This window comes from Stegastes partitus, unplaced genomic scaffold (assembly GCF_000690725.1).
Source record: "Stegastes partitus isolate 25-593 unplaced genomic scaffold, Stegastes_partitus-1.0.2 Scaffold67, whole genome shotgun sequence".
NCBI lineage: Eukaryota > Metazoa > Chordata > Actinopteri > Pomacentridae > Stegastes > Stegastes partitus.
Genome location: NW_007577798.1, coordinates 765,862 through 868,748, shown reverse-complemented (window position 1 = coordinate 868,748; position 102,887 = coordinate 765,862). Strand labels below are relative to the sequence as shown.

The window sequence follows — 102,887 nt, the reverse complement described above, 5'->3', positions numbered from 1 at the left end:
GGTCACCAGTCTATCACAGGGCTACACTTAGAGACAGACAACCAAGCACACTCACATTCACACCTACGGACAATTTAGAATCACCAATTAACCTCAACGTGTTTTTGAACTGTGTGGGAGGAAGCCGGAGAACCCGGAGAGAACCCACGCTGCACGGGGAGAACATGCAAACTTCACACAGAAAAATTCCGGTGCCCCCACCGGGACGTGAACCGGCGACCTTCTAGCTGCGAGGCAACAGTGCTCCACCCTGCAGCCCCTATTCAATTCAATTCAGTTCAATTCTAAGTAAGACAAAACAGAACAAAAATTCCCACCTTACTTGTTTATTCTCCATTTTAAGACGTGTAGCAAGAAAACGAATGAAATAACTTCTTTTTAAGAACCGCTGTGAGTCATGGAGTCAATTTCTTGACATTCACTCTCATCTTTTGCAACCACAGCCTCTCTTAACAGAAGGTTTTGCTTTCATCACTTTAACTCCCATATTTGAGGACGGGTCCACGAGTTCTCAACAGGATTTACGTGGGCCGGGTCATTATTCGATTATGTTCAAGGCTTTTGCTGGTTTGTCAAGCGGTGGAGAAATTCATTACATGTGATGGAGCATCGTCCTGCAGAAAGATCATTTCAGTTTTAAATGCTGCGGACTTGCTACTGCTTCAATTAAGTATCTTTATAAAAGTGGCAGCTCCTCCACCCTGCTGGCATCTGACTTAAAGTGTTGCCCATTAGTGACCCCGTCATTAGTCCATGAAACTGCTTCATAATCAGTTTGGCCCCAAAACCACTGAAGAATCTGTCTTTGGGCATTTCTTGGTTCAATCTTGATGGTATTTCAGGTGCAGTAGTTTGTTTCTTCTCATTTCTCTGTCCAGTGGTCACACCTTGATACTTTGATAGTTTCAAGCGTGTTGCATTCAGCTGAAAGGAATTTTACAACTTCTAAATTTTCAGTGTGTGTTAAATGTCTTTTTGGCCTGTTTTACTAGATTTAATGAAGCTTCCAATAATTATTCACACCTCGTTATGAAGCATTTATCACTTTAGGTCACACCGTCCCTCATGACACATATGACCTGAGAAAGGTTAAATCATACAAGCACTTAAGGTTGCATGGTTTGGAGTTGGAAAATACTCAAATGTGTACTCGATTGCCTAATAATTGTGTTTGAATGTTAAGATCCAAACTTATCCCAACACATCCGACACCACCTGATATTTTTTGTCATCTTGTCTTGAACAATATGTGGTGTCTCCATCCATCCATCCATCCATCCATTATCTATACACGGCTTCATCCTTTGTTGGGTTGCTGAGGGGGGCTGGAGTCTATCCCAGCTGACTTTGGGTGAAGGCAGGGTTCATCCTGGACAGGTCACCAGGCAGCACCAGACCCTGTGACATGACTGTTTTGGGGTTTTTATGTTGTTGAGATAATTTTATATTTTCAACAGTATATTGATTTTCACCAAAAACCCTAAAGGTTAACGTGAGATTTCTGTTTTATTATTATGTTGTGCCTCATCAGACACCTTGCAGAGTCGAGGCAGAAGGTGCTTTCTACTCAGTCACCAATTATCCAGCCATAGTCACTCATATATAACTCTGGTTCAAATGACAGAGACTCAGATGAATCCTTTGTTCAACAGGACTTATTTTTCTGAGCTTCACTTGACGTCTTTTTCATAGTTCATCTTATGTCTCATCCTGTATTTAAATGATGATGAACTTCAGAAACACTCTTCAGATCAAGTGATCTGAAACATAAGACAGAACTTTTGACCCTGAACATTATGAAAGCAGGATTTATTCATGACTGGCTCAACTGGACTGCATAGACAAACTGAATGTTCCTAATAAAACGATAAGTCATCATTGGGGTTGTTTGTTCAGTGTAGCCCTGTGATAGACTGGTGACCTGTCCAGGGTGTCCCCTGCCTTCACCCTAAGTCAGCTGGGATAGACTCCGGCCCCCCATGACCCTAGTGAGGATTAAGCGGTGTATAGATAATGGATGTATGATATGAAGAGTTACTTTACCAAACCACCATCTGGATGTTCAAGTCAGAGTCTAAAACATGAACAGACGCACTAACAGCAGTCAAACTCTGTCTTCAGAGGCAGAAAATTATGTAATTTTCTAAATAGAGCCATGAGAAAACCACATCTGCAATCCTGCAATTCTTCCAGATTTAAGCTTACGATATCAATTACCTTTAAAAACAAAATACAGTTATAATGAAATGTGTTTTGTTGAGCCTATAATTACGATGTATGCTAATGCAATCTGTAATTCTCTTTTTTTTTAAAAAACCTGCCAGTGTGCTCTTCCAACTAAAACCATGAAATGATATAATCGTTTTTCATGGTCGTAACGTTACGTTCACTATTTTAGTCTCTCATATGTAGTGACAGTGTCCCAGTTTTTGAAGTAGTGCAGTGAGTAATCATGATTATTATTTACTAAAATAACATAATGATGAAACCTTCTTTGTACATGACTGCAAAGAGTTGCACACAATCACTGTTAACATTGTGTACGTCCACTCGTAAAGCTGAAAGTATTTTTTTTCATGTGTTAATGTGCATCTAAGTGATACTTGTGCCTGTATTTAGTTGTGTTTGAGTCTTTTTATATTGTGTAAAATGTCATAAAGTGCTGTAAGTGCCACAGGATCATTGTTTGACATGATGACTGAGCTGATGACTCATTTGCGAGGCCTGACTTCTGTTTGGAGCTTCTTATGTAACACTCGGTTGAATAATACTTTTTAAATAGAGACACTCTTACTTTCCACAAGGCCACTGTTGGGAAATTATGTCTGAGTGTGACGGATCTTGGAATGTTACCCTGCAAACAGGAAAACACAGAAACAATAGGAATGGAGGATGTAAAATACACGACAACACAATACATAAGCATGTTAAATGTAGGCTTTCTGCAAAAAAAATGTCTTCCTCTAACGTTTTGGATGAATGGTTAATACATTTGTTGTAATAAAACAGAAAATACAGGCTGTAATGCAAAAACTATCAGGTGTGAAACTATCAAATGCTGTTCAGGATTTGCAATATTAAACGAAGGGTTAAGAAAAAAGAGAACTGTCTGCGATAACTTTGTTTTTATGGTATTTCCTTTCCAGCTAATTAGTTTGATGTGTTTTACTACATTGCGCAGTCTGTATCATGTGATCTATTCAGATGACCTGCAGGGATGTTTACGGATGTCCACACTGAATAAAGCCTCTGTCATGAGCTGCAAAGTGTCGGTTCAGTTGCCCTTAAACTGACTGTAATATGTGTTTTTTTAATCTAAAAACATTTTTGAGCTTTCCTCCTGGAGCAAAGCAATAAATTAATGAATAAATAAATAATCCGTCTTCTATTTACAGAGAGGATACAGCAAAAACAAAGTCTTGTGACTGTCTCAGCCCCAAGTACAATAAGACAGCACTTTAGATTCTGGAGCAGCATTAGAGGAAGTCATTATCAATTATCAAACCACATTCTAATATATTGTTATCTATAGCTGTTTTACAGCATTTTTGTGCCAACAACAGATAATGGTTGGTATTCTAAACTCCCAGATCACATGGATGATCCAGTTATCTTGTGGTTTTTGCACATACAAGGCGTTTAATATCATTGAAAATATAGAGATCATTTGATTTATTTAAGTGTTTTGTGGACATTTAACAACAAATAATGTTTTCTGAACCCTAAAACCTGCCATTAGATTTGAAATGCACATTTCCTATGCTAAAAAAATGACAGAACTAATCACAGTTAAACTGTATAAACAGAAAGAATCATCTGATGTCTAACTTTCTGGAAGTCCTTGAACAAATCATGTGTGATGTGCAAATATAAGCCTAATTTTTTTCATTTAATTGAAATCATTTCATTCTACATTAGTCATTTACAAATTTGCCACAAACAAAGCATTTATATGAACCGAATTCTGAAACAAACAAACAAACAAACAAACAAAACATTCTATTCTGTGCTCCTCGGTGCAACTGTCATGAGTAACTCAGCTGCAACCAACAGTCAGGTGAACTGTGAGCTGTTTATAGAAGACACAAGACCAGTATGGAAACAAACTGAACATATAAGTCTCTATAAAGTCACCATTTTTGTCCAGCATTAACATCTGTGGACATCTGGAAAAATGTAATACACCTTGATTCAGGTTTTTCTAACTTTTGCAAAAACAAATAATCACAGAAATTCCTTTTTTCTCCTCTTTTTTTTCTGATTTATGGCACTATAACTACATCATACTGCACAAACTACATTCTCCATCTTCCTGTACTTCTAGCTGTGGTTGTGCTGTTTCCATAGAGGTGCAGGACTTTATAATTGCAGTGACAAACAGGAAAAATGTGACAAAAAAAAAACTGAAGCTGCTTGGAGTCCAGAGGGTTAAAGTCAAAATGATTTCAGGGATATTCCCAGCCCTCCATGAGCATCCACAAAGATTTAAACATGGACAGAAACCAAACAGCGGAATTAAATTAGCAGCGCTGGTAGCGGCGGCGGTTTCTGTTTTTCTGTTTGTTTTTTTTCAAATGATTCACATTTCTCTGTGGGCCATTGTTTAGAAAGCAATGTGAGCTGCATGTTCCCCATTTTTGTTCGCATTCATTCTAACCATTAAGGATTTTTATTTTTTTCATATCTTTTGTTACTTTGATAATTCTAAATAGGTTGGAAATGTTTTTTAGTTGTGGTTAAAAATTCATGCATAATTCAGTGTTTCTCGTGTTATTATTTGATTTCATTGTGGATTTCATGCCTTCTGTTAGCGCTCTATTTATTTGTGTAGTTTTTATTTTTCACTTTTATTCTTTCAATTACTATTGCTGGCAACATTATTAATAGCAGCAGTAATAGAAGTAATAGCAGCACTAGTTGTTTTACTGCTACTCTCATTGTTTAAGCCAAAACAGTATATCACCCTTGTGCATAAATGGCAATAGAGACGCACTAAACAACATTAACCAAGTATTTAAATTGAATTTAAAGGACATGCCCAGTGTCTCATTTGAATAATTCATTGATGGTGTATCTCCACCTGCTTCTGCCTCTGTGCCAACGTCTGAATTTGTGTGACGGAGGGGCTGAATGGTGATGTGTGACACACTCCTGATGAAAAATAACAGCGGCCCTCAGATCTGAACAACAGCTGATGAAGAATCGCTGACTTTTATTGGTGCCGAATAAAAGGATGTGATGAAAGAGTCAAAGGCTGAGGCAGAGAAAGAGGGATTCAGAGGGAGGGGCGGAGGAGTGCAAAACAAGGCCCCATCCATCACATGAGTTGAGAAGACACATTCCAGTGCCCTTAGCAAGAGGATACATTCACTCAAAGTCACAATAGAGGGGGAATCTGGGAGAAGCTGGGAGGGGCACCCATCAATACACAACCTCACCCTTGGGCTCTGTGTGCGCACAAACTCAATGCCTCTTCCAGTTCAATTCAGCGTCCTCTATAGGCATGACAAATGTACATTTTGCCTCCGATGAATGTGTTCATACTCAAAACAACAAAACAGATGAAACAACAAAATCACGGCATGTTAACAGTTGAAATTTTTCTCTCCCTCACTCTCTCTCCCTCTCTCTCTGTGTCTCTCTCATTAATCGGAGTTGGAGAAATTTGAGCCGGGGTTGTCGGATATCTCTGTCTGGCCGAGTTAGTGGGGATTTTAGGGTGGAGGGAGCAGGTGATGGCTTTCTGGAGTGCTCTCATTTACACTCCTCCCTTTCTCTCGCTGAGCAGCGTGAAGAGGTGGGAGAGATGAGGGGCCGCCTCCTCTCACTCCTGTGAGCTGCACCTGCCAGGGGTGAGAGGATCAATTGTGAACTCTGACCTTGTACCTTCCACAATGCCCAATTACTACCCATACCATGTAATATATACATCGTACATTAAGAGTGGACTGAAACAGATATTTGCTGGCACTGAAGCTGTGTGGATGTGCAGCTGCAGGATTAATGATCACGAGTGGAAAACAGCTAAGAAACGATAATAAGCTCATCAAACTCTACCCTCCATTGATCCACTAAGAACAGTTCAACCATCAGCAAACAGCCTTTAGGTTCATAAGGCTGTTTCATAAAATAATGTTAAGGTGACATTTGTATAGCAGATGTAAGGTTGAGAAAGCTTGAACGCATCATTGTTAAATGGCACCATAAATGTTTCTGGACAAGTTTTGATTGTCAAACATGTTCATCGTTGTTATGATGAGCTACATCTGTGGTTGCTCAACTCGAGGTTGGTTGACTTTTTACATCCACTATAAATAATTTTGAAACTGTTCTGTTAAACTCCTAAAAACTCCTCTCAGTGCATCAAAGTTACCTGGTTAGAAGAAAACTATCTCTTTTCTGCTTTAAAAATTAGTTTTGTTGTTACTAATCTTCTAGAATGTGCAGATCTATAAAGTCTCCACCCATCCTGCTGCTATTAGCCACATCTCAAGCACACCAGCTCACCTACACCTCTGCCCAAACACTGTAGCACTATTCTATACTGCACAAGGACATGTTGTAAAGTTGGGGTAATGAAGAGAATATGAAGGACAAAAATTATACAACAAGCTCCACCTCGAAAGTTGACAGGATTTGTTCTTTATGTTTGTTACGGATCAAATCCCAGAAGTCTGAATCTGTCATCAGTACACAGCAGTTTCAAGTGGAAATACTCTACCATGGCCTTTACTGCATATAAAAACACCACATGCACATGTTAAAGTATAAAACTTGCTTTTCATTAAAGTGAAGTGAGCACACAGAAAATATTGTGATGTTTTTCTTAGATCAACAAAAAGCTTAATCTTCCATCCGTGAGGTGAATTCACTGTTGAAACTTTCAACACACAAAGGTCAGCAGCACACTGGGGTCATAATTATGAGTAAATTAGAGAGGAACAGGGCAGAAACAACACTTTGCAGACTGTTGGAAAAAGGATCAACAAGCACTGGTACAGATGAAGAGTGATGCACTGGAAAGCCTTCATAATCTCAAAGACAGTTGGGATTGAATATTTACAGGTGTATCCACAGAGACAAAGCAGCTTTTGGGACAAACGTTATTATCTATTTAAATTCAACCTACATGGATGTGATGGTAGAAGGTTTGCAAAGCCAGAGGAAGAGCTCCAACCAGACTTTGCGAAGGGTTTGGTAAAGCATGGAGGTGGAAACATTATTGTCTGGGGCGGTTTTTCTCACAACAGTGTAGGTGGACTTGTATTTACTGATCATCCAAAGCACATCAACCACCTGTTGAAACAATATTTTCTGCTAAAATGGCATTAACCAGATTAATTCATTCATCATCACCCCAGGGAGTTCATCAGTAAATTGCTATCTGTCGTAACAGCTTTCATCCAAACCATATACGAATACATGAACAAAATACATCTTCTGGCACTGAGCTCATCTAGTCCTGCAGCTGCACAAACCGTTTCCACAAGTGTTCCTGTGTTGTGCTCATTCAAAAAGGAGGCCTCTGTGTTTTTTATGTCATCTCATTTTGCAGGCAGCTCATTTTTTCAGTGAACTGGGTACAAATGGGTATTATTCAGAGTGATGAGATCCATTTGGGGGTTTTTGTCAGGACTTAGAGTAGTGTGAAAGTTGGTGTCAGTGGACCCCTGGCCTAGCCCAGCTGAAAGCCAGTGTGTTAGTTTCTATGGTAATGGAGAAATAGTAACTACCTCCCAGCAGCGTCCCGCCGCGTGTCGCCTCCTCAATAGAGCGCATCTGCAGAAAACTGAGGGAGCCTGAGATGGGCAGTGACCCGTCATCACACCGACTCTCACATATATGGTCATATATAGACGCTGAATTAGCCTAAACCTCTTTTTCACACTGCTTACGTCATAACTCTTGAGAGAAAGTTGAGACTGAGCCATATATTCCCCGTTTGCTCAAAAGCAGAGTGTGAGACAGAGTAAAAAGCCGCTGCAGAGGTCATTAGGATGAGGAGGGGGAAGAAGTAAAATGCAACAAAGTGGGGGAAAAGAAAAATCAAACAAAAGCTGACTCCAAATCACAATGCCCGCAATTGAAATTTGAGAAGAAAAGGGGATATTGAGTTATGAAAATCATACAGGGGGTCGGCTCTTACTCATGCAAATGTCCCCAAATTTCTCATTCATTGCCCTGAAAGTGTTGCTCTCACCAAGGAAACAGGCGCAGCCTGATCCTTTAAAGTGCAGCTACAGTTTAATACTTGGTATTGTTCCTTAAGATTGAACACAAGAACGTTAAAAATTATTCTTTTAGTGGTTTTCTCATCCAAATGTAAATTCTGCTTTGTCCACTGTGTTGAAAAAGTGGCCCAACCGAGTTTGTTTTAAGAATTTAGACTTTTAAAACACCAGAGTTTGTGTTGGCAGTGAAACCTTTGTACCCTAAAAAAATGAAAACAATTCCGAAACAATGGTGACTCCTGAGAGGAGGCTAATGTGACATGAATGGAGGGGAAATGGGCCAAACCACAGGAGGTCATTAAAGAGAAAACCATAAACTTTCAGGAATCAGAGTCGTCTTACTCTGTGCTTCCTTTCAGGCTTCAAACTGTTTCTCCTGAAGCTCATCCTCATCCTGTTCTTTGGAGGAGCACACTGAGATGGGCTAATCATGAACTGCTGAGCTGAAAATGAGTAAGTAATGGCTACATGAGTAGTTTCAGGGGGGTGTTTATTTCCCTCCCTCCCGCTCTAACTCTCTGACCTCCCTCCTCCCTAAAGCTTACCCCCCTCGGTGATTTCCCATGGGCCTCCAATTGATTCAATTAAGCGAACACACAAATACCATATGCTTAAAGATGTTTTTTCTCAACCGACCACAAGACAACTGGGCAGCTGCATCGAGAAAACCGACATGGGTGCACGCAGCTTTGCAAAAGTAAAAGATCAAAATGAAAAACATTAGAGTTTCAGCCATTTTCCCCTCAGTTCTTTGTCCCCTTATCATTTTGCTTTTTGAATTAGCTGCTGAAGATCAGAGCCTTACGATAATCAAAACTCAGAGAGAAAAGGTGAATGAGGGGAGGGAGAGAGGGGAGGATCAGAGGAGTGAAATGGTGAAAAGGAGGGAGGAGCAGCGAGTCACCATCAGAAGTTGTTCTTGCGCCGTAACTCAGCTTTGTTTTCTCCACAATAAAAGTCTCCTGCGTGTTGGCCGACGGAGCCACGCTCAGCAGAGAGAAATGAGGCAAACACAACATCGCAAAAGACGCTTTGCATTCTTTCGCTTTTGTACTTATGTTCCTGAAAGAGCAACAGACTCAAAACGGGGGAACAAAGGGGGCAGTGTGGATGAAGGCACTATCGTTGACATCCCCAGCACTTTGAACAACTTGTCAGCGCAGACACTGAAGCAACTGCATTCTGTCACATTTGTGTACAAACCCCTTGAAAGGGCTTGCTGACCTGCCCATATCCCTTTATTGGGGTTCAAATGGCAAGAGGCATTCATTGTGTCTGGGAGAGTTCATTAAATTCATTGGTTTGACCTGTTATTTCTAGGCCAAAAGTCTGCTGATTTGGAAAAATGTGAGTCAGCCATACGTAATAGCCTACTGACCTCCACAGGGCAACAAACGCTTTTGAAGAGCGTTTCAAGGCCTTCATATGAATAGGGTCAAAGGGGAAGTTTGAGACATATCTATGGCAGAACCAATGGATTTACATCAAAAGGGAATTTGAAATCATCCAAAGATATTTAGACCTCTAATGGTTCTTTTTCCCCCGATGTTGTTTCTGAGCACAACACAGTTTCTAATTATTTTTCACTCATGAGGAAAGTGTGGGGATTGATGAAGCTCTGACATCAGTCGGGGAATAGTTCACGAATGTTTTGTGCTTTAGTGCGAAGGACGGGGTCGGTAGAAGTCAAGAAAGTTCAGGGAAAATATACTTGACCATTTTAGTTCCCATAACATCATCACATTTAGATGTAAATGGGCTCATTAGAGAGGCCCGACTGTCAAGTTTGCATCTTTTTCTCATTTGTTCTTGTCAAAAACAAACCAGGGGCCACGGCATGTATTTTTCTGTCTTAGAATGGACTCAAATTGGGGGAATTCTGTTTTAATTTTAAATCGTATCAGTGTGATAACAGAAGGTGAATATCGAAAGCTATAAAAGTGAATGCTAACATTATCAGATTAGTGATTTTTTTCACCCCAAACATATTGAAATTTGCAACCACTAATAGGAAAAGTGGGTAAATCAGACGGTAAATAGGTAGTATAGGAACTTGAAGGTAAAGAGATGAGAGTTTTTTGTTTGTTTGTAGAAATTTTCCCCCCAAAAATGCACAACACATATATTTTTAGAAATGTTTTTTTAAAGGTCCTTTGAAAATGTTTACTTATATTTTATGTTTCGCTGCATTCAGATACATTCTAAACACATACTCTCCAAAGTTACTGTTGTTGAAAAAGGTCAGTATCTTAGCAAACAGGTTGGTTTTTGCACTTTAATTTATTTCATGTTTGGTTGTTTGTAGCCTCCATGTATTTTTATGGTGCAGACAGAGTTCAGTGCATTTTGTTTTTTCCTTTGGCCGCCAGAGATGGTGCCCTTCTGGGGAAAACAAAAATCATCTCAGCCCACTTCAGCTGCACTTTATTCTTCAACACTTTGTAACATAAGCTTTACCAAGTGTCCTAGAAGTGCTCTGTGTAATTGTGATTTATAAGAAATCCTCAAGTGTTTTTTTTAAGGATAAACAAGTAGCACCAAACAAGCCTGGCAGGTTACGTGTCCATTATATTAAAAGGCAGTCTCCACTCTTAGACGTTCCATTTTTAACTAAACCATCCTCCATCCCCCAGCACAGCTCCTTTATCCAGGTATCTGATATTTTTGCTCCACGATTCGTATAGTTATTCATTAACAGCAGCCGGCCGTCGACAGCCTCGCTGAGACTGCCGGTGCTCAGACTGTCTGTGCTGCCAGCTGTGTGGAGACGGACATAGCTGTGAGGACGCACCTAGCAACAGCACTTGACCTGGACTCAACCGCATCAGAGAGGCTTCCACACGGCAGACTGAGGCAGAAATTCGGCAACCAGATTTAGCATCAGGGGGACACAGTATAACGCTGATCAAAAAGGAGAAACCATCTAAAGGAAGCAAACTTTTCAACATGTCAACCCCATCAGCCACGACCGTTTTTACTGGTTTGGTCATCTCTGCTATTTAGGGAGTGTAAATGTATAATGTGAAAGTTTCTACATTTATTAAGCTGCTTCTGGTCTTGATTTCATAGATTTTACATCTTTATATACATCTTAAACAAATAAGCTATAAAATAATAAGTTAAAACAGCAGATATATGAACTGATTGATAGATTTATTATAGCAATGAACATCTTTTAGTCAATTTTACCATCAATGATTGCACATTTTTACGCTCACATAATGTTTCTTCTGCACTGTGGGACTTTTAGGGAACCTCTCTGAATGACCCCCATGATGGAGTCTGCAAGAAGATTTTGAGGATCCACCTCAGTGAATTACAGCAGCTCAGCCTTGTGCCGGTATGACGTAAGATGCATCATTTGTCTGTCGCTCACCACAGAGATGTTTCAGGGTGCAGATCTGAGTTTTCACCGGAAGGGTTATGAAGTTGAAGTGTGTGGGCTGAGTGTGTATCAAGTGTAACTTAACATTCCCAGTTAATTTAATCCTGCAAATCAACACAGACCGAAGCCTGTATGGAAATATATGAAGAGTTCATTTGCAAAAACAGATCACTCCATTTTTTGTAGATTTTCAGAAAACTTGTTTTGTTGTTGTTTGCTTGAGATAATGTCAATCAAACTGAAGTTGAGTGGATTTGACTCTTGAAATGGCATGACAAAAATAGAGATAACTTAAGTTTGATTAATATTGTCTCAGGTAGATGGATTTATCTGTTTTTGCAAATGAACTCTTCATATGAACACAGACAACAGAGAGCCACTCAACCTGATTGGTTTATCCTGCCATGTATTAAGATATTCACGGTGATATCTGAATAATTAAGATAACAACAGTCACTGATCTTTAGAGAGCAAATTGCTGGTAAACTCCACTTTGTAATATTAACTGCTTATTAACTGCTTACTGGCCACACTTCAAATAAATCAAGGAGAACATTCCTTATGAAGGGGGGACAGAGAAATATTCTAAATGTGGAAGTTTTGTCATACTACATTTTTAACACTCTTTTGGCTTCCATATCTTTTCTTTGAATTTGAATTTGGCTGACTTGTGGATGAACGAGATGAGACTCATTTGTGTTCTATAGAATTTAAAAAGAAGAAGAAGAAAGTTCATCATATTATGAAACACTGTGTGACCTCCATCAGCCATAACAAGTTCATTCATCCACCACAGATAAAAGAACCTCCAAGACCTGAATTTTCACCATATTCATTAGCTGATATCACCTTTGTGGTTTGTTCTTCTCATTATAAAATCATCCTTGCTACTGGAGTGGACTAAAATAAACAAATGGAATATCAAGAAATATCACAATCTCATTTAAATATAACACCTAAAATCCACTCTGAAGCTACTGTTGCATGTATTATTATCTAGCACATTGTTTTCAGCTGTAAACTTTAATCCAAAGGTTCTGCACTAAAATGTGTTTACTGTGAAAAACATATAACAGGTGCCATTCTGCTCAGAGCGTCTTGACTTAATCCCTACGATTCAACAACTGGCTCACAACAAATCCTTTTTTGGTTGTCAAAAAAGTTGTGGCCCCACGTTTTACAGACCAGTGATGTGCCAGAGACGCCAGCGAGAACTCTTTCAACCCCAGGTTTGTTTGCGTAAGTTTGCCCCTTAACCCTCCCTCCCATTTTTTTCTTTTGGCTTGTGCAAAAACAAGGCAGAAAATAACCCCAGTTGACTTGGTTTCAAATGCTGTTGAATGAAATGAAATGTCAAAAAAATTGTGGATCTAGCTTCTAGCAGCACGGCATCATAAAACACTTTTGAATCAAATTTTTCAAAATTTTACAGCTGTGTCTTGTTTGCATTCCAGTTGTGGCAGTGAATGTAAAAAAGGTTCATGCAGGTAGAGATGTGAGGTTTTGTGTTTTCAAGCAATCGTGAATAAAGATTTAACCAGAGCTGAACAAAGCAGACATGTTTTGGATGATAAAAACATTTCAAACACAAAACATACAACAATATTTAAAACAAACCTGGATATCTGGAAACTTGAGCGTTAAAAAAAATTGTCCATTTACTATCGAATTAGTGGATGTTTCTTGTAACTTTCATTAAAGTAAAAACGCTGTTTGATCCATTTAATTGTGAGGCCAGGCTGAGTTAAGCTGCACTTGTGGATAATTATCATCTTCAAATGGTCACTTAAATATCTCTTCAGATCAAAATAATCACAGAAAGGCCTCCACTTTGTAGATATCATCAGTCAGATTGATTGAAAAAAGAAACAAAAACACAAGACTCCTTGTGTTTGCGGCGGTAATATTTAGCAGATAAGCCCTTTAAGTCACTCGGGGTCAGATTCACCTGTGGAGCCTTATATCTGTCACATTATAGCACCTCAAGTGACAGCGTCTCTTTGTCCGTCTCCCTCTCTCTTAAGGATTCATTAGTCTCTATAGACTCCTGCAGCCTCAACATATTGCACCATTCAGCTGGTACTTACGTGTCATCTGTTATCTATTGGACTGGTGTTTCTGGTGAGCATATGAATGATAATCAGGCCTTTGTGCGTCCATAGAGGTGCAGCGGGATCTGCGGTCTGTGATGTTGCCTCAGGGGGAGATTAGGAGGGGCAGCCGGCCCTCTGTGTCACGTCGACAGTCACAGCGCCCATCCACGGCTGGGCCAAACCCCACTGGGACCTTAAATCCTGTTACACTGTCAGCTAAAACCATCATTTGTATTAGAGATGTGTGGGTGTTTAAGTGTGTGTACATATTAAGTGAGGGGGGATAGTGTCTTAAACTATGAATTATTCATACCAGAAAGAAAAGGAGATATTGACTACATCTCCATAAACAGACTGCTCTCTTTATGTCATCAGGCACGAGATCTTTGGGTATAATTGCATAAAAGCCCCTGAAAATGTGCTTCTCCAACGGCACAGCAGGCACTGGTCAGTGTTATCATCAGGGATGAATTTGAGTGATGGCAATTGTTCCAACTTAATATCTTATAAATAATTTACTATTTCAGGGGCATTGCTTTCCCCCTCCTATCGAACATTAATGTTAAGAAGCTTTACCAACCCACAGCTGTATGCTAGTTACTGAACACATGAAGCTATGCTGAATTAGTCAGCCTCATTGGTTTGTGCCAAAAAAAAAAAAAGCTCAGATATGGATGTGATGATGCATGTTCTTACCATAAGTGGCTCCATATGTATAATTTTTTTTTTTTTTTAGGCTGGAACTAGTGCAGAAAAAATGAGTGGTTATAATGTGAGTGGGCTATTTTCCTCGATTATTTATCTCAGTAACAAGTGATTATAGAGAATGAGATTCTTTGCACTTCTGGCCCGCGCCTCCAGAGGGAGGTCAAAACTATTTGTCAGTCTCCAGTTGGGATTGCAAATTAGGATGAGCCTCCCTGCGTGACGACCCATGAAACCTCTATTCCTATCCACGGGATGACTGCTGTACATAATTTGAAAATTAGGGCCTTTGATAACATCTTTATGTCGAGCAATGCATCAAGCTGCCAACGCGTAAAGGCGCACAGCCGCTGGAGGAAGAAGAAAAAAAACCAAACCCCAACAGAGCATAATATAATTAATCTTAAATCAGCAGCGTTTGATTTGATTTTATTGTGAAAAAAGACACATTTTGCACCTATTTTAACTTCAGCTCTGGAGCGTAATCGTGTCAGAATAATGGCGTTTGTGATGAAAACATGTTATTACCTAATTAAGAATCAGGATTTTTTTTTTTAAAGCGACTGATTTGTATTTACATGTTTCAGGAGATTGTTGCAAGATTGACAGACTAGTTAATGGCTAATTTCTGGCAGGATATAAAAGGACAGAGTGATACAGAAAGAAAGAAAAAAAATGAAAATGGCTCTCTCGGATATAACAGGTTTTTATCCTAATGACTAGATCTCGTTAAAGGGTTTAACTGCTCCTAATTTGTACCTACTTTAATGGCGCAACCTAATTACAGGTCTAGTTTTTGTGTGTGTGTGTGTGTGTGTGTGTGTGTGGAAGATTAGTGGTGTGAAGCTGAGCACATTAAGCCTCTTCTATGAGGAGGGAACAGATAGCATCACACCGTCATGTGGGCATGTTTTGGAGCTGGACGTGACAATTTGTGGGCAACAGAATAAAGCAAGGGGAGCAAAAACCTCATGCAGGCAGGAGTGGAAAAACTTTGTGTGGTGTTTGTGTCATATTTAGTTTAATTCGTGTTGCTGCTTTAAAAAAAGAAGAAGAAGCTGGGAATAAGAGAAGGCACATTCCACTATTTACTCACATATTACGGCTCCGGGCCCCTTTGAAGGTCTTGTTCAGAAAGCCTTAAAGTGAAAGAAAATGTTTTCCTATTACTTAATTCAATCAGAGCGCAAGGCGGGGGCTTGACGCGCAGCGCACTGGGCTCCTCTATGACAGAGTCGCCTTTGTTGCGTCTATCCGCCGCTGTCACACACTTTAATTCGACTCTCTTTCTCTCTCATTGAAAACCCTCCACAATGACATTCAATAAGGGCCGCAGAGTGAAAACCTGGTTATTTTTACATATTCTTTCCCCCGACTCGGCAGGGGCCCGAGCAAAGGAATTAATCACTGCTCTTTAACAGCACTGCCTTCAGGCGATGACTTGTCCCTTTTTTTGTGCCCAGAAATGACACATTAACCCTAAAATGGATATGCATAAACTTTACATTCAGCTGTTGCGTTTTTTTTGTTGTTGTTGCGCCCAACACTGTCAGTAAAGTAGCCACACAAGTACACGCACAAATAATTAATTCAATAAATAATAATACAGGAATGATTGGTGGTAATTCTGAGAAATGTTGCTGTGGATTTTACTCCATTTATCTTCTCGTGATCTCACCGAATAGATCCGTGGTGAACTTTAAAACAATTGATTGTAAATTGTTCTGTAATTTACCTGCAGTTATTTATACGGAATAAATGTGGACCAGCAGCATCTCTGCGTCTTGCTTTGGACACAATTCTAACTTATAGGCTGGCTTAATGTCTAAGACAAAACTTGAATACACACTAGCTTTTTTCCAAATGTGACAGAAACGTTTTCTCTCGCAAATTTAAGCTCTTCTCTATGATAAAATGAGAGTGATGATAAAAGGGAGAATGGGCAGTGCCGCCTCTTGCGGCGTGGGTGGGGCTGACAAGAATAGACTACATTATGCAGTTCATTTAGTTAACAAGTGAAATAATGGGGAAGCGTGCAGTGGGAATGCCGAGAGAAAGGCACAAAACCCTATTGAGAGCTCTTGGCCGCTTACAGCGTAACCGTCACATGGCCGAACCGAGTCCACGGCGACTATTTAAAGAGCGGCTGTGCGCCTTCAGCACCACTTCGCTGTCCACCGTCCTGAGGAGAGCACACGCACTGAATACAGCCGCACAACGCACCGGCTTCAACTTCAACCGCGCCGAGCAACAAGTTCGCAAACATGCCGAGGTCTTTTCTCGTGGATTCCTTGATTTTAAGGGAGGCCAACGACAAAGGGAACGAGAACAACCCACCTTTATTCCCCTACGCCGTGCACTCGCCGCACCACCCGCACGGGCTGCCGGGCTCCTGCCACTCGAGGAAAGCCGGGCTGCTGTGCTTCTGTCCGCTGTGCATGACCGCGTCTCAGCTCCATCCGTCTCCACCGGCACTGCCGCTCCTCAAAGCGTCTTTTCCTCCCTTCAGCTCACAGTACTGCCACTCAGCTCTGTCCAGGCAACACTCATCGACCAACAGCGTCAACCTCAGCCACGCACCGGGGATTTACCAGGCTGCGTACTCGGTGCCAGACCCGCGGCAGTTCCACTGCATCTCCATCGGTGAGTAGACGCTTATCTTACGTTTCACCGAGCGGAGCTGAGCCACATTTTTGCATGTGTTTCTGTGTTACCTCCGTGGCTGACAAGTCTCTCTTATTTTCACAGAAAACAGCAACGGCAAACTTCAGAGCAGCAAGCGCATGCGCACCGCCTTCACCAGCACGCAACTTTTGGAGCTGGAGCGAGAGTTCACCTCCAACATGTACCTCTCCAGACTGAGGCGCATCGAGATCGCCACGTACCTGAACTTGTCTGAGAAACAGGTGAAAATCTGGTTCCAGAACCGCAGAGTGAAGCACAAAAAGGAGGGCAAGAGCAGCGGCCAAAGGACTGGATCACATAACTGCAAATGCTCGTCCCTGTCGACGGCGAGATGCTCGGAGGAAGAGGACGATGACATTCCCATATCTCCCTCTTCATCCGAAAAGGAGGACGTGGATCTGTCCGTCTCTCCCTGAACTGCCCTCTTGCCTCCCCCCTCTGAAAGATTTCGAAAACAGCCAAAAAATTGACTGTGCCACTTGCGTTCAGTCGTCTGTACATAAACAGAGAATATTTAATCAGGGAACTGCCCTGAATTATTGTATAGCTGTATACATGTTGTACGTTTTGTATGTAGTTTTTTTCTGAAAACAGTCCATTGTTGTTGCCAATCCGATGAGTATGGTAGGCATATTTGTAAAGACAAACCCCAAAAAACAATAGCAACATTGTTTATTAGTATTTTGGGGAGGACAGTATTTTGTACTATACTTGGTGAATACTGGTTAGATTCATTCTACGTGGATGGAACTGTGACTTCAAATATGGAAAGCTGGAGAGAAATCCCCCCCAATGTCCCATCGCTGAGACCACTCTGAAATTATATCTTCAGTGTAATTGAAAAATATTTATTTATTTAAAAATGTTGATACTTAAATAAAAATATTTCTGAGCGGTAGACTACGGTGTCGTGTTGGTTACATATTTGGGGGGTTTTGCGCACCAGTGAGTGCGCACCGTGGCGCACATGAAATCAGGATAATGTTATTAGCTTGTGCACAAGAATTTAAAAAATAAAATAAAGAATGTTATGGGAAGGTAATTAGATAATTTAAAATACTGTGTGAAAGTGTTTAGACAAAATGGTACCATAAATAACAATCACCAATATTCAGACTCTCGCTGGCCCTTATGTGGAATTACGCGGAGCTGCAGTGTCTTATTCGGACTCAATTTCTGTGCAAATAAAAACAACAGGTATATAATATTATCTTACATGAAGCTAATGCGTTCAGGGTATAAGAAGAATTTTTAAATGGTCAGCAGGGTTCGTTTTATTTTTCATTTTTTTCTGCAGAAAGCGTTTAACAAATTGAGTGTTACATTTTCTTCTGGGAATCACAGATTATCCTTCATCTTCCAGGCAAACAAAAATGTTTTTGTGTACCTAATCTGCACATTAGTTCATTATGAGCTGAACGAGTAAATCAAAAGCCTGATAATCTTTAAGGCTAAGAAGTGATAAAGACATTATTGTGGGGTCCTCTTATGCGCTTTCCCTGGGGGACACTCAAGCCAGATATCACTGTCTGGCCCTTTGGAGCTCTTTTCAAGTTTCATCCCAGCTGAAATGATCTGTCTCGTGTGACTGAGTTAATCATCACTGTGGGTGCATAATGGTGCATCAGGAGTGTGCATATCTTAAGATATTGATCTAACATGAAAATAAATGAGGAAAAGACACAGTCTGGTGTCCATGACCCAGATTGTTCTTATTGTTAACGCAGCAGCGTGGTCAAGTTTATTGCCGGTTTTATGAGCTCCAGGTGTGTTTAAATCCTCACACAAACCTCCTCAAACTCAGGCAATATTATCCTTTAAATGGCAAATAACAAAATTATTAATTAGCATATATTTTATTTAGTGGAAATTGTTGAAACCACAAAAAATAAATAATGTGCCAAATGTAATAATAATACGTGCTACCCTTAAATATAAATTGAGCCTTTTGGGTGAAAGCTAAAATGTTGTTCGGGTTGAAAATAAGCCTAACAAAGAGTGTAATGTATTTATTTTTTAATGTAGTTAAAACATATTTTATCTAATAAAATAAATTGCTCTCCGAAAAGACCAAACGAGGAGTTGCCAATTTTGATCGCCTGTTTTACGCACCGCTACACCTGCTCTCTGTCTGAAGCTTTGCCTGTCAAAATTACATTTAGTAGACTGAACAGGCTTTAAATTATATTTGCCTCCATATAAACGTATCTCCAGACTTTTTTAAAGAGAGTAAAAACTGTTCTTAAATTGCGTACTGCACATTATCTGCAGCAGTATGCCTGGTTTGGATGTGGAGTTTCGCTTGTAAACTTTCATTTAATTGTTCACTTAACCATTTTAACAAAACTCTAATATTTGCATTTGTTAAGATATGGGATTAGACTATTTTGTTAATTGCACCATAGAGCCCCATTTTGCTCACAACGTCCTCTGCAAAGCGCCCTTTATCCATTCAATAGCCCGGGGGTATGCGCCCTGGGGGAGCTTATACGCTCGGTGCTCCAAATGCTCAATTTATTTATTCTTAATTTTGTGCCGATCAATTCATTGAAGCAAAAAGGACTACGGTGTCTTTTTAAAAAGAAGAAAAGGGAATTGTGGACGTAACCTTGACGGAGCTGAGGAGAGGGCTCCCCTGACGCTGGAGAGCCGCTTGAGTCAACAGGCGCCCATCTAGCAGACTCGCCCTTGTCTTTATTCTGGCTAATTTTTTATTTACGGCTTTTCTTTGACATGTCTCTTATCTATCAGATTAAAAGAACAGCTTGTAACAAATCAGTCTGCACGATTTACAACAGCATTAAAAGGGGACAAAGGGAGCAGGCAGTCAGTACCTGAGAGTCTGGTAGACGGCGCGGCGCTGCAGCTGATTCGATGGTTTGAAAATACGCACGAAACAAAATACTTGAATCCTGAAAAAGAGCCTTTGTACGTTTCTTTAGAAATCAAGCAATTCTGCATGACAAAGGACAATTAATAAGCCGTCTTTTCACGACCAGCAGCTGGTTTCCCCGTCAAGGAAAGTTGGAAAAAATTCAGACTGAATGCGCGCAAAAGCCCTTTGCGCGCAGACAGCAACCCAAGGTGACCCATTTGGCACAGTTAAAATAACCAAGCCGAGGTAAAAGCGAGGGAACTGTCAAAAACATTTAAGCTGAAATATCTTGAAATTGCAAATCCCTTTATGTGGAGGGACGCTGCCGATGTGGGTTAGTCGTACAAAGGAGGTGGTTAAGTTGGAGAGGCTTTGGAAACGGACACGTGGCTTCTCAATGAGAGCTCTTTTGGACCCGCGTGGCTTGCTGTGGCACTGCACATTCAACTACTTTAAACTTATCCAAGCTTAATAAAAGTGTGGAGTAAACCTTAACAAGTCGACCTGCTAACTTTAACACAACACTTTATAAACTTTTAAACACTTTAATGCATTTTTAAACGTGCTTGTTTAGCCACTTTAAAGGACAAATGCGAGCTGCTCCAGACTTCCTCCGTCGCCTGTAGTGAGTTTTTGTTGCAAGTGTTTTTTTTAGAAAGAATACTTTTTAAACAAGGATTTAATGCTTAAAAACACTTTTATGTGAAGATTTAATCACTCCAGTGCGTGTGTGGAGTTTTTATTTTGCGTTTTGGCCAGTGGATCTGCCACAAGAAACACATTTATTGAGATAAAGATCCGAGCATGTTTGTGTGGCGTAAAAATGGAAAAAGTTTAAATTTTGCAATATGATCGAGATTGAAGATGCATTTTCTAACAATCTGTGTTGTGTTACAGGTGTATTCTTCTGTATTTTAGTGCTGCTTCATCTTTACAGCTGCATCCCTGGACTGGAAACAGGTTCATTTGATCCAGACTGTCTTTTTTTTGTTGTTAAAAAAGAAAAAGAAAAAGAAACGGAACAGCAGCGTGTCTCATTACGGAGCTGTTGTTGGCGACAAAGTGTGTTCAGTTCGGCTGAAGTGCTGAAGGAAGGAAACCGCCCGTCGCTTGCCTTGAACTCGGGCTGTTTTCTGCTGCAACATTTGAACCCGTTCAGCTGTATATAATCTGTTTAACAGCTAATCAGTAATGTAAGATGAAGGGACTGGCACGCAGCTTCACTTTTTTTTTCCTTTCCTCGGTTTCCCCCCTCTTTCTCTCTCTCTCTCTCTGTCTAATTGAATATTCAACGCGCGCACCGTGCTCTGCTTGCCTTTTTCAGTGTGCTCAGAATACGCCTTTTTAATTCTCGGCCTATACACAAGCAGCGGATGTCAAAGGTCGAGAAATAATGAACTGCGCAGACATGGAAGAGACCTCAGCGAGCGCCACCGCTGCAAAGTGAAAACCTCTGAATGTGCCCGGAATGTTAGATTTGGATGGAAAATACAGTTGTGTGGCGGCGTTTTCTGCAGCCAGTTCATATGTTAAAGGAAATACTAGAATCAGAGAGAGAAAAGCTGGGAACAAGAGGCCCACCTGCGCAAAGAGATGGCCGCTGGAAGCAACGGGAAAAAGGCGCTTATGTGTAATGTCCAGGTAAAAAGAAATTACGTAACATGTGGTTTAGTGGGCTTTTGATCACTTTAAACAAACACTTTTGTGTCATGGCTCGTGTGTAATGTGCCCTAATGCACTCTGTGATTGTGCACCCTCTTTGCTGTTGCAGGAAATAACAGAAATGTGGTTTCTACAGGTGGATTACTCTGTGTCGTGACAGTGCACGGAGTTCAGTGTGGTTTTATAATGCAGGAACACGCAGTATAAAGTGAGAAATATTTTTTGCAAAAGAGGCCAGGAAGTGTATGTTTTTTTTTTGTTTTTGGGGGATTTTTTTTTGCTTCACAGAAGGACGCACAAGTAACGCGTAACCAAACAAACGCGCGTAAACATATTGGAAGCTGGTTCACTGATCGATGCTGTTGTTGTCTGCAGGTAAAGACAGAAGTGTCTTCTCGACCACGGTGCATGTGCATTAGTTGGAGGACTTCACGTACCTGAATCGCAGAGTTTGGGTGTTTTCAGCAGGTCTGAGTGTTTGTTCCGCAGCTGCTGCTCGGAGCCGCAGTGTGGAGCAGGAGCGTCATCTGGTGGCAAAGACCAGAGATGGACGACTAACGGTGAGATGTGCAGCCACATTTCTGGGGGGGAAAAAACATATGAAGTGTATCTTACTGTAAAGTTTTAAAACATCCCCCACAAGAGCGAACAACTGGACCACATCAAACTAGCTCCAGAATCAGAACCAGACCTCCAAAGGGGCCACATTTACCTTATGGCCACCTGAATAGTCCTCCAGTCTCTGGTGTCATGGCCCTTCTTCTGTGGGCTGCTTTGTGAATGAAAGGAAAGAAAGTTTTGAGACAATTTGACACATTCTCATCCAATAAGATGCTGTTAATCCAAACATATAGTATCAGTATTACCAGGATTAATAAGACAGTTAATAACAAGTGGACCAGCAAACCAGACCGTCACATAGACACTATTTGGGGACCATCTTGAAGCATCTTTGTGCCTTCTGTGACAATGACTTCAGGTTTTAGCTAAAATAGGGAGAGAAAAGTAAAAACCTGCCTAAGCAAGGATTTGAATTTAGGAAGAAAAGACATGTAAATAGAGCTCTGCTGAACAAATTTGACAGTAATGTGCAAACACAGCGGTAAACAAGGTTCTATAGCTGGTGAAGAACATCAGTCCTATTTTGTCACTTTGAGTACTATAACCTTTCATTCTGACAACCAGGCAGTTAGTTATTTGTGTCATTTTACCAGTTTCATTGTGCAAATCATGCAGATTTAGTTCCTCTCAAGAAACTGCTACATACAGTCATCCTCAGATGTATTCATACCCTTCTATTAAAGAAAATGCAAAATTCACAATAATCACTCAAATAATTAGAAAATGAAAAAAGTAATAATACATTTTTAAAAAACTGCTAAATTATAATTTAGTGAAAAAAGACATTTCTTTTGAATTGTGGTTGAAAAGATTTTTTTTTAAACTGTCCTGGACAAATTAGAGCACTTTGCTGATGAGCAGTGGGTCAAAATCAAAAAAACCTGTCAACAGGTGCAGAAGTCTGATTGAGAGTTACAGAAAACACTTGATTGCAGTGATTATTTTAAAGGGTTATTCAACAAAATATTAGTTTAATGTACCCATCATGCTTGTTTTATTAATATATACATTCTTCCTTTTTTAATGGGAGGGCATGAATACATTTGTGGACGACTGTATGTGTTTGTCACAGTGGAAATCTCAAGTAACCATCCATCCATTATCTATACACTGCTTAGTCCTCACTAGGGTCGCGGGGGGCTGGAGCCTATCCCAGTTGACTCAGGGTGAAGGCAGGGGACACCTGGACAGGTCACCAGTCTATCACAGGGCTACACTTAGAGACAGACAACCAAGCACACTCACATTCACACCTACGGACAATTTAGAATCACCAATTAACCTCAACATGTTTTTGGACTGTGTGGGAGGAAGCTGGAGAACCCAGAGAGAACCCACACTGCACGGGGAGAACATGCAAACTCCACACAGAAAGATCCCAGTGCCCCCACCAGGACGCTAACCAGCGACCTTCAGTGCTACCAACTGTGCCACCATGCAGCCCCCAAGAAACCATTAACAAGATAAAAGTTAAAAACCAGCAAGTGGGTGAGATTCATGTGATTTTTAGAACTTATTTATTCCCATAACTTTTTGTTGTAACAAAACTCATCAAGCGTCTTATGTACATTACTTCAGGTGCCACCATCCGATAATTCAAGCCAAACTCTCACCTCAGAATTCTCAGTTCAGGTGTTTTTCCTATGAATACACACGGTTCAGTCAGTCAGTTTCAGTATCAACAAACATACAGGAGTTACAAAACAAATAAAAACACTTCAATCTCTGTTAACATCCAAACTTTCTTTTTTTTTTTTTTTTGCAAATAACACTGTAGTCATTCAGCCAGTCCATCCAAACAGTATAAAATCACTGTGACTTCAATAACATCCAAGTTATCTTAAATACAATGTAGCATCCAAACTGTTGCGTTTATGGTGTTCACCCCCCAAAAAATGGCATCCAAGGAAACTACATCAGATCCAAATGAGAAGAAAAGTGAGGAAAAATCTGGAGATTTCAAGGCACCATCAACGTCCAAACGCATTGAATACAGTCGACACGCACAAAGTCCAACCTTCAGTTCACTGTCTGATGAGCAGCTCCAGAATTCCACTTCTGATATCATCAAATGCTGTTTTTCCAAGATTGTCCAAAAAAAGAAAAAGAAAACAACAGCACCAACAAAACCTGCAATAAAGTCCAAAGCAATTACAGAAAATCAAGATATGTATGAATTAAAGTCCTTCTGTGGCTAAATACTATTAATTGAGCTTCTGATGTATTTAAATCAGAAATAGAAATTGTTCTTTTAAATATTAGTTGTTGTTTTTTTTAAAAAAAAGTCACATTGACGTCAGCTTATCACAGAGCCGGTCGCTACATACAGTATATAGTGTAAGTATCAAGTTTACTTTATAGCACGTGTACGTTAATAAAGGAATAAATAAACTCAGATTCATGGTTGTTTGACAGTTCAGTTGTCAGTTCTTCAGTTTAACACTTTCATTTTTGCTAACCTTTACTGTACATTTCAGATATTCAGAGTCCTTGAGGATGAATTCAGCTCAGACATGAAAATATGAACAATTCCTACTCTGACACTATGACTGGTTTGTTTGTCTACAATGACTATAATTGGATTTTTCTAGAAGTAGATGTGAGCTGCAGCAGAATCCATCTAAATACTGTAGAGCCTCCTGATTTGACACAAGCATTTTCACGTAGCCTGATGAACTCTTTTTTTTGGTTTAAGGAAACCTGGAATAGTTCATTAGTTCACAGGCTCTAGTAAACGATATAAAACAAATGTTCCTGAATTTGACAAACAATACATAAAAGGTTTAGTCTTAAATCTTACATTTCTACCTAAACTACAGGTTCCTGTTCTCCTGAATTTTCTCCTGGACAACTGAGTAACATCCACCCACAGAGGAAAACACGTGAGATGTGATTAAAACTGCTGATGGGAACGATGATCGACTCAATAACTGTACTTCTCTAAAATTGTAACTCTTTTCCCCCCATTTTACGTCCTTACTGTTCTCCTCCACCACATTTCAGATGGAAGAACTGCACTCTTTGCTTCACTACATCTAAACCAGTTATATTTTAAGTCCCAAATATGGATGCCACTTTCTACAATAAAACTTCTTTGCTCTTCATTCTTTCCTCATTTATCATCTCTGACCCCTCAGATGTAGCCAACATGTCTCCCACTGGACTAAACTAGTTTACTTCCACTTTGTTGCATCAATATGAACAACCTAATATTGTCATATTCCATAAAACACAGCTCACAGGGATAGTTTATAGCAAAATAAATAATTGTAATATATTTTGCTGATAATACTTTTAATTTTAGCAGGATTTTAAGGGATGGTTCATTTTAAATAGAACACATTTGGGGTTTTTTTAAACAGTGTAACTTCTACACGAGTAAAGCTGGGACGTCTTCCACCACTGGATGAAACCTCTTGTTAAAGATAATTACTGGACCCGAAGTGAACTGAGTTACGACTGTTTTTTTTCTGTTTCCAAGGTGAAAAACGAACTTTCAGGCTCCATCTCTCTCTAAATACTTAGTATAAAGTCTGGCAGTGTTTCCTCCACAACAAATGCTTCCCAGCTCCAAATTTGTTAGTTAACAGATGTGAGCTTCACAGTTTTTGGCAGACGCTGTATTCTAAATCTTGTGAGAAGATCTGGCAGTGATATACTGCGACTGTGTAGCACCACACACTATCTGTGTGAGAAGGTAGAAATCGTTCATTCTTATCCACAACTTTAAAACCACTGACAGGTGAAGTAAATCACCTCATTTACGATGCAGTGTTCTGCTGGGAACCCTGGCGGTCATGTGGGTGTTACTCTGCCATGTACCACGAACAAGGCCGCCAAACTCCCCACATCCCAATCCCATTCAGAACAAGCTTGACTCACAACGTTGTAACTTAACCCTAAAATGAAACTAAACGTCATTCGCAAGTCACGATTAAAAACATTTCCTACATGGATCCCAGTAGAGTCGAAACAAGAAGTCGACTGACAGCAAACTAACGGTATTTTCTGATAATTTATAGACCAAACGTTCAATCGACTAAATGAGAAAAAAACAAGCAGACTTATGAATAACGAAACTATTCTTAGTTGCAGCCCAGACCTCAGTCTCTCACACGTCATGGCTTCCTCTTCCTCTTTCTCAGAAACCTCCTGTTTTAATCAGCCTTTTTATCTGAACCAATACTTCATCTTTGTAGGAATGTGTGAATCACTGCAAACAAAAATCCACTGATTTACAACAGGTCATCACATCGTCTTCCTCTCAGTTTCCACCGATTCCTTATGCATCTATTTACATACACCCGGTCTGAGTGCACCTCCGGTCACTCTATCTGTCTGTGGCTCCTGCTGTCAAATATCATGGAGCGTCTCTGCGGCTGGTAGAAGCAGCTGGTTGAGGTTTCCAGTCTCTGCCCGCTTTTTGGAATAGTCATTTTATTTTGAAGGCTGATCCCCTCCGGCGTCCTGAAATTCTCCGCCATTTCTTTAGAAAAGACATTCACTGCTGACGTGTCGTTCAGGCTCTTGAGGAGTTTCCCGTCGTCCCCCGACGGTGGATAGTCCATGATGGGAAAAGGAGGGCTGAGCAGGATCAGACTCTGAGGCCTCTGTCTGTTCCTGAAGGAGGGTCTTTGGAGGAGATTCCCTCTGCTGGGTCTGGGACAATCAACAAACACCTCCAGACTGGGTGCGTGTCTCCTGGTTATGACGGGCAGCTCTGGGGTGGATGTGGTCTTCCCTGACTCAGCAGGTTTTTCAACATTTGGGTGTTTTTGGTGTTTGGGGCCTGGCTCTTTATTCTCCAGCTCCTCCTTCAGATCTGACATCATCGGAGGAGGCGCAGAGTTACTTTTCTCTGCAATCATTTTAGGATATTCCTTTTCTTGCTCCTTCACTGCGTCGAAGTCATTCTCATGTCTGGAGTGAGGGATCTGGCTGTACTGCACCTTGGGAGGGATGACGGGCACAGCTTTGGCCTGGCACGTTTTAATCATGAAGGCCGTCCTCACGGACGACACGCTGACGGGGGCAGAATTTCGGCGAAGGGGCGCCTGCCGGTCGTTCAGAAACAGCTCCAGCTCCGAGGGCAGCCCGTTGTTTACGGGTCCAGACGAGGCTTGTCTCTGACAAGGAGAAAACTCGGACGAATTACGGTTTTGCTGATTGGAAATGTCTCTGATGTATCGGTGCCCCATGTCTAAGTTCAGAGAGAAGGGCCTGTGCTTAGAGAAGCAGTTTTCCTCCCTTCTCTCCGAAACAGCTGCCTCACAAGACATTTGTCGGCTAAACCTCTGAGATGAGACTGTGTTCTTCTGTTTGGTTGTGCTGCATTTCCCTGTCTGAGGTTGTGTCGGGTTGTTGCTGTTCACACTCATCCGTGTGGGTACTGACGGCAAATACGTCCATTTAGCGTCTGGTTTGCTGCTGGTGGGAAAGTTTCCTGAGAAGCGATCAGTGCTCTTAGAGAGGGATTGTTTGTTGTTATCAGCTGGAGGAGATGAAATCTTTCCCGCCTCTGAGCTCAGAGCTTCCCCGTGTGGGCTGAAGGGTGACAGCTGGTTGAAGAGCTCCTCCACGTCAGGGGAGTGCAGAGGGCTGGTGACCCACTGCTTGGTGGAGCTAAGATCCTCCCAGGGCTCCACCAAGTCCAGCTCCTCAGAGTTTCCTCCACATCCTTCATCTTCGTCGAGGTTCGGCAGCTCCAAGGTGTTACGTCTCTCCTTCAAACACAATGAAAGCCTCTGAATGACCTCCTCGGGATTCACACCTTTCTTCGCTCCGTCACAGGAGGTTTTCGGTTGCTCTTGAGGAATCCCATGAGATTTCCTGTCTACATTTTCAGCACCTGAGAAGCTTGCGACCACTGGAACGTCCTCTATTGTCAGAGGATTTGTTGCTTGATCTGAGCTGGTTTCTTTTACAGGAAGTTGCTTAGTGTAAACTTGATCATCTTTCTTTAAGGGCGCGGCTTCTTTTTGCAGTTGCTTCTCTTTCTCATCCTCTACGTCAGCAGGTCGGACGTTTTCTGTCTTTCTGCCAGAAATCACGTCGACGGTTTTGCGAAGAGAAAGCAAGATGTCCGACTCTGAGGGCTGTTTCTTCGCAGCGTTGGATCCAGTGGCGGTTACGTGATCGCCCAGAGAGGTGTTTGAAGACTGCTCCCTGCACAGCAAAGACAGAGACGGAGAGCTGCGGCTTCGCTTCGACTTCACGTCCATCGTTAACTTCGTGTTCTCGCTCGCTGAGACAAAAACTGGTTTGAACGTCTCATGCAGCAGGTCGATTTCAGGTTCAGTTATCTTCAGCTCTTGGTGGAGGTCAGACCACAGCTCTTTCCCAGTAGAAGATCCTTTGTCCTGAGAAATTATGAAAACAGCAAGAATTAAACAACCAATATGAGTCCACCTTTCACTTCTACAACATTTGGTGACCGTATTGGTATGAGGCCAAAATATGTTGGGAAAATGAGAAGACAGTCAACAAAAACAACAAGCATTTACCAAACTGCAACTCAGTAGTGCAACCAAGTAGCTCATCTCTCATTATAAAGCAGAATGATTGAGATTCAGGCTATGGTGCAGCTATTTTAACCTTTAAATCCCAATCATTTGATTTGACTCAGCTGTTCTTGATAAAACAGGAACGAGTGATAAGAATGAAAGTACAAGAAGCTACTGATGTATTCCATTTTTAACACATATAAACTTGTCATCCAATTCATCACCAACAGCAAGAAAGGTAACATCTGTAATCTAGTGCAAACGTTTTACCAGTTGTGTATCTGTGGGCTGGTTGTGCGGTTCTTTCCCAGAAGATGGCGCTGCATCTTTGCCTTCTCTTGCGTTGGCGAGAGATGGCGGTTCCAGTTCAGAAATATTCCTCCCTGCTTTACCTTCTTGCATCACCTCCTTTTTTGTATCTGCATAAAACAGTTTTTTTTTCATTTAATCTTTTTACACATCTATGATTTTACATCCAACACAACAAGCCATTTTTGAGTGTGACAGCGGAAGATGTCCTCACCCTGTGGTGATACTCTAAAGGTCAGCTCCTCACTGTTTTTCTTCTCTGCTCCTTCCTGCTTCTTTGGTTCCAGTAGGGGGAAAGTGTTGCTTTTTCCACTGTTGCTGCTGTGCTCCGAGGTCTCCTTGCAGGGTTTCAGTGTTGCTGCTTTGTCTTTGGTGAGCCCCCTGCACGGCGTGCTGTTGGAGCTGATAACAGCCGACACGCGCAGAGGTACGGACACAGCAAAAGGTTCAGATATGTTGACGGCCCGGCGCTGATGCCTCGGCGAGGACTCCAGGGGGAAGAAGCTTCCTGGAAAGGAGGGCCGGGAGGAGCTATTGTTGTTGCCTGAGTACAACATCCTCCTGTTTTTCGGAGAGGTGGGCTTGTAGCCGCCGCCGTCATCACCTTTGAACACCTTAAGCTGCTCAGGTAGGGATTTCTGAGGAGGCGCTGAAGCACCAGGTGACCCCTTCTGGTTCACACTAGCGCTCCAGCCACCTGTTGCCCCACCAGCCTTCTTCCCTTTAAACTCCCAGTTTTGGTCGTGTTCGCTCAGGTCGTAGAGCGAGTCGGATCCCAGCGTTCTGGATTTTACATCTGGAATGAAAATACTTCCTGGTCCACCAGCTGGACTATTGCTTCCTGTTCTGTCATCATCTGTGCAATAAAAATGACAATGAGTGAGAAACAGCTCCTATCCTAAAAGTATTAACGTGCTCTTTAGATGTAAGATGCAACAGTTTAGACATTTAGAGGAAACATTTTAGAATGAAGCAGACAACATTTTAATTTAGCAAAATGACAGCATTCTAAAAATGTTGCTCCTTCTTTGTTTTTTTAATTCCATCTCAAGGTTTTGGCCCCACCTGTTGGTAAGGAGCACAACGACTCCATGCTCCTGGATGGACGAAGAGCTGCCTTTTCTGTGGAAAAAATGAACAGGAGTTTTAACTGTAACACTTTAACAAAACATGGATGAAACATTGCTTTTTAAAGCTTTATAATTTCAGAACAAATCTTTACATTTAACGTGAGTTACAGCTTATGCTCCTGGATATTTTTGGTTTCTGGCTTTTGACCCTTTACCTGTTATCCCCTGTGCTCTGATGAACACGCTCCCGTTCCGGCTCAGTTTTCCTTTTGAGTCCACAGACCTTCCCAGGTTGAAGATTGACTTCCACTTCTTTGATTTCCCAGAAAACTTTCTCCTAACAGACAAAGAAAGATCATTAAGAACATTAATATCCGGCAGCTTGTACCTGATTTGAGTTAAAAGACACATATGGACACTTTTGGTCCAGATAAACCCCAAACACAAGCATTTTAAACACCCAGTAACATGTTTGTAAATCATAGTGACTCAAAAGACTATGACCAGATCTTACTTGTTGTCTGATATGTCTATGACGGTGTGATAGAGCGTGGCAGTGCTGGTGTCGGGCAGACTGTTCTCCCGCTGACGTTCTTTATGCACGGGATGGTTTGGACTTAAGGATCGAGCCTGAGCTTCTTCCAGGCTCATCAGTTTCATCGGCCCGCACTGACCGCTGATGGGAAGTGTCGCATACTTCTCTCCACACATCAAGCTCGGTCCTGGGGACGCGTAATAAGTTGGTATTTGCAGTGGTGAATTAGCAAATCATTGAGCGCACCAGATCTCCCACAAAGGAATGTGTTTATATTGTCTGAATGTCATACCTTCTTTGGGTTTAATTTGTGCAGAATCACCACTGAAGATCTGCTCCGTGTGGTTTAAAATAAACTCAACCACCGACTGCTGTATCCGCACCTCCTGGAAAGCCATGTCTCCGTTACCAGATGAAGACTCGATGTCTTTAGATCTAAGAGAATAAGAAATGTTTAAATCCCTTGAACTGAAGAACAAAATGTGAATATTTTCCAAAAACAAGAAGCATGAGAGCTTTCAGCACGAATACTTTGACGCAAAAGGAGCCAGAAAGTCAAAATTCACTTTTTTTTTTTGACCAGAAGTATTTCTGCTGCATTAACACACACACAGACACACAAAAAACATCTGCTTTTCTAAGTTTCAGGCACATCTGTGAAGCTTAACTCACCTTAACAGATTTGGAGCCCACACCAGAGCCAGGTTACGTGTGTGCATGTTCGTCTGAGTGCTTAAGGTGGCGAGGTGGGCCAAGTGCTTAGTCAGGTACTCCAGAGTCCTGAGAACAGTTGATAAAAAACTTCTTACTTCACTGTTAAGGCGTTACTCGTCAATCTGAGCAAACATGACTCGTGTTGTCAGCTGAGAGCGAAAAAGGACTGAAGTTCACCTGAAGTGAGGAGTCGGCAGTTCTTTGATGACCTTTTGGATGTATAAAAGTCTCTCATGATCCCCTTGGACTGAGACAACCTCCTGCATGTAAAACAGACACAAACATTCACATCTAGAGTATATTTGAAGTATTTAGATGCTTGATCACAACGTTTGTGACGATGGATTCATGACTTGATTTCCAAAAGCTACCAAATACGAGGAGAATTTCTGTGTTTGTAGTCTCTAAAACAAGATCTCACACCTGTTTTCTTTTCTTTTCACCAGATCACCAGTGAACAGGATCTATGTATTGATGAGCTGTGGGTTTATGGATCCCACAGTTTGATTCTGCAGGTTTCTACCTCGACTCCCAACTCAATTATCCTCCTCAGCAAATGTAAACAGACATCCGTTCAGTCAAACTAACGTGACTGAGCTCCAAACAGCTGAGCACACAAGCTGCAGTTGTTACGTGAGGTGGTAAACACAGCAGTTACACTTGTGTTGCACTCCAAGTAGAAAAACTACCTTTAACATGTCCCGTTAAATCCAAAACACAGTGTTAGATCAATAGACGCGAAAATGAAAACATCCATCTTAAAACTGAAGATTTCATTCTTTCCCGGAAAACAAGAAAGTACATGTGATCTTTTGTGCTTTTTTTTGTCTAGTTCAGTACGTGAAGGGCAGATTTTTCCAAAAACACCGGACTCCTGGTGCTCTCAGGAACGAGCAGCATGAGATGTACGAATGCCAAGGTATGCAAATGGGCCGTCAAGGTACACCAACGCTACACAGAAAGCATGAACCAGGCCTTACAGTTTTCCCTCCTGCCCTGCTCTGGACTCTCTCATGTCTGTATTTCATCCAGAAAATGGAGCCTGAAAGCTTCTCTGTGGTACAAAATGTGGAGCTCATGTCTTGGCAATTTCGTCTTCACAGGTTGTCTGCTAAATTTTAGATTTAGTTTAGGATCCATGCATACTTTTAATGTTTTTTCTTCTTCTCTTGTTTCAGTACAACCCTTAAACTCCACTGTGATCCAACAGTGCCAGAAACAAAATGTTTTCAAGCTTAAACTCTTCAGTTACACATTGTGTAAGAACAAGGTTTTTACAGAGTTTCCCACAAAGAAGGCCAAATATAGCCGCCATACACGTAGACGAAAAACTTTCAGCTTCTTACAAGTGTGCAAAAACACAACAGCTTTTGTTTTGCACCTACGGTAAGATGTGCAAATCATACCGTTTTCTGCAGAGAAGAGAAGAAAACAGCTGATCAATGCTGAACCAAAGAGCCGCGGCTTCGCTGAAGGTTTGTATCACGCTGACTCCAAAATTAACCGAGGGATCATGTGGAGTAAATACTGCTTACTAATGTCTGGTGTTGCCATTTTGTCTGTCACTAATTACTATTTGTAAAGCATGCAGTTAGAATAGATGTGCTGTCAAACCACTTCTAAGTCACACAGAACTCCCCTTCTCTTCCTCCCTCCTTATCAAAACCGCGGATGTGATGTGAATGTACTCACAGTGAATTTGCTGTATAGCTCGTATGTGAGCAGAGGATTGGGAAGCTCCCTGAAGTACAGCTTACATAAGGAACCCACACAGTGGATGTCCTGGAGGTACACTTCCTTTGTAAGGTCAGGGCACGCCTCAGAACTGAATTCCTGCCTACACACACACACACACACACACACACACACAAACACACACAGAGTTAGCTGAATGCTTGAATTGTTGGACACCCTCCGTTAACTACCGTTGCAGCATGTGGCTGGCAAGACTGCAGTCTATCTCGTCGACTAATGTTGTTGTGAAGGAAAAAAACTGCAACAAAGATGCAAAATGACAAATTTTATGTGCATTATTTACTCTAAACTCTAGAAAATATTGAGAATATGTATAAAGGTGATACAGACACTCTTACATCTCGTAATCCAAGATTTTAAAGTACTTTTTATGACTGGAGAGCCAAATTCACAACATCATCTGAGGGACAATCTAATTTTGCAAACCCAAAGAAAAGCATCACTGCTCATTAGAACACACTGCACGAGTACCTGAGACGTTGGATGTTTGAGGTGACCCCCGACAGTCTGTAGATCCCGTCCACAATCCCATGTTTCTCAATAAACTCCGCGCAGTTCTTCAGAACCTGAGGAACTTCAGTGAAGAAATCACATTAATCAGACACTAGTTGAACACATTTGATTTTCTCCAGTTTTAGCTCCATTTACGCTGCACACATGCACATCGGGCTTGATGCTCAAATTAATCTTAAAAGCAGGGGAAGGAAACAGCTGTAAATGTAACGTTTCAATGGTAACAATGCACATTAGGTCGACTTCACGGTATGTGGTTTGTTCCACCGCGGCTGTTTTCTGCTCCTTAGGGCCGGTGATTGTAGGTGGACTTTGACAGGAAGTTAAAAATGGTTTGTTTGTTTCAGAGGAAAGTTGACACACCCAGTCGTTGTAGCTGGTATTACTTACGACATTTCCTCTAATAGAAAAAGGCTTTTGAAATGTTACCAGTGACCTACACAGGTTTCTGAACTACAGTGCGTCACGTTTTGTACACAACTGTCCTTGGCTACATGTTTTGCAAAACTTCATAGATGTAGCTGTAGCTTATCAGGGTGGAATAAATCAAATGTTCAGACACTGAAAATAACAATTAACTGCAAATCAATACACCCAGAAAATCGTATTATTCACTGTAATGAATTACTCTTCAAATACAACCAAATTCTTAAAGTTGAGGACTGTTTTTCTAAAATACAGTTAAAAATGTAAAAATCTGAAGCTCTTTTTGGAGCCAGAAACAAGACTGACCATTAACAGCAGGCTTAGACTATATTACATTAAATTATTTTTCCTTGGTTTCCAAAATCTACAATTTGTCAAAAATTGAAGATTCTGAAAAAGATTTTCAGTCAATAAACCTAAAACTTTCCTTATCCTTCATAGTTTTCGGTGTTTTGGTGGTATATGCATTTTTAAATGTTAAACAGAGTTTAAACAGATCTCCATTCTGGATCATTAATATGAAAGACACATCCCTGCAAGCAGAAATGTTCCCTGAAGGTTTTTGTTTGCTTGACAGCAGTGTTTATACATTTTAAAGGAAGAAAATCTTATTTACAAGCAACTACAGTTCCAGTTGATTACACTGGAAACAATATATAAAGACAGTATACTTTTGGAAAGTGACTACAGTCGGCAGTATTTTACTTTGATTTTACATGCTGTTTGTTAGCGTGGCTTAGAATCCAGCTCTGCTGTATTTAATGTGTGCACACGTTGGCACAGAAACAGGTCGCTGATCTTTACAAAATGTAGAGCTAATGAAGAATCAGGTTTTGCTGGATTTGGGATTACACTGGGATTTATTTTACTGTTCAACACAATCATATAATCAGCAGACTTTGGACTGTAGTTCACTGAGGATGTGCATAAAGGAAGAAACAAAAAAACATAAATAAAATGTTGATTTATCTTGGCACAATATTCAGTGTATAAAGTACAACAATACAATCCAACATTTAATTCAATTTGACATCTTCAGTCTCACACGAACCAACAAACTGACTTTTAACCTCTCAGTATTATATAGCATTAATTAATTATTGTCATAGCAGGTATAAAGAAATTACTTAATACTAACTAGTATTGGTGGAAACTAATATTTAATATGACGTATCATATAAATGTCTATTTAAAAATAAAGTATAATGACTACCTTGTTTCCAAGAAGTGTTTTAGTTCCATATGCTGTCTATTATTTTTCGCATATAAGTATAAATGAATGTTACTTTATTCCTTAATGTCCCAGTATTGACTTTTCCATTGGTAATTCCTCCGTCTTTTGTAGACCTTTCTGTTTTATCTGCATGTCTTCTGGCATTAAATGCAAAACTGATGATGTTGCAAACAAAATTTAGAATCCATCCTCCACAAAAATGAACGTCTGAATATTTCTGGCGATGGTTAATTTCTCAGTCCTCACCACAGACACCATCAATCTGTCATTTACATTCTCATCTTTTTGACTTAATTGGATTTTCAATTGCATGCCTGTGGTCAAACTCGGGATGATGAATAACTCTGGAGTCTATTTAGTGCCTCTTCGTTTCTGCACCGAGGGAAGACTTCTAGCAACGAAAGACAGTTTAATTTAGATTTTTTTTAAAGATACTTATGACAACACATCAAATCAAATCGATACATGGTACGTGGTGAAGAACATTTTTAAATCTGTGTAGCTACTGAGTCAGCAGATGCAAGTTGTTTGTTTCTACAGTAATCTTAAACGTCCCATTAAACGCTTAAACTGCGACAGCAGCTCAGTATTTGGCTTAAAAATAGGACCTTAACAGCCCTACTGTGTCTCTTTTCTTTTTTTGCGGCCTTGTAATCACATTTTACAGTAGCATTGTTGTGTGTTGACTTCAGCTCCTTTAAAGGTTCTGGTTTTACAAAACCTTGTTATAAAACTGGTCACGTTTGTGCTCTGCTCTGCTCCAGAAGCTGCTCCTTGGTGAAGTGATTGCTGTTTAACACTGACAACATGGTAGAAATGTGCTAAATAAAGTGAAGAATTAAAAATATATATACGATTAAGTGAGGTGTGAAGTGTGAGTTTCATGCCCATTTTCATAAAAAGCAAAATTTTTCATGGATCATTCTTAACGGATGTTTATCATTTGAGATATTTCAACGTTTAAGCTGCAAAGATTAAAAGTATTTTCTCACAAATGTCACTATAGAGTGGACAACCTTACATTGTTGTGATAACTTCAACCAAAATTCAACACTGCTGGATGTATTAGAGCAGCTGTGATGCTAAAATGGGATTTATTCCACCACTTAAGACACTAAAGCAGGCCTGTGCAGGGATCATGTGTGCATCATGAACACTCAGATACATAAACAAGCCTTTGATGGTTATTTAAACTTCTACTTTGTGCTTCTGTTCGTAGCTCGCAGGGCTATTCAGTCATTTATCAAAAGGCACCAACAGTCTGAAGGCACAATATGTCTGCTGCTTCCATGACAGAGGGGTACGACTCCAACCTCCTCCCTCACTTCCTGCGCCGAATGTCCCGCCTTGTAGCGCGTCCACTCCAGCAGGTCTACCTTAAAGTTATCCTAAACACAGCTATTCAGACGCCTGTGCACGTGGGAGACTTCTGTTCACTCTTCTTTTTCTTCTTCTTTATACATCATGCCAAAAACTGGCAGTTGTGAGAAAAGAACAAAGCACCACAAAAGAAAAAGGGGAAAACTGAATTTAAAAAAAAAACTCTCATGCAAACCTGACCACTTGGGTATTTTATGATGCTTTTTGTGTGTTTCTGTTCTTTTTTTTTTCTTCTTCCTGGCTCATTCTTATAAGCAGCAGCGCCGCCCCGTCTTTTTGTCAGACACTAAATTAGTCATAGGAACTATAGTCACCATAGGAAATTGACACAAAAAATGTAAGAGCCACACCCAAAGTCACAAATGACTATTTAATGCAGCCAATGGGTGAATGAATGGCTTTACACGATGTAAAGCACATGTGAGAATGCATATATGTAACCTTTGAAGGCTGCCTGTATTTGTTACACAAAGACACTTTTTGTTCTTCCTGTCTTCCTTTTACCACATAATGTTTGTGTAGAGGGTTAAAACACCTATAATAATCAAGGAAATGACTAATAAAGCTCAGTCCTGTCTATAAATGCCACCATCTGTGTCTGAGTTAAGCAGTCAGTAAAGGAAATAATGTGTAGTTTAACTATAGCTGCCAGGAAAGAAGTGTTTGATCTCAAAAGAAGAAATAAAAACAAGTTTACCATCTTGTCCTGAACTCTGGAGATGTTCTATCAGGTCACAGCCGAACGCATTTTCACTTCCTTTCTTTTTGGGCTTCAGCTTAGTTCCTTTATTCTTCATGTGGCTCCAGTTAGTGGTCCAGATGAGTAAAACAAAAGGTTCCTTGAAAGCACGGCGACTGATCCATATGACCTCGAGAAAAGGTTGAGATTGCAGGTCAGAAAGAAGCCACACAGAAATCCCAGCAAACAGCTCCCAAAAGTCTGCATCCGCTCACATTCTGCCTAACCACACTGTTGGAGGCTGAGAGCAGAAGTGACGTCACTCTCGAAAGTTAAAGTCCTTTAGATTGTTCCAGCTACAGGAGCTGACCAAAGAAAAGACATGGTGTAAGCGCCGGTTTGCTCGGACGTGGCGGTCCGCTGCTTTATCTCTGAAGGATTTGCAGAAACAGCATTAGAATTGGCCGGTTTCCTGTTGTTTTTTTACCCCCAGCCAGTCTCTCTCTCTGCTCCTTTTTTATCTCCTCCTCTTTTCCTTCATTCCACACAGTCTCCCCTTTTCACTGGCTTCTCTGTAGCTGAGACACACAAGCATCAAGAGAGGAAAACCCCCTCATGAACACTGGTTTTCATTTTTTAATCCAATTCCCCTTTGAAATTTTCAAAATATTCTGCGTTTGAGATGGACTCGTGGCAGTGGTGTGGCAGGGATTTTTGAAATGTTCAGACTATGTGAGGGGAGGGAAGCGAAGTTAGGGGAGGAGGAGGAGGAGAACAGCTGACTTCTGTTTCTCTCCTGGTTTAGGAATTACTGACCTCTTTTATTCATTTTTTTTTTTTTTTTCCCCATGTGCCCAAACTTGGAGCTAACGGGAAAGCTGCTCTCTGCCTTCCTGAATGCTCCCAATGTATACAGTTTCCTGTGCAAAGAGTCCAGGCTCGAAAACAAAAACAGACGGGTTCTGAAGGAAGAGGGAAGTGGGAGGCGACTGAAGTGAGGGCCTGAAGGGCACAGATGGGAAATGGGGGGGTGGGAGGATGAGGGTGGGGGGGGTGACGATACGAGATGGACAACACATGGTTCTCGTTACTAACCGCTATGCATTGAACCTTTTTCTTTTTAAACTGAGCAGCGCATGTAGCACTGATGTTCTGGAATTGTACTCTGGGAAGTAAATAATGTTTCCTGCATCCACGTCTTGAGTAAAGATCCAGTTACATCCCTGCCTGAGGATGATCACACACTAACTCCATAAGCAGCGAGGGTACATTCCTCACATTTGTAGCCTTCTAACAGTTTCACATGTGAAATTCTAGAAGCTAAAACCCAAATTCCATAAATTGAGGTTTGAAAATTTTACAGCCATAAAACGCTGAGCTTTCCGGGAAGTGATATTTTAAGACCCGATCACTAATTGCAGCATATCTGCCCCTGCTGGATGACTGTCAAACCACCACTGGCTGCAGTGATTTATTGGATTAGAGACATTTATCAAAATATAATTCAACGCAGCTGAAGTCAGAAAAGCTTCCGTACGCAGACATCCAACCACATGTCCAACCGGCTTTGCATGTTTGTTAAAAACTTATTTGGCTTCGGAGCAAAAAGAACCACTATGTGCTTGCCACCAAAGGAGGGGAAAACCTGCAAAACTATATCAGGCACATAGGGAAAGCAAAAACAAGCAGCCGACATGTAAAATTTTCAGGTGAAGTGGTACATTTTTTTTACCTAAGAGTTTCACATCTGGCAGATGTGCCGAGAGATTTGGAGTTTAACATTCAATCTCCTTTAAGCTCTGTTTTGGTCTCCACTAGCTCCTCAGGAAGTGACCTGGACATTGCCTGTCTCCCATTTCATGCTGGTCAGGTAGTGTGCCGTGGTTTCATTAGAGATCTGTTGCTACAGCTGCCTGCTTCAGCCCAAACGCTGACAGGAACAGTGCGAGCGAACCAAAGTTAAGTAACAGGCTGGAAATCCAAAACAATGAGCTGTCAGACGCAGAAACTGGAGCTGAGATAAAATTGCAGAGCCGGGTGATAACAAATGACCTCTTTCACACACACAGGCGCTCATGTGATCCTGTGTCGGCATAAAAATATTCATGCTTTTAAGTAGGTTAGTTTCAAGTTAGTAGATGAAGCACTTTATCTGTATATGTATTCAAGAAATTAGTGAAGTTTTTCCCAGAATGCAATGGCTCAAAGGAAGCCTGACTGATAACGCACACTCACAATTCACATAGTTTTCAGTTCAACTGACCTGCATAACTTTGAGTTGTGGGAGGAAACTTGCACAAACTGCGACTGTACAGCTGAACCACTGAGCTGCTGGGATGGTCTGAGCTACTGCAATAAGATAATTTAACATTAGCAGGCACTTTATGTCAATCAACAAGTCTAATCTAAAGCGTGATGCCATAAATGATTGCCTTCTTTACGAGTAGATTCATACACTCACACATGGGTTACAGTGTTTACAAGCAGGAACAGTATAGTACACACTGGCAGCACCACAAACTTATATTCTCATAGAGGATCTGAATGCTGCGGTTTGTAGAGCACATCGCAGTGTTCAGACTTACGGAGTTGATGTTTTTGTGCTAAACATCTTTTGTGAATGTCACATGTAAGCTAGATGACCAGGCCTGGCCTCAGCAAGACAAAGCTTTCTTTCTGCCCCATAGGAAGTGGAGATGACATCATTCTGCTCATACAAAGCCTCAGACATCCCGCTCTCTCTTTGCATTGGTCAATAATTTAAAAAAAGAAGCGTCCGTGCTCAGAAGACGTTTCATTGTGCGCGTGAATAATAAGGGGTTGTTCTTGTCTTTACTTTTAGAAAATGTCCTCAGAGTGATGCAACGTCTCGGTAGATCTGCAGCATAATACAGCGAAATGTGAGCGAATGGAAATGATGCAACGAGGGGAAAAAGAAGATTTCTCACAAAAACACTGATGATCTAAAATGAGGATGATGTATTTAAAACTGTGTTACTCACCAATAGACGCCGCCTGATGAACGTTTGTGAACATGAACAAGGCGATCCCAGTGATACTCTCCATGATCACTGATGCTGCACTGTTCAACTGTGTTATAATGGAGTAAAGTAGTGTTTTATACAACTTTATAAGGTTTTATCCCTCACATTGTAAATCCCTGAGGTAAAACTGTACCATAAATAACACCATAGAGTCTAAGCCAAACATCTAAACTTGTTAGATCACTTTTAATGGCAATCAATCTTTTCTACTGGAGAGCAGTTTAGTAAAACAAATTTGTTTTAAATGTCTGATGCGTTTATTATATTAAAAATGGACAAATATACAAAAAATAATTAAAATGGAAAATTAGCAGCTTATGGAAAAAATAAAAATCTAATTTCAGATCCATCAGCACCAAAACACAGGTTCCTGGCTTTACCTGACAGAGCTACATACACCAGTTTAATTAAATTATCTCAACAATAATTTGAGTGCAACTATCTAGTCATTTAAGAAAACAAACAATATAACAAATGTGTGACCATCAAACAGTCAAAAATCTTGTATTGTGACAAAAAAAAGCAATTCTTTTGGGTCTCCATTATGCAATGAAAACATGGTGAAGATGTAGCTGTAAAAAGGGACACGACTTCCCCTCAGCAGGGTAACCGAGCTACAGTACTGCTCTAGTCACGTCTGGGACGCCAAAGTCTAGATTCCCACTGTGCATCTCTGCCACCATCAATGTGTCACAAAGGAACAAACTGCTTTTATGTGAGGGATTGATTTGATGAACAAAGTAACTTCCACTGTTCAACTCCCTCTTATCTGGGATCTCACAAAAATCCATCTCTCGTCTCCAACTTGTTCAGAATGCAGCAGCTCGGCTTCTTACTGCTTTTAACAGGCGACATCATATCTCCCCTTTACTGGCTTCTCACCACTGGCTCCCTGTCTGTTTTAGAAGTGATTTTAGATCCTCAGGTGGGTCCCTCCTGATCGCTCCAAAGTTGAGACTCAAATCCAAAGGCGACCGGGCCTTTTCTGTGAGGGCTTTGGAACGACCTACCTGAAGAAATCAGGCTTACAGATTCAGTATCTTCTTTTAAATCACTTCTTAAAACCCACTTTTATAGACCCGCGTTTGAGTGATGTTCTTTTTTAGATTTTCACCCATTTCTTTTTCCCTTTTTATGTTGGTACTGCCTGCTATCCTTCTCTCTTTCCTAATCTACTTTTATCTTCAGCGTTTATCTTAATTCCCCTCTGTGATGTCGTCTATTTAATCAGTTTTACTAGCACACCTTCCAACAGTGACCCAGCCTCTTCTTTTCCATTTTTATTGTGTTTCTTTTTATATTCTGAGTTTGCCTGCACTTTTTCTACATGTTGTTTTCCTGTGGTACCTTGTCTCTGTGTTGTATTTTTTTGTCAAAACACTTTGCGAATTCTGTTCTTAAAAAGTGCTAAAGAAATAGTTTAAAAAAAAAAAAAAACCCTGCACCAAGTCCTCTTAAAACTACAGAACACACAAACACCACTGTGCATTTACAAACCAGAAGATTGAATTGCTACTTACCCATTTTCTTTAAGCGACTGTTTTCTGTCCTTGGTTCCTCGGGGAAATCTAATATTTCATTTATAGAGAAATCAGTTTACATTAGGTCACATTTGTTGTTTTCCCTTCACATGGTCCATGTTTGTGCTGTGTGGCATCTTCCCCCAGCCAAACAAGACTTAATCAGGTTGCTATCATGATGCATTTAGGCTGCATTTGTGAAAATTGCCTGGCAATAAAAGCAATCTCTCTTTAATTTACAAGGACCAGAAAGTTCCCTCAAGACATTTTCCACAAATGGAAGTTGTGCTCTCAACACCCTCCACTGGTCAGATATTTGCACTGCAGCCTGTTACCATCATGGTGGTTACGCAACATGCTATCGTCATAGAATAACACTAACTGCATGACAAATTACTGTTACATAGCAGGTTGTTTATGCAATTCAAAGCAGGGAGAATTTTATTTTAGAATTAGATACAAATATCTAATTGTACCAATTAGTTCCGCCAATATATTCCACATGATACAAATACATCAATTGCTTAATTCCCTCAAAGATCATGAGGTTTCATTTGCTCACATTACAGTATTTGTTGCATACAAATAGCCCTTGTCAATATTTTTGATCCATCTGTCACGCCACTGCCACAAATGGATCAAAACAGTGTTACATTCAGGGTCATAACTTATAATATTCTACAGTCAAAACTGAAACATCCATCCATCCATCATCTACACACCGCTTAATCCTCACTAGGGTCGCGGGGGGGCTGGAGTCTATCCCAGCTGACTTAGGGCGAAGGCAGGGGACACCCTGGACAGCTCGCCAGTCCATCGCAGGGCCACACTTAGAGACAGACAACCAAGCACACTCACATTCACACCTACGAACAATTTAGAATCACCAATTAACCTCAACATGTTTTTGGACTGTGTGGGAGGAAGCCGGAGAACCCGGAGAGAACCCACGCTGCACGGGGAGAACATGCAAACTCCACGTAGAAAGATTCCGGTGCCCCCACCGGGACGCGAACCGGCTGCGAGGCAACAGTGCTACCAACTGCGCCGCCCTGCAGCCCCAAAAGTGAAACATCCTGCTCTAAAACACAAAGTCGTACCACAGTTCATTGGAAAAAATACTATTTATTATACATGTGTTCTAAAGAGAAAGTAATCCCATTAGAAATGAAATGCATAATTTCCTCCTCTACCATGATCAGTCGTCTCCCATCGACGCATACAAAGCATGACAAGTCATCCGAAATCAACAAACATTCTAAACAAATCCACATGACATTCTCAAAGAGTTCACATGGTTTCACTTGGAATTTGAAAGTATTGGAAAGTCAGTCAAATTCTTAAATGCTACAATATCACCACATGATTTTCTTGGTTGTGATCATTTTTGCAAAATCTTGTTGAGAAGTTGTAGTTTACCGTGTATAAAACTTTTAAACCCACAGTGGAAAATGAAACATACATTCAGGAGCGAGGAGATGCAACCGTGAGATGAACGGACCATCAGCCCACCAACAACACCTTGTATCCTTACCGGCTACAGCAAACTGCAGATTTATAAAGTAGTTCAGTTCATCAAAAGTGCAACAATTCACACACGGAATTCTGTAATTTAGAGCAGCCCCCCCGTCTATTTTCAAAGTCTATTTTGACTGTTAACATGAATATACAATGAGGAGTGAGGAGGAGTGTAACAACATCAGTCAGTTTAGTCAGTAATATTGCTTAGTCTTCAAAAGAAGTAACATTTGCTAGTCAGATAAATAAAAACAAGTTGTATTTGTGGCAACAGCTGTGCCACATTTAAAGTAACATAAAATCATTGAACAAATCTGATATGTCAGTCAGACACACATTTCTAAGCAGCATGCAATGATCAAAGCAGAATTTTCTACATGAAGTGTCTTCACATATAATAAGGAAAGTTATATTGATTGGTCTTAATACAATTATCATCATTTTAAACATGTAAAAGTAATAAATAATCCACCACCCATAAAGTTCCACTTGAAAACTTATAAAAACGTGCAGTATAAGAAAACATGTTGTTATCCTTATGGCTCAAAAAACTATTTTTCAGGTCAGTAACATCCACGTGTGGTCAAGGTTCTCTTGTAAATAAAGGCAGCCCACAGCGTCTCTTTTTTTTTAGCATATAATGCGAAAAAACACTAAATTGGGTTAATTTTCGAGCAGCCAAAAATGTACAGTGCCTACTAAGACCTATGACTGGAAATAAAAACCCTCTTGTAACTTTTTAATAGGCTGAAAGGAGTTCATCAATATGTCCTCCACATATTATTATTGCTTGAGTTTTCCTTCTTCTGCACACATCCGTCGTCTGCCTTAAGACTCAACTAGATCATCATTCTGTACCTAATTTTGCTTGTTATATTTATTTTAATATTTAACACTCGCTTAAGGACACAGAGCATTAACATTATCAGCAAGTTTTAAGACGAGGAAGACCTCTGATATCTAGCATCACTAGGACTACCGGGAGTTCGTTAAAATGCTCGCACAGTGTTCCTTTGTACTGTTTGCTTTATGTCTGTCACCGAGTTGTGCATAAAAACAGCTACAGTGACGCTTTTAGAGTGTCGTCGTTCAGTTTAGTGTTTCTATCCATCCATCAGCTACACTCACTTTATCCACTACAGGGTCACGGAGGGCTGAAGCCTGTCCCAGCTGATACTGGCCAACTGTAGGATGTGGATCGATTCATCCACATAATGAAGCACACAAAATCCACACAGTCCATTTGTGTACATCATGCAGGTAAATAATAAGGCATACGCGTCAGTAAGTCAACATGTAATCAATGGATGTTTTGGCAAAACGTTTCAAATATCGGGAATGGCAGTTAAAGGCCAACTTAGGTAACCAAAGCCGATCATCCCTGTTTTGTTTTCTTCTGCTGGCTGGTAACAACATGCAGAAATGAAGGCAGCATGATATGCAACAGTGTGTCAGCCAACGGCAGATGTAGTTGCAGCCGAACTCAATTTGAATATGTAAACCAATCAAAACAATGTGCATTCTGTGTGCGTAGAAAGTCGTCTTGTACACATGGAGTAGCTTTTCTGCACTCAGTGGCCTGGACTGGAAAATATATCCGATTTTCTTTCTTTCTTTTTTTTTGTCGTCTTTTTGGTCACAGCAAGGTTTCCTGTTGAGAACTCAACTCTGTGGCTTACCAATGTCCACAGTAACATTCACATAAAGAGGTAGCCTCTCTACTGACAGAGTCTTATACGAGCAGCTGTTGAGCCCATCCTTTCTCCATACCTGTGGTGTTCGTCCTAGCAACCTCATCCTGGAGAGCAAATAAAAAAAAAAAGTTCAAGCTGAAAATAGCGACACCAATCAGGACGCTTAACTGATCTACAATATACTAAAACGAGCGTAACACATTGTTCCCACCTCTGCTATTTACTAACCTGTCTTTGTTTATTTCATTGCCACTGTCCCGCTTGTGAAACACCATGGTGTAGCGGGCGACTTGAGCAGGCGGCCGCACAATCTTCATCTTCTGCAGCTCGACTCTGTATCAGACAGCAGCACGTATTAGGGAACGAATGAGAGAAAAGGTACTACACCTGCTTTAACAGAGCACCAATAACCTCACTTATTTCTGTCTCACCTGATGCGAAGGTCATCATCTTCTCCGCCCCAACCCCAGTAAATGTTGGAGAATCCATTCACTTGAAGGAACTGTTCTTTGGTCATGGCAGTGACTCCTCCAAAGTAGCCTTTGTAACGCAGCCTGAGAGTACAAAATTACAGTTCTTTGCTTTAAGATGATATCTTTGGAGATAATATTAGGCCTGAGGGAAATTGCCATCTGTTAACACAGCATTCTTTATTCACAAGGGTAGGATAAAGCTAACCCCTTGACTCAGCGCTTACAGGAAATTACTCATAGTTATATACGTACTTGTATCCTGTCGCGTTCCGGCCAACCACCAAGTGTTTGGGCTGCTTGTCACAGACGTACAGATTGTGATCATTTTCGGGAACCAGATCCACATCATGGAAGATGAAACACTCCCAACTGTAGTCCTTCAGAGCCTCCAAATAGCCAACATTCAGTAACTTGGCACGGTTAAAAGTTGCATCACCAGCCTTTCAAAACAGAAACACTAAAATTGTAATACGCTGTGGTTTTTTATGGACTGTGTACAGTTTAAAAGAGGTCTGTGTTGTCCTGTTGTAGCTGATGTGTCTTTCTTATTTATACCATTTTAAAAAACACAATAAACTTGAATTACTGGTGCTGAAAAATTTATTTTTTTGATAGGGAACTTATTTGAGTCGCCCAATTATAGCCATGCTATTAGATGAAAAAATAATGCTGAGCAAATGAGTGAATTTGAAAGACATTTATGTGACCGCCATAAAATCCAAACACTGTCTGAGTTAAAAAACAGATGACCACACAGGAACTTAAAGAGAACTAAGTGTTCAATAAACTATAGAGGAAGAGAAACCAAGTAATCTGGCTAAATGTGTGGCTGTACACAAGTGTGTCTGTAGCACACTAACAGTACAAACACACTTGTATCACACACAAGCATGCAATTCAGGAATAGTGATTATCTTCTTTGAGTCCTGAAAACTTTATACGGTTTCAGATTTTATTTGTTTTTATTTTTTTTGCTTAAGTGTGTGAAAATGTTTTGTCACATTTAGTTATGTTTTCAGCAGAATTTTTATTTATTTTTGTACACCACTGAACACCAACACGATGCTTCATTTTGAGTCTCCAGTGTTTGTTCAATGTCAAATTCTATGTCTCTGATTGGGATCACAAAAATGCAGCTCCAGTCGAGAGTTAGCATTAAAGTAATGCAACTAAATTATTATACAAAGTACATCTTCACTTAAAGTTGCTCATTTTTCCCACGATGGATCCCTTTAAGTTTGTTTTCCCCTTTTGATTTGGCACAATCATTACCAACAATAACAAATAATAAGATGTATGCAATAGCTTTTTGATAAAATGCTTCAGAAACTTGTCAACAGTGACAAAAAAACTCAAGTAAAATACAAATGACTGCAGATATCATAAACCAATTTGATCTATTCTAGAAGTGTGAGCCCTGAACACTAATGGATCTCATATAAAACTGTGCGTGACGTAGAGGAATACCTGCTGGATGACATAGATGGCGTAGTGCAGTTGCTGCCTCTGCAGAAACGGGTGCAGGTGGTGCAGGAGGTAGAGGAGGTGTTTCTCTCGGTTGCGATGCGGGATGAGGATCGCTACGCTCTGCCTCGCCACGCAGTCCGACGGCTCATACTCACCCTCGTTTACATCCTTGTTGTCACTCTCCACATCCTTCAGTTTCAGAGAGGACTCAAAGGACAGCTTCACAGCTCCCTCTGGAGAAAAAGCATTTACAAATGAAATGAGGAATCTGTGTCTGACACTATTCCGCTACTGTACATGTGACACATAAGCACAGAAAGTAGATAATGAACAAATTATCATGTTTAATTGAGGTTTTGCTGAATGAATAACATAAAACACATTTCTAGCTTTGTCATTTTAAACTATTTCTTTGCCGGCCTGTTAAACAAAGGACTGACATGTAGCATCTACAAGTGGACGTCTGTGTAACTTCTCAGTCATCCAGGTCATGGTTTAGTAAGCATTCAGTAAAAAAGCAGCGAGCGGGACTTCTCTTTCTTATCAACGTTTCAGAGAAAATCGCCACATTTTAAGTTCCTAAAAGCCAGCTTTTATCGAATTAAACTCTTTTGCACAAAAACTATGGTCAAGGTTAACAGTAGGTTCACTGTTCTTTCAATCTTGTGATTTTTAGAACCTTCCAACCATTAATAATCATCCATAGTGTAATCAATTACTACTACTGGATACAGTCTGATGTAAGCGACTACATCAAAAGGTAATGTCAGATTTTGCTGTCTGTCTTTTTTTTTTTTTTAAACAGGCTACAAACAAACCTTTTATATTTAGAAAGCAGGCAGCAGAAGCAGACAGATTTAATTAACTTCTGAGAAGAGGATCATTTTTCTTTCAATTTGCCGAAATGTTAAATCCAGTTAAAACTAAATATGTACAAAGTAAGTGTATGACCTCCTGCATACTTACGTAGCAATGGTGACTTTTCAGGGCATTCGCTTTTTAGTGGTTGAGTATTTATGCGATCAGGTCCTGCTGTCCAGGAGTTGAGTTTGTCCCTCAAAGTGACTTCTTTAACCAGAGCTTGTGTTGTGGCGGAAGAAACCAGAACAGATTTCACAGTTTCGCCTGAAAAGGTTGCTATCCATGCCAGCACTGATAGCGAGAGAATGAGCAGTACAAAATACTTTCCCCTGCGCAAAATCTTGCACACAGGTGAACAAAAGCCCATGGCTGTGTGTGACTTCGCTGATGTGAAAACAGTTGAATGTTGTTATTTAGTAGATTATGTTAATTATATTTTAAGATATTTCCTCTGTGCAGAACATTTCAGCAAATTGACTGACTGCCACAGATTCACTGATCAGTCATCCCATGGTGATAAAACATGTTGATGGACTGCACACAGCATATAAAGCATATGCTCGCTGTGACGTGAGGAGAACTTATTGATGAAAATCCATTGCCGAATCCTCAAAGTCCATTTTCAGGAGGTGAGGCCAAAATCTGTAAATAGATTTGGAGGAAAAAAAAAACATTACTTCCAAGAAAAGATGTATTTGTATCCTAATCTAACACACATTTTCTTTTACAAAAATTGCAGTTCCTGGAGATATATCCATTACTTTCCATATTTCAACAACAAAAAACAACACACCTAATGATATGTTATCTTAGAAAACTCCCAGTTAAGTGTCTTCAAATTTCCTATTTGTCTTTACTTTTGTGTTCAGAGCCATTTATCTTTTAACAAGTTACTGAAAAGGCTTCCTGAATGGTATCTACATTCAGTAACTGTACACCAGGTTGGAAAGCCTCACCTTTCCCTCTCTTGTGCACCATGAAACTGAATCCACACATGTGATTGCTGATATCTCTTGGAATAGTGTACTTGAAGTCGTTAGTACTACAGTTTTCTTTCAGTTATTGTTGCTGGATAAAGAACATGCCTGCCTATTGTGTCAGATAAACATTTTTAAGACTGTCAAACATATAAAGTAGCTAGTAAGGCTGAACACTTCACCAAAATATGATGTACATTGCAAAACCCAAATTGCAGGAGCTACAATTTTTGATGAAGGCCACATGTGTCACAAAAAATACTACAAAAGGAGCATTGTGGACAATATACACACTTATATGTATAATTTGTGGACACATATATAGCATATGTATATATACACACACCACACATTTCAACACACAAAAGCATACACACAATGAAAACTGGATATAGCCCTGTCATCATTTTACATCATCTGTTAATGTATGTGCCACTCTGAAATCTAGCTACAGAGATGCCCACTAAAGAAAAACCCACATTTTTCCATCCATAAGGAAACATAGTTGTTTGGTACAATCTGTACCAAAACTCACATCATGTATTTTAACTTCACACTAGCTAGCTAGTTAATTATATCGATTTCAGCACTGGAGCTAACATTTGCATAATCAAGGGACACTCTGGAGTTTCTAAATCAGGCAACTATGGCCAATATCAGTGTCTTATCCAAAAAATATAACTTCCTCATACACAACACTCACTTCATTTTATCAACGACAGATGTTGTGTAGAGATGCTGTACTTTACTTCAGCTCTATTTGCATTTTTCGTACCAGCAACAAACAAACACATGTGCGCTACATCTCTATAGCTAGCTAGCAGACACCATTGTCAAGTCTTGGATGTTGTCGCTAGCAGACAAAAAAGGATTTAAAGCCACGTTACACCTTAAAACTACCGTTAATTAGCTTTAGTTTGCTCACAGCTTCTGCCTCTCCTGTGTGTTCACGTTCATGTTGTGGATAGAGACAAGCTAACGCTAGCTAGCTTGTGACATAATGTACCGTTACTAATATGAACCGACTCTTGCGAGGACACTACCTCTACGTCGCTGTCAGCTCCTTCTTCTGCTGCTGCTTGTTGTTTAATGATTACAAAAGTTCACATTTGTTCAGTAAAGTGTCTGTAGAGCTGTGCCCAGATGGACGCTAGCTAGCTGACGAATGCGGATGTAACGGTCAGGAGTTAATATAAAGTGCTAGAAAAGTTAAATATTAGCATCACAGCAGCCACACATCGCAGAAGTCAAACGAAGTATGGCGTTAGTTCAGGAAAACAGCCACCAGTAGCACGATTTGTTGTCACAGAGCTAATGTTACTGGTTTGGTGGGAACATCTTACCTTATACAAGCTAACGCCACCGTTACTCCTGATAATCAGAGCAGCAGCTCACAACACTCGGTCAAGCTCACACAAACACACACACACTGCAGCCGGAGGAACTTCACACGAAAAGTTTCACCACGACCACAAATGGATTTTTAACAGTTTTAAGTGATTGTAAAAGGAGAAATTTACTAACAGAGTCATTTTTTTCTTAATCAAAATGACTTGAAACTCTTGTCTACTTCCCATTTATCCCTTTTCTTACAGTTGTAAAGTAAAACCATCCACCATCAGATTTCTGTAAAGTTAGACGCACAATGCACGTTTACGAATTCTTTCAAAATAAAAGTCGCCAAAGTTGGCTGTATTTTGGTAACACCCACTTGATATATCCACCGTGGGGGGTTATAGCAGAAGGAAGCCCTCCTCCTTCTTTTTTTTCTTTTTTAGCTTGGACAAGGGCTGTGCCAGATGTTCCCAGCATGCAATGCTTCCTGGTCATGTTGTCCAGTATCTATCTCATTCTACCCCATAGTTCAGACATACAACATGCTGATCTTGCTGCTGAGCTTTATTTGTGCCTCTCAGGATAAAGGTTCTTTCCTCCTGTTCACAGAGCAGGTGGTTGTCCAGCTGCTCCTGCAGCCTGGTTCAGGTCAGCCATGATCCTGAATACGGACACCCCACAAGTGCCTTCTAACCTACTTATACTTCCTTATAGTAGTTTCCTTCGGTTGCTGACAGTTTTTTATCCTCTAAAAATTCAACAAATATTAAGGCCAACAGTGGGATGACTATAACTTACTCTTACATGTTGCTGTTTTGCATATTATATCACTTATCATTGAGCTGATTATCAGTGTACAGCATAGAATGTGCAGTCTTTTCCTAATTAACTGTGTTTTTTATTTACTCAAGATTCATTTAATTCTGTCTGTTTTAAAATGTTATAATTTAAAATTTGTTGAGTTGAGGATTAACTTTCTCTTCAATTGCATATGGTAGATATTGCCTCAGATTTTTCCTGAGGAATAGTTCCTTAGGTGTATTCCTAGGTGGCATTGTTGAGCTAAAAATATCCAGGCGTTGGTCGTCATGTTCACACAGTAGATGAACTCCTTATTATCTGGTTTTCTGCATTAACTGATCTTAAAATGTGACTTGATCTTCATCTAAGTCACAAACATAGACAAATCAAATGTGCTGTAGCTAATAACACACAAACAATCGTAACACCATCATGCATTTAAAGTGCTGCTGGAAAAATGAAGCGAACCCTTTGATTTAACAGCTGATAGAGTCAGGAGAAACATTAAACTTCTGGTAGCTGCGGATAAGACTTGCAGAACAGTCAATAAGGCTGGTCATCCTTATGGAAATGTTGAAGCCGCCCTATATTTGGATGTCTTGTGTGACTGGCTCTCTTGAAGTCATTCAACAGCATCCGTAATGGTTTCAGGCCTGGGCTCTGACTGGACCACTCCAAGAAGCACATTTTGTTAGTTTAATGTTATTTTGTACTAGTTTTTCTTCAGTGTTTAGGATAATTGTCCTGCTGCACCCCACTACGACTACTCGACTAAAGTTTAGATGATGTACAGTTACCTTGACATTACTCAGTAAGATACCTTGATAAACTTGGGATTTCATCACGGTGAGCTTTCCAGGCACAGATGCAGCAAAGCAGCCCCAAATCATGATGCTCCCTCCACCGTGCTGCATTTTATGGATGATATTTTCACGATATTTCATGCTGCATGGTAATACGAATAAGTTCTACCCTCAAGAAGCTCACTGATCAGTGGTAGAAGACGTATTTAGATCCTTTATACAAGTAAAAGAAATACAGCAATGTAAAAATACTCATTACAAGTTAAGGCCCTGCATTAAAAAAAACCCTACTTGTAATAAAATACACAAGTATTAGCAATAAAATATAGTTAAAGTACTAAATTAAAAGTACTGGTTTAGTTCCTCTGACTGACATTTTACAGGATTATTATATCATTAATACGGAATCATCAGTGTTCCAGCAGCATGCTGTAGTTTCTGCAGGTGGATTCAGTTTGTTGTTGAATTTATGTGCAGTTTTATTTACAGAGACAGCAGATAAATCTGAGCAGTCACCAGATGATTAATGGGAAGCACATCAAAGAAGAAAAACAAAGCTGTGATACAGAAATCTGTGTGTAGTTTTTGGACTTTTTTCTAATCTTTTGATTTTTGGTGAGATATTGGATTATTGGAAAATTTATTGTAATAAAATAATGTGAGATGTTTAGAGGGGAGGTGGAGCTGTTTAAAACTCAACGACACCTGAAATGTGATCCTGATTACACACTGCTTTTACTAGGACATCAAAAGACCACAAAAATGAAATTATTAAATCTTTACCAATATGTTGTGTTCTAAAAGTGTGTTATATTGTCCATAGTGTAAAATCATCATCCTGAAAGTAACTAAAATCATCAAAAAATGCAGTGGAATAGAAAGTAATGCCTTTACTAGCCTCTGAAGTTTAATGCAGTGGAAGTATAAAGTTATATAAATTGAGTACAAGTACTTCAAAACTGTGCTTAAGTACGGTACTTTAAAAAATGTACTTTACTTTACACAACAAGAAGCGACTTCCTCTATGGCATCCTACCACTAAAAACCAGCTCCATCCATCCATGCATCATAATTTATATACAGTAGACCTATAAACAATGACGTTAAAAAGCTCCAATGATTCCTTGAAGCTTTTAGCTGTTACTCTGGGATGTGCTAAATTTTTTAAATATTTTAATCCACAGGTATTATCAGCAAAGTATTTAAAAGTATATTCTTAGGTACATAGATTGGCAGTTTTGAACAGCTATAATAAACATGAATCCTGCTGGTAAATTACTGCTTTATAGTCCACTTGTTTTCTCTAGTCAGGAAAGTTTGTTGGTTTCTTTACAGTTGACAATCACTTTGCAGCTGCCTCTTCCTTCTTGTACCTCCTACATACTGTAAAGACTGTGCAGTCAAGGCCTATTGCAAGAATGACATTAACATGTGAGACAGGCCGGCACTGTTTGCAGTTGTCAGAGACTTGTGATAAGCAAGCTGCAAGCTTCAAGTTTTTCTCAGAGATCTACACCAAAATGCCCTGTAGACCTCTGTTATCGTGTTCACGGGTTCTCCAAGTATTTATTTCTGAGACAATTTGAGCAATTTTTTCTGGCATTTTATCATAGGTAATATAGTGGGATGATGCTTCAAGTAATTTCTGTACTACAAGCTACAGAGTTGTGCTTTTTATGGTTCTATTACCACAAACACTTGTGATTCTTCAACATAATGTAACAAACAATTAGATTTTGTCTGGAGGGAATCAAAGAAATACAGAATATTTAAACAAACAAACAAAAATCTTAAATTTAATATTGCAAAAGACAGAATATCTATCTGAGGTGGGAACATTATGCCATAACAATATTAGTTACATCTGAAAATACAGATATCAGAGAGGATTTGTCTTCCATTGTAGATGAGTCTGCAGTCCCAAGACCCAAGAGCTCTAAAGAATAAACATCAAACCTGTTATATGCAATGTTTTTAATTGTACAAAATATTTCACTATTATTAGCGGAGTTATTGTACATCAGGTTTGTGGTGAAAATAGTCAAATTCACAGGATTCAGGGAGAGTTTACACAGTTGGACTGATACTGCAAGCAACACATCACCTGTCTGCCAAAATCTGAAGACGAAAATAAAAGATGAGAAGATCTACATGTGAATGAATCTTAAAATAAAGTCCAAAATACAGTCCTAATAACTGGGATTGATGAAAATGGAGTTTAAAACACCCTCTCATACGCTATCACATCAGAGAGCTCCTCCTCGACTCCTCAAAGCTCAAGGACAGAGTAACTGTTCCACTGCCGAAGCTCACCCTCGGCCTGTGTTTCCCTGAAGTCGGGTCGCAGTCGTTGCCGTTGGTCTTCAGGCTGATGGATGAGGACGGACTCGAGGCAGAAGATCCGCCGATGCTGTTGGACTTCTTTCTTGAAGCCGTGTTGTGTTTCAGTGTAGCTTTGGCAGCCACTTTGAAAGCGTGGGCCGCTGTGCTGCACCGGACTTCCTCGATGGTGTTCCTGGAGGGTTTGAAGAGGATGATGTAGAGCTTGTTGAAGAAGATACAGGCCAGCATCCCAAAGCTGGATGCCAGTATAGCTATGACCTCAACAGCGGAAACAAACTTGCCGTAAGTACTAAAGTATGCAGGGATAAAGGAGATCCAAACTATAAAGAAAATAAGCATGCTAAAAGTGATGAACTTGGCCTCTGTAAAGTTTTCTGGAAGTTTGCGGGATTTAAATGCAAAGAAGAAACATATTGCTGCCAAAAGGCACGTATAGCCAATAAGAAACCCAAGAGCCATCACAGAGCCTTCATTGCAAGTGATAAAAATGATCTCATCAATGTCATGATTCTTGTAGCTAGAAGGAGGGGCGTTGTAAAGCCAAACCACACATATCATGACTTGGACAAACGTGCACAGAAATACCAGGAGGAACTGCAGGTTTAATCCCCACCATTTACGATGGAGACTAGTCGGGATCTTTGCCTCAAACACCAAAAGCACTCTGTTAGTTTTCACCAAAATGCAGGAGATACAGAGAACAAAACTGATCCCAAAGGCGGGTTGACGTAAACGGCAGGTCCAGTCCTGCGGTTCTCCGATGAAGATGAGAGAACTGGAGAAGCAACAGATCAGTGAGAACAGGAGAACGTAGGACAGTTCTCTGTTTGTGGCCTTCACTATTGGGGTGTTTCGAAACCTCACAAAGACTCCCATAACAAAGGCTGTCAAGACGACGCCCAGCACTGCACATATAGCCAAAGCTATCCCGAATGGTTCTGTCCAGGAGAGAAACTCGATCTCTTTCAGGAAACAGAACGTGTGGTTTCCATTTGACCAGGAGTTATTTGGGCACTTGGTGCAAACACTGGCATCTGTGTAAATAATGAAGAAAAAAACATTATCTCTGTTAAAATCTGCAATATTAACAAAATGCAGCATTAGCAGAGACTGAGAATGTTTGCCATCTTTGTACCTTTATGATTGCTGTACTCTCCATCTGAGCACTCAGTGCATTCAAAGCAGCATGTGGGCATGCTGTCTATGATTCCCTTTCTCGTGCCGGGTTCACAGTCTTCACTGCAGTTAGAGAATGGAACCTGTAGGATGCAAAACACAAAGAAAAGTTAAACGAGGAGGGCAGGAAAGAGAATATAATGGATGTAAATGCATGTTACAATTTAACAAGTGTGCAGTTTTAAATACAATAAAACAGCTAGGGCCCAATTTAATTTTTTTAATCTGAGCACTGGGCCAAATGTGAAAAGGATCACTCATCCTGATGAACCCACTGAGAAATATCATCCTACTCTGCAGTTTCGCTCAGTTCTACAAAGTGTTGTAACATCTTCTCCTTCTTCTGGTTCTTAAAATTGCCGTTATTCTCCCTGCTCTTGATAACCTTCCAGATCTTATAAACTAATTTAATGCTTATTTCTAAACCCCAAAGTTGCTAGAACGTTGGGTATTTTCCCGTTGTTGGACATCAAAAAAGAACAAAACAGTGATAATGTTCTCCTTTGTCTACTGGATGTGCATATAAGCAACTCTTGGCTAACGTTTTCCCCAGAACAACTTTAAAAAGTGTGCAACTTTTATCGTTGTGTTTATAGCTGCTGCACCTAAGTGGATAAAGAATACATTGCAGCAAAGTGTATCTTAACCTTAAAGCAGGCACAATTAAAGTTTATTTAATAACACTGTATCCGATGACAATATGAAACCAGCGGGAAAATGTGAAAGGAGCACCACTTTACACTTTTGGTTCCCTCTCTGTGTAGTTAGGCAAATGGCTGTATTCAGTGGAAACTCCTTAAACACCACCTGCTCAGCACCAAAGTGGAGCATTTAGCAGCTAAAGAGAAAAATGTTTCCCGAGGAGTTGGTGGAGAACAAAAACAGAGCTACAACAGAGCAAATGCTGGACCTGGACTCACTATGTGGACACAAATATATCCAATTTAATGACGTACTGCTCAAGATGTGTAAACGGTGTCGCGTAAAGTCAGAAACAGTTTCCTAATAAGTTCCCCACAACATCACAAAAGTTCATATGTGAGTGTTCTGTTCACTTGTTTCTGCTGCTCCCAGGTTTTGAGAATTGAAAACACCTGAAATGTCCTTTATCAGCAGGTTTAAATGTTTACTTTCTGCCTGTAGTTACCTCTTGACAAATCTGAGGAGACTATGCCCAAAGAATGAATCACACCAGAGTGCATTATTGTACTTTAGCAGCAGTTACACTAACCTCTGAACTGTATCCATTCCAAAGAATCTTTGTCTTGTCAATGAACAGTTTGGCTCCTCTTTTGACGTGCATATTGTAATATCCAACCTCCTCAAACACCACAGAACCGTCTTCAGCAGACCTGTGCCAGTTTACGATGGTGTAGTTTGCTGCCAGGTCTGCGTTCTCGTCAAAGCGCATCTTTTCGCCCATGCTGTTGGTGTAGTTCAAATGTCTGAGCTGCTTCAGGACCTACGATGCAGAACCACATATCTGGATGAGTCAGTAAATTAGGTATTTAATTGCATGTGTGTAAATGCACAACACTTTACCTGCCATGCTTCCATTTTCTTTATATCGGCACACGAATTGTTAGCAAAAAGTCCACGTCCGGGTGTACAGGTGAGAATGTCCTGCAGCGCCTGTGCAATGGAGTAAACTGCAACATAGACATTATAGGAGATGCGAAGGTGTGTGTAGTCCAGGTAGGGGGTCTCAACACTTGTGATGTCTTCCTCACCAGTACACAAAGGCCTGAAACTAGTGCTGCCATTCTCACTTTCTTGGAGTCTTGGGCTGTCTTCCAAATAACAATTGAAGGTTTCTTCCCAAAACTCTCTGACAAATTCATTATGACTGTCCTTCTTTGGTTGGACATGTTGTAAGAACTCTCTGAAGCCGGGTATATGCCCCGACTTCAGTGCAAAGCCAATAGTCCCCGCCACAGCATCAAGATATTCTGGTTTAGCGATGAGGGAGGAGCTCGCCCACGCTTCACTGGCCAACCAGATCCGGTCGGTGATGTTTCTCCTGACCATCTCTTTGATCAGGGGCTCAATGTCTGGGCCACTGGCAAACACAACAATGACTTTAGCGGAGGAGTTCTCAATCCGGTCAGCCAGAGCTTTAATTTCGTGATCCTCAAAGTACTGAGAAATAAGTTCATTCAGGTGGATGCAAATGTCTCGCTCTTCCATCTCCTTCTCAAACTTTTCGATCCCGGGACGTCCATAGTCGTCATCTGAGGCGACGGCGATGACCCAGTTCCACTGGAAGTGCTCAATGATGTCCGCCATGGCTGTGGCCTGGTACTCATCTGTAGGAATGGTTCTCATGAAGGACTTGTACTGATTCTTGTTGCTCAGTAGGCGACTAGAAGAGGCATAGCTGATCTGAAACAGGAGAGATTTTAGGAAGCCTATCAGGTATTCATTCTGTCCTGCTTATTGTTGTTAAGGGTCATTCCATCTCAAATCTTCAGGGTCCTTCTGCTTGACAGTCTCTGATTTGTTTGAAACTTTTATTTTCATCATAAACTATAGAAACTACTGTTGTCTGTGAAGTTTTAACGAGATACATCATTTACTTTCTTTGCCTGTGTTTTTTTGTGGATTGAAATTTGAGGCTACATTCGATCAGCAATGTTATTTCTCAATATGTCATTGAGTCAGAATCTGCAACACTGGACAAGTAGGTCAAATATTCTTAGATTATGGATCAGCTGAAATATGAAAAAAGTCAGACAGTCAACAAAAAATTCTCTTAAAATATTTGACATATTAAGCTCAAATTTCACAAATGTCTTTATACGTATTAGTTTATAATAAAGACATTTTAGGCAAATCAGAGAATGTTAAGCAAAAATGATTCTAAAAAAATTGATGAATTGAGATTGAATGACCCTGAGCTGTCTTTAATTACTATAAAAGCTTTGTTTTAAAACATCATTTAGGTATTTGATTCCTGTAAGAGGTTTTATCCACTTTTTTTCCTGTACAGAGAAACTTTTGGTGCAACCCAAAAGATTTTGACTCAGCACCAAAGGAACTTCAGCAACACCAAAATAATAAAAATTGAGAAACAAACAAAAAAACTTAGAATTAATTGACATTTCTTATACTTAAGCATAACAGACAATTCTGTTTACCACATGGTCAGAAATAATAAGAAAATGCATAGATCCAAATCAAATAAGGTAATTTGCCTTCTACCATATGCAGTCGTGACCCTCCAAGGGCTCATTCTGAGCCAGAAAGAACCCTTGTTAGAGGGTTGCAATGTGACATTTGCCCTAATTGATAGGACGGAGGAGTAATGATGTAGTGCTGGCAAAGCTACTGTCCAGTTACTCACCTGAGGAATATAAAACAGACCCAACAGGTTTGCGACGGCTGTAGAGACTGCAGACCCAGCAGCTCCCACTACTGCAATGGTTGATGGGATGTGATCTGTGCAGTTACAAAACTCATCTAAATTCAGGGAGTCAATCTTATTTTGGGCCACAAAACTAAGAGTAGCTTCCAAAGCTTTGGACACCGTGTTGCACGTGTCAAAGATCCTGTAGCCAAGAGTGATGTTGGGCAGTAGCGTGCTGCTGTTGTTAATCTCATCAATAGCAAAAATCATGGCTTGGAGCCAACGGAAACCACGGAAATTGAACCTGTGAAAGCAAACAAGGCCTGTGTTTAAACAAACTCAACACGCTCAGTTTTCAAAAAACTATTTGTGTCATAAACCAGACGTAAACTTTACCTGACACACTGCGTGGATTCTGGCCGAGCTGCGAGGTCTTGATCTTTGGATGCGACACCAAAGTGTATGGGGAAAAGACCTCCGAGTAGAATGTCACCAGTCATCTGTGCTCTCTGATGAGGCCCGTAAGTTGAAATCACATAACTGGACCCCAACAGTATCACATAATACAGAAGAAGTCTCATCTTTCTTCTCTTTGTAGTGGTTAGGATGGTTTTCTAAGACTTCTCAGGATGAAGAAATTTCCAATATTATCGTCTCCCATCAATCTGCCTACCACACCGTTTTGTGTTTTTCATGTTGGCACTGATGAGAATTTCTGCCTGTTAGAAAACATTGGAGAAAACACGTTATGCATCTGAGTAGACAAATTGGCTATAATTACAACTGGCTAGAAATAATCGACACTAGTGCTGATGCTGATACCATCGAATAAACTCTAATCACTGAGCTCACTTTTCCCATTTAAACAAGGACATAATGGTGTTAGAAGGCTATTATTAACAGCTGGAGTTCACGATTACATCCGTTTTTTAAGAGTTTGAATTTTTTTTGGACTTCTTGAGTTTCTTTAAAACGTTTCACACCTCACTAACAGGGTCATCGTGCTGCTTGAAATACCCTTCTGCACCGAAATAGACGCTGGATTTACATGAGCTGAGAGTGAAGTCACACTCTAATGACCCTCCTTCCTGCGAACGCTCTCGGTCTCACGCTGTGGCCAGTGAACCAAGTCTCCATGGAGAAAAGCCATAGCTGCCCTGCTGCATCTGGCTAATACTGCTGGAAAAATGCTGGGGCAGAGCTGTGATAATGAAGTAAGCAACACCCCTAACAGCCTCCGTTGGCCACGTTACAGAGAAGCAGATGGACTTTTTAGTACATTATCAAAAAGAATATTCAACTTTTAAAAAGATTTTTTTATCGTCCACAGTCAGTATTCTCCTTATCTTGTTTGTAAATGTAAAATAAAAACTTCCAAAATGCAGCTGAGTGGCAGAGATTAAAAATGCATTAATTTTTTTTTTAAATGAAGTAAAATCAACAAAGAAACTGGCAGTAGTGTCTGCTTTAAATTACTGTTAGAACTTTCATCTTTGTCCAAAAAAAAAAAGCGGCCACATTAGATCAAATAATTACATGCTTTTAAACTTCCAATTAAAACAGTTAAAACATTAAATGTTGAATATAACGGAATAAAACTTACCCCCTCAATGCCTAAGCTTTGCTTAAATAAGCTTGAAACAGTCAGTTTTGAAGTTATACACAGATTTTGAGGACTCTTTCCAAAATATCCTGGGTGCTGAATGAATTCACAGGACAATACTGCAAGCCTCTGAACCTTTCTCTTCAGATGAATCATTAACAGAGAGAGGGATTGTCCATTTCCTTCAGCTAATGAAGTCTACTCACAGTTCACTCCTCCTGAACTGAAGCAGTCGCAACCAAAAATATCAGTGATTCTATACTATAACTATGACAGTTCAGGCCTATGATACTGTAAACTACTGCCAGTCAACTAAAAGATATAATATGAGATGAAAGAGGTGAGGCTAAAATTCCTTAATTTCTATTTCAAGCCATGTATTTGTAGCTACATTTTTTTCAGTTACCAATAATAACATTTCTTCTCCAACCTCACTCCAACATGTATATGAAAGCTTCAAGACTTTCAATCAGTGTTTCATCAAAATGGAAAAACCACATTTCAAACACGTCTGAATTAGAATTTCAACATACCACAGTGCAACTTTCACACATTTTCTCAGCACTACTGGAACCCATAAATGTAAAAAAAAAAATATATATATAAATCCTGTTGGCCCTTATATGTGCTTGCATGTGCTCAACATCCAGTGATCGGCTGTCCGTTGTTTACTATATTTTATGTTCAGGATGATACCAGGAACCCCTGGAAGCAGTGGATTGCACCATAATGTCAGTTGACTCCTCATGCTCTGATGAGCGAGTCTTCAATTTGTTGCTGAGCAGACGTGTCCAGTGAAAACTATTTCGGTTTACAGCATGTTGACTTATCTGTGTCCCAGTCCAACCTTGTGTCCACGAGACATCAGGCACGGTGAAGATGCAACAAGGTTGAAGAAAACAAGTCTGCTCTGAAATGACTTCATAGTTTCTTATTTGTTTCAGTCAACTTCATAGCTGGAATGGCTGAAAGACGGCCGTCCAACTCGATGTACAGACTTTAATGTGCTGTTTAATTAGCGGGGCAATCATAAAATCCTAGAATGTTTTGTATTAGCGTTAGCACTGCCCTCATGTGGAAGATGAGGACAGCAATGTTACTGCAAATTAGTGCAGGTTTCTTATTGAAAGAAACTGTAACAACTTGGTGAATATGTTTTTACTTTCACGGCTAAAGTCAAATGACACAGAATATATAACTTGTTTAATGGCAATTCTGCACAACCATGGTTGTATGGACCATCTAATGAGAACAATCTTTCATGCAGGTATCCTCAGGTGACTGAACATTCACTTTACACTGAATCACAGCAAATTGTCTTTTATGCACTATTCAGTTTGGTTGTTTTTCATAAGAAACAAAGACAACGCATCTCTATTATTTAGTTGTTTTTTTTTACTTGAAATATAAGAAATGACATCTTGCACAGTTTCACAGTTTCCTTAATTTTGTTGTAAAATATGAATCAGAAAGGAAAATTAGTTTAGTCAATTCATTCTGATGATTTTTATTTGAGTCATCGATAATTTTACGAATACCACCAGAAGACTGGAAATAGAAATAAGGCTAAATCTGGTCGTCTATCATATCATCTACACATATAAAAGAAGAAACAGCTAAATGCTTTACTAACTGCTTTCTGCTTCATAAAATATGTCTCATTGCTTGACATGCCAGTAGTGTTCTCAAAGAAATCATTCTGATCCTGTCTTTTTTTTTCAGAAATGGCACATAAGTCTGAAATGTAACATAATGTGTAAAAAAATGTTGGGCTGTGAAGAGTTCACAGTGAATGGGTTTATGCTCACACATAGAGTGTGGTCTGAGACGGATCAAAACACAGCAACACGCTGCAGTATCCAGCTGAAAAGGTAAGGACGCCTTTCTTAAAATGATGAGTGTATATTCTACTAGATATGAACTCTGTTGGTTAGTTAGTATGGAAAGTTGTTTCAGCTCATTTTAAAGTTTGCTCTGCAATGTCTGAAAATAGAGTGTTATCTGACTCGTGACGCGCCATTATGAAAACAGTGAAATAAAAAAGGTATTGGAATAATAATATCTGCTTTAATTTGTTCTTGTTTCACACAAAAACGTAGGCAATTACAGTAAATTATCCATGACATATGAAATGATTACAAGAAAAAAACAATGTACCTGACAAAGATAAGTAAAAATTGGTGCTTATAGTTTCCGACAATGGTTTGAGCTTTATAATGTGTGGGAACAAAAGCCACTTACTGTGCAGGAACGGCACTTTGTGAACACGATAATTTATGAATGGAGAGTAAATGTGTGTGTGTGTGTGTGTGTGTGGCTCACAGACTGGTATATGAAAGTGTTCTTGTTCACTTCTTAGTAATTGGTGGCCTTAGTTTTACAGTTTTACAGTACAAATCGTCAAATTGTACAGTGCTGTGTTAAAAATAAATTACCCTTTGCAGTGTGTTTGTTACATAAGAGTTAAATAACAGACCGTGGCAGCGTCGGCTATTTTTTAAATTCTGAAGCAATTTTGTGGAAAGGGATCAATTGAAAAACAAATGTGAAAGCTTAAGATAACATTTAGCATTTAAATGTGTTTATCTGTGTCTGTTATGTCTAATATGAGCATGTGGTTTGGACATTTTCATGCAGTGTTTCCTGCAAATTTTACCGAGATTATAGATCTATAACAAATGTATAGCGTCCCTTTGATATTTTGTAATGACATTATGGTTTACTAAAATTAAAAGCTGTTCCTGATTGAGGGTCTTAAAAACTTAAAATATACACTTCCCTCTTGTGTCAGTTCACAACTTTATGCGGTTTGTCTTGAACAGGCCTCACAATTAACACAAATTGCCTTGATTACCAGATGTCTGGGGCAAAGGTTCTGCTGTTCCTGCAGAGCCTGTCACGTAGGAAACCTCTGGAGCCGGAGGGTGAAGTGTCCAACTTTCGGCGATGCCTGACCACCCTCGACCTGGTGGCCCTCGGGGTCGGCAGCACGCTGGGGGCCGGGGTGTATGTGCTGTCAGGAGAAGTGGCCAGAGCCGTGGCCGGGCCGAGCATCATAATCTCCTTCCTGATAGCAGCAGTGGCCTCCATCTTTGCAGGGCTGTGTTACGCTGAATTCGGGGCTCGCGTTCCCAAAACTGGCTCTGCATATCTCTACAGCTATGTGACCGTGGGCGAGATATGGGCTTTTATCACTGGCTGGAACCTGCTGCTGTCTTATGTCATAGGTAAAAAATAATGTCACTCTGAATGCATGTATTGCTTTGATGTTGCTTTAGAATAGTCTCACTTCTAAAATATACAGACTAGTTGGAAAATATTGTTATTTGTCATTTTGTGTACAGTTTTGATGTTTGCCTGTAACACTCGTCACCTTAGTGTGTTCCATTTTTTGAGCCTGTTAGAGTTTGAGCATGTTGTTGGCCTATTTCTTTCTGTTTTTAAGGGACATCAAGTGTAGCCAGAGCATGGAGTGGCACCTTTGATGATCTCATTGGAAATGTCATTGCCAACTCTCTGGGCAAACAGGCTGCGATGGATTTACCTGGATTAGCTCCCTACCCAGACTTCTTTGCAGCTGGCCTCATAATGCTCCTGGCAGGTACGTTTCCTAATCTAGAGCAGTCACAAAGTTGTATTACTGTAATTTGTGTGTGAAGCATGAAGGAAGATAACACAATAACAAAGATCTGGAATATATTTGTAGTGAATTGTCAATACCTTTCTCTTTCCATTTCCATTGTCACGCTGAGCTTAATATTTCCTGTGTGCTTTCCTTCTAGGGATTCTTGCATTTGGTGTCAAAGAGTCGGCTATTGTAAATAAGGTTTTTACAGCAGTTAACATCCTTGTGTTGCTGTTTGTTATCGTCTCTGGCTTTATTAAGGGAGACATCAACAACTGGTACACCAGTGAAGACAGTCTCCTAAATGGATATGAGTATGGAACTCTTTTATTTGTTGTATTTGTATTTTGCATGTTTCAGTTTGCTTGAACAAACAAACATCTGTGTTCTTTACAGAAACTATACGTTCTTAAATGAAACCAGCACATATGGCAGAGGGGGATTTTTTCCTTTTGGCTTTGAGGGAACATTAGCAGGAGCGGCCACTTGCTTTTATGCGTTCGTTGGATTTGACTGCATTGCCACAACAGGTAAATTAAAGGAGGGTCAGGAAGACAGTTTCTAACTCTTCAAATGTAAAGCAAATGATAATCATCCATCGGAATGATTTGCACGACTTCACACAACAATGACACTACACAAGGAAACACACATTCTTTGTTTAATATGTTTTTTGCTTTAGGAGAGGAGGTTCAGAACCCTCAGAAGTCGATCCCACTGGGGATTGTGGCGTCCCTCCTCATCTGCTTCCTGGCTTATTTTGGTGTTTCTGCTGCCCTGACTCTTATGATGCCGTACTATTTGCTCAGCGTTCACAGCCCACTGCCTGTGGCCTTTACGTACATCGGTTGGGGCCCTGCAAAGTACGTAGTGGCTGTAGGATCCCTCTGTGCTCTGTCAACAAGGTAGGAAACACAGTGTCCCATTTATAAACCCAATACAGGCTCCAAATCAAAACCAGGACTCTAACACCAATACCTAAATGGTAATTCAAGAGTTATTTGGGCTTTTTGCTGCAGCCTCCTTGGATCAATGTTCCCGATGCCCCGTGTTCTCTTTGCCATGGCCAGAGATGGACTGCTCTTCAGGCCTCTCAGTAAAATGAGCGACAGACAGAGTCCTGTCATAGCTACACTGGCTTCAGGGGTTGTAGCAGGTAAAGCAGCCAATACAAGTCACAATCATCTAAAGTCTATATGGACATTTTATTTTTGCTATATGTCATTCCATATCAGAATTAAGACTGTGAACATACACTATATTTAAAAAGTGATTGATGCAATATAAAAAGCATATTTTATGTGTTCTATGGCAGCATCAACAGTGAATGGATAGTTCAAGTGTGATTTAATAAATGTTATTAAGTTATTAAACATTAAATGTATGTGTGTAAGTCTATGTACATTATGTCTTTGCAGCTATCATGGCTTTACTGTTTGACCTGAAGGCGCTGGTTGACATGATGTCAATTGGAACCCTGTTTGCCTACACACTTGTTGCTATATGTATCCTCATATTAAGGTATGAATCATCATAAATATGCACATGTGGTGTTACTACACTAATCTTATTAGTTACTATATTTGTTTAAAAAAAAAAAAAAAAAGTCACCTTTGTGAGCACTGCAGGTGTAATAGCAATAATAATATTAATATTGAATGTAACTGGATTTTAATAATAGAAAACAATGCCTGGGAGAACAATTAGATCATGATTCAAAGGTGGGGTCATGAGCAAGACTGGAATTTGATCTGTGCTAGTGTGTAGATGTAGAATAATGAGCTAATCACACAGTTCAACTGACATTACAACAGCTGCTGATGCTGTGCAGTTTCCACTTTAGGAATGCATGTTTTATTCACTTTAATTTGTTGCTGATAGTAGCATGTTTCACATCATGAAATAAGATGGTATTAGCCTATTGTGTGTTGGAAACATAAAGATTAAAACTGTATTACAAACTCTGAGTCAAATAAGTTGATGTGAAACAGGATTTAAAAAAAAAAAAAAGTCACAGCTAAGTCAAAGCTTCTTTTTTAAACCCAATTCCTTTACACATGTATTTATTATATTTTCTTACTTTTACAGGTACCAAGCTGATCACAGTGATGATTCAAGTTTAGACAAAGCAGAACCCTTTACAGTTGGTGGAGTATTATGTCCTCCTTCCCAAGTCACCACACGCACATCAACAAATGTGTCTCTTTTAACTGTTTCTATTAGTAAGTGATCTCTTTTAACATCCTCTATTATATATAACATTACACATATCTTATTTTTATTGTAAATAATTACTGGAACTTACAGTATTGATTTTCCCCCAGTCTTTTTAGCTGTCATCCTAAGCGTCTTTATATCAGGGGCTGTGGACTCCCTGCAGGCCCTTCAGTGGTGGAGTTTACTTTGTCTCTCTGTGATATTACTGATGCTGCTCCTTATTGTCCTGATTATCTGGAGACAACCACAGAGCACAACCAAAGCTGCTTTCATGGTATGCCACATTGATCTTTAGTGGCTTTTTTCTGGAGTCATATAATTATGTAGACTACTTTATTAGCAGTTTATTTTTTCAACTACTGAGATGCTTGAATAGTAGTATAAATTACATAATTAAATATAATGGTAATTGAGTGCATGAAATTACTTCTAACTGAAAAAAATAGCCAGTTAGTAGTAATATTTTATATATCTCTTGCAGCTACAAAGTTATTCACACAAAAGTTACATTTTGTTGTTGTTTTTTTTGTTTTATCTGTCATAACACTTCTGCTTTTTTATATCTACAGGTTCCTTTTGTGCCATTGCTTCCTATTTTTAGCACCTTTGTCAACGTCTATCTCATGGTTCAACTTGGATCAGACACCTGGATCCGCTACGCAGTGTGGATGGCAGTAGGTATGTGAAGAATATCACAATGAAATACACATTTTTGTGAACATTAAATGTGGGGAAAAAAATCACAATGTTGTGACATGACCACAGTTGATGTAAGGCTTTATTTCAAACAGGTTTAATCATCTACTTTTGTTATGGGATTCAGCACAGTGTGCAGAAACAAAGGATTCAAAACTCACACAATCGAGTCAGTATTCACAGCATCACCACCACCATGGAGCAAAACAGTGAACCTGGACGAGATTTTTATGAATGAATTATATGACATGAGTGATGTAATGATACAAACTTTTAATTTCAATAAGCATGTTTGTAATGTGCATAAATCTCATCGAAGTATTTGTTTCAGGAATTCAAAAATGTACAAAAACAACAACAATGTAGCCACAATCTGTGACCTCTTTTTATCTTAATTGTTTTCAACTGAATACCTCAGATAATGTTTTGCTATTTACTTTTTTACTGCTATCATATTGCAGTGAACCTTAGTTTTATAAATAAATCATGTTGACACAATCCCTCCATGAGGTTTCATGCAACATTCTGCTTTCATTTTACTAATTTGATTAAGATGGTTATACATCCCAGGCCACAGTTTGTAAGATTTTACAATTAGCAATGTTCAGTGGTATTTACCACTTTTTAAGTATCTCTTATTATCAGGACTATTCAGGTCCAAATGCCAAAGGATCACATTTTACTCATACGTAAATGCTGTAAATATATATTGATCCTGTACATCAACTTTTTTGTAATCAATATAGCGCAGCTGGTCAAAGAAAGTATTGTAGTGTCCTGCATTTCCCTCTTCGATGACACAGTCATATTACCCACATGGTTTAACCGCTCCATATATTCATGTATAATATATTGCATTGCCAGTTGCAGGGATTTCTTTTGTTTCCCACTTAACTCCCAGTGTAGCCCTGCGTCCTGTGTAATTATTTTAATGTATTTGTCTCCCTTTCTATTACCATGCTGGAGGTAACATGTATTTGTGCTATTCATGTAAAATAAACACAATATTTGAATTTACGGATAATTATGTGTGCCCTTTCTTTCTTTCTTTCTTTCTTTCTTTCTTTCTTTCTTTCTTTCTTTCTTTCTTTCTTTCTTTCTTTCTTTCTTTCTTTCTTTCTTTCAATGCCGTGTAAGACCCTTGTTAACCAAATCATACATGCATGGTGTTTACATACTGTGATAAATACTATTTACAAAACGTGACCTGATAGGAACTAAAGAAAGCCGTCTTTGTTTAAGTAGGCATATTTTACACAGCACACTATGTGAGTCGTTGCTAACCAATCAGAGGGCAGGTAGCTGTGAGCTTTAGCCAATCAGCGACTCGCCCTGCAGGGGAGGCGCATTGTTCAAAAAACCAAACGCAGTCCGGTAAAAATAACTCAGCTGAGCCTTAGTTCGGTTACAGGTGACTCGGCTTGATACGGTTTTAACGCAGTAACCACAGTTTAGTTTAGTCACGTAGTTCGGTTTTGACGACCTGCGGAGGACGTTTAGCACCGAACCTTCTGAAAACGAGGCGCTCATCGAACTTTCGAGGCAAGTTAATCTAACTTTTGGTTCATTAGATGCTAAACAACAGTTAACTTGTTAGTCACGACAACGCTGTAATTACAAATGTGACTACGCTAATAATACTACTATTAATATGTAATATATTACATAGATTTTATCCAGTTACCAACTACGACGACATGTGTGTGTTTTTGGGAGTGACTTTAAAAAAATTTCAAACTAAGACGCAGCACTCACGTCGACGGTGTGTGTTCACGCACTCACCTCGTGTAAAATATCGCTGTTGACTCAATTCAACATAAACTAGAATGAATAGTCTTTTTTAAAAGTCCACTTAAGCTTTGAAGCATGTCGTACAGACTGCCAGCATGGTTAAGTTTTCTCTGTTTACCACATGCTTCATGCTTGAGGGACAAAAAGCCAAAAGCTAGCTTCATGCACAGGAGGTGACATTGTTCCCCTGAGAGCTTGTAACGCCCTACATGGGCTCTAAAGGTGTTTCAGCTGTAATGCAACTCAATTTGATAAATGAAATAAGAACATTTAGGGCACTTGATGTCAATTCATATCCACTGCACAGAATAAACACTGGAGAAGCCAAGTGCAGGTATAAAGTGCAGTGTCCACAGTTTATTGATTTAAATTATGTAGTTCCTCTGCACCGGCTTGTCTGGAATGATTATGGCTTGGAGGGAGAAAAAAATCCTGTTTGACTACTTAAGCAGGCACTATTGGGCTTTGAAGGTCAAACCAAACCTTCCTTAAGTTTCTGTGAGTTTTCTCAGCTTGTCCCTCGGCACACCCTTATTTTAGCTAATCCACTTGTAAGAACAAGATGCTACTTGAAGATGACATAATCGCAAAGATTTACTGCAGGACTGTTTTTTTTTTCAGTGGTGCTTGAACTGTAGACTCATTAATAAAGACATGAGATTCCCTTAAGTATTCGTGTGCAGAAGTGTCCATTCATTTCTTTACATTGCTGCTACTTCCCCATTATTAGTCATTATGCAACTTATGTAATATTACAAAGTGACTTCTACGTGTATTTCCAGTCTCACAGCCAGGTTTGAAATAAGTTGTTGTAATCACTTCATGCTTACAGGATAAGAGAAGCCTTTCATAATCTGATAGGGGTGAAATTAGTAACAAAGGGGATAGTGTTAACATGTAGGGAAAATAACAATATTGCACATATTTTTGTATTTGGAATAACAATGACATTGCACAGATTTTTCTATGAGTACAGTTCTTATAAAGATTTGTCTTCTTTGTCACAGGTAAACATGGCGCTGATTTTGTCCTCCCCGTGTGGATTGCCCTCAGATGAGGAGGAGGAAATGGCTGTGTTTGAGTCTACAGCAGCAGAGCACGGGGGCATGGGTAGACCACGTCTACCTGAGATCTCTGTTATTTCTCCTGGCCTGGACATCCGCCCATCCAGTGTGCAATCGGTGAGAGGCGACAGAAGTATTCTTTTTTTTTTTTGGTGTTGCAATGTTGGACTTTGCCTCTTTCTTCTATTTATTAGTTTGTTTTATGGTTTAGTTGTTCTTGAGTTTGATTCTTTAGTGACATTGTCAAAACATTGAGAGTGTTTTTATTTCATGTGTTCAGAAATTAGCAGTGAAACGTGGAAGCTGTGATGAAGGAACCACAGAGAGGGTGAAGGTTTTTCTGCGCATCAGGCCACTGACTGATGCTGAGAGAGACAGAGGGGAAGAGCAGGTAAGACGTTGAAGTCAACATTTAAGGATAGATATTTATTGCTAATTAGTACACTCTGTGCTTAAGATTCACTTTTCTTTCAGGGTTGCGTGGCGATCCAAGATGAAGAGACTCTGCTGCTCAAAGCACCAAAGGAATCTCAGAACATGAGGGCAGCAGAAAGGGGCATCGCCCAGAGCATTCACAAGTTCAGCTTTTCAAAGGTATGAGAGCTGCTAAATGTTGGCTAATGGATGTTCTGCGTAGTCAGTGTTAGTACAAATGAGGAGAACACGGAGCAAACTGATTATATTTTCTAATTTTAAAAATGTTTTCCATTGAACATTTTCCATAGATTTTTGATCCAGAGACAACACAGCAACAGTTTTATGAAAACACTATGAAGAAGATGGTAAAAGATGTTCTTCAAGGAGAAAACAGACTCCTTTATACTTATGGTGTCACCAATTCTGGAAAGACTTACACTGTTCAGGGTAAGATTTGCCTCTTGTACTGATTGTGATGCTTCTTTGCCACTCTGTGTGCTGATTGTGTTGTAGATGCTGATATTTGAGATTTCATATTATGGATTTGGTTAAATGTCCAAATATAAACCTAAAATATCAAACTTTGACATGCAGGCACTGGTCGAGAGGCAGGCCTGTTGCCCCGCGCCTTAGCGTCTCTGTTCAGGAAACTGCAGGGTCGTCTCTATGGTGCCATGGACCTGAAGCCCATCATGTCTCAGGATGTGAGGCAACTTAGCCCCGGTGAGGTCAAGGCAGAGGAAATCCGCAGAAACTCTCTGCTCAGAGAGGTAAACAAAGGACCAGCAAACTAATAAATCTACTGCAATGAAACAAACATTTTCAACACGTTTAAGAACCTGAAACCATCAAATGTTTGACATTTTTGCTTGAAAGGTTACTCAAGTGATTCATCTATTGTTAAAGTAATTGTAGTTTCTTTTCAACTAATTGCTGCAAATTTGATGTTGACTGAGTTCAACAACGTACTATATGTGTTCGACAATTCAGCGTACTATGTGGGGTACTTAGATGATGACATTTCTTGCACAGCTTTTCGTAGCTGGTTTAATTGATATTTTGGAACAGTGCATTAAATGACTTTACGAAAGAGTCTGGCTAACCCTAACGTACAGAGAATTATCTCCTGAATCAGGAGCTCTCCTCAGCTTTCCTGGGTTTTACAGTCAATTTCAGCTCACTGTTATGGTTCAGTCTTACTGTTTCAGTAGCATTGTTTTCAGCTGCAGCAGACAGTTCATGGGAAAAGAAGTCTGTAAAACATCAAACAGCAAGACAGAGTTAGCAACTAGAACATGAGGAGCATTGAGTTGTTGGCAGGTTTTGAGATCATTTCCTCGGGAGTTGTTAGAGACCAAAAACAAAATGGCCAGAAATTTGATTTGTACTGCAGAAAAATGACTGTGGACTGACTGTAAATTTTCCACAGTTTATTTGTTGATGTTACAGTTTTTACCAGTTGTGCAGTTGTAGCAAGCTTTAAAATATAGAAGTCTAATCTTTTTCACAGAATTTTGACTGATTTAAGTATCATAAACTTCCTAAACTAAGACTAAAATCATTTTCAATAGTATCTGAACTGATGAACTCCTTTTGTGCGTCACAGGATGAGACTTCTCGTCGAGGTGGTACCACTACGATCTGGGATAGCGGCATTGGAGGACTCTCCTCTACAAGTAACCTTGCCAATCAGCTTGAAGGTAAGGATGGTGACAAATTTATTAGTTCTTTAAAAGCTCTCAAACACCTTCTAAATAAGCTCCATGCAAACATATCACATATTGTAGAGAACAATGCTAGTTGATGCAGAAAAGATGAAGAAGCATTTATTGATCATTTACAGATGAGTGCGTACTATGAGACTATTAAAACAAGGCTGCTATTTACTTGTGCAGACATACCATATTATGTTCCATTAAAGATTTGTTGTATATTTTCACCCCTGTCTGCAGACACTGACAGTGTTTGTCTGGAGCCGGACAGCCTTTCCCACAGTGGAGGGGACGACCTGGAGGAAGGGGTGCAGTTTTCTATCTGGGTGTCTTTCTACGAGATCTACAACGAGTTCCTGTACGACCTACTGGATGCTTCGCCCTCCCTGCAGCCCCGAAAAAGAGCCACCTTGCGGCTTAGTGACGACAAGCAGGGCAACCCCTATGTGAAAGGTAATACTGACTCGTTCACAGCAATAATGTTTATACTGCACTGAACTGTTTGATTACCGTGCTATATATCAGTTTGGACCTCCTGAAGCTCAATTCCATTTTGGGGCTTCTCTCATCTGATGTATGCTACACTTCATTAAGCAGGAAATGATGTTTTAAAAAAAGTGTAGGCTGCTTCCCTAATTTTCTCTGCCTCTTTCTGCACTTTACCTGCAGTCTTTTTATATTCTGTTTGACTGTGAGAGCAACATTATAAGAAAGACTTGTGCAATAGATGGTCAGAAGACTTTGAACACTGTATACTTTGTTATATTATTCACATAGATCCTGCACATAAAACACATTTTGTTGTTGCTGCTGCACTCTATCATTTTTGTTGTTTCTCCTTCTTATGTCAGACCTCACCTGGATCCAGGTTCGCAGTGCCGAAGAAGCTTGGAGGGTTCTGAGGGCCGGACGTCGCAACCAGAGCTTCGCCAGCACTCATCTCAACCAAAACTCCAGCCGCAGGTGAGAACACATTCAGCTGTTGCCTTTCAAAACCCTTAGTTTGATTCTTTTGATGGATTTGTCTGATTCACACTTGCTGGTTTTCCTCTCGCCCACTCAGCCACAGCATCTTCTCCATCCGTGCCTTGCACGTCCACCCAGAGGCAAACTCAGGCAAGGCCATGCACATCAGCGAGTAAGTTGGCTCATTGTTACCCTCGCTAAATTCAAGTTTTTAGCGATTTCCATTTTGTTGTATTGAGTTTGTAAAAGTAACACCGTGGGGCTTTGCCTGTCTCCTTTGTAGACTGACTGTGTGTGATTTGGCTGGTTCTGAACGCTGTAAAGAGCAGCGTAATGGTGAGAGGATGAAGGAGGCCAACAACATAAACACCTCCCTGCTGACACTGGGGCGCTGTATTGCTGCCTTGAGGCACAACCAGAACAACAAGTAAGTGTTTAACTATTACTTGGAATGAAGAAACACTATTGGTGAAAAGTTCTTTAAATGATTTAAGAATGCGGTAGTGTAGTAAATTAGAAAGAAAAAAAATAACTAAATATATTCTCCAGTTGCCCTCTAAGTGAACCTTTTACTTTTTTTTTTTCTTATGTTCCCAAAGTCAGGAATGAACTTTATTGCTCAGTCCTACTCTACATTTATTTTCATGTTAACTTCTGCAATAATTCATATCAAAACCAGTTTATTGATACCAGTGAATCAGTGTTAACCGGTGGTTGACAAACTAGACATCATTTATAAGATTGAGGAAGAAATATACTTAGGTAATTTTTCGAATACTTCCACAGGTCACGTCCCCCTCAAGTGGTGCCCTTCAGAGACAGTAAACTGACTCGGGTCCTGCAGGGTTTCTTCTGCGGCAGAGGAACCTCCAGCATGGTGGTCAACATCAATCCATGTGCCTCCATCTACGACGAGACCCTCCAGGCCCTCAAATTCTCTGCTATCGCCACCCAAGTAAGACGCAATCCTGTACATCTAGCTACATTTTTAGAAATTCTGTATCTAGGGCTAAGGCCAAAGAAAAGCAAAATACTAAATCCTGTCGCCTGTCATTTCAGCTTGTCCACGGCCCGTCCACAAAGACCAGAGTGGCCTACATCCTGTCTCTGCTTCGTGAGCCAACAGCAAACGGTAATGAAAGCACGATGATGGAGGAAGAAGAGGATGACAGCTATATGGAAGATGGAGACATCACCATGTTAAATACTGAGGTAACATCCTCCACCTCCTATGTGAGAGCTAAATATTTACTATTCTTACCTCTACAACCACCCGCATAACCACTTTTCTTTACTCTGCAAAGCGTATCCATCTGCATCCTAAAATGTTGCCATTAAGGCTTTCAGTGGTATTATTATGCACATTTAGATGAACCCGTAGGTGATGCCTTTTAAGATAATCTGAAACCAGTTAAAGGTAGAAAGTACAGAGAGCACTTTTCCAAAAAAACTGCTCTAACACCTGACTGTACTTTATTAGGCTTTGCTGCAGGCCATCGACGTCCTGAAGAGAGAGGTGCACCGTCAGCGGGAGGAGAAAGAAGTTCTTGAGGCAAATGTGAGAGAGCAGGTGGTGTCTGAGATGATGGAGGTCATCTCTGGAATGCAAGATGGTTTCAGGTGCGTGCTTGGTTTAAATCAAAAGGCAAGTTTTGCCTTTTAATTATGAACTGCAGGAAGCACTTGTAATAACTTACAGCAATGTTTTAGATGCAAACCCAGTCGTCTCCTTGTAACTGAACTTACAAGCAATGGTTTAGTAATTTTAACTTTAGAGGAACACATAATTCCTGTTAATTTTGGTATTATTTATGAATTAAAAGGGACAAGACTTCCAGTAAATTGTAACAGAACAGTCGTAAGAAAATGCTTAAGTTTGTGATGAGTGCAGATACTAAGTTGTGATGTCTTCTCACCCTATAGTGAGACCTTGGAGGCAGAGAGGGCGCTAATCGAAGAGAGGTACGAGGACAAGATAACTAATCTGCAGAAACATCTGAAGAAATTCTACAGCCAGGAGCTGAAGGTCAGAGCCAATGAACAGCACAATTCACTGTACTTGTCTGCAGCAATGATGTTTCACAACACAAATGATCTGTGAAACCTACAGTTTAGTTAAATAGCATTCATCCCCAGAGTATTCAGTGTAGTTTTGTTTAAAATGCTGCATCTGTACTGAGATATTGGATTTATGTGCTTTGGATTTTCATTAAGTTTCTTTTCATCTTTTCCTCTTAGGAGCGCGATCAGGAGATTGAAGCTTTGTCTGCTGCCCTTGAAAAAAACAAGAGGCAAGGCGACACGGTTCATGTTACAGCATCAGCGGAAGACTCTGAGGGTCCTCGTCGTTCTCAGCGCCTCACTTCTCAGTCTGAACTTGGCAGATTGCGTTCTGATCTTGACCAGTGTCGCTCTGAGCTGCTTACCAAAACTCAAGGTACAGTCTGATTGAAAAATTGCTCTGATGATGAGTTAAAGGTAGCAAATTGTTAACTGTTGCTGACTGGCTTGTTCTGTTTGCCTGTGCAGAGGTGATAAGGCTGAAGATGCAGCTAGAAGTACCAGGTTCAGCTGGAGCCCTCACCAGTGCTGCTGACCGCAAGCTGGAGGAGGGTCAACGGGTCAGTGAGCACAACAAAGACACTTTCGTTTTGCTGCATGTGAGCCTGTTCGCTGTCAGAAAGACTAAAAGTGAGAGTTTTTCCAACAGAACCTGCGTCAGCTGCGCATGGATTTGCAGAGGCTCGGAGCAGACCTGCAGTCTGGTGAAAGAGCCTGCTGTCGCAACACAGGAGGGGAGAAGCTGCGTCACGCATTGACAGCTGCAGATGAGACACTGGCCAGACAGGTACAGCTGCATACTGTATAGTACCACAGTATAGAATTAATATTATTTGTAATCTGAGCCTTTCTTTAAATCATCTAACAGGATGCTTAGTCCTTCTTTTTCTGAAAAAAGATTACCTGAAACGATTCAGCTATAAAATCCTACACAGCGAATTTTGCTCTGCTGTAAAGTCCCAGTAGCTGAGGCACAACCAAAACATTTCTGAATTAAATACAGGAAATCCTCTCATCCTTTTTTGTACCTCGTCATGCAGGATTTAATTTAAACCAGAGTTTTGACAAGAACTATATCTTTTCTCATTTTGGTACTGATCATGGTGCTAACTTTAGAGATGCAGTAATTACTGTTATTCATCTGGTGTACATGCAATTCTCATTTAAAAATGCTCCTTTTCTCTCCCTCTACTCTTCTTTCTAACATGCTTGATGCACAGCCAGCATTTAAACTAAATATAGGTTTCTAACATTTGCACCAGCTGATTACTGTGCTTGAGCATGTTCAACAGTTGCAATTTGTCTCACTTAACCCTGCACCTTCCTGATCCTTCACTTCCCTCCCTCTGTGGACTCGTCTAACCCTCTCGACCGACTTCTTCTCAGGACCAGATCCTGATGGAGCTCCAAAATGGCCTGACGCTGGTCAAAGCTGACTTAAGGCGGAAAGCAGAGACCCTGGCCCAGACGCAGGCCGTCCGTGTGCCCACTTCAAGTTTTGCTGCCCCCGCCACGCCCGGGTCCTGCAAGAAAAGGGGCTGTGGGGCCGCAGCACCGAGTGAAACCGAAAACCGGCCTCCGCAAAAACGCCCCTTTTTCCAGTCTCTGTTCCCGACATGTACTCCGACACGTAAATACAACACTCGTGCTGCCGAAGAAGCAAACATCCCTCCCTACTCACGGATCTTGCGATCTCGCCAGCCGTCTCCACCCCGCAGCCCTCTTCTCACCCCTCGTACTCTCAGAGGAAAGTACTGAGCTCTTCAGAGCTTTAAAGAGAGTTTCTTTCTGATTTTATGCAAAAACAAAGTTATAACTGCTGGTAACTTTATACTATTTTTATATTGCTTTGTATTGTTCACTTTTTTTGCAGTGCAGTTTTCTCACTGCCATTTAAGATATAGTTACATTGTTGGTGCCAGTAAAACAAATGATGCTTTAAAGAGTTTCAGTAAAGATGCTTCGTTGCTAAAAGGACTGTATGGTGGGAAGAGCGCATGTGTGTGTAATTAATCTTCTCTGCATGCCTTTGCTTATTCACAAAAAACCTATTGAGTAGTGCAAGTACAGTCACTTTTTTAAAGTGTACTAAATTATATATTATTTACTCAAGTGTTTTTATACTGTACAACATGTGCTAAGAAATAAAAAGCAGTCTCTGCATAGGTGGTGCTTTATTAAATCTATTCACACATATACAGCAGTGATGAGGTGTGAACTGTGACTGCAGGTCAAAGTGTTCTTTGTCCTATATGGTGTGGGTGTGTATATATGTAAATAGTTCAGTGTCCCTTTCTTTGGATTCTTCAAACTTCTTTATTTGTATCTTTTTACACTATTGATATTCAATTAAATACAAAAAAAAAACCCATGCGTGTTTATTTACAAATCTGTTTTTAAAAAAATTTTATATGTTCACTGACTGCTGCATGACGGTTAGACTTGCAGAAGCTTTGTTTTCACATTTGCAGCATTGAACTCGTCATATCCTGAACAAAAATGATCAGAATTGCAGAATTTTACAAAAGAATGCAATTTATTGTCATGTAAATCTTTCCAACACTGCGTGGCGGCAAAGTCTGCCAAGCTCCTGTCCACCTTCCCCAAAAGTTTCATGTCACAGGATACCCCAAGTGTCCATTTAAAGGCCAGTAAATAGGAGAGTGGCTGTCAGGGTGTGAAGGAGATGAGGTTCAGAGGAGACACCCTCCTGACTGGAGTGTTGTTGTTTGAGAGCGGTGCGAACAAATCTGCTGATGGCGTCTCGATCTGATCTCTGACCTGTGAGATCTGCCTCAAAAGAGCCTTTCCCTCCTCACGTGCCTGCAGAGTCACCACCAGTTAGTACTACTACCGACTCTACCACAGCAGCTAGAACAGAGTGCTCAGACTATGCAGTAACACTTACGTCATTGTAGTCACAACAGCGCTGAGCGCAGAGGGACGCCTCGTCGTAGAGCTTGTTCTTGAAATAGTACTGACCCAGGTACCTCAGGGCTGTGCTCACCTCAGCATGCTCCAGTTGTTCCTGGAAGGACAAGATTTTATTAGAGATTTCTTCGAGTCAAATGCAATACACGGGCTTGAGTATCAGCCTCCATCTCCTGGAAAGGAGGTTGCAAGGATTTTTCAATTTTAAGTTTAGAAGTTGAGAGACAAATGCTGACTCACTGCCAGCTTTCAAGTTCATCTGTGGAGGCTGAATAGGCTCTATCACACCAAACAAACCTTTTCTTTTTTTCAGAACAAAGTTGGAAGCTCACAGAACTATAATAGGATGCTGGAGCATTATTGTTTCACTGAAAGCTGAGTTAGGCAGCGTTTCTTTGGTGTTGTTGGGAAAATTTCCATAATAAGCTTCCAGCGTGTTATAATCCAAGTGGTCTGAGTGGAAACTAGACTTCTGCATCTCTTGGCTCTGTTTTAGAAATCTGTCCTGTGATGGGAGATTTTTGCCGATCACTGATCTTTTCAGCCAGATCAGGTGAGACAGTTTGAAGCACTAAGGCAACATGGGGAGCAGGATGTAGTGGCTCAGAGGTCTTGCAACTGAGTGAGTAGGATATGACTCCTGTTTGAAGATGAAAATTGCTTTTTTAATAGTATGTAGATTTTTATTTTTATTTTTTTGCCTTTCCTAGATTTCTGCCTGCTGCAGCTTTAACTGAAACAACTAAGGGCCTCGGCCAAAATCATGTAATACAACCCCAGACTGTGAAGACAGGCAGTCAAAATTTTGTATGTTTTTGCTAAGTTTTAGGTTTTTTGCTCCCAATCTGATCACAATCAATTCATTTCAAATAACTTTATTTATACCCTAGGGGCAATTCAAAAGTCAGACTAGGAACATAACATTTTCCTAGATAATACACACTTCAAGTATTGTAGACTAGCTGCAGAAACTGGCTGCCCATAACTGTTTGATATTGTAGCGACCAGAGGAGGCACGTCTGCCTTGGCAATTATAGAGTATTGTGTGACTTGTCAATAAGGTAGCACCCTGATAAAGTCTTCTCTGAGGCTTAATGACCGCTGGCCAGCGCATGATCACAAACATAATTTGCTGTACAAAGAAACAACACTGACATTGACAGAAACAAATGACAGCTGTTTTGCCACTTGCTTCTAGATTGAAAATGGATGCATGAATAAAACTGTACTGGGTTCTTACTAAATAAAATCCATTAAAAACTGCTGTAACTATGTGCCCATTTAAATACTTACCCCACAGGAGAAAATGTCTTGAATGTAAAGCATGTAACACTGAGCAGCATCATCTGATTCGTTCAGCTGTTCATGGAGTCTGTCAAAGGAAAAAAAAAATCACATTTAGAGTTTGGAAAAACAAAATGTAGAACAGAGTTTCATTTATTCGACGCATCAAAGGAAAACATCAATACGGTTTAATTGGTTTTCAACTAGGGACTTAGCGATAAACACTTACTTTGCCAATTTGAGGAGTGCCATTTTTTCTACATCTCCGACAGAGTATGCTCTCCAGTAACACTGCAGAAAAACAGAATGTGATGATAAAAAATCAAAATGGAGCCAGAAACCGAGAGAAACCAGGAGTGGTGGACAGTTTCAGAATGTTTACCTTCTTGGCTTCGACTTGCTGCGACAGTTTTTCGTAGCTTTCACCCAGTGCCACTAACATGCGCGAGTCATTGGGTCTAGAGAAAGAATCAAATAATGATCGCTGCATATTTCATAGTTTATGGCAGCAGCATGAAATGTGGTTTATTGAGTCAAAATCCATACCTGAGCTGGTGAGCCTTTCGATAATAGTACAAACAGTAAAAGGGCATTTTGAGGATCTCATATGTCTGACCCAGACCGTACCAGGCACGGTAGTCCCGCTTGTTCACTTCAATGGCATGCCTGATAGAAAATCATCAAGATGAAAAACAAAGAAGCGATGCTCACAAAATCAATACAGCTCATTAGAATCTCTACACTTGTGTGAAAGGTCTGGCAATAAATAAATCCTGTAACTCACACGTGGAACAAAATAGTGAGATATTCAGGGTCACCTGTACGCTTGGATGGCAGCAGAAGTGTTTTTCATTTCCATGTACTCGTGACCCATGAGGGTCCAGGCACCAAGACAGCGAGGGTTCAGCTTGAGGGCCCGCTGGAAGTAGAGAGCTGCTTTCTCATGCTGAGAGCGTAAGCTGTAATAGTTACCTGTAAATGAGACACATTACTTACTAGTGCAAGAAAGATTGGGTTTGTTGATAATATCTCAAGGCTCTGGCCCCCTAATGAAAGGTAAATAAAGATTACAGAAGACATGGAAGAGGCTATTTTAAAGCCCATTTTGTTTTAAATCAATAATTTAGATTGACTTACAGATTTATAAAAACATAAATGAACACGTTTCTGGATTTTAAACTGATAGCACTTGATAAGCTTTTCTAATTGAGTAAAAGAAGACAAAGTCAGCACTGAAAACTGTAGTAACAGCTCCAAACGATCATCAGTGAAAATGTAAAACAATGAGTGAAATTCTAACATAGTGTCAGTATTATGTGATTCCAACTACTCACTCCTTCATTTTACAGCTGCACATTTACAAACCGTGGATTTGATCAGATTAGCTCCTCACTTACCGATAACACAACACGTCTCCACTCTGTACTTGTCGATCTCCACCAGGTTATGGGCCAAGTAGCTCAACTCTGGTTTCATGCTCTGTGGAATCAAGCATTACCATCAGCGACACAGACAAACCTCCGTTCGATACTGACGGCTTGAAAATAATTTTCAAAAAAACATAAATCTGGTCTACATGTTTTCCGTTTAGACTGCATGCTGAAAACTCCTGATGCTATCCAAGAATCATTCCACTGAAAAGACCCTTTGTGCCAGACACTTAATTTATATTGACTTATATTCTTTAGATCTCTCACCTCAAGTGTCTCAATACAAGTGGGTGAACTTACTTTGACATAAAGCAGGTTGGAGAATGTGTCCATGTTGTCGATGCGATACGGATCCTGCTCCCTTAACTCATTGAACAGGGCCAAAGCTTGGTCGATATCTGAAATAAATGGAGACAAAGAGCTGAAAGGCTTGTCCTTCTGACCTCTAAATTTCTTACTGAAAAGGCAGAAAACAAACCTCTGATGTTGTGGTAGGCCACTGCAATCTGTGAGATGATGTAGGTGCTCTTAGAAAAGCCTGCCTCTATGAGATTCTGGTATTTCTGTAACGCTTCTTTGATCATCTGCAGCTCTGTGTACATGTGGGCCATGAAGAAGTCTTTAATCCAGCAGTCTGGCAGAGACAGCGACTTCAGCTGAGGAGAAAGACCAAGAAGACAATGTAGATGCAGGATGATTAAGATTCTAAACACTGATCAAATATGAGGAGGTTTTTTGTTTTGTTCTGAGATGCACAGAAAACTGAAAAGTTAGGTTAAAAAATGATATATATACGAGGTGTGTCAGAAATCTTCCAGGACTGGTGTCACAAAAGATATATTTCAAATCCAAAATCCAAACTACAAATTTTCTTCTTCCAAGTAAACCCCTGGAGTCTAACACACTTTCCCAGCCTTCTCTGCCACGCCGCCATGCACTCCTGGAAGGGTTCTTCTGGGATCCTCCACAGCTCTGTCGTCACAGCCATCTTGATGTCGTCCACGTCTTCAAAACAGGTCCCCTTGATGACCCCCTTGAGCTTGGGGAAGAGGAAAAAAAATCCTACAGAGCCAGGTGGGGTGAGTAGGGAGGTTGCTCCAGCACGATGATGTTCTTCTCAGCCAGGAACTGTCGGATTCTCAGGGCATTGTGAGCAGGTGCATGGTGAAGCAGCCATGACTAGTCCTGCCACAACTCTGGCCTCTTCTTGCGCGCTGAACAAAGCAAACGCTGCAGGATCTCTTAGTAGACGTACTGGTTGATTGTCTGAAGGGGAAAACTCGTGGTTGGGGTTTGAAATATATCTTTTGTGACACCAGTCCTGGAATTTTTCTGACACACCTCATGTATCAATACTAAAGTGCTTTAAGGATTTATGTTTGGGTGTAAATAGTTACTGCACAAGAAGTTAATGACACAATTAAAGTCTACAGTGTCTCTACGTGTAAACTCAAGGGTTGTTACCATTTCAATATTTGTGACGAGGTTACTGAGCTCCAGCCAAGCTCCCCAGTGAAGAGGAAGTGCATGAATTGCCTCAACAAACACATCCACCGCCTCCTTAAGCAGATCCAGCTTTCGTAGAACCACTCCATACCTGTGTTTAACACACAAATAATACCAAATTTTTGAGCAATCCACCCTCCTCCTTTGCATAATGTTAGAAAAGTATGTAGACTTTGCAGGAAAGGCCTTTACAGATAGAGGGTGAAGCCGTCCAACTCTCCCGCAGTGTGCTTCTTGCTGAGCTCAACCCTCAGTTCTCGTAAAGCTTCATTGCGCACCTGACCCTTCTCTAGAGGACCTGAAACCGCGCAGAAAAATACAAAAAGTTCATTAGTAAAAGGTTAACAAAACTTCTCTCAGTTCTTTTTTTTATTGGTCCAAATAGACAAGACCTCACCCAGGCTGTCCACAGTCTCGTCGTCCTTCTTTTTCTCACCCGACTGAAGATGAACAAGAATACTTTTCAAAATCTTTTGCACGTACAATGATCAAAGTGAAAGCAGTCTTGACTTGAAATTAAATTAGGATCAAAAGATGTAGGAAAGCCTTATATCTACAGAATCTTACCAGATAGCGAGAATACATATAGAGGAAATAAGCCTTCTGACTGCAGCACCCTTTCAGAAAGTAAGCAGCACGGTCATACTCTTTCAAGTCAAAGTATGATTTAGCCAGTGTAAGTGCATCCAGGTCTTGTGCATCTTCCTGTAATTGAGAGAGAAAACGAAAAGGAAATGTCATTCAAATCATCTTTATAAAATTATTTAATTTAATATTTCACAAAACTGCATCTGTTGTCATAGCTATACTGGTTAAACATGACTGGCGGCTAATTTTAATTCCTCCACTAAAAGAAAAAAATGTCAGTAGGGGGCATTACACATGTCAAAAAGACATTCTGCAACTTTGCGCCACATATCTGTACTGTGTCTGTTTGCAATGCTTTATTTATTATCTTTACTTTTTGCTAAACATCTTTAAATTGTTTATATGCATTACCAGTTATTATTGTCAATAGGATAAGTCTTTTGATAAAATCTCTCCTCCTTAACAAATCCCACAAATGCTCAAAGCAAACAATAAATTATTACTGTAAGCAAAGATTGTCCAGTAGCCAAACACTGATAAAGCTGATTCTGTTGTGCTATAGACCAGTGGTTCCCAAACTGTTCAGCCCCCCAAACATAATAAAATTATAGTGCCTGAAACTCTTGACCCCCACTATCCACCGAGGAAGGTAAATTTAACTACTAGTTTTATTGAGCTGAAAATATAGCTAAAATCTGCTATTTCTAATTGTCTTTGCATTTTATTTTATTTCTGAAAAGTTAATGTCTTGCGACCACCCCAGCCATAACCCATGAATGTTGTCCTCAAAGAACAAAACATCAGTGATCTCCACTAAAGTTAACATGGACATGGTAGTGTACCTTCAAAAGCCCCACATACAACACCATACTGCTGTAAACACACCTCTATATACAAAATAGAAATGAATTTGAATGAATGGATTTACTGAAACACTGTATTGAATCTGGATGATCTGCAGTTATAAAAATACTGTAATAAACACAAATGTAAGACCTCGGATTTGACAGCTACTAACCTCAGTAAAAGGGGGTGAGGGGGGTAACTCATCCTTGGGAAGAGGATCCAAAGCAAATGCCAACTCAGAAGCCCTTAAAAATATAAACACAAGAAACGTGACATAACTGTGACAGTGACACTGAGAGTTTAGTGTAATTTTAGGGGCAGATTTCTTCTTGCACCCAGCACATAAACTAGTGTTTGTTTTCACGCAACTCTGTCCAGTGAACAGGAGCTACAAACTAAACCAAGAACAATAACGTTACAAACTATGAACCTTGATAACATGCTAACGATGAAGTTTATGTTAAAGGCTCGACTGAGACTGAAGGTAACGACAGCCTTAACAGCGACATTACGTGTTATAAATGTACTGTGTTCTGTAGACAGCTAGCTAACGTTGTGTTATGTTAAACGACGTTTGTCATCAGCAGAGCTAACGCAGCTAACGGACAGCTAGCTGTAAGTTCATTACCGACGTAACAGAGCAAGCAGACAGGAAGCTAATGACACTGTAATCACGGTCGGTCTCACCACTTGGCGCTGTGTAAGAGTCCTCTTTCTTTACAAAGCGATATCACAGATATGAGCTGTTTCTTGATTTCTACCAGGTCCCCAAACTCACTACAGAGAGCCGCCATTTTCATATTTTGCCGAGCAAATTCGCTATTGGTGGAAGCGGAGCAGCGGGAGGAAGTTCTTCTGTCCTTCAAAATAAGACGCAAATACAGTAACATAATAAAACAACAAAAATCACTGATTAAATTCAGACTCACAGTATGTGTAATGTTAGAACAATTTATTTTATATTCTGAGAGATAAAACTGGATTAACATTTCGAGAGATGGGCTCCTACTGCCCTACACTATGAAAGAGTGTTAACAGAGCGATACTTTGAAAATGAAACTATTACTAAATGAGCCAAATAGCTGTTTGAGAGAAAATCCTTTGCCAAAAATGTTATCCTTTAACTAATTCTTAACTTCTATGACAGAATAATATGAGCTTACATGCAGCTTTATGCATGTAAAATTGAGATCCTATTTGAATGACATCAAACGTGTGATTATAATAAAAGGTGTAGACATGCATCATTTTGGAATTTCATGATACATGATGTTAGACTTTTAATATACCTAAGAATACAAGCATATACATTCAGCAGTGAGCCTTTTAAAACATATATGCAGAGAATAAAAGTCTCTTTGTACATGTTGTGACCACGACAGAGGAGGAGGGCGTGTTTGTGGGTGTGCGTGGTTTTGACCCTGATGACTAAATATCGTGGACTGATTCCAGATATTGGGGTATTCACTCCAGTCATGTTAGAGTACCTTAAATTTAGCTTTTAAAACTGTATATTGAAAACTTTTACTTCTTTGTGTAAGGAGGAAAAGAAGGTCAGAAGGTCACAACAAAAGATGCAACCTTCTCCTCTGTAGAGATGCGGTCATCCTTAAAATTGACAGTCTGTGACCATCATCTGTTCCCTTTGGAAGGTCGGAGACATCCTGTTGTCTCCAAGAGGGCATTCATTTGTCTTTGGGTTGTAAACATCCGCCCACTTTGTTACCTGGTGCCTGGTACAGATGTTCCGTTTGTATGAAAGTTGTGGGTTAGCTTTCTTTTTAAATTGTCTCCTTCCAGATTTAGCTGTGATAAAGACTGAGATAAAGGCTTGTCTCTGGATTTTATGTGTGGCTGGTCCAGAAAATCATCCAGCAATAAACCTGTTGTTGTGCTCCTGGGTACACTACTCATGACACACAAACAGAAAAGTAATGTCAAAACACACACAGACACACACAGACACACAGACACACACAATGTACCATTCTTTCCGTTTCTTTGCTTTAATCCTATATAAAGAAAATAAAGGTTGAAATGTAAAAAAAAAATTTTTAAAAATGAAGAAACATGGATGTCAGAGGAAGAATGCTAAAGATGCTGAACCCAATTTTCACACTTTCACCAAAATTAGAAGGCCAGTATAAAGAGACAGAGTAGTTTTGACTTAATAGAAAACAGACAAGTAGACTGCCTACACCAAACCAGAAAACTGAATGAGATGCATTCAATAAACTATTTTACTACAATTACTCAAATGCACTTTATTGCAGTGCAGTTGGCCCTCTTAGTATATGCTTGCTGTGAGAAATAAGAATCGCCAATGATTAGGAAGGGATGCATCATTTTAGAAACTTAGATAATACAATAAAGTCAAGGTCCTCAATTATCATCTTGTTAACATGTGCTCCGGTGTCATGTTGGCTTCTTCACAAAACTAGAACTGTGTTACATAATCTCATCATGCAATGCATTTTAGACAAAGAAACTTGTGCTCATCCTTTTAGGCTAATAAAACAACATCTACCACCTCTAATAGGAAGTTTTTCATCACTGTTTCAGACATACTGATGACTGCTTTAATTCTTGTTTAATAATTTGTTTAGTGTATGTGTAAATCTCTCTGGCAGTTTAATGCATTAATTCTGCAATATCATGAATTGAAAAATGAATTACATTGTCCTTACAAGAAATATGTTTGTTTGTTTTTTTACATTTATGTTACACACAGTAGGGTCTTTGAATACAATACTGTCCATTATATCCATTAAAAAAAAACATTGCTGTTTTGTTCTTCACCTGCAGCCGCTATCATATACTGGATAAAGACATCATAACATCATTAGGACTTTTCACTCTATATTTAGCCTTTGGCTGAGATCTCTGTTAGCCCAGGGCTTACAGCTCTGTTAGCCCAGAGCTTACAGTTATTTCACACTCACATCTTCAAATGTGGGATATCCCTTCCATCAGCCAGGGCTTAACCCTGCAGCAGAGCACGGTGATCCCTGACTTTCTGAGGGTATATAGCCAAAGGATCAGGGTTAAAATAACTGATGTGAACTGACGTTAGAGCAAAGTAATGGGATTTTTATTTTTCATTCAAATCATTGTGATGTGAATACCAAATAGCCAAATCGAGTGCTTTGGGTACTCTGAAGATGCTGGGATTTGATTTTTAAAGGTGAATACATAACCTTTTGCTTTGCTCCAGAGTTTTTATTACACTAAGGTTCAGGTTAGTCTTTCCTTGGGTGTATTTTTGGAGCAGGTGTTATAAATATACCAACATTCTTTTCCACCCTGTTCCAATATTCCCATGCACATATGTACTATTTGCACAGCCATATGAGGACTTTCAGCTTTTGCGTGCTTGCTGATGACCCGTAATGTATTCGTGCTACTATTTAAGGTAACAGAAATGCTAACTTGCAGTCTATTTTTAAACCTTTCTTTGTTTATCTTTGGTTGTTGAGCAATCGGAGATAAGGTTATTGAGTTATACGACCGCAAACCTGCCTGTGTGGCTCTGTAAAGGACACAGTGGGTTGGTTTGACTTTGTTCTATTCTACAAACAGTAGCATTTTCAGAAATAAACAAAACCTTAATTCAAATCTAAGTCAATCAATTAACTGTACATCCAATCTGAACTGAAGGCTTTGACAGAAATGTTGATATAAAGTGTAAAATCTTTATGCTGTGTAAAACCCTGCTGCTTCTCTGTTAGAATTATCTGCAGTTTATTGCACAGAAACAATAGCCACTTATTGCATCAATAGCTAAGACAGCAGTGACTTTCGAAAGGGCAGAAACAATATAGCATTTTCTTGTACCAATAATGAGTCTTATGTGATTGCCTGCCGCTCCTGTCACTGGCCTCTGTGCTCGGCCCTGCTCCACTGGTGCAGAGCTGACACACTGTAGCTCATCATCTCCTTGTCTGGTAAAATCAGCGGCATAACTGTTGTCCAATTTCCACCGTGGTGCACAGAATCAAAACTTAAGCCTCCTTATATGTAACAACCAAATTCTGACTCTTTCCTTAAGCATAATTTAGATTTATATCACAGTTTAGGTTTCACGGAGACCCTCGTTAAATGAAAAGAGGTTCACACTCTGGAGTTTTCAACCATAAGTTCAGCGACAAGAGGAATGATCTCACAAATCTTTGCCTGATGCAAAAGTTCAAAAGTTGCACGTGAGAACAATTTTAAATCCACCCCTTCCAAAGACTCAAATGTCATGACAAAGTGTTGGCCACGATCAATAAATCCAGGACCAGCATGCGTCCTTGAAACAGTAGACCAACAGGTGTTCACACTCTGAGCTGCCACTAAAACCCACATGACGTCTGCCAAATGCTCTTTGATCACAGACGTGGCTCATTTTTCAAGTATCGCTTGGACAAAATGTTTCTCCTGTAAAGTTTTGGACCAGAAACAATCATCTTTTTCATGCACACAGGGAACCACAGACAGCACAAACCTCATACGGTCCACAGTGTAAAGAGAAGTATGCAAGTGAGCAGGATCAGTAAACTCCCATGTGTTCCTGTTAAACATTTATTAAGCTTGAATATGCAAAGAAAAATCTGGCTGTATAGTTCACACACAAGCCCGGCATTCATTTATTTAAGTAAAGCTTCCTCTGTGCATTAATGACAGATAACTATGTCTGGGTGTCTAATAATATTAATAAAAATATACAGTTTTCTGGTGGTTAATTATGTTCTGATCTTGAACGACACAGAAATAGAAAGAAGACAGCATTAAACAGGATTAAACAATGAGGTAGTAACTAAGTGTAATCTTACTTAGAATCCCTGTTATTAAGCACATAAATCCTCTTATCACAGATACATTAACGGTGCAGTAACTCTTTTCAGTGCTGAGGTTAGTGTGTTCAGATGTAATAGGAGATGTTTGAGGTTGCTTTTTTGACCTCCTTATGTCATACATCACAAGTTCATTCAGTGCTTTACAGAGTAGAAATGCAGTGAGCTGGAGTTTAGCAGTTGCATGAAAAGTGTGCAAAACCGAGTACCTCGTTTAACCAAGAGGTGGCACTGTCTAACTGGATTCACCTATTCCAAAATTTTGGATTTCTGTAAAACAGATTTTTGTTTGTTTTTAATCATTGTGAAGATCAAATTATGAGAGGAAAATAGGCTTCATTATGGTAATGTGTTCCTTTGAAAGTGCTGGCCTGAAATGATCTTCCAGTATAATCATAATTCCTCTACAAACCAGACAACAAAGTTGGCCATCCACATCCTTCTCTCAACTGAATCTTTGAAAGGTACCTTAGGAGTAGTGTGTTTGAAATGTCTGTCTTAATTGCTTGAATTTTATTCAAAGAACTGAACTGGGATTTGGTATGTGAAATAAATTGTCTCTTGTCCCTGAGGACTCCTTAAGGAAATAAGAGGATGGCACAGTAGAGTTTTTAACTGTACGCAGAGTGAGAACAAGCCCTCCACCGAAGTGCTGCGCGATATTGAGGACGGTTGTTGGCTTTGATGCAATAAATCCAGTACATCAAAAAAGAAAAAAGAAAAATGCATGAGTGATGATCCCGTACTCCATTATTCACTCACAAGACAGCAAAATATAATTTCCCTTCATTTGGATGCAGCGTCTTCAGTCAGCTCCCCGCGTTCTCTTCTCTCTGTTGGACATCCTCTGTCAGACATGTCTCCCTATTTTCACCACAGAGCAAAAGCCACTTAAAGAGACTGACAAAGTAATCAAGTAGCACTACGGTTTACAAGGCCGAGCACATGGCTCACTGAGCAGGTTGAAGAAGGTGCTTAGACAGGCCATATAGTCCATCCCTTCCACTCAGCCTTGCACTTACACTTACACAGTTGCGCACATGCACACACTTCTGAAGTCGTTTTTTTTACCCCCCCCTCTCATGCCTCTATAGTACCTCACCTAAACATCCCACTTCCCCCACCTCCAGGTACGGGGCAGCGAAGTGCAAGATGGAGCTGCTGAGACAGAATTTTGAGACAGCTGTGTAATTGAAAGGGAAAATACGCCAACAACATGCTTGATCGGTTTGTGTGTTCACGCCTGCACCCTCACCTTGGGACTAGTTAGTCATTAAAAATCCATATAATACATACTTATTTACATAATGTGCTTTTTTTTTCTTTTTTTTTTTAAATCACCAAAGCCACATTTTTTAGACCAAAGTGCTCCAATAATGTCTGCTTATGTGAAGCTTGCGATAAGTGCAGATTCTCTACGCGTATAAATAACAAAAGCAAACAGCGCTCAATTTATTTCTTCAATGGTGAAGATCAAAAGGTTCAAATTAGCTTAATGCGGATGAGTTTTAATGTGTTCCAAGTCAGAAAAAATGTGTGCTCATCCCGACAAAAAAATAAAATAAAAAAAATCTTGGATTCTGTTACTTTCATTTTTTTCTCTCATATTTCTCTTTGCAGCTGTATATCAAAGCAGCATTAGATGGTGGAGCAGATTTGTCTGCACCGACACGGCAAAAAGGGGAAGAACTCGAAAATAATATCAGGCAAAATGTCTGAGGCGAAAGGAAAACATATCTCTTAGTGAAAATACATACATAAATAAATAAATAAAAATATTTCCCCCTTAAAGCAAAGCTGTACATCTGTTACGTTTGTGTAAGCAAGCGTGAAAAGAGGCTTTACAGACATGCTCGCGTCCCTCCCTGTGGATTTGATCTTCAGGGCCCCGCGCAGGACCTCGTGGTTGGCCGCTGATGATGTTGTTTAGTTGGACTGAGTAGCAGCCAACAGCCATGTCTCATCAGGGCAGCCACCACCTGAGCACTGGGCACTGCACCCCCATCGCCTTTCACAGGGACTCAGTCACGTGCCGGTTTTTTTCGTTGAGTTTTTTTTTGTACCATCATGAAATAGTGACACACCAGAGAAAGAAAGAAAAGCATTCAGTTCATGATATTGAAGCAATTTCAAGGTCTTAAGTCTCTCTTCTTTCCACCTCAAAGTGCACGGATAGGTTGTCGAGCTAAGGGGGAGTCTCGGCGCTGTATATTTTTCTCCATTCTTTACCATGAAGAAAGTGTTTTGATGGAGGTCACATGAGGAGACGGAGGAGGAGGAAGAGTGGGTGGGGAAAGAAAAAGAAGCATCGCGCATAAGTCGCCGAATGCTGCAGTAACTACATCCTCCATGTCAAAGTGCCATGTGATGTGTCCCAGAAACATGTCAGGCCGTGGATAATGGTTGAGACAGATGTGTCATGTCTGTGCACACAAGGGGAGAGAGGGATATGTTTTGGTTATGGGATTAATTTGCCTTTTGGGACAGGTGCTGAGAGCAGCGGGAACAGACACAATAACTCTAATGTTACAAGCAACCCCCTCCCAACTCACAGCCCCCCTCCACCCTTATGACTCCAAAGGACAATGGGAACATGTAACTGACTAATTCATACGGAAAATCTCTGTCAGCGATGTGCTTTTACACCACTGGTATCACGTCCTGTAATGTGATACCTCTCCCTCTTCGTCAGTGCTGGTTTTTTGGCTGGTAGTATGAATGTAGCCAGCTGGTCATAACAAATTACTGTACGCTAAGCCAGTCTGAGTCGCTCTTGATTTAAACCAGACACTACACCGAGCACAGGTTTTATAGATATTCAGGTTTTATTAATTTCACATCACAGGGTCCCTGGTCGGCTGCAGGAGTTATGTAGCTGGGATGAATCTAGACATATAATAAGCCACTCAAATGTAATTATCAGCAGATGTAATTCAGGTCAGAAATGGCAGCACTGAATGTGGATGGGGATGATGGGTTGCTGCACCCAAGGCTATGTAAATACATTATTTAATATTTTATGATTCATGACTTTATACATGAATTCTGATATCAATTCTCGTTCCTCCCTGAAACCCAGAAGAAATATTACAGATTCAGGACTGCACGCTCTCTGTTCCCTCCAGCAAATGGCGGCAATGCTTGCAGGTAATTAATATAAAGGATCAGCAATGTGTATTATTATTCTAAGTTTTCCAACTAAGTTAAATACTGCAAATCGACTTTGTTTTATGGAATAGATCCAAAAAAAGCGACTGATAAAATGGTTTGATCTGTATTGGAAAACAAAGTGTTTCGGAGCCACTGCTGGACCGCAGATTGATGATGATGGCATCCAAGATCAATGTAAATGCAGTGGGCAAAACCAACATGTCCACTGAGTTTATTTGAAGCTGCTAAATGTCAGTGAGGAAGAGCAGAAGCATTTTTGTGACCGTCTCCCCTCTAGGCGTCCACGATACTGCAGTTGGAGGTTTTAACTTAACTCCAGCCTCTACAGCTGCTCCTTTGACCTCTCCAACCTCGCTGACCCGCTGGTGTGCCAGTCATTACAAACTTGCAACTGTGGAGCCAAACATCGTTTAAATTCACAACACTTCAGTTAAAATTCTGGTTGCAGGCCCAATAAAATACCAAATACGTCAGACTGAACATAACAAACCAGAACTGGACACAAGAGGATACACAAGACATGGAATATTTTACTCCTGGATTGAGATTTTTTTATATACAGCTTCAGAGCTGCAGAAAGCTGACTCAATATGTGTACGTCAAACAGCGTGGAGTATGTGATTTTTCCATCTTGAACTTGCAGTAAGTGAAAATCTTGCCCACTTTGGGGGCAGATGAAACAAGCTGGGAACACAACATACACATATATAACAGTTCCCAGTCGTTTACAGCGTTGCTACTGGCAACCTAATAATTCCTTTGGCTGCGGTCTTGGTTTCCTCTTTCTAAAGAAGCTCTTAAGCTGCTAAATGCTCATCAGCTACTGTATCTGCCTGCTGTCTGTTGTTCTAAAGCTTTTTCACCAACAAAAGCTGGTTGCAGCGGTCTTAAACAACATTATGACAGATGTAAAGTACAGTAAAGGTGAAGGCTGAGCTGAAAATCGATATGAGGCTCCATAAAGCTGCGTAGAGCTGCGGATTGAGGTGATAATCTGCTGATTCATCATTACAAGGAACTCATTTCTCATTGTCCTTTGATACAGTTATTACACAAATTTAGCCTCTTTAAAGCTTATCAGGGCAAAAAATGGATAAACTGCATGTTGGGAGGTTTTAAAATGTCCAACTGCTCAGGTTTAAAATTCAACTCTTGCAAACGATTTAGACTGAAAACACCTGTATCACAGCTGGAAATTACCTCCTCAGTCCGCAGCATTTCTCATGCTGACAAGCGAACTGAAGCACCCTTTGATTTTAAAGCTGGGGTAATTTGCTCCATGGTTATGCACTGCTGCTGCCACATCTCCACATAACAGGTTTGTTCACCTCACCGGAAGCTATCACACAGTCCATTCTTCCTTTTGTGTAGAATTCATTCTTATCGTTGTGACCCGTGTTTAAACCCCGCCAGAAGCCACTGCCTTCTTTTGTGAAGGGACTCACCTCCTGTCCTCAATGGAAGGTTCCCACGCTTAGCGCTGCTACCGTGTTTGGTAACATTAACCGCACCGATCTGCCTTTGGAGCTCCCTAATGACGAGGAACAGATGACACGTCCCAGTGGACAAAACGCTCGAGCAGAGTTTCGTGTTAAACATCGATGCTTCGCGCCTGCTCCTGGAGACTCTGCTGGGACTGTCTGACCATGCCATGCTCCTCCTCTTGGGGGGTGTTTCAAGGCTACAATCTGGGTTATGTTAACTGCAGCTTTCTTGGGACACTTCTGATGAACTCTCTGACGAGAAGGCGTCACGCAGAACATCGTGTAAGATGTGCAGAGAGTAAACACTGACAGTGGACTGTGTTTTGTCGAGATCAAGGTCCAGAAGAAGCGACACGTTGACAACGGCCTGAAGAGAGCAGGAACATCACTGAGTCCCCATTATGCCACCGTTTTATCAGTCCAAATCAGACTGCTTGTGGCATTTTTTTCATGCGGGTACACAGTGAAACACTGAGCTTTTAAAAGCTGAAAAAAACCTTCATTAAAAAATAAAAAGAACATCCTTCCTTCTCTCTCTCTTTGTCTCTGTGTCTGTCTCTTTTTCTGTGTTTCGTGCTTTGTTTCGTGTTCTAAAATACACACAGCGAAACAAATTAATTAAAAACTTAGTAGAATAATTAAAAACTGATGTGAATGAGGACAAAAGAATCATTAAGATGACTGGACAGCTGATTAAAAAAAGACACACGACTTTATGTTTTTTTGATTTTCAGAAAGCATTTGATCTGCCAGCGCATATCAAGCTGTATTTTAATTTTGAGTGACATCCTTTATGTATTAGGTAAGCTAAAACTAGTCTTTATAATTATGTTTAAAGGGTTATTAACAAAGATACTCGTGCTCTTTTCCCTCAGACAGGAGAAATTTCTATGCCCTATTTCTATTTTCTACGGTCGGAATGTGTTATTGTTATTGAAACTGAATTGACAGCATGTGGCAGTGCTTTTGTTTTAAAAAATTTCTGACTTAATTATTGGACAATAATGACTTCCAGAGAGGTGTTGAATTTAATTAAACATTATTTATGCAGCACTTGTCATTCAAATGAGTTGATGCTCTTCTGCATCACGACAACATTAGGCAAACAAATAAAAAATATTTTGTTAAAAATTCCAAACCTTTCTTGACCGCTCAAAAATGAGCCAATTCATGTTGATTACTTCATAACACAACAGAGCATATTGATATGTAATGAGTTGAAAAACACAACGATGGCAGATGCTTCCACACAAGTGCTCTGTATGGTGCAGTTAGCAATTATCATCCAATCATGGAAATGACAAGATGAAGTGATCTAAGAGACTTTGGAGGAGGGTTCATTGTTGGGGCACAGAAGGCCAGTCATGAAGACTGCTCAACTGGCTACTGATTCAATAGGAGCAGTGATTAAAATTACCTCTATTTTTAGATCTATGGGATAGACATCAGTTATGAAAGACGGAAACTGTGTCAAACAATGCACATTTGCATTAGTGCGATATGTAAGGAAAAACAGAAAAGCAAGTCTTCCTCAACGAACTGAAAAGATCAATGCAAGACATGATCAGACTATAAGCATGTACAGTCCAACCACACAGAGAGGGATACTGTAGCGGGGTCGCAGTGAACAAAGCCCTCATTTAAAAAAAGAATGCACATTTGAGAATTTAGTGCTGCAAAAACTATAGAGGTTGACTGGTCTACAGAGATGTGGGGAAAAAAAGGATATGATCAGCTGAGTCTTGCTTTACCATATTTTTAACAGGTTCGCAAGTGAGTGCATGTGTGACTTACACCAAGAGGACGGTACAGGAATGCTTGACCCTTCCACTGAGGGGTTCCAGTGGCTCTGTTGTGCTGTGGGGGGTATTTTGTTGGCATGGTTTGGGTCCACTTGTCCCCTTAGAGTAAAGGATCACTGCTGATCAATACCAAGTTGTGATAAGTGATCCCCCTTATTGTTTGATGAAACACTTCTGTCTTGATGGACAATGCCCATAAATAAGGCTCAAGAGGTCACTGAATGGTTCTATGAATATTAAAATAATGTGAATCATACACTATGACCCTTAAAGTCACCAGATCTCAACCCTACTGAACTTCTATAGGAGGATTTTGGACCGACCTTTTCGATGGTGTTCCCCACCACCATAATCCAAACACCAAAATTAGGGAACATCTTTTGGAAGAATGGTGTTAAATCCTTCCAGTGGAGCTCAGTGACTTGAAGAATCAATGCGAAGGTGCGATGCAGCTGTTATAGTGACACATGGTGACCCAGCTGTGGTGACCGACGAGGGCAAATGATGTGCATATACAGAAACGAGCTACATGAATGCGTTGCATAAACAGAAACGCACTGCAAACATGGAAACACGTTGCAAAAGGAAAACACTGCATATCCAGCCACACAACGAAAGTGCCACAGGTCAATAGGGGCAGTAGTGAGCTTTTCGCCGGAGAGGCAGACAACGGTAAGCGAAACAAGTGACGCTAGTTGAGGGAAAATCTGCATGTAAAGGTATGTATTCTCTCATCTCCATGAATAAACATAAATAGCAGAAAGAGGACAGGGAGATGGTAGTAAAACACCACTTCAGCACCCATATAATCACAGTGACTGAAAAGCTAAAGACTTAAAAACTGCCCCTAGAGCGTTTTGTTTTTGCAGTGCATTTCTGTTTATGCAACACATTCATGTATATGCAGCTCCTTTGTGTATATGCACGTCACTTGGCTCTGTCGGCCATCGTACCCAACACCTTACTGACATGCTTAATGTTGGGTTTTCCTTTAACTTGTCACCGGTCTGTACAAATAATCCTTCCAAACGCCTTGAACCACATGCACCACTACAGCCTCATGAAGCTTTAATCATCTAACTATGATTTATTTATGTTTTCAAGATTAAGTATTACTTTTAAGTGTGATATTGCAAATAATTCAAGCAGATTCTTGCTATAATCTTGTATACCTGAAAAAGGCAAAAGACAGCAAAAAAAGGAATACTTAGGTAGGTCTCTGATGGTTGTCAGATGCCGCGTTGGGTCTGCTCATGACACAGTGATCCTGAATCCAAGCCCACTGAGGCAGGCATAGGCCCCTGATATGGTCAATTAATGCGACACTACTGTGAATGTCATAAGTGTAAAATCTAAAACTTAGTGTCACATTTTTTATTTCAGTCTTGTCTGCAAAGCAGAGGTACTCTAAAGGACAACTCTTGAGTCAGCTCATGATTAAATAGATCTATGGATCAATTTTTCATCCTCAAAACCCTTTTTTAAATGACTCGAGGCAATTACTGCAGAGTTTGCCAAAGGTCTCCTCTGTCTTCCCTCCCTCTGTCTCCAGCTCCTTTGCTTTCCCTTTGCTTGCATCACTCATATCTGCCTTTGTGGAGTGAATTAGTAAAAGACTGCACTAATAAAAGAGCAGCCAGCCAGAGCTGACTGATTGAATTAATAAGCAACATAATCATAGCTGATCTGTAAAGTTATCTACAAGCCAAAGCATTAGGAGCGTTGGGTGTAGCCCACTGGAGAGCGTCTGGCTGCCTGTCACATCTCTGCCTCTGCTCTCTGCTGCTGTCAATCCTATCTCCACCTAATTGCTCGAGATAGAGGTTTGCAAATTGTCTTAAAGAGCTCCCTCTCTATTTAATTTGCCTCAAATAAAGTTAGAGATGCTCGGTTTGTTTGTCGCTGCTTTCTTTCAATGTTTACCGCCGCGGAATCAAAATAAACAGGGATTTAGAGCCTCTTAGATTTCTAAACCCGAGACACGCTTGCAGTTATTGTTTAAGAACTTGATTTTTCCATCATCACATGACAGAATACCGTATTTCTCTTTGTGTTACTCTTACAGAAACACATCCTGCGGCAACACAAGGCTTAATTCAATATTCACAAATATGTCACATAGTAGTTCTTATCTCTTCACAAGATCACACATTGCGCATTTGTTTGCTGCGTGGCATCTATTCAAGCCCAAAGAAAGGCATATTTCATAGTGATCTGAATTAATTCATGGCTTCAAGGCGTTGGGTTAAAAGTGCCTTAAAGGACAGAGCCGCAACCAGCTAGTCTTCATCGTAATGTCATTGGAATGCATCACACTAAATCGCCCTCATTGTCAACAGGGACGTGCAGTGAATCATGGGAAATCTGTGGGAAAGCGCCGTTCAGCTTGACCATAACTCAGAAAACCCAATGATTTCTACCTTCTCTGGGTGAAGCTACCAGCATCGCAAAAACAAGGAATTCAGAATGCATTCGATATTTTTAGCCCAGGTAGCAGCACGGCTCCTTGGATGGCAACGTCAATCTATCGGTCCTCTTCTGCAGCAACTATCGGACTGATTGCTATGACATTTGGTACGGAGATTGTTGTTTCCAAAGGATTATACAGACTTTGGTGATCCCCTGATGCCGTGGGGCTGACATTTGTGGTTGGAGTAAAAGGTCTTGAGTAGTAGTGAATGAACTGAGACGACCCTCTGAAGATCAACTTTAATAAGTCTAGTGATCCCTGACTTTCTATGGAGCACCACCATAAGTTCAAAAAATCACTTTGTCTAATACTTTGGGTTGCCTTCAATTATTAATAACATTCCCATCGGCCTCAGCGTCGTGTTTGAGGCAAATTAACAAAATGTGCCAACACGCTTAACTAAAATGGTGAAGCCGGTAAACATGATGTGCAAAACATCAGCATAATAGGATTGTCATTTGGAGAGTGTTAGTATGCTGACATTAGCGTTAAATTCAAAGGACCTCTGTGCCCAAGCACAGCTCACTGACTGTATAAAGGCATTTATATACAGTCTGGCTGTGGGCTACTGTATTGTAGGAGGTGCTTTTATTGAAGATGAAAGAAACTCAGTAATGATGGGGGTGAATAAGGTCATAACACTAAAAGGAAGATCCACATAGATTTTGAAATGAAATGAAATCAATACAGTAGCTGACAATTTTACACTTACAAAGAAAACATACCTGCGTTTTATGCTGTTTCACATGTGTTTGATTGTGTGTCACTGCCATACCATTTATTGCATGACACTGATTGAATCAATTGCAGGAACAAAATAAAACTGAAAATCAATAATGCTGTAGAGTAGCTCAATAAATGTAAAAATGACTTTTTAACTACGTTACACCTGTCTTGTTTGTTTCACATACAAAATACACTTTATATTTTCCCAATCAAAAACCCTACAAACTCTATGTTTCAGAGTGGAGCCCATGCTGCACTAGTAGCCAGCCAAAAACACCAACCTGACAGATTCTTGACAGTTGTGATGTCTTACCCCCTCCTATAAAATCAGTATCTTCTCCAGTCTAAGTTGTCATATGTGACATGTTGTTTCTACCCTGTAGCATGACCCTTAGGAGCTTAGAAATGGTAGTAGATGTGCTACAGATAGACTTGAAAATCACAGTTGACAATGAAATAAGTAACCATTTTAGAATGTGACAAAGTTAAAGGTTTTGGTTTAGAGACAGATCATGTGTTAAAATAAGTACTTCATTGACATTGCAAGCCTTTGCCATGAGAGTTAAGGCCAGTTCAGGCTTTCTGCATCTGCAAAGGCACGTGCGGCATAAACTTCTTCATCCAAATAAGCCCATAGGGTCTGTAAGGGACCGTGCAGACCAATCAACAGACGTCATTGTGCAGCCCAGAATTTGAATGAAAACAAGTGCTTAAAACAAATGCTTGTGTACAGCTGTAGGAGGAGATTCTCCGTCATCCACCCCTTCATATTCTATCATTATTAGAGTTTTGATTTAAGTGGTCGTTGCCGGACTTGACTTTCATCGATGGAGCCCAAGCACAGTGGGAAGTCCTCATTTCTCCAGAAATCCAGTGTTATGCCTGCCCATTGTGCTCAGCACACCTCAGGAATAATCACATTAACACGGTGCTAAAATGTAATCTGTATCCAGCTGCTATATCCTGTCAAAGTACAAAGTCGCAGCCAGCCTTCCGGAAACATCCACTCGCGACAGACCGACACATACCTGTTGGAACATGAATAGAACCGCGTCCACTGCTTTCAAAGTCCGCATCGGTCGGCGCACACGGACGCAGAATGCATGAATTGGCCCTCATGATAATAAATGCGCAGTTAAGGTTATGGAAAGATCATGGATGGCTGTTGGTTTAAAATTTTAAATCAGCAGTATTACTTGTTTCAAGGTCCAGTGTTTTGTTGACCCCTTCATCCACCCGTACATCTTCACTATGAATACTGAGTGGCTCCATAACAGCATCACCTGATTTTCTCCTTTGCTCTCTTGATAATCACTACAGCCGATAGAAACTGCCGTCACTTGAACACAAACACACTTGTTTACCTCACAGACTGTTTTAGAACTCCCAACATTATTTGGTACCTCAACACCTTCCACAAAAAAATGAATTAAAAAAAGATGTTTATGATTAGTTAACATGTAATTATTGCAAAAGATGAATATTTTGTCCAATGTTTGAATTTTCTTTGAATTTGGAAAAAGACCAGAAGACCAACAAACTCCAGAGCTGACATCATGTTTCCATCTTTGTGTTTCCCCTGCACAGAAATACCATTACACACCAACAGTGTATAACGCCAGTGGTGACACATTGGACATGGCAAACAATCTTACATGCTCATTAATGCTTACACCCTCGGCTGTACCTCGGACTGACCATGTTATTAAATTCCATGCAGAGGTATCTATGTTTATTTATCCACAGAATTCCTGTAAATAATTGGTGTTTGTGGTGGAGAGCAGCAGTGTGAAAAAGTCACTGATACCCAGTCTATTAACTTGTTGACACTTTGGGGTCGGTCTGACTCTGGGCTAATGTGGAGTGTGACCGAGCAGAACCATCTTCATTATCCTGGCGTAATGTTTCATCGCTTCGGGCTTGTGCACTGATGGCCACCCACCCACTTCTGCGCCTCCACCTCTCTTCTTCTATTGCTCCGCGTCTCTATCTTCTGTAAATGCGCGGTTATGAACGGCTGCTTGCCACCCAGCATTTCTTTAAAACGTTTTTTCCACTGATTTCTACTTTATTTCACCCCCTCTCCTCCACCCTCTCCCCATCCATCCATCTCCTTCTTCTGCTTCCATCTTTCTCTGTAGTGTCAGAGCTTTATTGCATCATCTTTCTTTGGTGAACTTGCACTCACATTTCTTCCTCTCATTTTGCTTCGCCTTGAGATGCTGCCATCTGTCTGCATGCGCTGGCCTGGCTGCTCTTGTATTATTTGTACATCTTCTTCACAATTTTAGGGCTAAATCACAGCTGCTCTCTGTAATTTTCTCTTTCCTCTGACTTATTTTGTGTCTGTTCGCACGATGAGGTTTTTCAGCTGATTTTAAGGTAACAGACCTCAGGACAGCGGGGTGTCTCTTGATAGCTGAAAGAATCTGTGATTGACTGCTGCTTGAAAATATTATATTTCCATGTGAAAAGAGACAGTTGTGTGTTGCTGCTCTGTGAGAAAAGCGGCGCTACGAAGCTCCAAAATTGCGTGCTACGCTTTTAGAAGTAATGAGTAATGAGTAATTCGTAGCTGCGATGGGGAGTCAAGGGAACACAGTGGCTTTTGAAACGTGTCCCCATTTTACTTTATTTGCATTCTTGATCCTTATTGTAAATCATTTCACATCTACATGAGCCGAGCCAATTAAAGTTCAGGGAGTAAACAGCTTCAGAATCATTATGCATTAGAGGAATAACAAGTAATATGAAGCTGTCCAGAAGAATCTCTCGCTGCTTTTCTGCGTCTTCCTCAGACTGTCATATTGTCACTTGCTCTGTCAGGAGCTTTTAAGTCAAGTTAGGATGGATATGAAAAAGAAAAAAAAAACTCTTTTTTTTTTTTTTTTAAGATTAACTGACACAGATGTGAGAAGGAAGAAGAAAAATAAGAGGAATCAACCAGGTGCAGACTATCGATTTAAATACAAAAACATGACCTCTTTTTTTTTTCTTCACATCCTTCCCTATTCTCTCCCAGATTTCTTCACTCTATCTTTCCCCCCATTGTCTAAACAGCATCAATCCTGCATCCTGATATTGGAAAAATGCCTTATGTTTCTGTTGGATTCAATGAAATCACTGTTGTAGAAAAAACACATGCATGTGTGCTTGTTTTTTAAAACAAAAATTGTGAGTAATGGAACTTGTTGAGAACAACCTGAAAATGAATGAATTATTAATGAGCACCAAAAAGCAAACAAGGGAGAGGGTAAGACGCAGGTATTGTATGATTTATAGCCACTTGTCAAATTATATGTTGGTGTCTGAAAATTCTAAATCCATAAAACAAGGTGTGTAGCCTCTGCATAGGATTTGGCAGCACTGGTTCCTGCATTTCAGGCTGAACGTTATGGATGGACAACATCTTGAGCTGATTTTTAGCAGATGTTTGATGGTTGAAAGCCTCTGTTAAATGTTCTTGATTATTGAAACCTAAAGTTTGATGTTAAAAAAAGATTAGTAGTATATCTTATTTGCTTGAGAACCCTATGGTAAGATTTGATTGACAGTGAACTATGCAAACCTGGTTAAATCCTGATTGGTTCATGTAATCATGTGACTACCTTTTTCAAACTAAACTCCACCTTTTTCAGTCTGCACCAAACTGAACCAAAAAACAAACAGAAACTAAAACTTCACTAAAATGTTGAATCCAAATAGGATTTTCTCTCAATAAGAAGCTGATTGAAAAACAAACAAACAATCAAAAAAGATTTTCAGGACCTTTTACTCCAAACAAAGGCTTGCAGTCACGCATTGACCTTAAGAATGAAAGTGGGGTCTGAAGGCAGCTGGAGACGCTGTGTCAACACATCCCCCTGCTGGGCCGCACACTCCCTGAGCTCAGAGCTGTGAGTGTGACATGATGAAGACCATCCTTCGCTTCGCTGCTGTGATTGGACGAGGCTGCGGTCCGGTGTCCCCCGAGGTCAGTCTTGTTGAACCTGCTGGAGAAGAAGTTCAGCTGGCTGACAAAGGAGGCAGAGCTGACTGACCTCTGAGATATTATCAGGTTCCTCTTACACCACAGGCCCAACTATATGAGCACACACAAAACATCTGCAGTCTAGCACTGACAGTATTCTGTCTTTCTAAAATATATATTTAATTCTGGGCGTATTTCATTATTACAAACAAGTATCAACACTACGTCTGCAGACTTTCCTGCACCGATATTTCTTCCTCCCAAGTCAGTTAATGTTAATGTCAGTAAGTTAAGAGGAAACCCCGTCATTTCACAATTGAAAAAGGGTCTTTGCAATCAATAAAAACAAAATTAGTTGCGTATGGATTATGCAAAACTAGCAACTATTACAGCATTAGCTATAATACAGTTGTGATGTTCATGCCCTCGATGCAAAATGGAAACTGGGTCTCTTATCCATACGTTTTGGTCATGCTCCCATTTGGACGAGTTTTGTAAAATTGTGAAAAGTACCATTGAAAAAGTTATTGGTTCGGAGTTTGCTTTAAACCCAAGATTTGCATTACTTGGAGATGAGTCAATATTACCTTTATATTCTGAATATAATATCAGGTTTGTTAAAATGGCCTTGATAGCCGCTATTAAGTATAGTGCATTGAAAGTGTTGCACCCCCATGCTTTAGAATGTGGCTGGAAGAACTCTTGTCTTATATTCCACCTGAAAAAATAATGTTTAACTTGAAGAAGAACCCAAAAGCCTTTGACAAGATATGGGGCAATTTTCCTTCTCTTAATGAAGCAGCCTGAACTATTTTTATTTTTATTTTATATATATATATATTTTTCCTCCAGACAATGAACCTTGACAACTTGCAAAACTTTGAAAATGAATTTTGATTGATGTATTGATTTATTTAGGTCTTGTCATGTTATCACCCCCCCTCCCTTTTTTCTTTGAC

The 102,887-nt window shown here is 40.2% G+C and overlaps 7 protein-coding genes across 9 annotated transcripts; 3 read left to right on the top strand and 4 right to left on the bottom strand.

Moving 5' to 3' along the window:
• The first annotated feature begins 16,678 nt into the window (after positions 1-16,678).
• Positions 16,679-17,515, top strand: gsx1 (GS homeobox 1). The gene is made up of 2 exons (XM_008276247.1): positions 16,679-17,057; positions 17,163-17,515. Exons 1-2 carry the CDS (start codon positions 16,679-16,681, stop codon positions 17,513-17,515), a joined length of 732 nt encoding a protein of 243 aa, XP_008274469.1.
• Positions 17,516-23,751: 6,236 nt separating this feature from the next.
• Positions 23,752-38,059, bottom strand: arhgap31 (Rho GTPase activating protein 31). The gene is made up of 12 exons (XM_008276246.1): positions 37,394-38,059; positions 33,615-33,717; positions 33,081-33,225; positions 31,566-31,648; positions 31,347-31,454; positions 30,967-31,109; positions 30,654-30,861; positions 30,355-30,476; positions 30,135-30,191; positions 29,284-29,925; positions 29,031-29,179; positions 23,752-28,616 (listed from the first exon to the last, which is right to left on the bottom strand). Exons 1-12 carry the CDS (start codon positions 37,491-37,493, stop codon positions 26,583-26,585), a joined length of 3,894 nt encoding a protein of 1,297 aa, XP_008274468.1. The 5' UTR covers positions 37,494-38,059; the 3' UTR covers positions 23,752-26,582.
• Positions 38,060-43,044: 4,985 nt separating this feature from the next.
• Positions 43,045-50,348, bottom strand: b4galt4 (UDP-Gal:betaGlcNAc beta 1,4- galactosyltransferase, polypeptide 4). Of its 2 annotated transcripts, none has more exons than XM_008276243.1 (7): positions 50,273-50,348; positions 48,058-48,594; positions 47,092-47,324; positions 45,877-46,064; positions 45,583-45,705; positions 45,380-45,484; positions 43,045-45,255 (listed from the first exon to the last, which is right to left on the bottom strand). In XM_008276243.1, the coding sequence occupies exons 2-7, from the start codon at positions 48,317-48,319 to the stop codon at positions 45,120-45,122; spliced, it is 1,047 nt and encodes a 348-aa protein (XP_008274465.1). In that variant the 5' UTR covers positions 48,320-48,594; positions 50,273-50,348; the 3' UTR covers positions 43,045-45,119. The 2 variants fall into 2 exon arrangements, with proteins under 2 accessions (XP_008274465.1, XP_008274467.1); XM_008276245.1 differs by lacking the exon at positions 50,273-50,348 and adding an exon at positions 49,973-50,236.
• Positions 50,349-53,827: 3,479 nt separating this feature from the next.
• casr (calcium-sensing receptor) lies at positions 53,828-59,314 on the bottom strand. The gene is made up of 6 exons (XM_008276242.1): positions 59,130-59,314; positions 58,731-59,037; positions 56,930-57,769; positions 56,619-56,849; positions 55,347-55,470; positions 53,828-55,245 (listed from the first exon to the last, which is right to left on the bottom strand). The coding sequence occupies exons 1-6, from the start codon at positions 59,312-59,314 to the stop codon at positions 54,110-54,112; spliced, it is 2,823 nt and encodes a 940-aa protein (XP_008274464.1). The 3' UTR covers positions 53,828-54,109.
• Positions 59,315-63,193: 3,879 nt separating this feature from the next.
• On the top strand, positions 63,194-65,498 carry LOC103353344 (low affinity cationic amino acid transporter 2). Its single transcript, XM_008276272.1, has 7 exons — positions 63,194-63,563; positions 63,782-63,937; positions 64,119-64,275; positions 64,385-64,491; positions 64,644-64,866; positions 64,981-65,117; positions 65,380-65,498. The coding sequence occupies exons 1-7, from the start codon at positions 63,194-63,196 to the stop codon at positions 65,496-65,498; spliced, it is 1,269 nt and encodes a 422-aa protein (XP_008274494.1).
• Positions 65,499-68,283: 2,785 nt separating this feature from the next.
• Positions 68,284-77,252, top strand: kif20a (kinesin family member 20A). Of its 2 annotated transcripts, none has more exons than XM_008276240.1 (19): positions 68,284-68,416; positions 69,673-69,846; positions 70,010-70,120; positions 70,204-70,323; positions 70,455-70,593; positions 70,741-70,916; positions 71,753-71,846; positions 72,099-72,311; positions 72,710-72,821; positions 72,922-72,996; positions 73,108-73,251; positions 73,611-73,779; positions 73,884-74,036; positions 74,305-74,444; positions 74,748-74,850; positions 75,063-75,261; positions 75,354-75,445; positions 75,535-75,672; positions 76,272-77,252. In XM_008276240.1, the coding sequence occupies exons 2-19, from the start codon at positions 69,679-69,681 to the stop codon at positions 76,641-76,643; spliced, it is 2,718 nt and encodes a 905-aa protein (XP_008274462.1). In that variant the 5' UTR covers positions 68,284-68,416; positions 69,673-69,678; the 3' UTR covers positions 76,644-77,252. The 2 variants fall into 2 exon arrangements, with proteins under 2 accessions (XP_008274462.1, XP_008274463.1); XM_008276241.1 differs by lacking the exon at positions 76,272-77,252 and adding an exon at positions 76,106-76,265.
• Positions 77,253-77,402: 150 nt separating this feature from the next.
• On the bottom strand, positions 77,403-84,270 carry cdc23 (CDC23 (cell division cycle 23, yeast, homolog)). Its single transcript, XM_008276239.1, has 16 exons — positions 84,158-84,270; positions 83,643-83,715; positions 82,604-82,741; positions 82,434-82,476; positions 82,229-82,334; positions 81,995-82,127; positions 81,009-81,186; positions 80,831-80,928; positions 80,498-80,579; positions 79,919-80,072; positions 79,647-79,766; positions 79,483-79,558; positions 79,330-79,391; positions 79,110-79,188; positions 77,794-77,913; positions 77,403-77,708 (listed from the first exon to the last, which is right to left on the bottom strand). Exons 1-16 carry the CDS (start codon positions 84,268-84,270, stop codon positions 77,556-77,558), a joined length of 1,728 nt encoding a protein of 575 aa, XP_008274461.1. The 3' UTR covers positions 77,403-77,555.
• Positions 84,271-102,887: the final 18,617 nt, after the last annotated feature.

Bases quoted from the DNA above. Each gene is read 5' to 3' on its own strand.
- b4galt4 (XM_008276243.1), bottom strand. From the start codon at position 48,319: ATGGGCTTTTGTTCACCTGTGTGCAAGATTTTGCGCAGGGGAAAGTAT. The intron at 45,706-45,876 runs GTACGTATATAA...TTGTACTCTCAG, and splicing joins CGGAACGCGACAGGATACAA to GCTGCGTTACAAAGGCTACT. The intron at 45,485-45,582 runs GTGAGACAGAAA...TGTCTGATACAG, and splicing joins GATGATGACCTTCGCATCAG to AGTCGAGCTGCAGAAGATGA.
- cdc23 (XM_008276239.1), bottom strand. From the start codon at position 84,270: ATGAAAATGGCGGCTCTCTGTAGTGAGTTTGGGGACCTGGTAGAAATC. The intron at 77,914-79,109 runs GTAAGTATTTAA...TTGTCCTTCCAG, and splicing joins AAGACATTTTCTCCTGTGGG to GAACAACTGGAGCATGCTGA. The intron at 77,709-77,793 runs GTAAGTGTTACT...GTGACTCTGCAG, and splicing joins GCTGTTGTGACTACAATGAC to GCACGTGAGGAGGGAAAGGC.
- LOC103353344 (XM_008276272.1), top strand. From the start codon at position 63,194: ATGTCTGGGGCAAAGGTTCTGCTGTTCCTGCAGAGCCTGTCACGTAGG. The intron at 63,938-64,118 runs GTACGTTTCCTA...CTTTCCTTCTAG, and splicing joins CCTCATAATGCTCCTGGCAG to GGATTCTTGCATTTGGTGTC. The intron at 65,118-65,379 runs GTAAAGCAGCCA...ATGTCTTTGCAG, and splicing joins GGCTTCAGGGGTTGTAGCAG to CTATCATGGCTTTACTGTTT.
- kif20a (XM_008276240.1), top strand. From the start codon at position 69,679: ATGGCGCTGATTTTGTCCTCCCCGTGTGGATTGCCCTCAGATGAGGAG. The intron at 70,121-70,203 runs GTAAGACGTTGA...CTTTTCTTTCAG, and splicing joins GAGACAGAGGGGAAGAGCAG to GGTTGCGTGGCGATCCAAGA. The intron at 70,917-71,752 runs GTAAACAAAGGA...TGTGCGTCACAG, and splicing joins GAAACTCTCTGCTCAGAGAG to GATGAGACTTCTCGTCGAGG.
- arhgap31 (XM_008276246.1), bottom strand. From the start codon at position 37,493: ATGAAGAATAAAGGAACTAAGCTGAAGCCCAAAAAGAAAGGAAGTGAA. The intron at 31,110-31,346 runs GTGAGTTAAGCT...TTATTCTCTTAG, and splicing joins TGGGCTCCAAATCTGTTAAG to ATCTAAAGACATCGAGTCTT. The intron at 30,192-30,354 runs GTAAAGGGTCAA...TTTTTTCCACAG, and splicing joins CAGAGCACAGGGGATAACAG to AAAAGGCAGCTCTTCGTCCA.
- gsx1 (XM_008276247.1), top strand. From the start codon at position 16,679: ATGCCGAGGTCTTTTCTCGTGGATTCCTTGATTTTAAGGGAGGCCAAC. The intron at 17,058-17,162 runs GTGAGTAGACGC...TTATTTTCACAG, and splicing joins GTTCCACTGCATCTCCATCG to AAAACAGCAACGGCAAACTT.
- casr (XM_008276242.1), bottom strand. From the start codon at position 59,314: ATGAGACTTCTTCTGTATTATGTGATACTGTTGGGGTCCAGTTATGTG. The intron at 56,850-56,929 runs GTAAAGTGTTGT...TCTGCATCGTAG, and splicing joins AGAAAATGGAAGCATGGCAG to GTCCTGAAGCAGCTCAGACA. The intron at 55,471-56,618 runs GTTAGTGTAACT...TGCATCCTACAG, and splicing joins GGAATGGATACAGTTCAGAG to GTTCCATTCTCTAACTGCAG.